At 37.6% G+C, this 144,179-nt stretch overlaps 1 long non-coding RNA gene across 1 annotated transcript; it reads right to left on the reverse strand.

The window, feature by feature from the left end:
• Positions 1-16,747: 16,747 nt before the first annotated feature.
• Positions 16,748-97,549, reverse strand: LOC113969376. The gene is made up of 3 exons (XR_003534838.1): positions 96,381-97,549; positions 52,636-52,640; positions 16,748-19,080 (listed from the first exon to the last, which is right to left on the reverse strand). It is a non-coding gene; the product is annotated as an uncharacterized LOC113969376 (long non-coding RNA).
• Positions 97,550-144,179: the final 46,630 nt, after the last annotated feature.

Here is a 144,179-nt window from a genome sequence, read left to right on the forward strand (position 1 = left end):
GAACATGTATTCAATGAAGGGCATTGAATGTGCTGAATAACCTGTGAAGGCCATTGCAGTCCTACATTTCACTGTATTCCCTCTGATTGTCTTGAATGTATGAGACAGAAGAGATTGGACAGGTGTATATCTTTTTAAGGAGTTTTCTCCTTACTCCTGCTTGGCACTGCACCACTGCAGGGTTGCAGCCTTCAGGTTTTAGAGCTCCTGTATGTTCTACATGGTTAGACCAACACAGTGGGGCAGGTGCCAGCTGCACACACAGGGGATGGGTGCAAGTGCAAGGATCCAACACTAAAGGAAGAACATAGCAGAAATAAGGTCTAAAACTCCAGATTTGTTTTTTTCACTTGGAACCTGGATTTTTTTTTTCAGCTGTGAATGGGAGGAAGTAATGCTTTTTACAATAATGGTGGTGAACATAGTCTAGTCTTTCAGTTTTTCTTTGTATTAGTGTTATCACCTCATTCCTGGCACTGGTTTTTCTTTTGTCCAGAAATCAGTTTCCTCCATGGTTGGCAACCTGAAAAGCATGCAGGCTGCCAGAGGGGGTACCACCACCACAGACAAGAACTAAGGAGACTGGAAATAAACCCACCAATGTACATTTTTGTATAAACAGTGTATATCTTCAAGGATGTTTATAGCCCTGACAATCACAGGACAGACCCCTTCACACTTTTCTTGCCATCTCATCAGATGCACAGTAAATTGCAGAAACTGAGAAGGACCTCTGGGGTCATGGCATGAACTGCTTGTTTGGCCTTGGGAAATCAATAAAAATCCACCAATCTGCTAACACTGTCTCCTCCTGTGGATTTCCTGAAGGGCACCTGCAACCCAGGATTTTGTACAAATCATACAATACACCCTGGAGACAGGATACAAATTTTTCCTAAAACCAGCATTCAAGTAAACAGGCAAACACCAGCAGGCTTTTTTCAACATTTTAGAATTGTTTGTGTTTTGTCAGCCTTTAATAATTTAATTGAAAAGTTATACGAGGTGCAGGCCCAGCATGACAAAAAACATATATTTATTGGGATATTTTAATAAGATGAGTCTTAGCGTTTTTCATGAGGTGTCAGCAGTTCTTTAAACCAAGGCAGGGGTTGCAACAAATGGTTTCTTTTGCTGAGAATTCAAAAGATATTCTTTAGAGTCTGCAAGCTGCCAGTGAGCTTCAATAGAACAAGTGTTCTCAAGGTGTATTTATGTTGCCTGTATAGCACTCCAAAGGATTTCTGCCAGCCCACCCCATTGCAATGAGTAATGTTTCCTTTAAAAACGAATGAAGAAGACTTAGATCTTAGTTAATTAAATAATCTTCTCCTTTTTTTAGTTATTTGCAATAACAGACTGACAACAAGCTCTCACTTTCCCACCCTGAACCTCAGGACATTATTGTTTACCTTGATAAAAGCTGAAGGGTCAAAACTTTTGTGTTATCCATCTGCCAGGAAATGAAAGGACAGAGAATGTGCAATTAAACACTGATTAAGACTTCCACGAGATTCATTAAAAAAACCCCCAAACAACTAAAACCAAATCAAAACAAACCAAAAAATAAAGCTGTTTCCTATGTGGTGGGATGTACTGGCAGCCAGCTCTTGGCACAACACATTGACAATAGTGGAGTAGTACCAGGTGAGCTCTTATCTCCTCATTTTTATTTATTTCCCATGAAGGCTGGCAGTTCTCCATGTGGAACTCTGTTTATGGCAGATTTATCTGTGGTGTGTAAGCAGCACACTGGCATCATGAATGCCCATCTATCAAAAAACCTAGAGCATCCCCTATGACAGAAGAAGGATGTTTTTGTTGAATGGAGAGCAAAGAAGGAGAATGTAAACACTTTGAAAAGAGCAAGCGGAAAGTATTGTAGTCTCAAAATCAATTTACGTCAGGCAGGGGATTGTGACAGGAGGACCAAAGTGCAGAGCAAGGCCAACTTCTAAGAGTCCACCTAAGTACCAGTCTCCTTGGTGTCTGAACTCCACAGACAAGAATGAATGTCTCTGTGTCAGTCCTAAGGAATTAGCAATTCTCTTCTTTATCCAGTGCTTGGCTAGAGGTTTTTTGCTATTTTATTTTTTGGACTGCAAGACCTGTATGTAGGAATGCAAAAAGAAATTGATGTTCTTTCTTAACTTTCTGTTTGCTATACTGTCTTATCTTTCCTGATTTTACTATGGATTGGAAAGTCTTAAGGCATAGAATACTGATTTTATTGCATTTTCACTTATTGGTTATTACTATAAGCCTAAGACTTCAGGCTGTACCTCAGGAATCCCTCTTGGTCTCATTGCAGAAAAAAAACAAGAGGAGAGGGAAATTCTTGCCTGAATAAATAAAGAAAGTCACGTTAGCTCCTCTTTCTGTAACTAGAGGTGCCTTTTTCTCTTTTTTTTCCTAAACAAGAATTTTATAGCTACCAATGTATACCTTTTATTATCCATTGCTGGCTCATACTAGACTTTGTCCTAGGGTCTGGCATCTACATCCTAAATGACCCAGGCCTGCACATGTACAAAAATACAGGGCAAGGCGCAATCTTCTGAATATCTAGAAGATCAGTAAATAGAAAACTGCAAGAGATCAGAGAGAATCTACAGGAAAATAAATACTCTCCAAAGCACTCATTGAAGGCTTCCCTTTGCAAGCAGCAGCTGAAAAGCACCTTTATATTGATATACAATAGTCAAGACCACCATCCACCTCTTTTGACTTCAGATTGTTGTAGAAAATGAAGTGAATGTGTCACAAGCTGGACATTCATTTAGTGACTCTTGCTGAAAGTGTGACTTTATTTTCTGTTTCTCCACTTACCCCTCTTTAAAATGGGACAAATGCTATTCACCTATCATGTAAATGTTCTGAGGCCTAATTAATTAATGTGTGTAAATTGCTTTTGAGATGAACACTGTTAAGTATTATTATTACTATATTAAAATATGGCCAGCAGCCAACCTCTCCTTGTAGCTACAGGGTAATGACAAAGCTGATCAACTGCAGGATTTTATTGCTAGTGATCTGAAACAACAAATAGCTTTTGTGCCATTTATTCAGGAATGAGTACAAACAAATAATATACATTTAGTCTGAATGTTGTGAACACAGAGACACCTGATGTTTGGTTTCATGAAAGTTTTGCTACCCCAAAATATTACTTCAGTTTGAACAGTCCATGTGAATTTTTTTCTAAGAAAATACAGCCAAGTGTTTAGGTATTCCTTATTCCTCAGCTGAATTGTTAGTGTTTTCATCTGTCACTGTGTGGGAATATGTGTGCAATTTACCATATAGAGTAGAATATTTATTCTGCGTTCTGTTTTATAAGGTCAAATTTCATTCTCTAAAAAGTTAAAGAAGAATAAAGGTAGATCTCTCAGGGAATCAGTCAAAGAGGAGAGAACAGGAGAGAAGGTTGTACGAAAATGACACTGTTGTAACTCTACCTTCCTTATTCTAAATCCCAATCTCCAGGAAATATAGAAAAGTGTTTGCTGAAATCAACAGACATGATATTGTCAAGGATAATCACACTGATCTGAACTAAGGATCTATTTAAAGGAACACTTTCTTCAGGAGCAGTCCTATATTTCGATCTGCCAAAAGACTACAGTCCAAATCCAGATATGTTCAACACTCCGGTATAAGCCATCAGGAAATAATATGATGTGATTTCTTCCCATTTATCCAGTCTATAAGTGGTAGCTTATAAGTGGTAGCTCCAGAATCTGTTTTATTATTTGTTCCACCACAGGAGAACATGATCACTCACTGAAATTTATAGTTTCTGGTGGATTTTGTGCATCTATGACACTTATGCCTTGACTTAGTTTGAAATTTACTCTTGATGGACAAGATATTGTTTCGTTTTCTTTACACACAAAAAGCCAGGCAGGCATATGACAATAAATAAGACACACAAGATTTTTTTTAAGGTAGCCAATTACACTGGGCAAAAAAACCCCTTGGGAAATCCAGAATGGGATTTGTTATGACCTGAAACATATCAAGGAACATTTCTGGCCTTGTACTGTATACCCTTGGCCCCAGACAACTGATTTCTGGATAGCTATGCCATAACCTGCACATGGGAGTAAGAAAAGACCTTTAGAACTCTGTAAATGATCAATAAGAATAAAAGCCTTTTTTTTTTTTCACATGAAATTATCCACTTCAAGATTCTAGTCTGGGTACAGACTACTTCATCTATCTTCAATAATAGAACACGAAGTTCAAGTCATTAGAAAACTTTATAGCAGGACTTTAACCCAAGTATTTGGTCTTTCATTTTAATTTTCTTTCTTTCCTGTCTCCCTTCCTTTCCCATTCTTTCTGGGATTTTTTTAACTGCAAAATGTATCAAAATTACAAGTATAACTTAGAGCTTCTGATGCTCTCTGTCTAAAATTAAACTATCCTTGGCAAATCTTTCAGACATCATGTTTTTTGCTTGTCTGAAAGGAAACTGTCAAATTAATCTTGGTTTCTTTAGCCCCTGGGTCACTTCAAGTGGCAATTTGAAGCGAAAATAATAAATTGATCATCTAATAGAAATTGTTCTGATATTATGAAAAACAATGGCATCAAGAGCATATTTCTACCAAAATACAATACTGAAATGGTTTTAACCTTCAACATCCTATGCAGTCATAAAACTCTTTAGGTTGACTGGACAACCACTCCTGTAAACACTTCAGTTTTCATCAAGTCTTGCAATGCATGAGCAGACTTCATTCCCTGGACAGAAGTTGTAACAACATCAGAACCACAGCAGGCTGTTGTCCACCCCTGGACTCTGATCTTACTGTGTAAGTAAGTGATAGAGTGATGTGAGCATCCTACCTGTTTTTCCACAGGAGCCAAAGAGGAAATATATGCGTATGTATATATACGTATGTGTATGTTTATATGTATATGTATTCATACAGACACACATAAACAATATTCAGTCACATTCATGGACTCTTAACTTTAGTGAGAGCCAGAAACTAATCTGGATACTTAATGACACTTTTCCTGCACATTATTTTGATCAGTTATTTTTTAAATCAGTAGTATCATATTTCTGTGCAAAATATCGCTTTACTTGTGTAATGACTGTCATGAAAGTATTACTCCAGTGTTATGGTCATATTCCACTTAATCTTCAGTACGATTCAAATCTTTGAACTAAATAAATACCATCCTTTGGTGACAGATGCACTATTCTGGAGTTTAAATAAATCGTCAGATGTTATCATTTTGGCTCAGTGGTTAGGTCTGTGAGAATGGATTACAATACAGCTGGCAAATTCAACATTTCTGATACATTTTTGCAAAAGATAGATTGCTGCCCACCAAAGTTTGGTTCCTGACTTGGGCAAAGCCTCAAAAAACTTTTAATACCCAACTCCCTATGCAATTTCAATATAACAGAGCAGCCTATATTCTGTCCTAAGTCAAGGGAAACAGAACTGCTTCTGAAGATTGTTAGGAGGCAATCTAGTTTTCTTGTTTTAAATTTCTTCTCCCTCCATTGACCAAAATAGCAACGATCTTTCTCTACTCTAAAGAGAAACTATAAGACATGATAATAATCTCTATTAACACTTTTCTTTCTGGTACTTGTTTATCCACAACGGCTGAGTGATTTTGCACGCTCATCCAGCGACCTGGGAAGACACAGAGAGTAGGGACTGGGGGGTTAAATCTACATAACCTTCAAAAGGGCCCCATGCTGAGCTCTGGTGTATCCTTAGGAAGAATGTCTCCATCTGTCTGATCAAAGCTGGGCCACACCCCTGGTGTGTGTTCAAGAACAATGTGCCCAAAATGACTACAGGCAAGGGAAAACCTCATCCTCACCACCCTTTAGGGGGCAAAGGCTTGTACATCTTTAGTCCCTGTCTCTAGAACTGCTTTTGTTTCTTCTTGGAGAAAATATAATGTAAAGTTCATAAATATTCTAACAAAGACCATAGTTCCAGATGAGTGTCCCAACATTTAAGTTAAAATCATCATTCCTTTTCCCCTTTTTCTGCCGGATCAAGAGCTCTTGCACACCTGTTCACACTTCAGGTATAAAGACAAAGAGCAGTCTTAATCTGGATATCTCACAGCTTGTAGTTAGGCCATTTTCCAAAGAATATGAGGTCAATCCCATTAAAACTAAATAATGAGACATATAATTTCCTGGATGACTGTTCTGAACATGGGATTACTAAACAAGAGCTGAGTATCACCGTTATTACTATGATGATATTAAATGAAGTTAACCATAGTTGTAATGACATTTAACTTTTTGCATTCCTTGGAATTATTTTTGATGAATCAAGGGTTTCTCAACTTAATCCTGATCATAGGTGGGCTCTAGTTGAGGGATAAATATAGATTTCCCTAGAATATGTATAGTTGAATAAAATTAATTGCTCAGAGAATGCTTCTGCGACCTAATGAAATTAAATCTCTTACAGGGACAGGAACTTCCAGCCTGAAAAACAAGTAAACTAAATCACTCTCTGGAACATCCATAGGTTTTAGGGGTCAGAAAAGTAACAATTGTATGTAGGTTTATAGCAGTCTCAAAATTTCAGCAAATTCTGTGGACCAGAATCACTAGAGAGATCCTTTCTAAAAAATCTATTTAAAGTAAATTTATTATTTTTTTGCCACACTAGAATAGTGCAAAGTACCATTAGGAGTTGGTGAATGTGGTCTTGTCTTTTCAAGCAACCAAGTACTCCTGATGTGTTTACAGCTTCACCACCTGATTAACAAAAAAATCAAAATTAAACTATCTAGAAATGTAAAAGAAAAAAGGTGGACTTGGCTAATGTAGCGAAAAACTTATAGTCTTAAAAAAGGGCAAAAATTACGCAAGTAAGAATGAAAAACGTCAATATATGGTATCAAAAATTAGAAAGCTACAAATATTACAGTTTACATTTGGCTAAACTCAGCTTTAACAAGAAGCAGTAGAACTAAAGAGAAATGTAGACAATTATTCATAAATTGTGGGATACCACTGTCTCAGCAGGTTCCTTTTATCCTAATTATTCACTTTCTAAAGAGGCAACATAATTCCTGAGTTGTGTCACTGAGATTGTCCTTACAAACAGTGAAGCATTCTTAACAGATCAGGAAGATCTTTTTCTAAACCATAATGATGAAATCATTTGCTTGAATAGATTTAGCCACATGGTGCCAGTTTCCATTATAATCCAAATAAACTCGCCATTCAAATTAAGAAAATACCTGTGCTGATTCCAGGACAAATCAGAATGAAACCAGCCTCTGGGAATTTCCATAAGGGAAATAACATTGATATATCTTTCATTATGCTTCTTTGTAATGTACAATTTTTAAAAAATACTTTATTTTATTGCTGGTTTAAAGATCAGAAAGTTTTCTCGTTTAAAGTTTAAAAAATTTATAGTTATCTCCAAATTTTCCTTCTTACATTATAAAACAGAAATATGCTATCTGAAATTTGAAAGCTGTTATGGTGCATCATTGTCCTTGTTTTCACAGAAGACTTATCAAAGAAATCATGGGTTATCTGCCCTCAGTAGCATTATTCATGGATGTGGAAGGAATTTGACCATCCTGTATCTGCATGTGTTTGCTCAGATTTCAAGCTGACCAGGATAAACAATAGCTGGGACCACTATAGGTTACCATTTTTTCAGGGTTATACAGAGTAAGTAGTTTTCTTTTTATTTTGAAATGAATTAAACAGTTTAATGGAGGTAACACTTTTAAATAAAATTGAGTATTTTGGATACACAATTAATACCAATCATAGAAAAACTGAGTCAAAAGGCAATGGTTATTTTTAAAACAGAAACAGTTAATGATAAAAGGAGAAAAGAATTAATAAGGAAAATATGAAATACTGAAATTTCTTGCACATTGTTGTCTTTTTCAAGGCTTAAACACTTTGAGTAAATTAGGCAAATAACTCAACTGCTCTGAAAACTTCCCAGGGTGTACCTTGCGGGATACACCACAGGCACATCTCTGCATGCCAATTTGGGGAATATCTTTCCCCTTTGCAGTTCCTCCAGGCCCCAGCTACAGAGAGGAGAGGGGAGAGCATAAGGCTTTGTCAGTGTACAACACATGATGTTTTGCTGCACCACAGCGAAAAGGAGAAATCAGTGTCTTCATACAGCGTCTCTTGGGAAGTTGTAATTTTAGGGTTGTCCTGTTTTCCCCACGGCCTTTGCAAGAAAAAAAAAGAAAAATTGGTTATTATTATATGCACTTCCTTTGTCAATATTTTGTTCTGTAAAATCATAGAACAGAACAGGGAAGGATCTCTGGAAGTCATGTGGTCCTATGCCCTGCTCAAAGTAAACAGCAGAAAGTACCTGGAGTTTCACTTTACAGTTTGAGTTTCAGGAAATCAGTTTTATTGTGTCTCTAAAATGTCAAAAATTTCCAAACATGCTTTAAAATGCAGAATATTAATCTGTCATAAGTAATACAAATAAACCAAAAGTTCTATTAAGAGTGTGCATTAGCATACATCTCTACAAAACTTCCTTGAAACTTCCCTCTCCTTGTGAAAATAAACATAATCTTTCTTTTTCTCAGATCAGATGCCTGACTCCAATTAAACATTCATCCGAATAATACTGTTAAAGACTATAAATTGACCACTTTTAGAAAATATTAGACAATTAATAACTTTTATTTCTAAATAATATTAACAAATAATAATTTTGATTTCTAAACTAGTATTTTGTCATTTTAAAGCTCACTCCTACTATCTTTTGATCTTATTTCAATCTTAATCTCTTAAACATATCAGGTTTTCTCTCTGTATTTGACAGTCTTCTATCTGACACAATAACAAAACTTGCCATTTTGTAAACAAGTTCATATCACTGATGCATTGGGGTTTGTTTGATACACAGATATTTATCTAAAGTTCTGTTCATGAATGAGCACAGTTGGTTACAGCCTGGTGCTAATAACACCAGAGTCATGGGTTTGATCCCCTTATGGGCCATTCACTTAGGAGCTGGACTCGATGATCCTTGTGGGTCCCTTCCAACTCAGAATATACTGTAGTTTTGTGATTCTGTGAGATTCTGTCATTGTTTAACCCCAGCCAGTAACCAAGCCCCACGTAGCTGCTCACTCACTCCCCCATCAGCAGGAAGAGAACCATGAGGGTAAAAGCTGGAAAACTCGTGGGTTGAGATAAAGACAATTTAATAGTGAAAGCAAAAGCCACACACACAAGCAAAGCAAAACAAGGAATTAATTCACTGTTTCCCATGGGCAGGCAGGTGTTCAGCCATCTCCAGGAGAGCAGTGCCCCATCATGTGCAACAGTGACCTGGAAAGAGAAACACCATTACTCCAAATTCCCCCCTTCGTCCTTCTTCCCCCCACTTTATATATTGAGCATGATATCATGTGGCCTGGAATATCCCTTTGGTCATTTTGGGTCACCTGTCCTGGCTGTGTCTCCTCCCAACCTCCCATGCACCCAAAACTTCCTCGCCAAAAAAATACCTTGGCTCTGTGTAAGCCCTGCTCAGCAATAACAAAAACATCTCTGTATTATCAACCCTGTGTTCAGCACAAATCCAAAACATAGTTCCATACTAGCCACTGTGAAGAAAATTAACACTCTTCCAGCCAAAACCAGCACACTTTCCAAATCATTGTTTCAGGAGAGCTGTTAGATGGAGTTTTCACAGAAATCAGACCACTATTATTTCTACTTTTTAGATTAATTTTTTTTAGGGTCCCTGCTGTTTCTGTTTCAGTTTTGTGATACACACTTTCATTAGTGTTGCTTCTACCGAACAAAGTTAGGGGAAATATTTGCTCAGATGTTCTCTGCAGCTACAACTTGGCTGGATGAGAAGGGGACTGTCCCCTTAGATGCTTCTCGTTGTTCCTACTATTAATTCCTCAAACCTGCCTTTGTCCCTGCTGTTCCTCCTAATCCCTTTCAGCAAAGACAAGCCATATTTACTTAAACAGCTTAAATAGCTGGTTCATTTCAAAAGACCTGGGCTAGTTAAACAGGTCAGGGAATTACTCATGCAACCAGCTCCTGTGCCTGTTCTGCTGGAGACAGTTTCTGCTGCGGAGTGGGGCTGAGCAGTCTCAATCCTCCACAAGAGGATTGTGAAGTCTTCAGCCGAGACAGTAAAAAGTATTTGGGCAAGGAGAATAGATTGGCAGTTGCAAATCTTTGAGAGTACCTCCTTTTCAGGTTTGATGGGAGAACTCACCATCAGTCATGGACAACTGTAGATGTGCTTCTACTCTTTTCCCTATCCATCCTTAGAACAGGAGAAACTTCATATCAAAGGTTTGCTTTCAAAATGATACATTCTACATTAATTTGGTTCCTGTTTATTACTTCAGGTTCCTCTTGGGTTTTGTATCTTTATCCATTTGCAGTATTTAAAGGCAGAGGTGTTCTATGATGTGTTACAATATTTATCTTCCTTTGTGCAGACAGCAGTAATTCATGACTGGCACAGCCAGAAGTGACTTATTAGGGCTTTCTTCACTAGAAAAGAAGAAGGTCATAAAGCAAGTCAGTAGGTCTTGTGCTTTATGATTATAGCTATATTGTACAATACACTACCTCTCCCCCACTCCCGCCCTTGTAGTTTACCAACTATATCTTTAGTTTATGTGGATCTTTTGAACAAATATCTGGTACCATAAACCCGGTGCAGTCAGATTACAATCCTGTTTCCTTTTAAAAGTCACATTACAATATTCTTTAAAATGTGCAACTAAACTGGGAGATCTTCAGAGTCTCTGGTGCTTTCCTAATTCCAAAAAGCACAAATGCAACACCATCCACATTGCTTATTTTGCTGCTTTCCCTGAGCACTGAGGCAAAATGAAAAATCTGCTGGCCAGAACAATAAACCGTGGGGCATCTGCAGACATGCACATTGGACATGCAGAGTGCAGTTGGGACACAGCTGAGTCGCTGCCTGCCTATGCATCATATATGAGTGTATATATTGCCTATGAAACTCAGGCTCAATGACTCCGGCCTGTTCCAGCTGCATTAGACACACTAACTCTCATACACACATTGTCAGGAATAATTAACTGGGGATGCTGGGGAACCTCCTTCACTGTCAGGATTTGAGAACAAGTGACACCAAGATGCTCCCAGAGTTGTTCCCAGCTTGAAGTGTGAGAAGGGCTCCCCAACCCTGTTGCTGTGATGGACCCCGTGGCCACGCTGCCAGGCTCAGCGTGTGTGTCCCAGGCCATTACCAGGGTATGGTACCTCATACATAGCCACAACATTTGATCCCAAAGCATTTCTGGTAAAAAGGCTGCAGAGCTGTACTTCAGCGCATAGTGCAGTGCAGTCAAGGTTCACACCATTTGTACATTATCAAACAAGGAAATGTTATTCAGGAATGCTGAAAGAGTAGGTTGTTTTGAGCTGCTAATACAGTGATGGAGGATCTTTTGTCTGCTGGAGAATTCCTTGGGACATTTATATGAAGATACTATATTGTATTTGATTCCTGACTTAAAAAACCTGTGTCATTACCTTCATTACATAAAGGGATGACTTAAACAAAGGATTTATAACAACCTGCACTTCAAGCACCTTTTCTAGTAGATTATTCTCTACAAAGTCTTCTCTTGGGTCTTGCAATGTTAGCAAGCTAGTCAAATAATATCACAGTTACTCATCATGATTCAGTAAATGATATTAAAGGACAAAGAAGAGCTATTCACACATGGGTGTGACCATGAGAAAGGAGGCAAATAATTGGTATTTTTTTATTTGTACTGTCAAAGCATCTTGAGATTGCACAAATAATGACCAAATAGTCCTTGTCAAAAGAGTTTACATTGTAAGAAAAGGTGCTTCTTAATCAGAGAAGTGAAAGCTAGCATTGTTATAATTTCCAGTCCTCTGGGATCAGCAAGACAGATTGGGAAGGAAGCTGAATACATCCCTACAATGTCCTTTCCAAATCATTGCAAAGATTCATCATGAGAGCAAGGGAGGTCCAATTAGGCACGTCGCACTCTTTCATTTTGGTTTACACGTAGCCGTGGAGTCTGTCAGCACTCAGCAGTATAACTGAGTCATGCACAGACAGAACCAAAGGAGAACACTTTTTGAAATGCACCTTCTCAGAGATTCATACATTTTTTTTTCTGTCTTCTCTGCCTGTCTCTTTGATAGTTTGTGCCTCTGAAACTTTTGGATGATGACTTTAAGAGGTGCTCAGAAAACTTCCTGCCTTGAACCAGGTGTGTGCCTATTTCTCTTTCACTCATTTCAGAAGTCTGGCATCCTCTTGGAATCAGATGAATTTATAGTCAATATCCACTAAAATACCCATTAATACTGTCCTTTGTCTTACAGTAATTACCACACAGATGACTTCAGTGCATATTTGGGACTCTTATTGATCACACTACTGTGCTACAGTGGATTTCACTGCCTTTGTTGCAAGATACATCATCTTTAAAAGCTGATCCCATTGGAATCAATGGAAAAACTTTCATGGAATTCACAGGCTTTGGACCAGACCCTAAATCAGTTTCTGGTTTAGGTTTTAAGACAAAATTACTTACATGTTTTTCTTCTACAAAAGATTTTACTTGTTGCGTTGTGCAGCAGTCATTTAGACATATTACATAAAAAGGCACTGTCTTTGAAAGGTTTGCAATCTTCACCCCTCTCTCTCCCTCCTGGGTATTTTATCTTTGGGTTTCCAAACAGCAAAATCAAAGCTTTGTGATCTATAACTACGTGGAGATGATCTTCACAAATGTAAACATAAAAGTGACTGCTGCATCCACAGACTACCACAAGTTCCTTATCTGCTTGCAAGTATTTCTATTCCATCTCAATTAATCTGTGACCAGCATATGCAATATTTTTACTGTGCACTGCCTGTCTTTACTCCTAGCTTTGCTCCTACTCTTGGAACGTTAGAATCACTACAATTACTCCTTTTACTCTTCGGTTTCATGTTCAACACATTGGCACAAAAAAAACCCCAAACCACCTTTTTCTGTTGGTTACTTACTCCACCAGTTTTGGAAGTTCCAGTGTCAGATCATAAATGTAGTGTACAACAGCAGAGCTGTTGTACAGGAAAACTGTTATGCTGAATGACCACCTGATCTTTGGAATCATACTCTGATTCTGATGGGAAAAGCTCTGCTAAAGAGCCAGAAGCACCTCTGCCAGACAAGGAGCAGAGAGTTCATATACAAGCTGATAGTAGAACCGTGGTCTTTTAGGGAAACACACAATTTGCTTTCAGTCCCCCAGTCAGTTGACAGTTTTTCTAAGAATTTATCATTTGCATTTGGCAAAATGTCAATCACAGAGACAAACTGAAAAGTTTGACTAGTAGATAGACTGGGACTACTCAAAATACTATGAGGCTGATGGTAGAGAGAAATACAGAAATTTTGATTCAAAATTTGGAAGAAGATTGCACAACGTTTCAATGAGCAAGCCTCAGGAAAGTCTTCTATGTAATGTCATTTTAATGCTTTTCAGAAGGCAGGAAACACACTCATTTAAAGGTAGTCAGAATAAAGCTCATGGATTTATTTCTCTTTGCTAAGATGGCCCTTGGCCTTAAATTTCTCTTTGGGTAAGAGTAAAATGTAGCTGAACAAAATGCTGCTTTCAGAAATAAAGTAATCTTTTGAAATTTGCCATTTTCACCTTAGCTTCGTATTACTGACTATTCCTAAGAAGAGGTTTTAACCCAGATTCAGTCAGTTGCTTTTCATGTCAGCCCCACAATGGTGGTAGTACACTTGGTGGGATCAAGAATGAGTGGCCAAGGATGAAAGCTTCCTCATAAACCCATTACAGTCCAGCAGATCATTTCATCTATCTCTAGGAGGTCTTTCAGGAGTTCTCATCCAGCTGCTCACAACACATTTCTATTGGTCCTCCTGTGCAAGGCCAGAAAAAATTACTCTGTTTTGCTGAGGACTCCTTCAGCCCCAAGGTATTTCCACACCTCCAGTCCTCCCTTTCAAGACCCATGTGTAATCTTTACCCATGGGTAGGTCTGCAGCTCCTGCAACAAAATCAGGACATCTGATTTTGTTGGGGCATATTCGGCTCCTTTCAGTTCTTCTTTAGCTGTTTCTTATATTATGATTCTACCCCAAATCCACAATACTTTAGCTGAGAGGAACATCTTGGGGTCCATATGAGATTCACAAACCTATGATCTAGAGGATCTAGAGGGTCTAGATCACAGAATTAATCTCTTTTCTCAGGGGACTGCTTTGGTTAGGCTAGATATGATCAAGTCTTCAACCTCCAAAAAAACACCTCAGATGCCAAATATTTAGAGGAATATTCCACTGAAATTCTCAAGTACATCTAGACTGACACAAACTCAAAACCTAAACTTCCTTCAGGGAACTAGCAGCTCAATATCTCATTTCCCAAGAACAGCACCTAAATTTTAGTCATGGCCCATACTGTGACAACTGTGACAAGTTATTTGCAAAAACATAACATTCAGCCCTGTATTAGATTGTTACCTGAGATCTATCATTGCAGTCCCAGGTGTATTTTTTATGTACAGTGATGAACATTACTCAGAATACATGTTTATCAACTCCCACCACCACCAAAAAAAAACCAAACCCACACCAAAAGCTTAGGTATCCTGTGAGTTATAGGGAGCTGGTTAAGCTCTACAAGGAGAAAGCAAGTCACAAAATAAATCAACATGAAGCTGTTGAAAATCTTACCTTCTGCCAGCACAAAAGCTTCAGAAATTATGAATTGAAGGACCAGGGCCTCAAGGTAACAGAAAATACACAAGGATCCTCAGATTTGCAAATTATTTTGCTGCCTTTGCTGGAGTTCTCAGAACATAATTATTCAAAATCTGAATGTGAAAAGTAAGGGCATGTAAACTCAATATGAATATTCAAAGAACTCAACTGATGTTTGGTACAAATATAGAAAGGAAAGAAGCAGCATGAGAAGCTGTTAAATCAAGCTACGTGTCTGCCTGTCAGACAAATGTATGTAACCCCAAACAAAAAGCCATCAGGTCAGATCCTCAGCTGATGGAAACTGGCTTAACTTTCTTAATTCAGCAGAAATAAGCTGAATACCTATCCTACCGGTTCTCTTTTGGAAATTCATGTTCACAGTTATTTTAGTAGCCTGTACTGTGTAACAAAAAAACCCCCAAACTCACAAGACTCTCCCTTCCCATTTAGAAAATTAATTCCTCTCAGGGATGCTCAAGATCATTAAGAGTTTTCTGAGAGCTGTACACTATATGATTAATAATAAAATAAAAAAAGAGGGAGGGAATGGAGATAAATTCAGCCCGGCTTTGAAATCCAGCGTAAGGACTATGTATGTCACAGAATCTCACAGCATCACAGAATATGCTGAGTTGGAAAGGACCCACAAGGATTGTCTAGTCCAATCCTTAGTCCTGCACGGGACCATCCCCAAGAGTCACACTATGTGCCTGAGAGTATCACACCCAACCACCTTCTGGGTGAAGAACCTTTTTCTAATATCCAACTTAAACCTCCCCTGACACAACTTCAGGCCATTCCCTTGGGTCCTGTCACTGGTCACCACAGAGAAGAGATCAGTGCCTGCCTCTCTGCTTTCCCTTTTGAGGAATCTGAACCTGTAGGACTGCAGGTCCTCAGTCTCCTCTTCTCCAGGCTGAGTAGAGCAACTGACCTCAGCTGCTCCTCGTACAGCTTACCCTCAAGGCAGTTCACCATCCTCGATGCCCTCCATTGGATGGTCTCTAACAGCTTAATATCTTTCTGATACTGTGGTGACCAAAACTGCCCACAATATTCAAGATGAGGCCACACCAGTGCAGAGTGAAGTGGGACAATACCCAAAATCAAGGGAATCTTTCAGACACTATTAAGGCGTTCCTCTGCTGCATGCATTAATCAAATATTTTATCACAGGTAAATGCCACAAAGTCTACAGTATCTTTTTCAAAGAGTTGGGTTTTTTTAAAATAATTTTTTAAAATTCAGGTTATCTCTGTATTAAGAATAGGTTTTTCTCTTTATTTGAAGGCTTTCATGAGTAACTGGTTCTCAAATGATACAACAGCTTTGGTCAACTTTGAGATGTTTTTGCCACGAAGACTTTGGTCTTCCAGAGGTATTTTCATCTGTACATCATTTAATGGAAGTTGGACATATAAAGAAACTAGCATAGGTTCCTGTAAAAAGACCTTTAATATCCTTTACAGAGATACATTTTCTTCTTCTTTTTAGGAACATGCTAACAGGAAATAAACTGACTTTGCAGTAATAAAACTGGAAACTGTGAAAAAGGAAAAATAATTCTATTGTATACCATAAAACATACAAGCTAATAAAACTGCACATTTCCGAAGAACCTGGGAATTGAGGCAATATAGAAGTGAGTAGGAATTTTTCAAATAATTGTTAATCAAAGCTAGTTCATGGAAAAGACATCTAGTTAGATTAATATCAGTATGAATGATTAGTTTCATTTTTCCTATTGAGACTATTGAATCAATATTAAGGTCAAATATTTTTGCTTCAGAAGGATTTAAATTTGCCTCCGTTTAAATAGAAATAGAAAATAAGAAATTGTTTTTAAAGCATAAGAACATAAAATGATAGAAATATATCTCGTGTTTCTGGATGTATAAAATAGCTATCAATTAGAGCAAATACAGCACGTAAGCACATAGTGTGCTTACTAGAATGAATTAAAAAAATTGCATATGAAACACTTTCCTGTCAGAAGACAGTTCTGTTAAAATAGAAAGAACTTGTAGTGCAAGCAGTTTGCAAAGACGTCATTTGAAAATGTTTTGGTTGGGACTTACTCAAGCGTAGCACTTCAGTAGGGTTTAGAAACTGCAAACCAAGCAAGTTTTGTGGGGCTACTGTTACTTCTATATCCAATACCATGGTTGCCTGTTAGCAAGGAAACTGTTGTCTCCTGTCTGCACTGGTGCCTTCCTCAGTCTTCACACGCACTTGGGGAGTTCACAGAAATGGATCTGCTGTATATGACACTGTCCCCAGTTTGGGAGATGGCAACCCAGGTCAGGACCCAAACCACAGAATGCTGCTGCAAACATCCCAGCACTGCAGAGTCCTTGGGGCTTTGAAGGAAACACCCCCTTTCATATGTTTGTTCCTTTTTCTCATGTTGCATTTCTTTTAGACAAAAATGCCAGGATTGGGTGGAAGCTTTGATTTGGGTTGTTCCTGGGAATGAACTGAGGATAAGCCAGAGAGAAAGGCAACGGAACTCAAGAGAGCTGGAAGGAAGGGGGAGAGTCACAGCCAGAAACTGCAAGCCAGGGCAGCAGAGACTGAGGGACTCCGACAGCGAGGAGGGAGACAGCAACACATTTCAGCAGTGATGGAAGAAGCCCTGCTGAGAGGGGACTGGTCAGAGTTACCTGCAACTCATAAATCCCACAAATGCACTGAAATCCAAACTGCAAGTGAAGATGCAGAGTGCAAGGGAGATTTAAATATTACGTTCTCCTTCCTGATCTAGTGACTTTGATCTTTCTCTGGAAAATCAGTATTCTCATTTATATTCTAATGCAATATAAATTTGTAGGGTTTTTGTTTGCTTTTGTCGAGGTTTTAAGTGGGCGTTTTTTTCCACGAAAACAACTCTGGGTTTTTTTGGCAACTCAGTATATGGAAAAAGAAATTATAGAAGTCTACCTCTAATATGTGGTCAGTTCAGGGTATCACCACTGGATTTCTGCCAGGTTTAAAGCTAACTTTGACTAGAAATGAAACAAAATCTTTCTAATCAAAAGATTGTATGGTTTTCATTTCCCTGTGAAGTTTAGGACTTCAATTTTTTTCATTTGAATGTGTATCAAAATATTAGAATTTTGTGCAAGATAGAAATTCTCTATTTTTTCTTGTTTTCTTAAGAAAACAGATTTAAAGTGTGCTTCCTTTCTGTTTATTGTCCTTAATTTCTTATTATGGTGGCAAATTTCCAGTAATATGGCAGCATATGATAACCAAGAAGAGGAATCGGACTTCATTACCAAGTTTCCTGTTGGAGGGAAATGTTACAGCATGAACTCTTGTTTTACTGGATACAATAGTGCTCGGGCAAAAGAGAAATTTGCATCTAGCTGGGAAAAAAAATTTCAACAGAGTTTTCAACCAGCAACAAGAGAGAAAAACATAGTAAACCTTGTATTTAGGAACTCTGGGAACTCAGATTTCATTCATTCCGATGCTCATCTATTAAAAATTGTTTTGTTTTGTCAAGAGCTGGAAAGAAGGTCCAAATTATTGTTAAAGGTGAATGCAACTACGTAATACTTTCACAACATGTACACACAGGAACTTGGCAGAGTATTATATATTTCAGGGTGTCTAACTGAATAAAGCCTTGTCTAAACTAGTGTACCTCCTTCCAGGATGATTTGCAAGTATAGGCGAGTCTAACTGTGAAGAAAAAGACAAAAGATGGACATGAGTAAACAGGATATGACAATGCCTGCACAATAGACAACTACAGATAACAATACCAGTCCAAGACCAAAACAGCTCCATGGCTGAGGTTATGTCAGATGACCTAAGTTTACACTCTGATGAGAAATGTTGCACCAGTTCGTGCTAGTGAAGCCTCGTCTCTGGTGTGGGCTCACTTTAAAACACCTTTTGTCCTTCTCCTGCCCACGGCAGTGGCCCGGTTGCAGCCCTGGAGTTGGCGGGGATGTTTGCTGACTGTGGAATCGCACAATTCTCACCACTTGCTGCAAAAGCCATTCATTGTCCTTACAGAAATCTGCCTGTTTGCTTCTCTAAACGGCAATGTACCATCACTAGCCTGAGCTTGTGGTAGGATATTACTATTGGATTCCCATACAGTTTCCAGTGAGCTTTGTAACTTAAACCATCATGAAGTTCAGACTGACACAGAGGTTTGGAAGGTTAATTTATCCATTTTGACAGCGTATGTAAATATGTTTATAGTGACTCTCGACTTATGAGTACATTTCTCAAAGCAGTTTCAGAATAATTTATATAGGATCTTCTTGTTGAGTGCTTCTTTAAAGAAAAGGAAATATAGGTAAAGCATATGTATAAAAAAATCCCTTCATGTTTGGTTTTGATTTACTTCACAGTGGAAAATTCTCTGGAGCTTGCTTTTCCTCTGCAGCTTTTAAGCAGTGAAATAGATGATGTTTGTGCTAATTAAGCCACTGATCACTCTACCCATTTTCCAGTAAAGCCTAGACCACAGTCAGGCTGTTATTTCTTTGAAGCAATGCCATGTTCTTGGAAATAATGTTCTAAGTTGCTAACAGGGAAGCATGCATACTCCACAAGCAGTTTATTGTTAACATGAGTGCATAAATAAGACTTTATTAGCCACTTAATACTAATAACATTTGTTGTTCAGTTTGTTGAACACTCAGTAGCTCTACAAAAAAGGCCAAAGCTAAGGTGTTTATTGGATACTTCAATTACATTTGTGGGAGAAAAGGCTTTTATATCCTGTCTGATTTTATAAGTTAAATACCCTTGTGAGTAAGGAACAAAAAAATAATGACCTGAAAACAATTTAAATTAAAGTGCACTATTTTTCATGTTTAAGAATATTTATTTCCAAAGCATGAATATACCAACGTAGAGTGGAATGGTTTCCAGACAGCTTATTTTTAATATCCCCAGAAGCAAGATGTAAGGCATACAGCATGTGAGGTGTTATTTTTTTCCTGTTATGGCTTAGCTGGACTGGATTATAAAAAGAAAAAGACTTGTTTGTCTCCTCCATAGCTTTTGAGTGCTACAGTTAGGGTACAGGAACAGCAGTTGCATTGTCCTCATGTTTTGACTTTGGAAATAAAGCAAGTCTAGAAGAAAGGAATGAGAAATAACTTGCATTTCTCTGACTTTTGGACTTAAGTTTACAGTCCCTAATTTTTCATTCCATTCCAGTAAAAAAAATACTTTAATGCCAGCCTAAAGCAGTGGATCAAAATTAAAGTGAAAAAGTAGGAGTTACTAATGAGATAATAACCTTTAGGCTTTATTTACTTTGTTGATGTTTTCTGTTTATCCAAGGAATGCAAATCTCTTTTAAAAATGTGAGAAAAATTTTTCACTTATTGATCTAAAATGTAAGAGGAAAATATTAGTATTGAACAATCTACAGCAAAGAACCTCAAGAGTTGACCATACTGTATAATAAATCTCCAGATCATTTGCCTCTAGGCATGAAATTTCCCATTTTTGGTCTTTGGCCAAAGGTGGTTTTCTGTTTTTAAAAAAGACACATTTTTTTTAGCCATTTGTAGCTGTAACATAAAAATGATCTTGAGCTTTTTTTTCAAGTATTACAACCTTATTAAAAAGTGGTCACATAATCTTGGGCATGACTAAGCTGAGATAAAGTTTTCGTGAGCTCCCATCATTGATAGACATTAGCTCCTGAGACTGCAAAATTTCCAGCACTATCTCTCACTGTTCACCTATGCAACACCTGCAGCTATAGAATAATGATCATTGCCAGGTTGAACAAGTGCATTCAAAAATGCAAAAGCAGGATTTGCAGAATACCAGGTACTGGACTACAGCAGGAGTGGCTCTGTTAGCAGTTAACTCCTTTGGCAGTGTCAGGTCATGGCTGTGTGCTAGGATATTCATTATTTTGAAGATAGTCTCATATCAGCAGTGACACATCTTCCAGAGTTTGCTACCTCTGTTAAAAAAAAAACAAACGATAATCAACCTGAAAAAAAAAAAAACCTAAAGATTTGGAGAATGTGATAAAATCAGATTGCGACCCATGAGGACTGTTCCAGTTTCGCACCACAGGGACATTGCTAAGCTTTGTCTGTCAATAACAAGACTCCTCTTTTTTGCCCCCGCCTATTGCTTACTGACTCCTTGACTCAGAAACTTGCTGAGATACCATTGCAGCCCTTGGATGAGATACTAGAGGAGAATGAAAGCTTGCACAGGTGGAGAAAATTTGGCCTGGGATAATCTGACCTGGAGAGCAGTGGTGCTGGGAGGAAGGAGGTGGACCAACAAGATGCTGCAACTGTCTGATAACATCATCCTACCCCTGGGGAAGGAGCCAAGCTCTCATGTGCACAGTCAGCCCCACAACACTGGGACCTGGCTTGCTCCTATGTATCACTGCCTGGATCTGCCAAAAATACTAACAAAGTGTTGTCCTAAATTATGTGAGTAAGGGATATGGGTCTTCCAACTGGAATATAGGAAATCCCCTATTATGTGGGATGTCTGGTTGTACTAACAATAGCATGGAAAGCCTGTGCTTGTAAAAGTCAAATTCTCAGTAAGAGAACTATTTAAAGAGGTGAAGTAATTACAGCTGGCACAGCAGCCATGAGGCACATGCAGACTAGATTTCATGATGACTTCCAAATGCATTTTTGCTGCAGCACATGTTATTTCCCACAGCTTCAGTGAAGGATGCTCCAAGAGAGCTATCCAGAGGCACACACAGCATCCTTGTCAGCTTCATCTCTTTTCATTGTAATTATCCCAAGTTTCTTTTTGACCTTTCTTCCCTTAAGAGGAAAATAAATATGTTAATCTGCTTGGATATGAGTCTATGCATAAATGGTTTTTAAAAATTCAGGTAGACCATTCCCTCACAAGTAGATTTCTCCCTGTGGAGAGGATGAGAACATGAACAATACTAGTTCTGTTGATTATTGCTTTCTGGAAAGCACCCAGATTTTCCTTCAATTAGTATAAGAGGAGCAATAGAAAACAGAAAGGAGGCCTCTGCCACCAAGGGGACACAATCTTCCATCTTTATGTTTAAATTCAAAGTTCAATCCCATTTGTAAAATTTATTTAAGATCAGGGCACCCTGAAAGAGATGCAGATCCCACAGGGCAGTGAATGGCATGCATATCTAGGCCAGGTGGGACAGAAGGGCAAACACAGCAGTTCACTGCTGCTGAGTCAGGGCAACCCCCTCCTCAGGTCACCCGCTGCCCCTGTCTCTGCTGCAGGATCTCTCCCTGCTCTGCACCCCAACACTGGTGTCTGTCTGACCCAGTAGGGAGTGGGTTGCTGCACTGGCAGACAGCTGGAGACACAAAAATAATGGAAATAGCTGAATTATCTTGGCAGGAGATCAGGGAACCTCCAGAGCTGGTACACTGCTGGAAAGAAAGCTGGGAGAAGGAGGACAGCAGAGATGGAAGGGGAGCAGGAGTATTGCTGCTTTTGAGAGCCTGGAGCTGACATCAACCATTTCACATCATCCCTCCTGGGCAGATAGACACTGTCCAGCTCAGTGTAGCTGGAGAACCCCACAGCCAGATCCTGATGCTGTCTTGTCTCCTCAGGAATCAGCCAGGGACATGGCTGGTTCCCACATGGGGCACAACAGATCCCACAGCATGGGTGAGAAGGGGGAGTCAAACTGTGCCTGGGAACATGCAGCTGAGACCTTTCTTTGCTCATGGGCCCCATGACATGGTGGAGTCCTGAGAGAGACCCTGGGAGACAGTCACAGCTATGGAAAGCTGAGGGAATGCTATGACTCAATATTGCACAGGGAAAACAAAGGCTGAGGGAGGTGTCTTTAGCATTACTGTGATTTTCTGCAATAGCAATGTACATTTTGTTTGAATGCATGGGATTTCTCTTTAAAACAGCAAATACATTTTTCTCCAGCCCATAACCAGAATAATGGGAAAACATAAACATCTCTCCAGGCATATGTTGTGGGCAATAATTCCCTGTTTGCAGGTAACAAAATGGCATAGAAAATAAATTAACAAAATAATTGCTGCCTGGGGTTAAACCACGACAGTATTGTCAAATATCACATGAGAGTATGTTTTACTTTTTATTCATACATATTATATAAATAGCAATATTTAATCTTTGTTAAGGGAATGTTTTCCTCTGGGAAATTATCTCCTTTCAGTTGTTATTGGCAGTGGCTTGTTTCAATTTTTTGCAAGACAGAGACATATATGTGCTGCAACTCGTGATTGACATACATTGAACACACTGAGAGCTTCAGCTACTGGTACTCTACTTACACAACCAGTGCAGGCAAATCACTGTTTCCTTTACTTTTCAGACAATCTTTCAATATTTCAAGCCTTATCATGTAAGGAACAGTGAAAGCTTCATTTCAATTAAGGTCAGGCACTTTGCAGGAAGAGGTGGGAGATGTCTCTTGCTTCAAGGATGGCACATCACAGAATCACAGAAGCACAGAATCGCAGAATGGGTCAGGTTGAAGGAGACCACAGTGGGTCATCTGGTCCAACCTCCCTGCTCAAGCAGGGTCATCCTTGACCACAAGGTATTGTATTCCATCCAGATGATTCTTGAATACCTCCAATGAGGGAGATTCCACAATGTCTCTGAACAATCTGTTCCAGTGCTCGGTCACTGCACATTAAAGAAATTCTTCCTCACGTTCAGCTGGATCTTCCTGTGCATCAGTTTCTAACCGTTGCTTTTTGTTCAATTGCTTGGCACCACCAAGAAAAGCCTGGATCCATCTCCTCGGTACCCACTCTTTAGATATTAATACACATTAATATGTATCAATGACCCCTCTAAGTCATCTCTTCTTGAGGCTGAACGGGCCCAGATCCCTCAGCGTTCCCTTGCAAGAGAGATTCTCCAGACCCTTGACCAAGTTTGTAGCTCTCTGCTAGACCAACTCAACTGGCATGTAACCAGGCTGTTCAGCCCCTTTCAGGACCAAGCCCTAAGTTTATCAAGTATGAAAATATTAATAAAAAAGTGGAGAGGGAAAAAATAGCCCTGAAAAAAATCTTTCACTTCCCTGCAGGCAGGGCTGCAAGAGTTTACTCGATTTGAAGAATTCAAGACCCCATGGTGGTGTAGTGGCAGGATCAGGTGGCATCATCTTAGAAAGGAGACGTCAGGTTGAACCATGTGGCAGCTATGGAGTCACCCCATCTTGCTTTGGCACAGTTGTTAGGGATGCACAGTGCAAGCAAACATAGTCCTACAGGCTGTGATAAAGGCAAAAAGACAAGGGAAACCTAAAAGGGTATTATAAGTTATTAATCATTATGGCTGCATCACCTGCCACTAGAGGAGATCATTCCAATTTTCAGTCAACTGTGTGGTATCCCTTGTCCTGCTGAGACGGAAAGAACATATGTGAGTGTGATAGAGAGCAGGAAAGTGTGAATGGGGAGCTCTACGTGCTCAGACTTGAGACATCATCTGGTCTTCCTATAAGGTCAGTACCTGTTTCAAGCATTCAACTTAATCAGACAAAGGAGTTTACTTACAAATGGCAGCATGGATCCTCTTTCATAATGGTTCTGGCCTTGTAAAATGGAGTCCCAGGCACACCTTTTTAAAATTTAATAATATACTGATTATTATGCTCCTTAGCTCAATAGATGTAGTTGTTTCCCGTTTTCTGTATTACAGAAAGAGTGATTGGGAATATTCAAATCATGGTGATGATGTTGTTAAGAAGTAACAACACCTCCACCAGGTCTGTAATCTGTAAGAAAGAACAACTTCCTGTAGTGATACTAGAAATTTACTTCCTTTTTTTTCCAGTCCATTGTTCTTTAATGTTTTCTATAAGACAATCTTGGGTGTGCCTTTCTTCATACCACGCAAAATATCAAGATGTGGTCTACGCAGAGTCATCAAATTTCTTTAAGCCTTAAGTGAAAATGTAACAAATGAACACTTCAAACCTCTGAAAAGCTATACATGTCTTAGAGCAAACAAAATGGGTCCTTGTCTTACTTTTTTTGTTTACAAAACCTTACTCATTGAAGAAATTCTTGGGTGACATTCCAGTTAGCAGCCAGTCAGGAAGTTGGACTTAATTTCAGCTGTCTCCCAAACTTAAAATTAAACAGAGCTGTGAGTAAGAGCCATATCTGAACTGTCTGAATCTGGGGGATTCTGAATAGTGAATTTAAGTCCAAATCTTGTATGGTTCTGAAATATAAATTCAACTGCAAGGTTTGAAAAGGTCCATTTTCTCATATAGTTATGAATAGGCCTAGAAGGGACAATAATTTCACTTTCCTTAAATGGAATTATTTTAATTTCTCTCATGGGAAAAAAAAAGTTCTTTCCATGTTGCAATGGAGGCTTGAAACAGATGACATGACACACAGATCTAATTTAGATGGGGGAAGCCCAAGGGGTAGAAGAACTGAACAGTGCAAAATGAATCCCAAATAAATAATAGATTACAAAATACAATGGAACTGCAAGCTCAGTTTAACTGATCTCAGCACAAAACTGCTGTTTGCAACACAAGGATACTTTCACCACTTTTCTGTTTCTTAATATGTCTTTCTCCATTTCATTGTTGAGAACAGTCTGTAATTATTTTGTACATTAAATAACTATAAAATTCTACTCCTACTGAGCCATGTTTCTTGCTCCTGTGGACAATACCTACTGTACTAATGATTAAATAAACTCTGTTGGTCACTGAGGTTTTGGATCCTTTTTATAGTTTTTGTTTAATTCTTATTCACATACTGCAATGAATTAATAACATCCTAGCCAAAAAAACCTCTCAACTCAGCCAATTTGTCAGACCCAGTTTACTCTTTTACAAAAGTTTCAAATATTCCTTCAGGTCTTTCTGCATTTTTATCAGGGTACCACATTCATTTTAAACGATCAAGTTAGCCTTAATTTTATTTTTGTGACTTCATTTATTTTTTAGCTGACATTTTCATTTCTCAGGTAAGACAGCTAACAAAAAGAAAATTAAAAAGGGAACACTTATGATTATGGTTAGTTAACAAATTGTCATAAAATACAACTGAATTCTTCCCCAATTTTGATAAAGTCATCAATTCTTTAAGGCCTCTTATCAACAGAAGTACACCACCTGCATACAATGGAGCTTTATTTTTAATATCTTTCATTCTTTTTACAAGTTCCTTCTATCATCTTGCTAAAAGATGCTTTAAGGGTATCTCTTTTGAAGGAGGGAAACAATCCCATCAAGGTCCAAGGCTTTGAATGGTAATGGTAAAATATCAGTTATTTGTTACATATATGTATATAAAGACCTTATCTTTACTAAGTTAAATTACCTTGAACATGTTCTGCTTAGCAGAAAGCATCAACTATTTTATAAAACTTCTAATATGAAAAGACAAAACAAAAGTTTTGGCATGATGGATATTATAGATGCAAAGACCGATCAGCACAATATTAGGTACATTTTAATATCAAACTGACTCCAACTTATTATTTTAGATTTTTCTTAAGACATGAAGGACTCTCTCATTTTATTTAAACAAAGTAACATAAAAAGAACACAATTCACACCAGAAAGAAAAGATATCCTGTTTACTTAATTGTGTAAACAAATATTTAGATAAGCAAAGACAGTTTTGTGAATAAAAGATTATACCAGGGTTTGGTTTCCACTTCTGCTTGCACTACTGGTTTACTCAATTACCTGATCCAGTCACCCTGTCTTTCTTCAGTGTCTCAGTGTTAATTAGAGGATAAGACATTTCCATTACCTAAAAAACGTCTTTATGCATTTCGAACACAAGTACCCATAAGCTCAGGAATTGTTAAGTTATGAAGCAGGGAGTGGAAGTTCTTTGTCTACCCTTCCTCACTATCCCTGCTGAACGCTTAAGGAGATATCCCCAAAGGCTGAGATTTTCCATGGATGTGTTTTTTCACAGCCTGCCTGACAGGGTTCTCAAAAGCCTGGCAGAGAGGGGAAAGTTATAATCGCATTGTATTGTTTTTTATTTAATTAATTGGACAGAATATGCATGGAGATGGTACTATCTTTAACCTTCCACATTGACATCAATCCTATGCATATGTAAAAGTAAGATACTCCAAAGTCAAGAAATGACAAGTTAAAGTTGCCCAGGCAAAATATAGTCCTCAGTGCCAGCACACTGGGATACAATTCTTGATATTATGACCATGTATTATTTTTAGCTCCCATTGGCAGTAGTCTTTTGTGGAATATTAAAACTAAAGAGTTTGAGGTCAGATTTTCTCTTTTTACTCTTCTTTTTCTGCCTTCTTTCCACCCCCCCGCCTGGCGTGTAGTTGATTACTTCCAGTGTGACTACATTAAAATTAAACAGTAATAGTCAATTATCCAATCAAGCAAGAACTTCAAACAATTCACAAATTCTTCTAGGGTAGATAATTATTTAACAACTGAAAATGCTGAAATATTTTGAGTTACTAACTCATATGACCTTGCATTTTTCTACAAGTTTCTTTTCTGGTGTATATTAGAAGCATTCTGTAGTGGAGAGAGAGCACCAAAACTCCACCAGTCATAGAAACACATTTTGCCAGAGTTGGGGCCTCAGAAAAAATACCCAAACCAAATGACTTTCTGAATTAATTTGGCTGATAACAAACCAGAAGATTCCATCTCTCCATTTTCTAATTAATTAAAAAGCACTAGTATGAGAACATCTAAAATGAAAAATTCTTGTGGTGTGAAAGGTTTCATCAATTAACACATAGAACCCACAGCTGGGGCCATTAATTACTCTGTTAGTCTCTTCCCTTCCAAAGGGCTGACTCTTCAGCTGACGTGGATCAGTTGTGATTTAGTACACCTTTTCCAGGTTGAGGAAATGGGCTGAAGTGTCTTTGTTAGTGTACTGTCTCCATTTACATTAGGTGTTGTTTAGTGCTCAGTGGATGTGTGTTGTATGTCCTGGTAAGGTATTTCTAGTTATATCTTCTTTTTTTTTTTCTTTTTTTCCTACTATTATCAAGAGCTTTTCAGCTTCCTCCAGATGAGCAAAATGGGGCATCTGTTATTTGAGTTAATTTGGCAGGTCCTATATTCTTTGTTCTGCAGTTTTACCAAATGATTGTGGTCTTTATCTCTCTCTGAAGTGTTGTCTCCCTGCCCACATCTGCACGTATTTATAACTGTGATTCTTCTGCCCCCCTGGTGTTCTGCTTCCTGTTTTTAATTATTTTCTTCCAAGTTGGCTTTTTATCTACCTAGCCACAGAATCATATTATGTAAGTCTAATAAGGGGATTTTTCTGTCCTTTTGACAAAAGTATCAGGTTAGGCATAACAGTGGGGGTAATATCTGGAAGATCAGGAGGTATCCTAGACCACATATGCGTAACTAGGATTGACCTCAGCTGTGGACAGCCCTGCTGGAACCTGTTCTTTACAATACTAGGTTCGGTACTAATACATCTTGGTTTAGAATAGACTAACTTCCTCAGCACCTACTTTTCTTCCTGGATCATTTTTACAACACACACATAGTTACCTACTGCTGCTGTGGCTCCATTACCATTGAACCAGCAAATCTGAAGCCATTTGGAGAAGTCTAAACGAGCTGCAGCCATTACAGAGACTACAGCTCAGCTACATCCTGAAGTGCCCTCTAGGGGGAAATCCGGAGTTCTGTACACAGACTAAGAAATCTCCAGGTGTCAATGTTTGTGGTGCTGAGGAAAAACGGTGCACATCCAGGGAGTGTGAGTTTCCAGAAGTATCCTGAGGACATCAGTTGCCAGGGTGAATCAGACTCCCTTCTACCTGATCTCTCTGGTCCCTCAAATGACCCAGCCCCTCAAAAGGGATGGTGCATTTTCAGTTTATCCCTTAAATTAGGGACTCAAGTGAGGGAGTTGCATTCTTTGGGCTAACATTCTTGCAACTTGCAACTTAGACAACACTTCTGCCAGCGCAGTACTAAATTCTATCTGAACCCTGCCATGACACTGATTCCCAGTATCTGTAAGACAGCCAGCTGCACCTATCAGATAAGCCGTAGGTCCAAGTAGGAAATGTGTTCTGAAATATGTTCTTTCTTCAGGACTTTGAGCAGACTGGCTCAGTGTGTTAACAGCTGTGAATCCCTGTGGAAGATCTTGACATCCCTGTATGCAGCGTATAATAAATGCCTGGCATCTGTCAGCCTTTTTTTTACTTCTACAACCTGAGCTTCACAGCACTCAAGCAATTTTCTTGCATCAAAGTTACTTAAAGTCTAATTCTAATAAATTCCCTTTTTAGAAGGATTATTCATGTGGAATGAACAACCAAGAAGGGTGGCATGCAGAGGCTGACCTCCTATGACCAATACAATATAACTCAAAGGTTGTCTCAGGTTCAAACTGTTTTCTCTGAAAAATTAATTTTCTTGGGAGCAGATGTATGTCCTCAATAAAGAAACTCTCATTGTAGCTTATAATCTTTGGTGATTCATACATACCACATCCATGAGCCTAAGACAGGAACTTATGAAAATTGGCAAAGTATGAATCTCATGGACACGTGTTCAGTAGGACACTGAAGGAACATAAGTCATGGAAAGGCAAATATGACTGAAAGTATTATCCCAATATAAAACCTTGTGCAAGGCCATATTCAAGTGTTTTAATGAAAGCTTACAGAAATTTCAACATTGATGTTGAACAGGTAGTGTATAAAAGGTGTTGGATAATACTAGGTCTTAAAAAAGCAACTACACCCAACCTAGAGGAAAATATTTAAGTAGCTAAACAAGAAAAGAGTAAGTTAATAGTAGATATTCACTATTAGTAAATTGGATTATATTAATGCCTGTTAAATTCAACATTTGAATTTAACTGTGGTTATGGTTTTTACTTCAAACGTGTATATGAACATGTCTGTGTTATTTACAAAAGCCCCTTATGCTGGATCTTACAGTGGGACTTTCAAATTTCTGAGATTTTCTACTCCACTAAGAGAGATTTTTAAATTTCTAGTAAACTATTAAGTATGTCAGCAAAGCACAGTATTATGCTTGCTATGTCAAATACCTGGAATAGAGTGAAATTCCTAGAATGGTAACTTCCAGGAGGTAGTTCTTACGATATAATAATATATTTCCTTATATATTTAACTCATCCAACATACCTGTAGGTACTTATTTGTGGAGCCTATCCCAGAAGCACAGGGCAGCTATGTTGTCACTATCTGGCCGTTTCCTTGTGTAGCAAATGGAAAATATGGAGATTTGCAATTAACCCTCTCTCTGTTAATGTTAAGGAGAAACCATAGAGACAAGATTGCATATGTAGGCAGCCCATTAAGTTTCTGGAGCTAGGAATAATGACGTCTGAAACAGCTTACTTCCAGGAATACCAGAGAAAATCAAAGAAATGCACTGACTTGCCTTTCTGCTCTCATGCTTGAGTTCTGAATATGCTGTTTACAGGCATAAAGCTAAGTTTCATGAGTTTAATTGTAACATCACAGTTAAATGTATATCTAAAGAGGTTTTTGAGAGCCTTTGTACATTAAGCTTTTGCTCTCTTTGTTTGGGGACACCTAATACAATTTCTCTTGCTGTGTGCTGAAGGTCCACATTAGTTACTCTGAGTTTCCCTTGATTTATAGGAATTCATGCAAAACTTTAAACCTTTTCCAAGGTAAGCCTGGTGAGTGGAATTTCTGAGAAACCCTGAGTAATCTAAAACTCAAGTCCTGTTCACTTTCAATAAAATTGGAGTGCTTGAGGGTTAGGCTTTTAAAACACTCAGTTACTTAAGGTGAAAATAGTTGTCTGATGGGATTTACTAAAGTGCTGTGGTTAGACTGAGACTGCTCTTTGCTTATCTACTCTATTTATACTGTTTACTTTATTACTTCCTGCTTAAAACATGTAATAAATTTTATTCTATATAGTTTTGTTGGGTTACTTTTTGATAGATCTTTCTTCCTATGGTAAAGTGGGACTCACCAGAGCTTCCCCAAGTAACCACTTTCTATGGAGTTCAATACTAACTGTACAACAGTCAACTTCTGTGATTCTTCTGCTTTTCCACAGTTCCCCACCGACAGCAGTGAGACCCAGACTCACAAAGGAAATTAGTCACTGCCATGCTGACTGCCCAGGCAAACACTGGGGGAAGGGTGCTTCCAGGATGATGAGGTCCCTCAGTGACTAAGCAGGCTATCTGTGAATCACTGTGACCGGGCAAAACTCCACCTAAGGTGAGACATCAGTGCCTGCTTTGTACTGCAGCTGTTAAACACTGGGAATAAAGTTCCAGTCTCAGTTTTAACTGCGTGAATCCAAAGTACTTCTACTGACTTCACTCTGGTTTTGTACTATGGTGGGCTCATCCAACTCCCATTTGGAAAATTTCCACTGATTTTAATGAGAGTTGGACCAGACCTGGAGTTATTTCTATCACAACAATCTGTTTACCTTATGTCACGCTTCCCTCTAAATTGCATAAACTTCACTACTGAACATTCATTGATTGAAATTAAATTAAGCCTCAAGTTGAACATTTATGCAGACTTATTCCCTACACTAGCATGAAGTTAACATTCTTTATGTCAAAATATTAATTTTCAATTATTTCCAGGTTCAGTTTCTAGCAATTTATAATAAGAATCTAAACCTTGAAATGAAGCTGAGCCCATCAAAGTCCTCATTAAAGATATTCAGGACATCTATGTTAAAATCTTAGCTGAAAAATCACAATTCATAAGCATTTCCTATGATAAAATACTAACTTGCAGTGATAATAAACATTTATCTATTAGCAAATGGGACATATGAGCATTGGTCTGGATAGTGCCACTGGATAGGTCAGTTAGTTCACTTCCCTAGAATAGGGAGAAACGACTTTAGTCCATACCAATTTTAGAAGGTTCCTCTTCTGCACAACACAGCACTAACATCATAGACTTCAAATGTTCACCATCAGGCTATAGGAAACATTATCCGTGAAGTAAAAGACTTAATTCCCAAATATCATTTTCTAAAGGAGATGAGGCAGGATTAAGAGCTTTACCAGTATCTCTTTTATTAAAGAAATCTTCAAGGTGATGCTAAGAAGGAAGTCCTATCCCTGCTACAAAGGAGACTAAAAGAGAAAAACACCTGTCTCCACCTGTCTGACCTTAGGGAGACATTCATTCCTTCCACCTGTAGTGGTGATTGCTTTAATCTCAAAATCTGAGGGGATCTACTGTCAATAAGAGCACCAGCACATCAGCCTACAGCCTATTTCTAGCTGTGGCTAGTCTCCGATATTTCAGAAGACAAAAAGATAAGTAGAAAACCCAGAAACTAAATTATTCAGTCCGTGAGACCGAAATTAAAATAATTAAAACATAAGAAGACAAAGTTACGGTTAGTACATCTGAGGAAGATAGTGGGAACCCATATCAGGGTATTCCAGGGTGGAGAAGGCACAATGCCATCCTTTTTCCTAATTATGGAACAACTTGTATCTTCAGTGATTTGAAACATTCTCTCTGTTGTCTACCTCAGCCATTTGCAAAACAAGACGGAGAAGACATTCCCCATCTGAATGTGTTTTCCTGTTCCTTTGTGGACCTAAGGCTGCTCATTCAAATAGGCTGAGGGACATCTTCAGGCTTAATCCCAAGTGTCATTTGTTGAGGAATACACTCAGGTAGTTTTAGGTGCAGCTGCAGGCTGAGGTCTGGGCTGCAGGACCCCCAGGCAAGAGGCCGTGAACTGCAGACCCTTTACATAACAAAGGGCACAGGGACCTGTGTCCAGCCAGGTGACTGGACACCCAGAGACAGAGCAGGAGCAGAGGAACCCAGACTTTCAAGTGTTTGGACTGTAAGGGTACAGAACCCCAGGGTCCCTCCTCAGAGGCATCAGCTCAAGCTGTTATTCTGTAGATGCATCATAATTGAATTATTTTAAGGATCCAGACATCTGAGACTCTGCCACAGGAAACTTGAGGTGGAGCCAGTAAGGAAACCTTGTCTGAGTGAGGGTGGTGTGTGTAGGGAGTCAAGTGGAACACCCCTCACCTCACTAGAGCCAGTGGGCTTTGGTCCCAGCTCAGGTGGTGCAAGTGTGACTGCCAGAGTGGCTCTTGGGTGGTCATGCAGGAAAGTTTCCTTAACATCAGTGTAGACCTACCCTAGAACACTTCCTCCTCACTGTCACAGTATCTCAGCAACTTAAAATGTCTAAAGTATTTGTCTCTTTAACACTCCTGAGAGTGCTATACACCTCAAAAAGGAACTGATAAGCAGAGAGGATGAAGGAAGAATTGCTCTCTAGAGGTTTTGGGCGTGTCTTTGATTGGTTTTTGAAAGGAAATTGGTGCTTTTGATGATTCAGAGCACTTGACTGAAGTAACAGTTGTATAATGTAGCATTCATAATTGCTGTTTGGAGGTGCCTGCTTCTTTTATGTATTCATAGAGAGATGAGGCTCTCACAACACTTCTCTGGTCCTTGAGGGCAGGTCAGTTCTTTCTGTAATTCCCCCTTAACAGTTACATAACAGGCTAATCAAAACATCAGTCCCATTTAAAAAAAAAAAAAAAAAAAAAGTAAAAATGGTATGTATTCTAAATTTCACAGAATTTGTTTCATGATTCCATGTTCTGCCATTGCAAAATGGCAGATGCAAGAGTCAGGGAGCATGAATGCATGAAACCAGGATTGTTATGCAGGGTGAAATCTCACTTTCTTTTTGACAGGGGAAGGTTTGTGAGACCACATGGCAGAACTGAGACATCAACCTGGATCTGAGAGCCAAGCTCTGTTCTTTCTGGTGGCTCATCCTCTGGGATAGAAAGACTGTAGTCAGAACTATCGCTTACTTCTGGAGAGAGTTACAGTCCCTCGGCAGGCTCTAACGTCCCTCAAAATTAAAATTACAAAAAGCCTGTTGTATTAACTGCATTATTAGCTGTGATTATGTTTCTGCCCTCATTTCATTCCAGTAGTTCCTAGGAGAGTATTGCTTGGAGAAAGCATTATGATACCCAAGTAAGAGAGGTGCAAGTCCAACATCAGTAGGAGGACACAGCAGACATCACTCTGGGAAGTTTTTTTTACACTCTAGGATAAAATCCAGCTTTAAAAATTAAAAGCTTGTTGTTTAGTTTTGTTTTGTTTTTTTTTCTTCTCTAGACTAACAGTGAAATCAGCAGGGTTGCTCTAGATTTATACCAGTATGGAAAACTGAGCTTGATTGCTTTTAGTAGACATACTATGAACTACTTAAGCATCATAGAATCCCTGCTATTAAAAGATGCTGTTGGCTAGAAAGTATAATTCAAGAATTTATAGCAAAACTGAAATATTCATTTTGCATTTGTTCTAAAGATTGTTGATATACTAATGAAAAAGTATTGGCTTAAGTAAAATCCAGTGTTAAAATCTGAGATAGAATATCCACTCCAAACAATAAGGAACTATTATTATTCAAGGCCATCCTTACCTGGTCTTGATAACACCTTGTGGCAAAATTAATTTACTTTTAAAATTCCAGTTGCCATAACAACTTGGTGCAGCAGTTCATATGACTTAATGAGATTCCAAAAGAACTATTCCATGAAGAAAAAACCCAGATGAATGGAGATCAACTAAGAGAGATATTTTTTTTGCTGATTACTGTATTTAAACATTAATAGCTAGTTGATGAAAATGCTTCCTGCAAAAGCAAAAATACTCATATTCAGAGCTACTGTACTCATTCTACTATATAATCCTTGGAGCCTTCACACTTTGCAGCAATAGTGACTCAGTTTGAGATAGCTGCATACTGTGCATCAGCTGAATAAGCAGTTGTCTTCAGCTTTGTACCCATTACCCTTCCCCTAAAAGGATGAATGTCTACAGTGATCTGTTCCTTAGCACCACAAATACCGTTGTGTTGAGAATTGCTGACAAGAAGGAACCACATAGCCATGTAATGCAAGAAAACAAACTGTTGTAATGGTCATAACCATCATCCACTTATCTCCTATTTATTAATTATATATTTGCAGAAAGACAGAAAAATACGCCGGCCAGGGCAGCAGCCCAGAATTGGCACATAGGGGAAAACAGATGTGGCCTCACCTCTTTCCTGGAGATGTGTGACCAGCATCATGGTCCTTCTGCTTGTCTGAGTGTGAGGAGCTGACTGACCCTCCTCTGCCCACAAGGACTTCTCCTGTGGCCTCCAATCTGTGCTGGACCTCACCAATCTGATCCCAAGACCGGAATATCCTTGGGGCAAAAACCTGCTCTTTCATTATCTGCAACAGAACAAAAATTATTTAAACACCTCAAAAATTAATAATAATAGTAAAAATAGCCACAGTACTAGTTTGCCATGTACATATATATAAATACTAGTCACAATAAAGAACCCATCATGCATCAATGATAATCATAGAAGTATCAGGACAGATGATCTACGTCACCCAGATTCTTGTATGTCCTGTGATGGTTTTAGGAAAATATCTCACTACAATCTTTTTTCTTAACTGTGAAGCATGAGCCTTCTTGTTGGGTTGCCTAACAGTGGGGCCAGTTGCTGGTCCCTGGCTGTGTCTTAGAAACCTGTCCTTTCTAGGTTGGATAGAGAGATTGCTCAAGTTATGCCTCAGTTTTATATCCCAGAAGTCATTAACAGTTAGAAGTATTCTGACCTCTTGCCATCATATCAAAAAGCTGGATCAGAGGTGAATGGGAAGTTATAATATTTTGACACCAGTTTGATTTGCCCAGGAGAAAGACAATGTTACAAATCTCATTCTTGCTCATTACTGCTTCATGTTAACTAAAGCTGACAGAAAAAGTTGCAGGAAATAATTGATAGTGGCAAATTAGGTTTCTTTTTTATGTTTTTGAATTGTCTTTGAACACTCTACAATTAGTTTTAATGTATTTATTCTTTGAAAACAATTTGCCAATAATTAATTGGCTTCTGAAGGTTCAAAGAACAGTTATGGTTATTTCATATTCAGAATCTGAAGTGTGTGGTTGGCATTGGTTGAATTTATAAGTTATGTGATACTATTTTAATATGAATAAATGAAAATAGTTTTGGATGCAAATGTATTTATATTTATTAGAGACAAATTTGCTGATTGTTCATATTCTCTATAATTAATTTAAAAGCTACAATTCTTGCAAATCTGACTGCTATGAAATATGAATGGGAATATACTGGTAGCTCATGCAAAGCAATTTTAGTGTAAATTAATTCAATATTCAGCTGAATTGTCTTAGGTAAACAATTTCAAAAATGTCCTAAGTACCATTGAAACCGGAATAATTTCAGAACAGTTTCCTAAATAATAATATAAAGAAAAGCATTATAGTGATAATAAACAGATGAAATAGAGGCAGAAATTCATGTCACGCTCATTGGTTGTTCTGTTTATGGCTGTACAAATACTTTATAGTTATTATATCTCTTTTTCTTACCACACTATTCTACTAACAAAAAGTTAATTTAATCAGTCAAATAATATTATCCAAATGTCATTCATCCAGTTTTGATTTATGTTGCTTTTTAATTTCAAATAGCTTTCTCTGTAATCTGCTTTTCTGGGAATTTATCAGGTTTTTATCTCTGGCCTATAACCTATCCAAATTATTACTCTAATTTTGTTCTTATTGGCACAAGCCCCATTCTGACTTTCCATTTTCTCTTTTGTGTTCTCCTATTCTAACTTTTATTAATCTTCTGCTGGTCTCATGTGCTTTTCTGCTGTAACAGCTGGGAATTTAAGGAATTCTTGATGCTTTGAAACTTGTCAGTGATAATGTGCCAACCAGGACAAAGACTTTTCAGCTGTCTTTATTGTATGTTTTTTGAGTTTTGGCTTGTTGGTTTTTTTCCCCCAGTAAAGATGTTTTCATCTTACATCTTTATGTACTGGTTAGTACAATGTGTGTACTATTACTGCCTCATGTTTCATGAATATGTAACAGAAATCATCACAATAAGCATTAGTAAACAAAATGAGGATTAAGTACTCAGTTACTGTCTGTTTGCTTTAGGCCGTATTATGATATTTTTACTCTTGTTGAGTAAGTAGTCAGTGAAAATTAGCGTGACCTCTTAATAACATTGGAAACAGCATGCAGGTGTGAAGAATCGTTTTCAAGGCATAGGCCCCACTGAAATATTTAAATAATCACTGACAGCAAGCTGAGGAGCTTGGAGGCCAGTGAGGGGAGATAGGTGTTGCAGATAGATAGCCCTGTCTAGCCAAAGGTGGAGGGGGTGGTGTCTGTTGTCCTTTGAATTTGTTCTTGCTCAGTTGTGATGTGAATGGTGGGATTTATTTTTTTTACCTACTGGAAGCTTTTGGTTGATTTTGTGAAAGTTTAGCTAATTTGAAGGCTTTTTAGTTAAAGTAGTAGTGGTAGTCTGGAGTTGGAGAGAAGGCCAAAGTCCCATTACAAGGAGTAACAAATATTTGTGTTTGTGAGGATTTTTGTTGTTGTTTCGTGTTTTTCCCTCTTTTGGCAACATTTGGCAAAGTATTTTTCTTGGCTGATGTTCCTGCTGTGTAGCGGTGCTGAGTTTCATCATGCAACTGCTGTACTTTATATAGGGGTGGCTGCACAGTGTAGTAGGTGCAAGAATTTCTGTGGGTAGCTTTGGATCCTGTGGACTTTTATTGCTTTAATGTAAGCTGTCGGACTATACCATATTATGATGTTGAAAGACTTGTTTTATGGGAGTACAAAAGAATGTCTGACTTTCGTCAGGTTTCAGGAGGACTTTCTATTTGTTCTCAGCATTTTGGAGCACTCAAAAATATGTAAAATAAATATTACAACTGGAAGAAGATGTTTTATAACCATGTATGGAGTGCATTATTTAAAACAAACATACATAGTTAGGCTTTTTTTTCATCAATTGTAGTTAATGTATAGAAAAATCAATACTATTTTCAGAGCCCGGTTATTTATTGTCTCTCAGCTCAGTGGTTGAAATGGTCTCTGATAAGTTATTTGCCTGTCCCTGTTCATCCCACTTATTTGTGTGGTGCTCCAAATTTGGCTGCCTGATGAGGCTCAAGGCAAAGCAACTAAGTCATCTTTTGCTTGTTCTGGAGCTGGGAGAGTTCAAACCACTTTTAAGTACCTGCTGTAGCCTTGTAATATTATTGCAGCAAGCTCAAGCATGCAGGTCTGCCAAAGATCTTCTGCTTTGCAGGCTTTCTGTTCTTCAGACACATCTAGCTGGGCTGTATTAGCTCACTGTTATAGAGAAAACTTGCTCTGTGTCAGTGGTTTGCAAAACCTTTTATAGCCAAGCTGTGCTTGTAATGTATTGAACACTGCTAAGGTTTTGGGGATTCAAAAAGTGGTTACATGGATATGGATACATAAAGTTACAGTGTTTAGTGTTAGAGAGTAAACACATGTTTATTTGAAAAGTTGTTGATTTTTAAAAATAGATATATGCGTAACTTCCTATATCTCTCAGTTAAACTACTTTATCTGACTGCCTCTCCCAGCTCTCAGGAGAGGAAGAACTCAGAGGAAAGTGATGCATCTCCTGTGGGATGCTCTGGCCCATGCTGAAACGGGCACATCTCTGCCTCTCTGGCCTTCAGGGGGGTCAGACAAAGCTGTACCTTCCTTATGTGCCTGTGAGAGACAAGGCAGAACAGAGTCATGCTGGGAAAAGGGGCGGCAGGGTTGACACCATGGTGTGCCTGGTGTTGGAAATACTGCAGTGCCCAGAGGCTAATGAGAGATGATGAGGAAGAGACGAAGAAAACAGTTGGATTTCTAGGGGGAGGGAGCTGCAGGGTTGGGGACCAAGGTGGCAGATCCTTCATGATTCTCTCATCTCTGCAAGTATTGTTTATTGCAAGTATTATTCATTAATCATAAACACAAACAAAACGATGATGAGGAATATCACTAGGCTGACCCAAAAGAGAACATTTAACTTCCCTTATTTTTTTCTCCTTGATGGGAGAGGATAGAAATGATACAATTATATACTGCTATGTAGAACTGGCAGTATGCCTGTTTCCAGTCTTGTAGCCTAAAACAGAATGTAAGAAACAGGACTAGAAACAATGAAAGAAAGCTTTAACAATAGCTGCCTGTTCTTAGGTAGTAGACAGATGTGGACCAACAGCCTTTCTTTCTATTCTTAGAGATTGTGATGGGACTGGGGGAAGGAGTGGTGTTGCTGGGATTTGTTAAGAAAAATTTTCAACACAGATTAGCAGAAAAAGTTGGCAAGTGTGAAGCTCATCCTCTTGATTTCCCAATCTGACAATCTCTGATGTCATGCCAGAGGAAACAGATTTCTGTAACGCCAATTACGTATAATGTTCAAACTGAGGCTTTTGAATATTTATGATCGTTGGCTCACTAAAAAAGGTTTTCATGCATTTAAAGATAGACCTTTGGATATGAAAATCTGAGATCTCCTTAAAAAAAAAGATCATACAAGTAACTTAAGGTCTGAATTATAGTATATTTTGCATGAGAACTTTATCTTGACTGAATGTCAGAACTGATTACAGAATCACATACACAGCCCTCTGGAAAATGCTGAAAAGCAAAATAGAGCAGTGGAATCCTTCAGGCCAGTTGTCAGTGACTGTCTAGTTTGAGATTCTTTTGAATCAGGCTACATATGTAGCTTCTTTCCACACAGGTTCTACTGTTTGAGAAGTTCAGGTTTTGGTAAGAGAATGAATTCTTGGTGTTATGTATAGAGTGGGTTTTCAAATACTTCTCCTGCTGATCCTTCTTTCCATGCCATTGCCCTTTTTGCTAGTGGCACTTTGGGTTTATATCTCCGCTCTGTGACTCAAGTGCCACAACAGAATTTTTTTTTTTAAGACCTGTGACAACATTGTGGCTTCATTTAGCAATCCCTTACTTTGGGAACCAGAAGGTTAAAAATTACTTAACACCTCCAGCATTGCTGCTGAGCACTTCAGCTATTCAGGGGGATTCATACAAATATCTTCTTCAAGAGAAGGATCTTTGGATACGTGTGTTCATAAGACAGTGTTGGTGCAAACAAAGGCAAAGGGCCTCCCCAAAGCCTTGGCTTCCACATTGAGAAGAGCACTGACAGAAATAGCAGTGAATTCCCAACGGGGCATGTGTTTGTGCTCTCAGGAATAACTGCATACTTTGAAAGTAATGTTACCGGTGCCAAATACAGCATCAACACAGCTAATACACGAAACCTCACTAACATGTCTTCCTAAATCTGGGTGATCATCTGAGAAGGAGATTTTTCTCTGCAATCGAGAACTGTATGAGCTAACAATCTTCAGTGTTGTGGAAGGATTCTAATCACAGTCATACTGGACTTGCTCTTAAGTAACATGGTTATACTGTACAGCTATATTGGATACAGACCTCTCAGCTCACTGATCATTCTTTTATTTTTTTCCCTGTGAACTTGTTTCTACCCACTGCCCACAAATTTTCAGCAATATAGGAACATCATATACTGCTCAACAAACATGTAAGGAAGGGTATAGGAAGTAAAGGAAAAAAAAATCAATAGAACAGATAAAGTAATGTACTCCAGTTTTATTAAGGTTGAGTTGTCTTGAGGTAAATAGCTCAAATCAGATTATCAAGAACTTTTGGAGTGCATAGACATGGCATTATAGAAAAGGAACCTTAAGCTAGTCCAACCCCTTTTGCCTTATTCATTTAAAGACAAATAGGCTCTTTCAAAGACTTCCTGAAAACCTAATCTTTTTCCCCACTCCTGTAGCAGCTACAGAAGCATCATGCTGGCTAAGAGAAATGCTTCACATCTTCCTCGTTTGCCAGTTGCCTCTATGAGCAGTTCCTCCCTGTCACCCGGAGACTTGCCTCAGGCGAGGGAACAACCATCTTTTTAAGAACAGTCCGAAGAGCTGTGCATGCAGTGATGAAAAGATACCTCCTTCCCCTACCTATCTGTGTTACCAGCCAGCTGAATTGCAACCACTGCTGCCTCCTCACTTTGGCGTTCATTATCTGCCTGTTAAATCTTTTGCTATTTTTCCTTTTAATTAATTTTGCACATCAAATGTTTTATTGAAACCCAGTGAGATTAGATCTATTCTGCTTCCCCCCTCCTCCCCCCTCCATGAAATCTGTTTTATCTCAGGTTTGTGGCTGCGTAATACTGGCATCCTGCTTTGCTTTCCTTTTGCAGTTGCAAACTTGCTGCTTACTTTAGCTCTGATGTATCTGGCTAAAGAACCAGCTGACTCAGTTTGCTAAACTCACAGCTTAATTTTATCCCTTGTGCTCTAGAAAAGGAGCTAAATGTCAGTTAAGTGAGTTGATATGCTTTACTAATTGATCAGAGGAGTGTCAGTGCCAGTGTTAGGCAGAGTGAGGCACTGCTCAAAGAAATGCATCCTTATATTGACATTTATTAGCAGTCAGGTTAGTTCCTGGTAAACAAAAGAACTGTTGTGGTTTACTCTGCTTCAAGTTTGTCTCAGTCTCTAACCTGCTTTTCAAAATGTTTTTCTACTCTACTGTCTTTTTCCGTGTATCAGATTTGTCTAATTTCTCCCTGTGTTTTTTTTAGATAGCTGTACCCTATTTACTCTTCTTTAGGTACATGTTTACTCTTTGATGCACTAGATGTGTTTTAATTAATATAACACTTTACCAGTAGCGTTCAATATTTCTCTTTTAGAATCCAGGATAGAATTTATCCTTCTTTCAGCTGGAGTACATTATCTTCTTTGCTTTCACCTTAAATGTCATAATTCTGACTTTAGTTGGGTAACTTCCTCTTGCTTAGAACAAGTCTACACAGCATTGTTCTAGTCACAAACATGAAAATCATGACAATTGTCAGGAAACGCTAAAAAATTAAACTGTATTGCAGCATAAGGTAGCAGGAGGTATTGCTTTTAGAATGGTACCTTTTTAATCTGAGCAAGAACAAAGTTCTCCAGAAAAAAGTGAGTGAGGGATGTGGTGATAATAACTAAGGGGGTAAATGCAGCTTCATTCAAATGCTTGTCCTTTGAACAGACTTGACAGATTTAGCATGTTTGCATAGCCATGGAACAGGTTCACAACATCCACCTCCCTGAAGAAATTCTCTGGTAACAGGGAAAACCATTAATGTAGTGGCTTTGCCCCTTCATCTGGGGAGTACTCTGAACTTCCATCCAATTTCCGAAAGGTCCTGCAGAAGTACTGGAAATGCTCCATCAACTAGGATGATATTGAAGTCGATGCCAGAAATATTTAGACAATATTTTATTATCAAAAGTTTGAATTCTTTGCATGTGCCCCATGGCTAAGGGAAAATGAAAATTTAGATTAACAAAAATACCCTGAAGCTGTAAGTCAACGTTTAAACTTTATCTCAAAATGCAGAATACATAAAATCAGGCAGAGTTTGGTGTATTTGGAGATAATGTTGTCCTCCTCTACTAGGATCTCTTTGTGTGTTCCTCGCTTAAAGTTTGCTATTTTTTTGAGAAAAGCAAAAATTAAAGAAGTTCTTGGCAAGAAATCAAATAGACACAAGAGTCTAGCAAGTTGGGGTTTTTTTGTACTTTCATACCTTTTAGCTGTGATTTGCCTTCATTTCCCAAGTGAAAACTAGGACCTTCTTTTAGCATGAAGAGAGTTAAGAAAGTCCAATGCACTCACTTTTGCAGTGAAGTGGAGTTTTAGAAAATCCTTTTATTTTTCTAGACAAAGCCTGAGAGAATCTTATCTTAAAATCTCAGTGAATTTATGCTGACTTTACATTTTGGGGAGCAAGAAGAGTTTTTTTCTTTCCTTGCGTACCAAAAAAAAAGAAAAAAAAAAGAAAGGTTTAAATTAAGCTCTTTTCCTTTTTCCATGTGAAATGATCACATTTAAGATTTTCTGATCAGTATGACAAAAGATAAGGTCATACCTCTATTCTTCTTTTCCCCAGACTGAGCCCGTCCTACACATACAATTTTAGAAGAGTTCTGGCCATGTGAATCTTTGAAAAGTGCTTTATGTCAGCTTTCCAGACACTAAGCATTAATGAATTTTAAACTGTTTAAACATGTATTTAATTTATTTGTATTCCAATGATAGACTTCCTGCGGAAAGAAATATTGAGTACTTTGGTGTATTGTTTGTTTTTTACTCATCCATAGTCTGAATCATAGAATTAAAATACTTGAAATTTCTTTAAAAGAAAGGTATTTTTTTGGAATTGCACAGAAACTTGTGAAAAATATCCTTTTTAATCTATTCTTTGATCAATATTAAACTAGGGGGTTTTTTTAACTGCTAGAAAATAAATTACTTTTTCAAGGAGATATTTAAAATGGAAGACTGTTTATATATGTTTTTTGAATAAAACTTTAAAATAAAATGTAAAAAAATACAATTATTTTTCTCTGAAACAAAATTACTTCTAAATTGGCTTTCTTAATATGGTGCTTTAGAGCAGCAGGTACTAAACTGCTTACAGTCAGACTTGCCTTGGTTAGACTAGTGATCCCCAATACTAGACTAAAGAAATATGTGGGACTCATGAGCCTTTTATAAACAAAGTTGGGGACCTACAGTAAACTCTTCTGTTCCTAGGAAGTAAACTCTTCTGTTCTGTTTTCTCCACAATAAGTTTTAGGTTATACTTCAAGAATTACAATACTTTTGCTTTGTGTGGCATGAGAAGTTTTCCTCAGTCATGGGAAGCATAAAAATTGTTCCCTCTTTGCCTGTAGCTCTCTGTCAGCTGCTCTTTCTTGGTTCAAGCTGCTCTTTCTTGGTTCATTCCTACATATTGACCTCAATGAAGTCATTTAGACCAGAAACCTTAAACTCTGCACAGCACTTAAACCAAAGTTTGAGTTAATCCTAGTTTATTTTTACGAATGCATGGACAGGCTTTATTCCATTCAGATACCAGTATATTCTAATTTTCACTTTTAATAAAGCTTCTACACTTCCATTTAAGCACTAATAAACTACAGCCTGTGATGTAATGATATTTTTTTATTTCCTCTCATTATATGTTGAGGAGTCGAGACACAGAAGTTATGTGCTGTACTAAGGAAATTTGGATTACAATTAAGCATGAATTGTTTATTTAAGTATACATGTGCTATTCAAAACATAGGTTAAGGAAACATGAATTTTTTGCTGTTCTTCCTTGGTATCTCATTTACTGAAAGATTTCAAGGCTAACTTCCTCTTCTCCATCATCTAATTTTTCCATGCTTTACATATGTCACTACTATACTGATGGAGCTATAGATACTTCTGCTGACTATACGAGGGGAGGAAAAAACAACAAATGCCAGCCATCAATTGAAAGCAACAGCAGTTTTTGGAGATCCTACCAATCACTGGTAGTTGCTCTGTCAAATATCTTCAAAACTTTAATTTCCATGATTGCTTCAGTTCTTGAAACATTCTTCACGAATGAAATACTTAATTTAATTACCACATTTCTAATTTCTTAATTCAAAACCAGACTTCTCTCTACCTTTGTCTTGCCAAGCAAAGTACAGGTTGTCCACAGGAGGAAGGAATGACCTGTGCCTATTGCCCCATCTTACTGCCACAATGTGAGAAGACAACTAATGTTTTGTTTCTTCACTGTAGACAAAACGATGTCAAACGGGAATAATTGCATGCCTGATGTTATTCTGCTTCTCAGCCACCCCTGAAGGAAAAAAAAGGAATGAATGACAGGGCATGGAGGGTCTTCAAATGATGCTATACTGAATATTTTTGACCAAAACCCTTTTTTAGGCTCATCCATGGGTCATCTTGATCCTTAGGAACCAGTATGAGTTGTTGGGACTGGGAGTCCTCTGCTGTGGTTGCAGGAGAACTTGAATATGCAGGAGAGGCTCATTGTGTCTGTAAGTCCAGCAATAACACCTCGGCTCTTCCCTTGCTACTGTTGTTGGTGAACTGTTTGGAGAGGCAACAAACTCATATCAGGATTACAGGCAGAATGATAGGACAGTAAAAGAAAAGGTAAACTAATGCACATTGAGAGGAAGGAACATTAGTTCTTACTTACAGAAAGTGAGACATGGAAAAGATGGCTTTGCTCACCATGGTCCAGAAGAAGTCAAGATGAGAACTTTCCTGGTCTGAGGTCCGAGAAAAATGAGAGAATAGTGTGAGCAAGTCTAGGTGAAAACAGGATCAAGGGAAATCTTAGTCTCCTGATGGGTCCCAGGAGACCACCTATGTGGTGTGCCATAGAAAATGGAGGGCCAGCCAAGGACAGGCTGCAGGAGAGACGATGGACACAGAACATCAAAACATCTGTAAACAAATGATAACTCTGCTTTTCAAGAGGTGAAGATAAGAGGGTAATATTTATCTAAGGTAGTCACCTTTCAAGTCTAGTCAATATCAGTGTTATCAATACTGTTCAGATGATGGCTAAAATGAGTTGAATGCTCCTACCCTTTTTCTCTCCTTCATATGAAAAGGTTTTCAGTTGATATGCTCCACTCAGTGGTGGAAGAATATGATATTTAACTTTGTGAAACATCTTTTTTCCTTTTGAATTAGGATTTCTTTTTGCTCCCAAAAGTTCAAGATCTCCAAAAGTCAAAAATTGAGATATCAAAGCACTTCTCACCCCGTATTAACATGACACCAAAATAAAAACACTCCTTGGACTCTGCAACTACTCCATGTCTTCCTGGGAGCCTGCTGTGTGCTTTGTTGATATGGTGCATGTTTAAATCCTGTCCTGCCTCTCCCAGACTGAAATGTTTTCTTCATCCCACGGGTTAGGTGACCTGTTGGCACTCACTGCTGAAAGCACTCATGTGTAGTCCTGTAGAGCTGGAAGCCAAGCCCTAATTTTACTGGCGATCCTCACAGTGTGCAGTGCCGGCTGCCCTGTGAATCCAAGTGCTGGGTCTGCTCCTCCTCTGCCTCGGGATAAAGCGCTTCCAAACAGACCCGCCAATGAGTTTTGGCTTAGGTTTATATTGCAGTGCAATTTTTCTTTTCATAGTGTTTATATGTGTACATATATTTCTCTTAGTATTTATTGAAAGGAAATAGATCAGCTGAAAGCATTTATAGTTTCTGCTGTTCGTACAAATACGTATGCATATATACACACAAAAATAATAGCCAGTACTGTATTACTCTGGTACAGTACAGCTTCACTTCTTTTTTTAAATCATCCACAAACAGAAATGCACCAGTTTCTTTTGTTGAAACGATTTTAAGTTTACGGCATTCAAGTTACATTACAGAAAAAGGAAGAAATAATTGAGACCTACTGAACATTTTGTGCCTAGTTTTTCTTTCTTAAACCTTCCTTATTGCACAAGTAACCACAGAGTATTTGCTGCCACAGCTGTTTCTCATGCATGAGGTAATTGTTTTATTAAGCATTATTTGTTTGCATAGATCAGATTCCGTTATTACTGTGAATGCTCATTAAATCATGCCCTGTGCCACTCTGAGGCTGGGAATTTCAAAAGTTCATAGCATTGGTTTAACTCCACAGCAGTGACCTAAATGGAAAAGGCTCCCATTGGCTCCCTTGCCATGTTTATAAACAGTTTATAGCACTGTGTGTAGACAAAGATAGTTACATTAATGCTAAGGGCAAGCAGAACTAGTTAGCACAGTTTAAAAAAAAAAACCCACATAAATTGTAAGACATGACAGAGAAGTATCTCAGACATTGTGATAAATTAATGATTTAAAAATCTAGCAAAATGTTAATTTTAGGTAGAGTACAATGTTCCTGCAAAACTTCTTTTTTTTTTCTTAAATCCTGACCAAATACAATTTGGCCACAATTACTTTGTGCAGTTTTAAGATGGCTGGTGGTGTCTAGAATCGTGCTAATTAAAATATGCCACTTTCAAATGACATTCAATTGCTCATTGTAGAGAAATCCCGATACCGTGCTACCACACTGTCAGGATTTGACAGGCACAGTATTTATAGGCTGTGAAGAAGCAAATGGGTGCAGGACATAGCAAATAATGCTATCTCTGTCCCTGTATTAATGCTTCTGGACTACAAAATAGTCACATGTGCTCACTTGAAATGCATTAGCATGGTTAGCTTACTTGTTAGTCAGCATTAAGAAGGCTGTCATGTGAATCCAATTTTGTTGAGATTATATGAAAATACTGATTTGCCTGTCAAGAGAAAACTTTAAAAATCTGTCAGAGGAAATGGATGAGGAAACACTATAATGTATACAAAGTACATGTAAAAAGGGAGATCTTGACCTTTCACTCATCTGGGGTTTTTTTCAAAGTATAAGCAAAGGGTACCCAATGGCATTCACAAGCAGTTAACAGAAATACTTTTCCACACAGCTCATGATTTCCTTGTGAAAGTCATCGCTGCAGCCAATGGTGGAGTGTAAGCAGGATTGTAGAAAGCACTGCATGTTTTTATGAGTGGCAAAAAAAAAATCTACGTGATTAAATGTATCTCAGGAAATATTTTCATATCATTCAGACAACAAATCAAATTATACTGATAGTTTTTGTTGTGGATGGGTTTTTCCATATCTGCTACTGATGGATGGCTTGTATCTTATTCTCTTCAGCTTTCTGGTCCCTTTCCAACTATAACATACCTACTTTTCATCTGACAGCAGTAGTGAAATGCTGTTAAAACTTGCCAGGTTTGCCCTTCTACCCTTTCCTACGAATCCCTTTTTCCATTAACAAGTGAAAATGTTTCTGGGAGCTGTTGTAGCTGTTGTTCCCAAGCCATGAGAGAAGTCTCTCAGATGAGGTATGAGTTTATTAACGGTGAAGGGCAGTGTGCTTCCCTGGCTCTGTGATGTGTCACTTGGCCCCACTGGCTCCAGGGTGGTGTGAAGTTGCACTGAGGGCGGTCAGCTGCAAAAATGGCAAGAACTGTCCTCCAGAACTTCTGTTACCTGCCACTCACAGAAGCAGATAAAGGACGAGCTAGGATAAGAGTCTCAGAAATTTTGACAGTGCTTTGTGTGTTTATTAGCAAGATGGTTCTACCCGTCTACCGCAGCAAGAGAAACAAAAATATTATTTTAATGATGTGTAAAACAAGTTTTTTAAGCAGTTTTCCATCTTTTGAGATTTATATTCTAATTTCTGGTCTACTTTTCTTTAAAAGACAGATTTTCCAACCTCTCCCTAGTGGTTTTTCATTCATGAACAGAAAAAAAATCAGCATGCTCATGCCTGACCTTGACAGGCTTGAGGTGTGGGCTTGTGCAAATTTTGTGCAGTTCAACAAGGAAAAGTCCAAGGTCCTGCACCTGGGTCGAGACAATCCCAAGCACAAATACAGGCTGGGCAGAGAATAGATTGAGAACTAGGCCTAGAGAGAAAAACTTGGGGATGTTCATGGACTAAAGGATCAATATGGCTTGGCAGTGTGTGCTTGCAGCCCAGAAGGCCAATGATGTACTGGTCATCAAAAGCAGCATGGCCAGCAGGTCAAGGGAGACAAGTCTGCTCCTCTGCTCTTGTGAGACCCCACCTGGAGTACTGTGTCTTGGTCTGGGGCCGCCAACAAAAGAAAGACAGGGACTTCCTGGAATAAGGCCAGAAGAGGGCCATGAAGATGATCAGAGGGCTGGAACACCTCTCCTGTGAAAACAGGCTGAGAGAGTTGGGGCTGCTCATCTGGAGAAAAGAAGGCTCCATTAAGACCTTATAGCACCTTCCAGTACCTAAAACAGGCTTACAAGAAAGCTAGAGAGGGATATTTCACAAGAACATGTAGTGATAGGACAAGGGGTAATGGCCTTAAGCTGCAGGAGGGTGGGTCTAGATTAGATATTAGGAAGAAATTCTTTACTGTGGGGGTGGTGAAGCACCGGGACAGGTTGCCCAGAGAGATTACGGACTACCCATCCCTGGAGGTGTTCAGGCTAGGATGGATGGATCTCTGAGTAACCTGGTCTAGTGGAAAGTTCCCTGCATGTGGCAGGGGGTTTGAAACTAGATGGTCTTCAAGGTCCCTGTCAACCCAAGCCATTCTATGAATCTAAGATCTGTCAACCGACATAAGATATATTGTGTATCCAAACTAATACACTGACAAAATTCAATCTATTGTGGTACCTTTTTATTTCAGCAGTCCTGTTAAGGACCTTTCATGATATGGTGCAGTACAAGCTGAGTGTCAAACCATCACAAGTACATAGAAATACAAGTGCAGATAAAAATGCTTCACAATGTTGGAAAACTTCAGGCATTAAGCTGATGCTGTTGTGTTGAGTAAAAAAAAGTAAGGAAAAGTCTTGAAAAAAGACACCTTCTCACCCGTAGGCTTTTTACCCTTCTGAGCTCAAGTTTTGTGTCACTACGGGTTCTGTCAGTTGGATCTCTAGTCCTGGAAGGGCAAGGTGAGACTGACATGCTGAACCAACTACTCTTCAGGTGGTTGTCCACTTAATGAAATCCACAAGTCCAGTCAGATCCCTGTACTCTTCACTGATGCATAGAGATAAACAATTGTTCTAACCACTTAAAAATGGTGTAGAAAGCTATCTAGAAAACACATACACAGCCCACTGAGAACCAAAATAGAGCCATGGAGCCCTTCAGGCTAATTTCTGCTAGGGCTCAGCCTCAGTATGAGAAAATTCTGCTTAAAATATAAATAAGTACTCTTGAGGAAAAATAGCTTACTTAAACCAAGAGCCATAGCACTCCTGAAATGAGAGCATGCTGATAAAGTGATGTTGCATTTCCTAGTGGGTTCACATGAATAACCAGTCAATCAATCATGACTGGTTGTTTTTTAAATTTCTAATGTGTCTGACTTGAGTTCTTTACCCACAGAATACAATTTTCTATTTCTCTGTCTGATCCAATAACTGCTTATGTGATAGACACATATTCTGCTTGGATAAAATGAAGGGGGGAGAGTTGTAGGAAGATATTTGAAAACAATTTTTATTAAAAGGTGAACCGAGACTATTCTGGCTAATTTCATTGTGACAGCTTTGTCAAAGAATTAAGTCTAATAGTTAAAAGACACACTAGGAACCTTACACTCTCGAGTCTGCACTGACCCACTTTATAGTCTTGGATGAATCATTCATTTCTCTTTGGCTTTGCAATCATTCAGCAAGGTAACTCTGCAAATGGAGGAATGTAAACCTTTTCTTTTGCTCCATTTGGATTTTTAAGGGTTTTGGCTGATTTAGTTTTTTCTTTGATGGGTTGCATACTGGGATTGGTAGAAAAAAAAAGCATTATGTTTGGAGAATATTATGACTGAAGTATTTTTCAGTGTACTGAAAAGCTAAGTTCTTTGGATCTTTTTGATTTCTCTCCCCACTCTGACCCCCTAGTTTTTGTGAAAATATTGTGTACATTTGTCCTGTTCAAGGATTTTCCCTGCTTATGGAATGGTCTTCATTAGCTCCTTCTCAACTTGGTTTCTATTATGAAGTTTGTTTTTATTCAGATTCTTGGTTTCCATGATAGCTCATCACTCCCCAGCTGTCTCTACTCCTTTGATTTGCATACTATGACTGGGCATATGACAGCTATAGCTTGTTGGTAACTACGCTGTCTAGAATGTGTCTCTCCTAATGTTCTGCCTGAGTTTTGGTCTCCTTCCAGACCAGAGAAGGTCTTTTGTCTTTTTTCAATGCATTTCTTGTTTTGCATGCAAAAGTCCAGCAGTTGCATTTCCTTGTATTTTATTAACTCTTTTCCTGAAAACACTTTGCAATATACTCTACTCCTACTTCTTATTTATGGAATACCTTCAGTCACTCCTATTAACTTCCTTTCTTCTGTATTAAACTAATGCAGAAAACCCAGTGTGTTTTCTCTCATGCCAGCAGAATGGCCAGTCTCACATTTTCAAGCATCCAAAGGCTGTCTGAAGCATCAGATCTTACCTTGGAAGCTTGAAAACAGGTGATGATATCTACCCTGATCTTCCTTTTTGTTTTCTTCTCATGGAGCTCTGTCTTGCAAACCTCTCTGGACAGTCCATAATCCAAGAATACCATGTGGAAGGATATTACACACACAAAGTTGTAAATCACACTGGCAGCTTCTGCTTGCTTTTTTGCTCTTTGCTGGAGACTACTCAAATAAGACCATTGAAATCAAATGAGTAATTTACTAACTTGGAATATGAGAAGAATCTGCCTTCAGAAAATTCAGACACCTTTGTGATAAAGGTATGATATGACTTGACCCAACCAAAATAAACATGTCACACCCAGCTTTTTTTTTCCTCCACTTTTTTTTTTCAGATGTGGACTATGTGCCATAATTTGGCTGCAATGTCAGTCTCAGCTTTTTATCAATCATGAAAATATGTGGTATCCTTTTCTCTAGAATTGGGCAGTTATTTTTTTCCGTGGTATGAAATATTCTACTGTCCTTTCATTCTGGGCTGGTTAAAATCTGTCCCTTTCTTACAACATTCTGCTTTGTCTGTACTCCTACTCAGAGGTATTTTACTAGCTTATCTCCTTTTATTATTGTTTAAGGGGAGAAAGTGTTTCCAGTTGCCAGTTGATAAAATAAGAAGTGAATGGCAGCAACCTACAATTTTATGAAAGAATCTGGTTTTTAAATTTAAATGTAGCTGGCGTCACTTATCTTCGTATAGCTTCTGCCTATGTGGAAAAAATCTCTCTTTTTATAACTGCTTGTCAGCTGAATAATAGAATGGGGGGAGCCAACTTGAAAGACATGGCTGATTGGTGCAATTGAAAGGGGCTTTACAATTAGAGTTCTGGCAGAACACAAAAAAGAAATTGTCTGGCCATGAAGAACGGAGCCTACTTTAGAATTCCCTTTTCTCAGCCAGATAGCATGCATCACTGTTCATGCATTCTCTTGACATTGAATAGAGGACTTCAGAGCTACCACCCCAAATTATCCCTTACTGTTTAGTTCTATTTGTGATATTTGTTTGGTGGAGGAAAAAAAAATCTCTATTACTGACTGTAATGGCATGTGGCTAAATTCCATTCCATTTATGCACTTAATCTCTTAAGCTCATTTCCCCTCCCCCCCCAATATTGCAACACACATTTTACTTTGATTAACTCTTTTTAGATTATAGGAAAAAAACCCCAAGATTTGTCTTATTCTCATCTTCTCTCCCTTCCCTTCATTTTACTTCCTTTTTCTCCTTTCATTCCTCTTCTCCCCCCCCCAAATAGTTGTGTATGTGAATCAAAAGAGGAAGGAAGCCCTTGCAGGTGTGTTTTGGATTACAGCAGTAGAACAATAGGGCAGCCTTCAATTAACTCCATACCTATTCACAGGGAATATTTGTTCCCTTGTCTCCAGCGTTATTTAATATCTGAAACCGTCGCTTACTACACAATGTACCTGGTGATGAGAACAGGCTTTCAATTCCATTTGAACTCTTCTGTGTCATACAATTAATGCACCAGAATTTTTTTTTTAATTTACTCTTAAATCATCATGCATATGAGTGCCTGTGGGCACAAAGGAATAACAGAATACATGCAACCGTGATGTGTCTTTCACCGCCTTGAAGACAGTGGTGGGGGAGGGAGGGAAGATGTTGGTAATGGCATGCATTTGACTCCTTCCTACATGCAAAATCAACATGCTAAATATTTATTTTATATTTCCATAAATCTTAGAGATTTAAAAGCACCCCTGTCAAGGTAGCTTTCATCATTTTTACACTATATGTTTTAAATTGCTGTTATATATAACAGCCACTGAAAGCTTAACAGTGACATTTTTTTTCTGACTGAAATACTTACTGTTTGTAGTTACAGAGCTGCTCATTAGGGCTATTTTTATCCTTTCTTTTAAAGAAGTACAGGAGAGTGTGAAGCTCCCAAATCCAGGCAGTAGCTGAAGAAGGGGAAGGGAAGAGTCAGCCTCTGTTCTATTCTTTGTTTATCACAACCAAACCTGTTTTATTCAGAAAATTCATATTCCAATACAGGGAGTTCTTTGGTGTTTGGTAGGTTTTTCGGTTTTTTGGTGTTTTTTTAAAAGGAAAAAAAATTGCAGACTATCCTGGCAAAAATCAGTGGCTTTGTTAAAGGAAATGTCACAGATTTTATAAGCAACATCTTGATTTGTGGCACGGGGAAACAAATATTTGAAGACTGGAGTGAGGGGCAGGTGATGAAAAAGAAAAATTTTCACATGAGAGAGAATATTTTTTTAAACAGCTCTCCTCATGAATTCTCATGACTTGCGGCAGCCCTTTAAGGGAGTGTGAGGTGGCTGGCATTGTTGGCTATGTTCCCTGAACTTAACATTTCCTATGCCACAAAGATTCAAGAGAGGTTTACCAGTACTTGAATATTCAGATTATGCTATGGATCTTTTGTGAAAAGCCTTAAAGCTTTAGCATAATTTGAGGACAAGTCTGCATTTTGAATTGTGGCAACAATAAGACAGATTCATCTTTTACAGTCTGAACTGGGGACAGCATGATTTATCTGACAAGAGTCTCACAAAGAAAGGAATCTTATTATGGAGGTGGTTTAGCCTTGCTCCAGTGTCATGTTGAAGGCTTTCCCAATAAACATGGCCATATATAAGTTAATAAATGAGAAAAAAAGTAATCTGAACTGAGAAGACAAAGGTGACACAAGTGTTTGGTATACAACTTCTTTTCACTTGTGCTGTTGTCTCAGATCCTAGCGGGACTCACTTGAGGTAACCTGCTGGGTCATCTGTTCTTGCACAGACCTTGGTTTTATTTTTCTTTCACAATAGATGAAGTCAGTCTGAGACCAGATTCTAGGTCAGCTATAAAGACGTAACTTTAATTACCTGGTGGCAGAGTTCTTTAATGCATCAGCTTTATGTTGTTCAACCCAAAATAGCTCTGCACAAGACTTTTGAAAGTTTGATCCCAGGAGGTTTACTCTAAGGTCTCGATATCCACTCCTTACTCTCCCCTCCTTACTCTTTGGAATCTGGGTCAGCCCAAAGTGACAGAAATGCAGGCAACTGGAATTGCTACTCATTTTGCAAACTTGGGCTGGAGTGTGTAATGAAGGATGATTGTGCTACCTGGCGCGAGCAAGGGAATTTATCTCAGTGATATGTTATTCTCCTTGGTGCACAGCTCAGACTCCTTTGACTCACTTCAAATTCTGAGTGCTTCCTATTGCTCTGTGCACTATCACTGGGCTGCTTCACCTTTTCAAGCATGTTTTCTTAATGCAATAGTCTTGTAAAAAAATTATCCCCCATGAAAGTGGAGAAGCAGGTAGGTACAATAACAAGTGAAAATCCAAAGTCTAAATCTTCCTTCAAACTCACCATGAAAGTGCCCCTTGCTCTGATCTGGAAGTCCACGTCTCTTATCTGCAAATGGTATTTCTCTGAAGGATGAGGGTGCTGCTTAACTGTATAAAGGTTTTCACTTAACAGTACCACTTTTATGCTGGAGCTCATAGCAAACTTTAATCCTTCTGCAAAGCTTTAAATCCTCTCCCTCCTATGTAAATTTCTTCACAATTTAAGCTTTCCTTCCACAGGCAGAATTCATTTTTTTTCTGTTTGTGAATCAGAAATAGTATTTCAGGGACCTTGAGAGGTCAGCTAGTCCAGTTTCTCCATCAGCTCAAGATCAGCTCCTGACTGTTTTCAGGCTTTTGAAAACATCAAATAATGAAGATACTGTAGTTTTCTTAAGAAATGTATTTATAAAACTACCCTTAAAACTACAAAGTAATTTTTAATGTCCCTTCTAAATCACTGCTGTTGCACTTTGGGTAGGAGCATCAGGCTAAGACGCTTGCTTTTGGTGATGAATGAAAGTATCAAATAAGCCGCAGTGAAGTTGATCTTTCTCCAACCTACTTATGTTTTGTGTCAAATTTCTGTTGAGGAGCTGCTTACGTTTTCAGCCTTGGAAGATGAATGAAATATTTCAACAAAAAAATTCATTTGGTATATTTATGCGCAGTGGCTTTAAGTTTAGGGCAACACCGTTTTTTGTCTGTACACAAATAAACTCACTTTGTTACCACGACACAATTGATAGTTAATTATCGTCATAATCAAAGCAAGTGAGATTCTTATTTTCTCTGAAATAATTTATCCTTCTGAATTCCAAACACATAGCAGTTTCTAATAAATAATTTAGGCTATTTGTGTATCCTCCAAGTTTTGATCTTTTCTTCACAGATTCTTCTTCAACATCTTGGGGAAGTTGTGGGTTTTTCCTATATTACACAGAGAACGGGTCAGGCAATCAATTGTATGAATATTAAGAGAAGTGGAAGGAAAGAATGGAAGCTCTCCCTCATTATTTTAATTTCTCACTGAAAAGACCTCTCAACTCTGTTTATATATAATACAAGTGTTAAATATGGGTGTATTAATACTGATTATAGTCCGAACTCTTTAAAGAATCTCGACCCAAAGTGGAACTTTGTCTGTCATTAATTTGAATTACTTCCACTTGTGTCAGCACTATTTAAAAGGAATCAATGAAGGTTTCTGAAGAAAAAGCCTTGTCATCTACTCCCAAATGGACTAAATTAATTAAACTGTTCGAGCCAAATCTATGACATGTTTTATATATTGTTACTTTTTATGGATTTGCTGCCTACATTGATTGAATTGAGAAGATGAGCTTTTCTAATAGGACAAAAAGGAGATGTACTGGGTTGGGGGTTTTTTTGTTTGATTTTTAATGTATTTGTACAAGTTAATGTGGGAGATAAACAGTAGGACTGTCCTAGCTAAGCATGTCAAAACCTTCACACCTCCAGAAGAAAGATGGGAGAAGATTTATTTTTTTATTTAAACAATCCATTCCCAAGAGCACAACCTGTGGAAGACAACTGCCTCAAGAAGTGTGTTAGTGTGCTGAGAAATCAAACCCCTTTTTGATTGCCAATGTGCTCACACAGCTTTTCCTCCTGTGAGGGACTGTAACAAAAGCGTATGGACAGGAGGAACTGTTATTAACTGTGTGTCACAGTTGATAGAGAGGAAAAATATCCATTAGCTTAAGCTAACCTGCATTGAAAAGCTTTAGGAAGAGATACAAAAAGGCTAATGTTAGTCCAGTGAGGTTAATCTCCCTAGGCTCCTTTCCATAATAAGTAGAGAGAAAAATAGACTGGGCTGTTGCCTGAATGAGTTCAAGTCGATCTCATTCCCTGGGCCTCCTCCTGCAGACCAATTTCTCACCTCTGCAGTGTGGGTGAACCTCTGGGAGGGTGATGTCATACGTTTAATAACTATTCTTTGATAATATACCATGGATTCCCCTTACAGGGTTAAACTATCCTGCAGCTGGTAAAGGTTTGGGCATGAGTAAAATTTTTATCCAACATCTTATGTGTGAAGAGAAATCATCATCTTTGGTGACTGATGACTGGATCTCCATGAACCTGGGCATAGTCTCCAACATTGCAGCTGTACAGAGGGAAAAGATGAAACAAAGACCTCCCAAAAAGACTTTGCCCATGGTTCCTCAGGTAGAGTCCTCATTCCCACTTGGGTAAGCAGGTTTGTGGTGGCCCTCTCCTTGCCCTTGCAGTACCTGAGCATTCTCAGGTGCAGGGCTAAGCTGGTGGCCCTTGCACATTCCAACCAGCAATTTCTCTTCACTCTTATGTAGGTTGTGGAGTTCAAGTGGAAAGAGGAAGCAGAGGCTGGGTGGCAGAACAGCAGCAAGCATTTTCATTATTTTTGCAAAATCATTATCTGTTTCTAGGTTATAGGCATAGGCAACCATTTGGCAGGCACCCAAAAGCATATGCCTAAATCCCTATGTCTGTAGAGAACATAGTAGAGTAGGATCTTGACCTGTGACTCAGACACTCATGCAGTGCAAACAAAGAAAAAACTTGAATAGTGACTAATAATTGACTGTATAAGAGACTTTAGATCTTATTCCAGTTTACAGTAAAGATTGGACTTAATAAGGATTCCCCGGATTGCAGCGAGGTGCTGTAGCTTAACCAAAAGGAGGTTTATAGCCTCCTGCAAAATTTTCCCAATGTGCTTTCTGAAAATGCTTTTTTTCTCTGACATTTTTTTCAAGAAAAAAAAGTATTTGCAGCCCTGGAATGCCTTGCCAAAGATAATGGGAAAGAAGAAAAGAAGAAAAATGAAAAAGAATGTAAATGTCCACTTTAATTATTTCCGTATCTTTCGACTAGATAGGTTTGCACAGTTAATTGCAAAAATGATTAAGACAAATGCTATTAGTCACCATTTAAATCCTTTTTAGAATAGCAGAAATGTTGATAACGGGAATAAGCTTATCCCAGGCCAATGCATTTTACCAATAATAGATTTACTGACTAGAAGGTAAATGAGGGAGCAAAAAAACTGAAGAGCTGTTAGAGAGTGGCAGTCAGAGCAGTTCTCCCAACACTCAGAAGAAATGGGGCAGAGAAACATGGGTTGAAGTTTATTGTGTTTTAACCTCTTTTTACAGAGAATAAGTTGTACCTGGAAACATGTTCAGTTATTTTCTAATATAGTGTTAATTTTCAGGTGAAACTGTATTAACAAAGTGACGGCATCAGTGCAGGCATGTAGGTAAAGAGTAAAGGGGAGTATATTAGTTCTCAGATTGGAGAGGACAAAGGAATTGTTTTCCCAGATGCAGATTCTCCTATTACCTATGACATGATATACCCAGTGCTCCTGTTGTTCTTCAGTAAGTTTCCTTTCGAGGTTCAATGTACAGTGACCCTCATGGCAGGTGGTTTTACGAACACAAAATATCAAGTTGTTTGGGGACAATTTATCACTGCTGGTATTGAAGCTGTGGTTGATAGCATACCAGGTAGGGAAAAGCACTGCTTTTCTGAAAAGCTCTGGGTAGATGGTTCTCTGGAGCGTGGTCCAGGGTCTTTTAGCTGCAAAATCCCATCTAGGAGGGGGAGACTATCCAAAATGTCCTCTCAGCATCTAGCCTGAGTGACCAAAGATCAAAGTACAAGCAATAGTGTATCCCCAAAGTTGTATTTCAGTGTTTCTTTTTTTACTATGAATGGGTTGGTATCTACCCAGAGAATGTCTTTAAGATTTTTTTTTTCCAGTCTTGTCAGCTGCAATTTGGTCATGTTGATTTTCTCCCTAAGGCCAATTGTAAATTGAATTATTGCAAGGAAAAAGACATTTGTAATGTTGTAAATACAGTATGAACCTGCTTAGGTTTTCGATTTTTTTTCTGGTTGCTTTCGCAGGTTGAAAATTCAGTTGTTGGTATTCACTGCTGTAAAAACTGAGTTAAATGGGCCTATAAGCTGCAGAGACTTTATGGTGGCTTTCCAATAACAGATCCATGTCATTCAAAACACTAAAGGAATCAGTGGATAGAGATATAAAGCTGCAAAAATTATTGAGTGCTTTTACAGCTGATATGGAATATTAAGTAGATTTTACTTTCTCTTCTTTTAGGTATCATGTACAGTGACTAAGGGTTTTTTTAATTAATGTTTATGGCTTTTGGCATTCTCTAAGTAGATCAATAACATCATGTGGCTTCCAACATTATTTCTGGGAAAGCTGCTGACACTTCCAGGACATTCCAAGGGAGGAGTTTGTGTGTGACCAGGTTGTTTGTCCATTCAGTTTGAAGTCAGAGGGATGAAAAACAAGAAAAACTTGACATTTTTGGAGACTATTGTGCTGTTTGTCTCATAGAGAAAATGAGGTTGACATTTTAAAGCATGCAATGAATGGTATGTAAGTAATGCTGTGCCACTGATTTACTGTGCAATCAGCCAAAGTGATCTGTTTGAATTCACAAACAGCGATTTCTGGAGACATCGGCAAGGCACGATGAAATGTTCTTACAAGTTAATAGGCTCTCACATAAGGATTAAAAATATTAGGGAATTTTTGGTAGGGTTGTTAACTATCTTTCTCCTTCGATCCTAGACTGCCAATTTAGGAGAGTACGAACAAGTGTCAGAAAAGTGTTTTTATATATTTCTGCCTGAGTACCTTATGCCCTTCCTTGGGAAGGAAGGTGGATGGGAACTAACATCACTGAAACCCTGGAACAACCAGCAGTGTGACAGCCAGAGCTGTGGGCTTGTTCACGATTGAATACATCTCCTTTATTTTGTAAGAATACAGACTTAAATGACTTACAAGACCCAGTACCTAAGAAATACTGACAACACCCAGTAGTGACTAATCTAGATTTATGCCCTCCCACACAAATGGAAGCTTCTTATAGGAAATTTTGGCTTTGCTGTGTCAGAGAAGAAGGGATAAGGAAATAAAGAATTTTTTTTATTGTTTTCTCTCTCATGTAAATTTTCCTCATGAGACTTGGTCATAGATTTTCCCACTACAGTTGCTTTTGCTGGGAAGTTGTGATATTTTTATTTCTGCTCCTTTTTAATTTTTTCTCGCTTTTTCCTGGGATGGTGATCATCCTGAATGGATGAAAGAGAAAGAAGTAGAAACTGTACCTTGCATGTTACTCAGAGTACCCTGTCACAACACTTTCACTTAACATCTGAAAAACAGTGCATTTCCCCTGGTAAATCCACTGGTGGTTGCATTTATAGGCTTGTGACTGCATGTGTCTTTGTGAGCCCTCACTTCCAGAAGTGAATTTCCTTGTACATATATAGGCACTGCTGTGAGAAGCAGTCCAGCCACAACCCCTCACCCCTTCCTACTGCAACCTGAATTCTTGACTTCAAGTAACCCTGCATTTCACTCCAGACCATGCAACTGTAGCATCATAACTCTTCATTATCACTCTGAGAGTCACTGACACATACGAGATTGAAAATCTGTGCTAAAATACTTCCAGCCTGGATTTTTTTTTTTATTAAAATGGGGCATTAGGAAAAATTGTCATCAGCTTCTTCCCTCCAACCAGAGCCTTGTTTGTGAGTAAGAAGCATGAATGGGTTTGGATTCCAAACACGCGCCCGCCCACACGCGTGGGGAATCTTAATTAAGGAGTATGCTGCCAGCCCCTATACATTTATTTTTCCTAAATATATTCCAGAAAAATCTAGTAGGTTTATAAAGATTACCATGCCATTAAATCATAATAGTAGAACAGAGTTTTTACTGAACCAGAAAATAAGCAAATGAATAGAGGCAGAGAGATGACAGCCTGCTGTGAAACCAATGGATACAAATTGGTTTCCTCTAGTCACAGTTGCCTTTAACTGCTTTAAATTCTCAGCAGCTTTTCATTAACAATCTCCGTATGACCTTTTAAAGAAGAAAGTGCATGACCCCTTGATTTTTGGAAATGCAGGTACAATGTGCATAATATCAACTTGAGATTGCTAAACTGGTAGATTGTTATTTAATGTCTTTTGGGGACCAGTTTCTCTACAGGGCTAGGTGGGTTTCCAACAACATATGAATAAGCCACACAGGGCAGTTATTTTTGTTATTTTTATGCAACTTGTGATTAGAGTTGGTTATGGCATTTTAAATATTTTAAAAACTTTGTTTGCTTTGGATTTGCCTCCAGTTTTGGTTTTGTCAGATAAGAACATCCCCAAGAAATACCTGCTTCAATAAAATGAAAAAATATCTGAAAGTGTTGTGGTCTCAAATTTTTTTGTTAGTTTGTTTTGGGTTGTCAAAATATGTGGAATATTCAGACTGGAGTTTTCCTATATTTTGTCCTCTGAGTTAACATGCTTTTAAAGTTTTCTTGGTTTATTTTTTTATTTTCAAAATAAGCTTTTTTGCTTTTGTCCTTTTTCACAGATCAAAAATCGCTTCCTGATAAACCCCAAGAACTTTCTTTTTCATTATGAATAAAATACAATATTTAATAATATTTCCCATAAAAATCATGACTGATGGTCAGTGCTGCCTAAGATTTGGATCTGGTCCAATTATTGTTCACTGCTATTCAAGGAAGTGCTAATAGGAAGAATTTTCAGTGCAGAGAGCATTGCCACAAAAAACAAGTAATCCTGATTGCTGGAAATAGTTGTTACTCTGAGATTTTCCCAAAACTCTGAGGTTAATTTTTGGTTAAAGAGCCTCAGACTTAGTAGCTTACCTAAATAAGCTAATCCTGGTGTTACAGAAATTGGACAGTAATACTCAGAAGTGAATCTTTCATCCTTAGCGGGATTTATGGTATGGAAATTGCTGAACACTTCATAGTGTGCTAGTTTGTGACCTGGGGTTCAGAAGTACAAAGGAATTACAAAGATATATGATAATACAGGACAATACTTTAATTTTTGAGGTTGTCTGAGAAGCTATAAAGTTAATATCTCATTTCTTCTTTCACCACCTACTAACCCACAAGAGCAAAGTGGGTCGCGTAGTCCTGGAAATAAGGAATTGCCTAATAGTTATGGACTTCATTCCCCATATTATCTCTACAGGGAGAATAAGGCTTGAAGAGATAACGACATATGTGATACATCAGACACAGATCTAGTTCCTAGTTTGGGCAATTAGGCAAGACCTGAGCCAAGCACAGAACTCCCATCACTTTCAGCTACAGGGGTGACCTACTTTACGTGTATTGATTCAACTCCTGGAATTCAATATTCTGTATGAACAGAATTCGTGCAGAATTTGAAATGTTTTGGCCCAAGACTCCAGCTGATATATGTCTATCTGGGCAGATCTACTAGAGGAAGCAGTAGCTTGAATCTGACCATGTATCTTCACCTCAGCACCTGGTGTTCTGAAAGTGTGTTTAAGTTAATAAGTAAGCCTTTGTGTCAAGTTTCACTCACTCACATTGATTTCAAGGTGTTTTGGATATCAGCCATATCAGTCAGCCCTATAAAGAAAGAAAACTCAATTCAGGGGACATTTTAGAGCATGAGGATTGAACCTAACTACCTTGAGAACTTGTCCAAAGAACAATAAATTGATCTTTGTTTGGGTGTGTGTTTGCCTGGACGTACCACTACTGTCATTTGAACTAACTTCATCAGCAATTTTCTGCAGCTTGTCTAGCTTGACATAGACCCAAGACTGTCACTGAGATTTTACAGTAGAGCTGCTCTAGAGATCTTAATGCTTCCCTGTATTAAGATCCTTGTTATCTCTGTTAGCTTCTATTTACCCCACATGTCATAATGCCCTCGCTAGGCTAACAGTGCGAAGGACATTCGGCACCCACAATGCTCTTTTGTAGTCTTGCCTGGTAGGGACGTCAGGGCAAATCTTCAAAAGCAGTGTTCAAAAGAGAGGCTGCTAAAGAAGCCTGAGAAATGCAAATCCTATTTAAATAAGGAAATGATGTTCTTCAGTGATCTCAATAAGACCAGCTTGAGCAATCCAGGGATGCAAACGAAATCAAAAGATGTACAGTGTGGCTTGACTGGCAATAATACTGTATGTGTCGTGGAGAAACTGTAAATGACAGTACACCAGAATGCCTCAAAGTTTTGACATGAAAGGGAACAGCAGGGTGTGATTTGGTTGAGGGTACCATTGGTTCTGGGCCACTGAGATTATTTAGGAAATGAATCATCCTGCCAGAAAGGTTTGTGAGTGGAAGCAAAGCAAAGTCAGAAGGGAAAAAAAAATCCCTGACATTTACGCTTATACAGCTACTGTATAAACTGAACTCATTATGCCATCATAGGGGTTTTTTGTTGGTGTGTTTTTTGTTTTGGGGCTTTTTTTTTTTTTTCAAAATGTCTGTCATTCAGAATAGTCCTTTGAGGATTGCTACTTTATTTATCCAGGCTACTGGGCCAGATGCATGAATTCCAACTCCCTCATCAAGAGTGTATAAAACACTGAATGAGAATGGGAGGAACCAATCAAATAATGTGGGCAGAGCTGGAATTCATCCTAATTTGCTACATACCCTAGCCTAATTGATGAAGAAAGAATGGCAGAGTATCAATTGGTACAAGAGGATACCAGTGAAATGGATTAATATCTGTGAGGCAGTTTCTGCATTAATAATCCAAACACCAACAATTACAATTCCTACTGTTTATTATCTTTCACAGCTTATCTATTAGAGTTGTACCCATTTCTGAATCAAAGGCCTCATTGTGCTAGGCAGTGCACCAGTATGGATCAAAGAAGCAGTTCCTACCCAGACAGTGTGATTTCCTGTAACATGCACTTTACACAGCAACTGAGCAAAACAGACACCAATGGATTTGATATACAAGGGCTAAAGGCTTCTTTCACTTGTAATAAGAATGTTGTTCCATGCCATTACATGGGCAAAATCATCTGCATATAGTAATTGAAAAAGACAGCATATTAAGTCATATTTCACCACCCAGTTGGTAACGATTTGTGATGATGTATTGCACTCCCTAAAGTCATGTACTGTCTATTTTGGAAGGAGGGGTGAAAATTGTATCAGAAAAACAATCTTTGTTGTTATATTTTCATAATATTTTGGTAGCTCTGATCAAAATAAAGATTGCACACTGTTTCAGTATCATTCTTGTACAAACACTTTAGCAGTAAAATTGTTTGTTTCTTCTGCCTAATTGAGAAAAAAGCAGAAGAAACTTAAAAGATAATGAGATGCAGTAGAATTTCAGAGTCTCCATCTGTACAGTTAAACAATAAGTGAAATTTATCACTAATGGCTATTTTAAATTCTAGCAGAGTTCCAAACTTAAAAAAACATTTTAGTAAAAAAATCCTGGAAGATTGTCAGTTTTCAACAATTGAGAACCTGATCCATGTTCATTGGCTTGATTGTATACACTAAACTGGAAGAAAGCAGAAATATTCTGCACATTAATTTCAAAATATTTGATGATAAATATGCTGCTTTTTAACATGGCTTAATGCAGTTATGCCCATTATGGAGGCATTCTGGTTATTATAAGTATCTTTAAAAAGATGTGTATCAATTTATTCTAGCAGTAAATCCTAGATTTACTTAGATCTTCACAAGATCAATTGTGCAGCTTTCTAAGAGGAATGAGTATTAAAGAGTTGATATCTCATACAGTACCTGCAAAGATTAGAATAGCTTACCAGTGTACATCAAAGATTTATCCACCTTAAGCTCCTACAAGAGAAGTTATTTTTTTCACACTTGCACATGCTGTGCATGCATAAGTGAGTAATGCTGAGCTGAGATGAAGGGGAGGTGAGGTACATCTGATGCCGGCAAAGACAATATACGGATGAGTAAACGCTATTTTGCAGTTTTTAGCTGCCATTTTCACAGTTAACAAATGTAGGTGGGAACATTTCTGTCTTAATGCCAGAATATTTATTTGGCTTTTTTATGTTTCTGCCCTCCTTACTGACCTTAAATGTAAAAATGATTGCATGATTAGGTGTCATCCTCCTTCAGACGAAAAAAAAATAAATTCCATAAATTAGTTTTATTTGTCACTTATTGCGTTGTGAAGGATTTAAATTAAATTAACTGTTAACAAAGAATATTTAAAGTGTTATTGAACGCAGGGTATTTAGTATAGAATCAGTGATGGATAGATCACTGCTAAGCTTGAGTAAGTGGGGGACTTTCTCACTTTGGGAAAGGAATGCTACTTGTAAAAAGAGAAATACACTGCTGACAGCAGAGTTAATAGAATCATAGAATATCCTGAGTTGAAAAGGACCCACAAGGACCCACAAGGACCACTGAATACAATTCCTGGCCCTGCACAGGACAACCCCAAGAATCCCACCATGTACCTCAGAGAATTGTCCAAACACTTCTTGAACTCTCTCAAGCTTGGTGCCATGATCACTTAGTTGATCCTTTCTGTGTTTTAGCAATTCTTTCTTCATCCTGAAGGTTTTCCCAACCCTCTTATAACTGGAAAGATTCCAGATGAATCCACCGATGTGGGGCTGCATCCAAGAGAGGACTCACTGCCTGGGTACTTCCAGAGCTGAGCTTAACACCTGTCATCTCTTACAGAGGGCTTTTTTTTCGCTCAGCCCTGAGACAAAGGCTTTCAAGAGCAGGCATTTTTCAGAATCAAGTTCAATATGATGTACTGGCAGGGCCATTCTCATTGTGCTGAGACACAATAGAAATTACAGTTCTAGGTGTCTCTATCACAAAAATCAAGCGTTTTCCCTCAGTTTCTTTGGATCAGTTCTTTACTTATCTCCTTTGAAAAACGTCAAGATCTATGGTATATATTGTGCATACAAAATATTTACTGAATTTTCCTTGAACTGTTTCATGGGCTGAGCATTTAAACTGTAGGTTACATTTTGATCAGACAGCATTTCTGTACAATAAAAACTCAGAAATATACTAAAGCCCACTGCTGCATTTCACAGAAAAAAATGACTGTTGATATCTGTGTAAAAGCAGGCAACAGCTACTTCTACAGTCTGTTTCCAGATTAACAGCATTGTTAGTAGGCATTAGGTTAATGGCAGTCATGGTGTAGTGTCAGCCCATGATTTGCCACAGGACCTGACAAAGAAGATTCTTAGATAAAGGCAGCATCAGAAAGCAGGGTGAGAGTGGAGGATGGACTGTATTGTTTGTGTGCATTTTAGAAATTAGGTATTAGTTCCTTGAAAAAGCCAATTTTAAAGAAGCAACCAAGCACAGCAGAAGACGCGAGCAGTCTTTCTAATATTGCAGCAGCTTAATCAGAAAAAGAAATTTATTCTTAATATATTGTTTTTCAAAAACTGAGGACAAATTGGAAATAATACTGTTGTGACTCAACTAAAAAGTTGTTCCTTTCCAGCTTTAAGATAATTTATTGCAACTAAGCTAACAAAGGTCTATGTAAGCAGAAGTTTGATCCTTGTGAAACATCCTTAAGCCTCAAAACTCACTTATATTCTATACTGAGAAAAGGATTCAAACAATTATTTTATTCTGTTCAATGCTAATAATCACTTTGTGTCGGCATTAGAATTGATTGTTGGCAATAATGTGTTGTGATATGCTTTTGTACATCATACTGACTTCTTAGGATAGCAGGGGATGAACCAGTTTCAGAAGAGTTATTTGCTTTCCATCTGCTAGGGAAGGTTATGTATTGAGCTTCCTAACTAGAGGTTAGGTACTGAGCTTAGACAAACACCTGACTTTTATACTGCTGAACACATGTCATGGCTCTCAATGTATTTCTCAAGGCTGTGGAAGAAGACAGTCTTTGGATATATTATCCTCTTGTACAAACAAAATCAGAATAGGGTCTGCACACATCATAAAATTTAGTTTCATGTTCTAATACACAGAGGTACATCAATACCTTGGAATTTTTCAGACTGCCTAGTGGCAAATTTCACCTATAGAATAAAAATCTGATTTATTTTCAGTCATTGAACTTTTTTGCCCTTTCCATCAATGCAAACACTAAAAGATAGAAAACATTAATAGCTAGGGATTGCTAATAACAGCCACTGATTTTGGTATCACTATATAGTAAATTGCCATTTCTTGGATAAGACGTGGCAGCTGACAGCATGCATGGTTTTAGATGATCCTGACTGTGCGGAAGTAAAACACATCAGACTGAACTCTCTAGACCTTATTAATCCATTAATATGCCTTATCCAGTAATATGCTTTATCATGTTTATCTTTCTATACTAAGGAAATATATTAAGTTGGTGTCTTTGACTAAAATATTTAAAATATGACTCAATAATTTGCAGAATACTGTAAAATTTACTGCTAATATAACATTTTGCTTATGAAGCTTGATTGCTGTTTTCTTTCAAAACATCGATTGACACAACATTTTAAGGAAAAAAAGTATCTTCATTAAGTAATTGGTATTCATTAAATGGTATCTTCATTGGAATTGTAGACAGAAGAAAAAGCAAATAATATTTCTTCAAAAATTGTCTTAATTGAAGTTATAGAGGGGAGACAGTTTATATGCCATTTCTAATGTAGAAGACTTACTTCATGCACATGGACTCTACTTCAAATACAAGCATACAGCTTTTAATAGAGGCACAGCTACCTTGTGGTTTTGCTAGCAGATTTTTCATTAAAAATTTATGAGTGTCTCCAATATATTTATCTTAATATATTGTTAAGTATTTCTGGCAAATAATTCCTTACATATAGGTAGGTCATGAGAAGTTTTTTTGCAACATTCACTAGTGGAAATAAAAAAGGAAAGTTATGCTGTGTTGTTTTTCTTGTTGACTTAGGTACTACAAGGCATTGCCACTGGTCTTTGGATCAGTAAGTATAACCACTGGAAGTATACTGTGTATGGTAACACTTATGAGTTGAAAACTAGCAGTTATTGTCTGATATTTGCTTAAAAGCTACAAATTTACCTATCCTTTCCTGAAAAACTGCAAGCTAAAGTATTTGTAGAGCAGAAATGTAATGAAGAAACTAAAATATAGGAGAAAAACACTGATTATTTTAATGCCTTTTGGCAATGTAATAACATGACTAGAGAGTAAGACATAACCCACCTACCCCCCCACCCCCCCAAAAAAAGGATTTTTTAAATTTAAATATCAGAAGAAAAACACCAACTGTACTGTGAGTTTTTCAAAGATGCTGTACCAACCATATCTGAAAAGCTATTGCTTGTGTCATAGACAATATCACAGAAGAAGAAAACAAGTATTACTGCGCTCAAACGCCTTCCATTGTCTTTGTTATGCAGTCTGTGTCCAAGACCATCCAGCCTCAAGATCACAGCAATTAATGACACTTGCTTATTCCTGTGATTTCCTGCTGATAATTGTGGCACTCTCAAAAATAAATAATACCATTCAGCAGGTTTTTAATTGAACTGGCTGCAGTACAGAGCTGAAAGAAATTCTCAAGGGAAGTGGTACACACAGCTCTAAGTGAAAGCAAGCAGAAGAGACCAGAAGCTCTTGCGCCAAATCTCTGCACAGGCACAATAAAAACCTTCTCTATGAAAATGCAACTGACTTTTCACAGAGAAACCCACCATCCCACACCTTTTTAGCAGCCCGTGCCTTTTTTTGACTTAGCAAGCCTTGTCTCCCCTTCATTCCCCATCCCTCAGGCCTCTCACTTGGCTTTCACCTTTCAGATTTACAGCAGCGTTTGAGACATGCCCTCCACATATCAGATTGTGTTCGTTATGGGAAGTAACCTTCCAGCATTCTCCTGAGTTCGGCTGCAGAAACGCAGAAATTCATTACAAAACAAAAGCAAAGACCCAAGTGTGAAAAGAAAGTAATGTTCTTTCTTCCTGCTGTCTCTTTTCCTTTTTCTCTCTTCTCTCAATTTTTTAACTATCAATAGGATTGTATAAATAATTGCGATAAAATAGCTTCAAAGAAGAACAATACAGACTCTTCTAATAATGTTTCATTTAGTCTGACTTAACCTTTTTGAAAGGGGTTTTTGCTACACAGGACATAAAAACAGATGCTATTCTAATCAGGACCAAAAAACCCACAAACCACCACATTAAAATTCACTTTACAACTATCACCAAGTCAGATGGTTTAATCTTGCTATCTTGGCACCTTTCTGCTCATTTATATTCCTCACTCCCCTACTCAAACTCCATTGTAATTGCTAGTATCTACTTTCTTATCAGACTAGAAGGTTCATTTGCAAAATCCTCACACTAGAGAAGAGTGAGCAGAATATCAGTGTGAGCCTGCATGTTTGAATTGGAATCAGAGGTGTACAGCAAAGTTTTGACTGTGTGGATTTTATAGAGTATATTTGAAACCATTCAGGAAAATACTAATTATTGTGATGACCCATAAATTATATCAAGCTTTGGATTTCCATGCTAAAAAAGTCCATTGCGTGTAATGCAGAGAGCATCTGATGTACTGAGTGGTCTGGACTACCCTGTGCAGTGATCTAAAGTGGAGAGAGATTCAGCTAGAAAGGTTGTTGTCATAACCATAGATCTGAATTTTGCTCTGCTCAGGGAGGATGTACAAGATGCATAATTACTCATTGCTTATTCACCCCTCACTCCAAAGCATTTGAAGTCTCTGCCCTCAGCTGTCCATGCCCTGCTAACCACGCCTTTCCTACACTACACTTGAGGGAACATAATTTTTGAATATGTATCACATAAATCCAAGCAAAAGCAGACAGCTGAGCTTAGACCTTCATGTATTTTATGCACAGATAAGAGAGGAACAAGTGTAACTGAGAGATAGTCTACATACAGTCTTGCACAGCTCTATTTAAAATAATCCAGATGCCTAGATGCCTTCTTGCCATTCCTTCTTTCTGTCAAAAGTGCCTTTTTCTTCTTCAGTTTAAATGTAGCTGTAATCAAATGATACTTGGACAGAGGAGAATGTGAGCTTGCTGCATAATCTCTAGCACTGGTTTGTCTAAATATGTTGAAATCTCAAATTAAACCTGTATAACTGCACACAGAGTCAAGCCCCAAAATTGATGTAAAAGCCAAGAAAGATGAAATGTTGAAATGTTCCAGTATCCAGATTAAAATTAGTTATATAGTTTACACCTGTCAATTTAGGGAAACAAATTAAACTGCTATAATTTGAGCTTTAGTCAGAATGAGAGTTTCCACACATGGTTTTACAGTGAATTAATTAAAGGTCTGTCTGCATGGGAAATTTGACCAGAATAGCTTTCTCGTAAGAATGTGTCTCTTTGTAGATATTTCTATTCCAGAAATGCCTGTTTGGTTTTTTTTGTGGGGTGTTTTGTTATTTCTTGTTTAGTTTTATGCCCTCTTAAATAAGATCTGTGCTTCAAGTTGTTTAGAAATACCTTACTTTAGAAAAAAAAGATTTTTAAGCAGACAAAACCCTTAATGCATCTAAAACCACACTGTCACTTAACTCCAGGTGTAAGACAAACCTGGAGTGTTTTTAACTTCTAAATCTATTTTGCATATCCAGAGTATGACCATGGAAAAGTATTTCAATTGTAATTCAAAAATCCTTTGACAGAGAGGAAAGCATAATTTATCATGCTGTGCTGGCTGATTTACTGTACATGTAAGCCCTACTTATCACTTTGAATAACACTGATGAATTTAATTCCAGACCACATGAATGAGCCAGTATTTTTCTCTTTCCGGTTCAGTTGTACAATACTGTCATGTGACAAGTGTGCAAACTACAGGACATCACAATGTCTAGGAAAATCTAGCCAAGAACTTACAGCCACTCCTTTGGGAAGAAAATTCTTGTAGTAAATTCCACGTATACTTTTGGAAGCTTTTTAGATTCAAGTAGTCACAAGGAATTTGTAGTAGAATGTGAGGATTTCGAACAGCTGAGGCTGGTTGCAAACCAACTGTGATGGAATGTCAAATTAAAGATGATAGTCAGAAATCATAGTCTAATATCAAGAACCTCCCTCTCAAATGATAAATTCCTGCTGTCAGGGAATAATTTTTACCAGAACTTGAGTGAGTCAGAGTAAAGTTTCACCAAGCTCAGTATTCTGTTTCTGACAGCAGGTAGTAGGGGATGCCTACAAAAGAGCATAGGAATGAGACAAACCTGGTTTTCCCACAATATGTCTTGGGAATATGTTAGTATTCCTCTAACATCCACCATTTGGCTGCTTAGGGGCTTCCTGAACCAGAAATGATTCAGGAATCATTCATAGGATTTTTATTATACAAATGTGTCTATCTGAACCCATGTCGATCTTTGGCATTCATAACCTGCAGGAAGGAGTGCCACATCTTCAGTAAAATTTGCATTATGAGCCCCTTTGTTTTGAACCTGTCACCTGTCAGTTCACCCCTGATACCCCTCAGTTCTCGTTTTAGAGAATATAGATTCCAGACCTCTGTCCTGATCCCCCATGGCTAAAGTACATAGGCCTTCAAAGTCAACATATTGGTTTGGATCTGTCTAATCTAGGGTAAAATTCAAAATGATATCATAGCTATCAATTTCTCTTCCTAACTTTATAAGAGATATCTAAAAAAACCCAAATCCACTTAGCTGTATAAATACCAGAGTCATTTAAATTTTCTGGCACAAACATTCCCTACTGAGTTAAAGGTTTACTTCTGTGCCTGAAGTGCAGGCACTTTGGCTTGTCTGACTCTGTAAGTGCTTGTTTAGCAGAGCCTATATCATCTTTTCTTAGGTCAGGAAAGTAGCAAGACCTCTCTCTTCTCCTGCCCTCAGCAACACAACATATAAAGACAAATTGCTGCATTTCAGAAAAGAAAAAAAAAAGTCCCTTTCCAGAGAGGGTAGAAAGCTACAGCATGGAACTATTCTGGGATGCAGGTCTCCTCATGGTCCAGTTACTCTCTGGGCACCACAGAGCCTAATGGAAAGTAGTAAATCCTCTAATAGCTGCTGTCTGGACTGTGTTGTCCTGTTCTTTTAGCACCTCAGTGAGACACAGACTGTGAACTTTTCCATGGGAAATTCTGTCTGAGGTGGCAGGGACAAAATCAGCCAGGAACCTTATTTGAGCTCCTTAAGCAAGACAAGGAGGAAGTTTAGAAGGCCCTATGTATGTACATGTGGTCTCAGATTGCTCGCTGCTCTGAACGCTCCATTTCAGGCACGGGGGCTTGCCTTCTTTGTTGTTTTTAGGTTAGTTTCCAGCTAGATCAGTGAGCTCATCTGCCTCATCCTGCAGCCAAACAATCGGTATTGATGGCCCAAAAGACAGAAAAAAAAATTAGAGAGGAAAAAATGGAGCAGGGGAAAGCCCCTGATGGATCCCATCCTGCCTGGGGCACAGACGTTGAAAGCGCATCCTAAAACTGTTTAGACATCACATTAACACTTGTGTGAATCTCTCTGCCGTTAGGTATGCATTTTAGGAAACATCTGGCCTTCAGTTAAAGACTTTAAAAACTAGAGAAGCCACTATACTCCAAGAAATAGCAGTGCAGTTCTTATTTGCAGTGTGTTAAGTTTTTTTTTAGCCCAGATTTTCTGACTTCACCCTGGTATCCTTTCCTTTGCAGTTGTATCAATAATCAACTTAGCAGCTCTTGGATAAATGATTAGCAAACTGCTTAAACACTTCAGTCTTTCATTATACAATCAGCTTTTCAGAACTTGTAGCATCTTTGTGGGTCCTGTCTGAATCACCTTATTTGACACCATTTTTTCTGCAGTGTGGACACAAGGCCCAACCACTGCATTGCAATATCTCTGTGGAGGAATATCAACATCATGTGCCTGTTTGATATTCTGTCTCTGTGCAAGCACCAAAGCTGTTTTGCCCTGTTAGCAACAGCCTCACACGGAGAGCTCATGTTAAGCTGCTTTGCTACCACAACTGCTTTCAGTATTTCAGCATTTCAAGGTCTGCCCCCTGCCCCAGTTGCTTTTATGACCTCCCTACATCTTTCCTAAAGGTATGTCTTTTCAGGTATTTCAAATGAAAAAACTACTGAAGTAATTGCCAAATTTGTTCACAGAAATTAATCATCCTCAGTATTTACTATACCACCCATACATGTCATCTGCAAATTTTACTAGCAGTGACTATTCTCAAGACTACAGATAAGGATGTTGTATAGCATTTGGTCAAGAACAGATTGCACCGGGACTGGCTCCATAGTATAATGATCCATTATTATTTTCTTTTGAGATCTGTCAATTAAGTAAGAATTAATTAGAGAAAGTTTTTAATTAGAGCTGGATTCCAAATGATTTTTCCATATTGCAAAATCTTCAGGATTTAATGTTTTTTCCCTCCTTTCCTGAAATAGACTAAGAGGCTGAAATCTCAAATTCAGGAGGGGGAAGAAAAAAAGAAGAAAGAAAGAAGGAGAAAATTGCATGAATGAAAGTCTTCAAGTCTCAAAGCTTGGATAATTTTTATACTTACATAGATTTTATTGTAAAATATTTCCCCTACATTTCTGAAGAACAACAACTAAAATTCCTTCAAAAAAAAAAAATCTTTGACTGAAAAATGGTGAAACACATGAAAAAAACAGAGATAACATCAAAACTTAAAAATAAGTAATCAAAAGCTTCTCTCATTCTCACAAAGGCTGTAGTTTTGGCAAGCTGTCACTTGCCAAACTGAGTTAGTTTTAATCCATTTAACAGAACTTCACTGATTTTTGTATAGTGATAATTTTGTTATCAGAATGTCATACAGGACTACATCTGATGAGGGACATCAGGGAGACAGACACTCAGTGAACTGATCAGATCCCTAATGTGTCATTTATAACCCTAATGTGTCATTTATAAAAAGTTCAGGACAGGCATCCACTAGAATTCAGATGATTTTTCCAAATCTTCCAAGATGCCCTGCAATGTTCCCCTTGCCCATCTAGTGCCAATCAGAAGATCACTGTTTTTCCATCTCTTCTGTTGAGTTTCAGCTGTTTGCTTTTCAAGATAACTTTGTTTCACATTTCCCAAATCAGTGTGTGGTGTTTGAGATTCTTGCTGGTAAGAATTTAGCTCTTTCCCATACATGGTAGAGACCTACCTGTGTCTTAAAAAATATGATTTACAGAACTAAGGACCTAACTTTCACTATTCCTTCCTTGAACAGCACTTCTAAATCTTTTTTTTTTTTTTAATTACAGCCCAGCTATTGTACCAACACTTACCTTTGACAACCATACTTTTAATGCCATAAAAAACCCCAATATATAGTTTGTCTGGCAAGGACCATTTTCTACACACGCCTTTACCCCAGTTTTATTTATGTTGTTTGTGGTACTACTCTGTAAATCTTTATGTATCCCATATCAATTTTCTTCTGATTTTGCCCAAGATTAGTGTTAGGATTATAAACCTAATATTACTTAGTCACCTTTTTTAAAACTAGTTTAACATTTCAGTGCAGACAAGGTCTAGAACAAATTATATCAGTGTAAGCTGGTTGTAGCTAGATTTAAAAATTAATTCCAAAAACATTCACAGCTTTGCATAAATCAAAACATTTCTTTCTTTCCTTGAATTTCACTCAGAAATGAAAAACACTCTTCATGCATGAGAAAACTAATTCTTGCATGCAAATGTTCCCAAGGAGGAAGTTGATTATTTCAAACAGATCCACAAAGCAGGAGAGAATGGTTCTGGCCCACACGAGGGAAACAGAGTATACTGCCATGTGCTGGGTACACCCTGGACACATTTCAAATGCAACTTAACCCATAGGTTTGAGCTATTGTGGGCAGCATAAGAGAAACCTTCAAAGCCTTGTTTTGAAACTGTTAAAATTCAATGACAACATCTGCTGCCTCAGAGTCAATGGCATTACACCAGGAATTAATTAGTTTAGTAAAACTGAAAGAAATTCTACACCCTCTGAATACTATCTGGTTACTGTGCTGTCCCAGGACACCAGTGTAAGTATCTTGTAGCCATGAATGTATTTACCCTCACAATATGCCTGTGACGTAGAGAGATATCAATACCCTCATTCTACAGATGATTAAATAAAGCGTGGGGAGACCTATTTCATACCCCTTAACAGACTTCCTGAGTAGTAATCTATAATATGTCTACTGTAAATACTATATATTTTATGCCTTTATGACTTGATGCAAGTTTATGTCTCTTACTTGACTCCAAATATTCTATCAGGACAGGATCAGGAAGAAAATATTCATCATCAGGAAACTGGGATACCCCTGATTACAACCAGGCAAGTGCTACAGCAATATATTGAGCTATATTAGAGCCCAGTATAGGTATGTGTTAGTAAAGTAGGAAATGTAAGACTTGCCGAAATTGTGGTAACAGGTATGTAGCCTGTGTACCCCTATATGGTTGCGAGCTATGCTGGTGTTGGTTCATGCCTTCAGTAGGGTCACCCATGCCAGACAGGTCAAAACCGTAGGACCAGATACACTACGTTCTTGGGCAGGATGAGCTCGTTAGCCTTCTGGCAGTCATCCTAGGAGAAGGACAACTCTAATCTCAAACCCGGGTAGATGGAGCTCGCTTAGCCCTGTAAGGCCATCCATCTAAGAGAAGGTCACTCTAATCAAACCTATGTCCTGAGGACCTCGCTGCCACTGTCCAAGCTTGCTCGGCCCTGGCAGATGAACCTTAGGATTAAAGGGTGGGTTCAGTTTCGCGCATACTGCATCTCACCTAAAAATCCATTGCGCAGGCTTGAAGGCTTTACCCACATGCAAAAAGTCCTGTAGCGACGGGCGAGGGTCGAAACGGTAGGTGAAAGGTGCACTGGGAGCCGCAGACCCAACCCTGCATGCAGGCGGTTCAGGATATTGGTCATTTGAGACTGACGGAGATGAGAGTCTCTTGGGGCAGCACCCTGAACGTCCAAGCAGCCTTTTCAAGGACAGCACTGCTTGCTCCACTCGGAGAGGGGCCTAGAAAAGGTGGCCTAAACAAAGCTCATCTCCACCTTCACCCGGTTGGTTAACCGCAGACCAACGGGCATCTTCTTCCAATGCGGTCGCACAAAGAGCAAAAGTCAAAGGCATGCACCTGCCTCCAAAGGTGTACCTAAATTAACTTTAGCATGTTGGAACATCAGAACCATGCTCGATTCTGCGGAGAGCGGTCGTCCTGAGCGACGTTCTGCCCTAATTGCCCATGAACTGGCCCGTCTCAACATTGACATTGCTGCTCTCAGTGAAGTTCGCCTTCACGAGGAAGGCAGCCTCAGAGAACATGGTGCCGGTTACACACTCTTTTGGTCAGGTAAGTCCAGAACTGAAAAACATCTCTCAGGTGTCGGCTTCATGATCAAAAACTCTATTGTTCCTAAACTCGAAAATCTGCCGACAGGTCACTCTGACCGCATTATCTCCCTACGCCTTCCACTAAACAACAATCATCACGTTGTCATCTTTAGTATATATGCCCCAACTCTCCAAGCTGACCCTGCTGAAAAAGATAAATTTTACACTGACCTGCGCTGCCTTACCCAAAAGGTACCAGCAGATGATAAGATCATTATCCTTGGTGATTTCAACGCCAGAGTAGGTAAAAATTTTGAAGCATGGAAAGGAATATTAGGCAAGCATGGTGTTGGAAACTGCAACGATAATGGTCGACTTCTGCTAGAATTCTGTGCGGAGCAACAGTTTACCATCACCAATACTATCTTTCAGCAGAAAAATAGTCTGAAGACAACCTGGATGCACCCCAGGTCTAAGCATTGGCACCTCATTGATTATGTCTTGGTGCGACGGAGAGATGTCCGCGATGTCCTCCATACCCGTGTGATGCCCAGCGCAGAATGCCAAACAGACCATCGGCTTGTGCGCTGTAAACTCAACTTTATTCTCAAATTCAAACCCAAAAGGGGCAGTATCCCAAGGAGAAGACTCCAAGTCAACAATCTCCAATCAGCCAAAGTAAGAGAAAGATTCCAGGCAAACCTTCAAACTAAGCTTGATAACCATTCCACAGATTCTGCAGATTCCTCTCCTGAAACAATTTGGCATCATATTAAAAGCAGTATCCTGCAATCCTCTGAAGAATCCTTAGGGTTCTCCCTCAAGAAGAACAAGGACTGGTTTGATGATAATAATCAAGAAATCCAGGAATTGTTGAGGAAGAAGAGAACTGCCCACCAAGCACACCTTGCACTGCCATCCTGTCACGCAAGAAAAACAGCCTTTCGTCTTGCTTGCAGCAAGCTCCAACAGAAACTCCGTGACATCCAGAACAAGTGGTGGATCGATCTAGCTGCAAAAACTCAACTATGTGCAGATACAGGGGATCACAAAGGATTCTATGAGGCCCTGAAAACAGCATACGGGCCTACATACCAAGTCCAAAGCCCACTACTCAGTGCAGATGGTCAAACGCTTCTGACAGATAAAACCTCCATTCTGAATTGATGGTCTGAACACTTTCAGACTCTTTTCAGTACCAACCGTGTAGTCCAAGACTCAGCAATTCAGTCCATCACACAACAACCAGTGAAGTATGAATTGGATACTGCTCCCACTTTAGGAGAAACCCTCAAGGCCATACAGCAGGTGAAAATCGGCAAGGCAGCTGGGGTTGATGGAATCCCACCTGAAGTCTGGAAACATGGGGGCCTTGCACTCCATGCTAAATTTCATGAGCTTGTGGTGCGCTGTTGGGAACTAGGCGAACTACCATCAGACCTTCGTGATGCAGTCATCATCACCTTGTATAAGAAGAAAGGTACTAAATCAGACTGCTCAAATTACCGTGGTATTACTCTGCTCTCCATTGCTGGCAAAATCTTGGCAAGAATACTCCTGAACAGACTAATACCTGCTATAGCAGAAGATATTCTACCTGAAAGTCAGTGTGGCTTCAGAGCCAACAGGAGCACCACAGACATGATATTTGTTCTCAGACAACTGCAAGAAAAGTGTAGGGAACAGAACAAAGGTCTCTATGTAACCTTTGTCGACCTCACCAAGGCTTTCGATACTGTGAGCAGAAAAGGTCTCTGGCAGATTTTGGAACGTTTAGGTTGTCCCCCCAAGTTCCTTAAAATGATCATCTCACTTCATGAGGATCAGCACGGCCAAGTCAGATATGGCAACTCACTTTCTGAGCCCTTTCTAATAAAGAACGGTGTGAAACAAGGCTGCGTTCTCGCTCCTACCCTATTCACAGTCTTTTTCAGTATGATGCTCCAAAGGGCCACGGCAGACCTCGATGATCAGGACGGTATCTACATTCGATATCGTACTGATGGAAGCCTATTCAACCTAAGGCGACTGAAGGCCCATACTAAGACCCTAAACCATCTTGTCCGGGAGCTGCTTTACGCTGATGACGCCGCCCTTGTTGCCCACACAGAAGCAGCTCTGCAGCGTTTAACATCCTGCTTTGCAGATGCTGCTGAGCTCTTTGGGCTGGAAGTCAGCTTAAAGAAGACAGAAGTTCTCCATCAGCCTGCACCTCAGGAAGTCTTCCATCATCCCCACATCACCATTGGCCAGTCAGAACTCAAATCAGCCCAACAGTTTAATTACCTAGGCAGCCTCATCTCCTCAGATGGTAAGATTGACGGGGAGATAGACAATAGGTTAGCGAAGGCATATAGTGCTTTTGGAAAACTCCATAAAAGAGTATGGCGTAATAAACACTTGAAGAAAAGTACCAAGATCAGTGTTTACAGAGCCATAGTGCTGTCTACTCTTTTATATGGTTCCGAATCATGGGTCATCTACCGCCACCACCTGCGTCTCCTAGAACGCTTCCATCAACGCTGCCTCCGTACAATCCTAAACATCCACTGGTCAGATTATGTGACCAATACATCTGTTCTTGAACAGGCAGCAATTACAAGTATTGAGGCCATGTTACTGAGAACGCAACTGCGATGGGCAGGGCACGTCTCCAGGATGAAGGACCACCGCCTCCCTAAGATCCTGCTTTATGGTGAACTTGCCACCGGCTGCCGCAAGAGAGGAGCTCCGAAGAAAAGATACAAGGACTCCCTGAAGCAACAACTCAGCCTCGGGCATATTGACCACCATAACTGGTCCACTCTGGCCTCCAATCGGGAGGCCTGGAGACACACCATTTATAACGCTGCTGATGCTTTTGAGAAAGCACGCAGGATCACCCTTGAGGAGAAAAGACAACGCAGAAAGAATCGAGCCTTGCAGAATATACCATCTAAGGAGTCTTTCTGCTGTGTCTTTTGCAACCGGACTTGCCTCTCTCGTATTGGCCTTTTTAGCCACCAACGCGCTTGCAAGAAAAGTGGGTAGAGCCCTTCCCAAATCTTCGTTCGCGAAGCCTAGCCATGATGATGATTAGAGCCCAGAAGAGAGTCAAAATTTCTGTATATTTTTAGGAATTATTTATTCACCATCTCAGAGGGTGAACAAGAGAAGTTCTGTTTTTTCTAGCAAAAATCCAGGCCAAAAATTAAATTTTCAGTTTCTGAAATGGATGGATAATTTCCTGCATTCTTCATCTTTCCCAGCTAAACTGGCACTTCTGGTTGCTCTACCATAGTTAAAGACCTAAATCTCAGAAAATCCCCTCAGAAACCTAATATGTTCAAGCTGGGTAGGAAACCTTAAACATGGATAAAGCTTAATTGCAGAACATGGAGATTTTCATAGACTGATATACAGCATTAACAGGTGTTTTGTGTCTTTTTGTAGATGAAAAGCTTATTCATACACAACAGCCAACATCCGTGCAGAGCTTATCCATGAATATAGAGAAATGAGAAACGTTCCAATAAATCTAACAAAAAAAGGATGAGGAGGCAAAGAAATGAGGTATCTCAATCCAACAAGTAGTGCCAGATGCCGTGGCTTCCAGAAAAACACCTTGTCACCTTCCTCCATGTCACATGACTTTTTAGTGTGTGTTGATTGACAGAAGGGCCATGGCTATGTACCAGTGCTTCATGAAGGCAGCGTCTCAGCCATAAGTGGGGCAGAATACAAATGAGGTGCTGTCTGGTGCACTTTATCTAGCCCTAGATACCTGCTGCTGTGGAATGCTGCTGTCACGTCACTGAATATCTGACTGCCTACGGATTAATAGAAAATGTGGCAGAGAGCACGGAGTTCCCATCAAGAGAAATATTGAAGAAAGGGAATCTGACCTGAAAAATCTACCTGAAGGACTACTCTGAAAAACCTTACAGACAGTTAGCAGATGGTGTTGTCTTCCTGGATATGTTTTTATTGTTTCCATTGCTGTTTGTGTTAGCTACACTTGCAAACCATTTATTCCCACTTTACATGATCTTCTATTGAAATCATAACACTGAAATTTGTGACACCCCAATTATTTCCATGGCAACTGGCTACTGTCAAACGGAGGCACTGCGAGGACGGCAGTGCAGGAGTGATATGATCAGCAATTTTAGTCTGTCCAGTGAATTCCAAGCTGCTGGAGAGGGCACATGGTGGCAGGAAGGCCAAGACAAAAAACCCTGCACTAATCAGAACTGCTTGTAATGAAAGTAGGAAAAACGATCTTCAATCATCTGCAGCTAGTAACCACTTCATTTGTTATATCCTTCAAATAGTAATATATATTAAAAAAATGCTCCTCGAAACAACAGTAGCAAGCCTTAACAAGGTAAATTTTGGGTTCCAGCCCATCAAAATGCGAGTATAGGGAAATCACCCTTCTGTCCTTGTGTCATGTACCAATCAACATAAATTCAATTGAAGACAGATTTAAGCAAAGACAATTGACTTTCTGTCCATTCTAGAAAGAATTCTGATCATTCAGCAAGAAAGTACCATGTCAGGATTTAATAAAATACATTTAAATGTCATTCGTTTAATAGTTGAAGTCCACTTTTTTTTTGTTTCCTTTTTTTTTATATACTTTTCTTACCTTTTAGTGGTGCTCTTCTTTACAATCGTTTGAAAAATAAATATGAAATAGAGCACAAATGTGAGAGAATGTCAGTGAAAATCTAAGAACTGTGACACAGTGTTTCAGGGAGATTTTGTAGCCGCTTAAATAATAAAAGTACATAATGAAACAAGTGTGATTCACTTGTTATATATATAATCAATTATCAAAGACTTTAAAACAAGATAACAACAAGAATGTTATCTCATTTCTTCTTGATATGTCATGCAAGTGTCAGCTCCACCTTCAGGTCCCCGCTGCACCCATCCTTAGAGTGGTGATGTTCTAAACTACTAAAAGAAAAATATGTGAGCTATGATTTACCTATTAGTGCCTTTTAAATATTCTGTAAACCATGCAGTGGTCCTTGCTGCTGTTTTTGAGCTTAAGGGTTTTTGTGGGTGTTTGTTGTGTTTGGTTTTTTTCTGTAAACTGCCAGAAAACTCCCTACTAATTATACCTTGAGTACTATACTTGCTGTGTGAACAGCAAATACTTTTATGTGGATCCTGACTGTGCTTCTGCGTGGCCTTTGTGCTCTGTGACAAGCAAAGCAAAAAAGACACAGACACTACCTTGGTAATCAAGATCCTCAGCAGGTGTAAGTGGATGTCATAGCTGAAGTTATGCTGGTTTACACCAGCGGACGATGGAGCCTTTTGACCTTTACATTTTTATTAGCAGATCTCTGTCATCCCAGTGTAATCTAGAGGCTCTTTTTCTATCCCTTTGTCTTCCAGGAAACATCAGAAATAAGCATCGTGCTCTCTGGAGACAGAGAAAAGACTTTTCATCATCCAAAGCCCTGTCAGGTAGCTGATTATCTGAGAGTGTATGCTTACGCTGACTTGCCTCCATCACTCACAGCAAACATGAGGACAAATGCTGATCACAATTCGCTGCGCTTTCCTGCTTCCCACTGCGGGTAACTCTGAATTTAGCTGATATTTCCAGATTAGCTGTACTCCAGTGCACATTGCTAAGCCTTGCTAGTACAAGATGATACTTGGAATGTTTGGAATCCTATTGATTAATTCCACCTAGAGTCTTACGATATTTCAGATTTTTAATTTCCCTGTCTTTGTTATCAGATAAAAGAATACCTAATTCTCTTTCAAGGCAGGACTGAGTAACCTGGATTGCCTTTTCACCATGATTTTAGGTTTAACTTAATTTGCCTTTTTGACTTCCAACTAATGAACTTACAAAATATGCTTGCTAGATTTAAAAAATAAACAGCATTGCAACTCTAATTCTTGTTTCCTACAAACAACATCTCCTCACTAAAATGATGTATAAAGTACCATTTGTTATTTTAAAAGCATGGCTTTTCATAAGGCTCCTGTCATATATAGGACATTTAATATTGGATTCATTGTTAAACCAGACGGCATGCAGAGCTGGCAGCGTTTTGCAGCAAGGCACACAGCCTGTTTTATCAATGAGTTCACAAACAATCAATAAAATCTTGGGCAGAAAAGCACTCCTTCTTACCCAAATGGCAACAGAGATCCATCACAGGAGTTTTATCTGTGGATATGACTATGCTTCTTTCATCTCAATCAGCTACTAAACAAAAACCCTTCCAAAAAGTCACATTGTCAGGTGATGGCAGTGGAAGTTGAAAGGGTTGTTTGGAAGGTTTTATTTTAACTGCACTACATTGAGACATAGAAGCTGTGCTTTAAACAACTCATTCTGAGAAATGTTTTGGTGTGTCCAATCAATGGCAGCACAAGATCCCAAAGAAAATATGACTAAGAAAAGATTCTTAGTAAATGCAACAAGAACTGGTTTCAGCAAGGTTTTCCTCTCAGGTGCATTCTTTGTACAGTTTTTTATAGGTCTTCATTTTCAAAAGGACAATAGTTTATTTCTGCATCAATTATTCTGGTTATATTTGAAGCAGTATCAGATCCAATGACACTTCTTTGGAAAGCCTCAGAATTGTACACATCTTTCCCCCCTTAAATCTTCAGCCTCATCTGTATTTCATACCTGCTCCTACTCATAGGATCAAAACAAGCAAAATGCCTTAGAAAAAAGAAAGCAGTTTTGTCTTTAAAAGCCTGAAACCACCCAGCTCTGTGAGGCATTTTGATAGGGTGACACTAGAGGTAAATCAGACACGTGTGGGTTCAAGCCTACTACCACTATCAGATTCACTGGGAAGTCACTGGGAAACCTACATCCATCTTCTCAAGCTGAGGACTGATGCCCCGAGCAGGAGAGCCCACATACCATCAAAGAGTAATCACAGGACCATGTCCTCATTGTTGTGGTCCCAAAAATGAAGCTGCAGGTGAAGACAAGCAAGGTGCAGCCAAAAGGAGCAGTAAAAATACCAACTGTGATCCCTCCTTGGCACGATGGAATTGTCTTAAAAGTCAGACTCACCAGCCACTGGCCATTTACCATATGACTGGAAAAGATACGCAGTGGGGTTTTGCAAGGAGACACCCAGCCTTGCATGATGTCTTTGTTTTAGAATAGACCAAAGGAGGGCTGATGGAGATTTGGTTCAAAACATACACAGAAGCAAATCACACAGGAAAGCTGAAAATTATATAATACAAATATCCTTATTAAAAGGCACAAAGATATCTTTTGGATAATTGTATAGGAAATGCATTGAATTGAAGAATTTAATTGTTTGAAGGTAAAAATGCTCAGGAAATTGCCATGGGAATTCTCCAAGATTTTTGGAACAAAAGTCTACTTTTGAATGGATATTTTTCCTGTGTTTTCTTGTTCAATCAGAAAGAATGGAATGAATTTTTAAGATTAAACAAAATATAATTTTTTTCTTCTAAAAGTCCATTCAAATTATTTTTTCACATTTTGACTAGAGACTGATAGGTTTGACTGAAATTACAGTTCTCTCTAAAAATTATCACAGACTAATTTTGGCAGGATTTTTTTATTTATTTATTTTTCTGGAAAAAGATTCTGACTGCCACTTACAGCACTGGAATTCCTCATGCCTTTTTACTAACCCTCACCATTGACATGCTATTATTACTTATGCAAATCACTTAGCTTGCTTCTATTTCAATATCTTCTTAGTAAAATAGCAATAATTTCCTAGGTCAGAGAAGATTTCTGAAGAATACTTATTAGATACTCAGAACACAGAGAGCATGGTTTCTCCAAGACTGGCATAAAATCTATACAATTATATTTGTTTCTTGGCACTATTCTTGATACACACCTTACTAACACAGATAAGAATTGGACCTTTACAGTGGTAAACACTGCAGTATTTATTATTTGATTCATTCCCAAACCTCCTAGTTATAGCTAGTGTTTTTGTTCCCAATATAAGCCCTGAGCAGTGCATGTTCATCCATATGCATTTGGGCTTTTAAGTCTGTACAAACTCGGTGTTTTTTAACGTTTGCGAACCATATAAAACAGTCTTGATTGAATTTTGGTTTGATTCTAACGCAGGTTTAAGAAGGCCCCAAAGGAGATTTCGTATAAAACTGACAAATCTTTAACTATGCTAAAGATGTGTTTTTCCTTCCATTTTTGTACCTGTTGGTACAGTATAATTGCAATCTTTCCTCCCTGGAGGATAAATCAGAAGATCATGACAGTACAATTGGAAGCAGTCAGGCATCTTCAACAGATTGATATGTTTTGCTTCACTCACTCTTGTCCCTCTGCTGCTTTCCTACTTTTATCTCCAGATTTTCTTAGTCTGATTGCTTCAGACCGTACATTGTGAGTGAGTGATGTCAATGGCATGCCTCATGCATAGAAACCTCGTAGCAGCCAGTGAAATACAACTTGACAACATTCCTCAAGTTTTTCTCCGTGCCCTATCTGGTAAAAGACAAAATTGTTATATTAGCCACACCTTGAGGTTTGAAGTGCCAGCAGTAAAATGCACGTTTTTCTGAAGACTTTAAAAACTTTATGAACCTTTTTAATAGTTTAAAGCCTTTATGAAGAATGCTGTTAAAATGTATTTGTAGAACTGCATCTTCTTATTCAGCAAATTGATTTCCATGGTACGTTAAGTAACAAAACACTATATGTCAGATAATCATGAGTCACCAAGTTACTGTACAATATAAAATTGTTGGTAGACAGATACCTTTGGAAGGTTACCCTATATTTTGTGTAAGTCTAGAATAATTATAAAATAGTATTTGTTAGCTTATGCAATCATTAAATGATTGGATAGGACATGTACAGCTTATCTGATTGAAATAAATACACTAAGCAGCAATCCTTGCTTGTTATTAACGTGGGTGAACTTTATTCAGTAGTGATCAAGCAGATGAACATTGACTTTTAAATTGGTTAACCAGTAATTGGCACTGGAAGATGAGTATATTCCCCATAATTTCTACATTTAAAAAATTTCCTTATTACCTTTTTTTAATTTCTAATTGTTTGCATAACACTCTGAACTAGTAATGGTTAGGCAAATCAATGTGACTAACTAGAAGGTGGCAGTAAGAGGATGGTAAGTATGGTCAAAGGTAGGGAGCATTTCAGTAGAGCAGTATGCTTTATAATGGGAGATGACGGATACGTTCAAGATCTTCAGAACTACAAGTATGAAAAGTATTAATAGGAAGCTACTTTTTTTATTTCTTCTCCAAGACAAGCATTAGGGTTCTTCGAATGAAGCTAGGGCATAGTTTCAGATTTAAAAATAAACTGAGTTTCCAAACCACATGAGTCTGAGTTACAGAAACCCATTGTTTCTGGGAATTTTGCAGTTTAGAGTTAAAAGAAAAAGAAAGGGTAAATCAGTGACCGTTAAGACCTGAATCTGCAAGAATTCAACATACCTGGGAAGTGTGTCATAACCTGCTTTTAGGTTATTGTATCTTCCCCTGTGTACTTAAGACTGGTAACTGTCATGGGACAAATCCTGAACTAGATGAGGTTCTGATCATACTCAGCAGACCAGTCTCATATGTGCTTACATACCAACATACTCCATTACTAAACTCTTCATCACGATGCATTAGACAGACAGAAATGGTAATGACATTAAGTTTGGTGTGCGTTAGAGACTTTATGAATGTTGGCCCTTTGTATTTATCCTGTCTGTAATTATCAGACCAAAATTACCTTTTTCAGAAGCTGGGCAGAAGTGTTCAAAATATTTGTTTCCTTATTATGAAGATCAGTAAAGTTCCAATTCAAATTGGATATGTGTTAAACAGTCCCAGTACCTACAAAACATATACACTTGGTAGTAGGCCTGCAGTGGAGGATGGTTAAGCACCATTGAGTACCAACACAGTTAGGGAAAATGGAAAATAGCAGGTGTATATATTATGTTTTTCCTGAACATAATCACGCAGCTGATTCACAGAAGATTGTAGCAGAAGTGGCTCTTTCAGAGGCACTGAGGATGAAAACAGCAGGAAAGTGTTTTTTTAAGAGAAAGTCAAGAAAGATAACCTTTGCTGAAAAATCACTGCAAGCAAAGGCAGGGGGAGAGGAACAAGACGTGACAAGTTCAGATCATGTGCAACTTCATAAGAAGTTAAATTGCTTTCCTGTGGCATTTCATGGACATGAGTGTATCTTTGTGAGCAGACTGTAGGAGATGGTAGAGAAACAGCACTATCTGGAACTATCCAACATCTATTCAAGCCAAAATCAAGATCATCTGATTTCAGTGCGATGAGAAGCCTATGCTAGAGCCATCTATATAGTCTGCCTAACTGACTTTTGTTTTTAAGTCAAGTACACCTTGTTTAGCCACATGAATAATGATGCACATACATAAACAATCCTGTCTTTAAAAAGAGGGGAATGAAAGGCTAAGTATAACCAAATATGTAATATTCATTCTTTATTATAAAACATATGAGAAAGATAAAATATAGGATACTAATAATCACTTGGTTACTAACACCTTAATATAAAATTTATTCATTTCCAGGCACCTGTTGCGGACAAGAATAATATGGTTGTTTCCTTTTTTCTGTGTCATCCAATCTGTTAAGATTAAAGCACCGTGAATAGCTTGAAAAATTTGATTCCCCAACCTGTGCTAACTTACTTTGCTAAATTTACTCACTAATATAATGAAATTGAATAAAAGATCACCCACCCATATTAATGGTAAACAGCATATCAGAGCCAGACTAGAGCAGCGTCGATGTTGATTTGTGCTTAAGATAATGAAATTTGAAAGTCTAGAAATGATAGGGTTGTTTATAGCAAGTTCATCTCTGTAAAATAATTGCATCCAAGTTCCCATAAACATAAAAGAGAGATATTTTGCTGCAGCTGGTTGAAAGGATGGTTTGATTAAGGAATATAGATAACATTTACAGCTTCAGAAGAACTTCAAAAGAGTATCAGAGAAATCAGGGAATTTTAAAGACAGAATACAATTTCCGAACTTAAAAGCATTATTTTTCCTCAGACATCTAATTTAGATTATATACCAGAAGCCTATAATAAACCTCCCACAAAGAAATAATAGCACACTGCACACACTATGGTTGTTCAACACCCCATTTAAATACAATTACTGGCCCTTTGCCAGAAGCCAAGAAGCATTTCTTTCCATAGCAACAGTTAGAGAAAGGTCAGGATAATATTTTTGCAGCAAAGTCTTCCCTTAAGAAGGATTCAGGATTACATTGTGGATTACATGCTTTTGAAATATGGTACTTCCAAGCTAAAATTCACCTGGATCATCCCTCCCGTTCCCTTGGGATTAATTCTGTGGGTTTGGAAAGCCTACACCTGGCTCCTTATACACCATTCCTCTTATACACCATTCCTCCCCAGTATTTAGTCAGAATAGAGTTACTTCAATTGCTACTTTAGCAAGAGTGTAAATGAGAAGCAGCAAATGTTCTTGCTAATTCATTGAGAGCATAGCTCAGGATGTATTTAATTAAAAGCAATGGACTGAGCTAATCTACCTAGTTCATTTCATTGGATTTGGTCTAGTAAGCAGCCTTTTAGATACCAGAATATTTAAAGGATGATATATTGGGGTTTTTTAACTTTTTTTTAAAAATCTTTTAAGGATTTGTTTAGTACTGTTTGCCTGTGAGTAAAAAAGCTAATAGATTCTTTTCTAGCATTGTTTTACATTCTGCTAGGAGCTAGTTAGCTATTGTGTATGACTGGTAAACTAATAGCATCTGGGTTTGAGCATTGAGCTTGCAAAAACATATGCAGATGAGTCACTTTGATCATGTGAATGATTTCATTCAACTTCTGTTAAACGCTTTGAATCACAGTCTCCTTCAGAATCATAATCCAGGGAGAACAATGTTACTAATTCAATAAAATGGCTAAAATGGATCAAGTAGCAGGCATAATAGAAAGCTTTTAAAAAGTCAACATTTCTTTTAGCAGCTCAATAGTTTTTGAGAATGACCTGAATATTTAGGGTTTTTTAAAAGTCCCTTAGGAAAGGGAAAAATTTCAAAAAACTGACAAATCTTCAGTGGATTCCATGTATACACATGGAGAGATGTTATTTTGTGAAGTCACCATGTTGTTCAGTTTGCTTGTGGGTATGGAATCATAAGCATAAATGTCTACAAACCTAATTTGTTGGGAAAACGCTTGAACAAAAGAGCCTGGAACCTGTTACCACGAAGATTAATCTGAATGTTCATACTCATTTAAGTACATCCATTGGATTGGATTTGACTGAATTAGGTTGGATGACAGGATTGTCATCTAGTCAAGGGATTATAAGTATCACTTATGACCCCCAGAGGCTGGAGAAACCCAACATTTTGCTTCATAGCCTGGGAACACTCTAGTACTGGACAATGGAGCTAAGGACGACATCCTCACACTCTGGCAGGTGTCTTTTCTTCCTACATTTTGTTCCTTGAGACAAGATCATCTGCAAAAAAAAGGGTATCTGGAGGAAAAGAAATGGATGTTTCAAACAAATGTGTAGTAAATCCAAAATATAACACTTTTTATGAGAGTAGCAACCCTTAATAGTACACCCTCTTTGTTGTCAAGATAAATAAGAGAATTTTGTGCCCCAAAGTGCTGTTGATATTTTTATTCATTTTTTTTTTTGATTTATAGAAATTTTAGGGAAGTCCCTTCCATGTTAAAGATAGAGTAAGAAAGTCTTAGTTTAGGAACCCTATTTAAGAATTTAGAAATCTTTTTCAAATGTCTTTTTAAATTAGTACTTCATCAAAATGAATTTTCCTAAATAATCATTCAATTTCAATAACATTTTCCAGTCCAGAAAAGAGTTTTGCTATAAAAGTTTCTGATTGCACAACAATATTACAGGTCTAAATTCTTACTTATTTCTGTATTTTATATATATAGATATGTATTTATGTTTAGCAATAATGTTGTCAGATTAACAACTCATCTTAAGTATGAGTAACATCATCGTAATATGAGTAACTCATATGGTCTCAAAGGAGGAACAGAAGATTGTCAGGTGATGGAAGCAGCATTTTAAAGCTCCTACTCATGAACATCTGTAGTATGGTAATCACCAAGTTTACTAACATTGACTCCACTCATATTTTACACTGTTTGAGTTTTAAACATACAAATCCTAAATGCAGTCAAGAGAAAAATAGTCATTTCGCTTTCAAAATCTTCTCAATAATTTGTTCCTACTCATTTCGAAGATGATGTCTTTGTACTCATCTCTCTCAGTTCTTTCCTGCTATTGACAACTTTTATCTCCACAGCTCTTTTCAGGTAGCATGAATGTCCCAGCTTACTAATTCCTCACTCCTACCACCTATCTAAGAGGTGGAAGAATATAGCAGAAGCTCAGCAGATGTCTTAAGTGGACATATTGTGTGTCTGTGAGTGGATCAGGATTGGGAAGCTACTTTATTTTTAGACAGTATATACATGTCACTTGCCCAAAAGCAGGTACTTTTAATAAGTATCTAACTAAAAAAATCATGTTTGTCACTTGAAAAATACGGGTTCTAAGATAAAATTAATGAATCTTATAGGTATATGGTAGCACTAGGAAGAAATATATGCATGTTGAATAAAGAAAGTTATCAATATTTTATAAAAATTCTAAAAACTTATATATGTATGTGAGTCTCTGTGTCCATGGTTCCAAAAATTTTGTGATAAAGTTGAACAGCAAGTTCTAAAATTAGCTTTGTTTTGTTATTATTTTTCTTTCTTTGACAGTTTTCTGACTACGTTTTCTTTCTACTGTCTCTTTCTCCATTTCCCACAGCATGTATCTCATATGATGCTCTCTTTTCTCACAGATTCCTTCCTCTTATTTCAAAAGTTTCCTGGGATAGGGCGAATGTTATTACAGCATGTAAAAATGACAGTTTGATAGAGCAAGAAGTTATTTAATTCTTAATAGAGATTCTATTTCATAAATATGAGGAATAATAATCTGAGAGGTTAGATTCAATTTTAAATTAATTCCAAAATCTTCGACTTGAACTTTAAATCAATTCAGTCTAACAGCTTATGAAAAGCTGGATGTGCTTTTAACTTCAGTGGCAATGAATGGCACTCAATATCTCCCAATCTCCCAGACTAGTGTGGGTCCATAATATTGAAATAATCTGAGAAACCTCCTTTTGCCTCCAGTGGCATTGGAATGATGCTGAGTGTAAGATTCAAAATGAATAATACTTGACAGTCCTGATTGCCCTCTTTTCTCTGTAAAAAAAAAAAAAAATAAGGAATAGTTTGAGCAGATTAATTCAGAACTCAGCAAACATGGGCAAAAAATAGATCAAATCTGGCCTTTATAAAAGATCTAATGTTTATGCAATGTCTTAAGCAAATCAGCAAGCTTTAACAGCAGCAAGCTCAAATCAGTGAGTGTTTTGCTGGAAGTTGCTGGTCTAAGACTACACTGCTGAAACCACAGCAAATACTGCAGCCTCAGGCTTTCTTGCTTCCACACCTGCAGAGGAAGCACAGTCCAAAGGAAGCTGTTTCCACTAAACCCAAAAGACTTGGGTAGCACTAACTCATCTAAAAGAAAGTAATGTCAGCAGAGGAACATCCCCCTACACATGGCACAGCACAGTGCCTTGCAGCAACCTTTTTGACAATCGTGCTAATTTACCTTGTGTCCTGTCTCTCCTACCAAATCTGTGTCACCAAGAAAAGCTTTTATCCCATATTTATTGATATAATTTTTCTTACAAAACTTTCTCAAAACATACATTTTATATGGACTTATCTTTTGCGTGAACTTGTCACACCTTTGCCACCTGAACTTGTAGTATATCTAACCTTGAGCAGAGTTCAGTTTTTTAATTTGTTCTAATTTTTTGATTCTGAAGTAAGTATGAAGTAGCTAGTCTGAGTATGTCAAGTCCTTGTGCTATCCCACCAAGAAAAGCAATGAGAAAAAGAAAGAAATTTCTTCTGAGAAAAAGAAAGATTAATCTGTCAGAGTTAATAATTATAGATATCGCAATTCTTAATTAATAAAAATCAACATTAATTTAAACACACACAACCAGCAATAACAGTTTTTTGTAGTGAATGTAAAGTAAAAGACTTAGGGCCTTATTCTGAAATTAGTTGCACATCATATTGTCTGTCTCTGATTTTGATACAGGTTTAATGAGAATGGTTTTAACAAGAGCCTCTTGATTAAGGTACAAAAAATTACTATTTTATCATCAAGAAAAAACAAGTGCATTCTCCAGTATCAACTACAGAGAGTATTCGACTAAGAGTATGTTTGGTGTGGTCTATTATAAGCAGTGAGGATGGACCAGATAAAAGTCTGATCCTGTGTAAGACCAAGTCTACAGGTACCCCCTAGCAAATCTTCTCTCTGTCTTCTGTCTTGTCCAACACTGTGGACCCTGTAAAAGGCCCAGGGAGAAGAACAATCTCTTGACCTCATTAGTCACCTCTTTTTCAATATACTGATGCTCAGCCATGCAGCTGAGATCAGAGAGTTTTGACAATAATCCCTGGGTAAACAATCTAGTGCCTTCTTACTCTTCCATGCACCCCTTCCTCTGTCAGCTGCTGTTGCATTGGGACAGACTTAGAGATGGACATAAAGCCTAAGTCTTCATCTGTAACTAGTGCAGGGAGATAGGAGAGGTTCTACAGAATGGAGCAACTGGTCCTGAGAATTAGGTGACCAAGATGTGAGCATCTGGATTTTACTGTGAGTCTGGTCCTCTGAATTAAACACCCACTGATGTTTGCAGTACACTAGGTGCCCTCTGGAGCACAGGAGCTGAAAGCTACCTTGTTAATACACTCATTGCAGATAAAAGCGTGTCAAGAAGGGATGATCAGGAGATTCACTTCAAAAGTATGCTTTTAACGTGAACCATTTCAATGCAGACACACTCAAAAGGACGATCCAGAGATATGCAGGAAGAATTCACTCTGCACAGTACAAAGAAAGTGGTGGGGATAGCTTTGGTGTGGTCTGCAAATTAAGGCATCCTCAAGGCTTTTATCATCTTATGTATAGCATGATCGATGGAAACTGGATTCAGTTTCCAGATCTGCTACTGATTTACTTCCCACATTGTCACCAACACTCAGTAAAAATGATGGGGAATGCTAACATAATTAAATCCCTGGAAGCAGTTCCCTTGCTGAGTTGAGGCCATAATTTGTCTGCTCCTTATATTCAACTTGATATTAAAGTTGTGCTAATGTGTTGTTCTCAGTAAGAATTACTAAAGAGGAGGCATGGAGGAAAGGAAATTAGCCTTTTATTCCTTAGTTTACAATATTTATTTTTTTCTCTCTCTTGTAACACCTGTGGTGACACAGGCACATTTTATTCTGTATAGGCCATAGATAAACTGCACACGAGTATTGATGGGACTTCTCATTCCTATCGGTCCAAGTGGAATCAATAAAAGTTGAGGGAAAACAGAGATCAACTAAATTAATCTAAAGTCTAACTTATTAGCTACAACAGATTTAGCATTGTTCAGAGTACATCTTTGTTTCCTTAGGAATGGTCCATGAGTTCTTTAGTCAAGAAAATGTGTTTTTTTTCAGTTTTCAAATATTTGAGGAATGTAAACAACCAAGACTTTATGGTGTTTCTTTGTAATACATTACTTATTTGAGGAGAATAATATATTTATTTAATATTTTCCCACTGGAATGATGTTCAGTTTCGTTATCATTAATTAAAACGTCTTATTGTAAACTGAGTTTCTGATTTCAAGCTTTTATTGAAGATAAAGAAAATTGTCAGTAACACAACTTATTTCTTTATATGAACAGTAAAGGAGAGAGTGGTAGATATACAGGATGTGGGAATGCAGCAAAGTCAAAGCACCGTAAGTTATGGGTTACAAAAGTATATTTATAGTTATCATGAAAGTTACATTAATGATTTATTTTTAACAACTTGTCCTTTTTTTCCTAAAACAGTTGAGCTGTTAATCTACTTCAGGCGATAAGTTATGGAATATTTTTCAGGTTCTTTATTCTTGCCATCCACATTTCTGCAGTGTTTATTTGCTTTCTGCAGCTATAGCAATGAAATTCACTTGCTAGCAGTATTATCAAAGATTCCAACAGGTCCTCCACCTTTATTTGATTTCAGTAAGTCAAGACAATTCCCCAAGTCCAACATAAAATAGAGTTTGGAAATTTATCAATCAAACAACTTGGGTACTAATTTTCTATAATCTGATTTTTAAGTCTTTTGACAGAGTTTCTTTCTGAAGTGTCTTGCACAACAGATGAGATAAATGCAACAAGCACTGGCTAAATCTTTCATTAAAGTTAAACTTACCTTACAATTTTAAATATTAGGGACCAACAAATTTGATGTTGATAGCAATTTTGACAGATGAAAAACTGGCAGCCATGTCATCAGAATTCAGCAGGGGTGGTGTAAAAACTGTCAGGACATTGAGGACTGGAAGTCTCTGAATTCTACCAGAGTTTCCTGCATTGGCATTTAAACATTAAACACTGATCCGGTGGGGAATGCCAGTGACCACCTTTCTGTCATGGTGCTAAAGCCTGAGCTAATACAACTGTGTATGTCAATTCACCCCTCATCATCTGTTACTAGGTTAGATATTTTGTAGTCTCTAAGGAGAGTTGTGAGTGCACCCAAAATCCACAGCACCATAAAATATGCAAAACTACTATCTTGTATAACATGTAATTAATGTTTATTAGTGGCCTCAATTGGGTTTGCAAAGACTCATAACTAAGAACAAGAGCACTTGTGGTACTAATCCCTAAAAGAATTCTGAATGGCATTCACATAGTTTACTCCTCCCGTGACTGAATAGTTATGAAACCTAGAGAAAATTTCATGGGCATCTGTACCTAAATTATAACTCCAAGGAAAAGTAAATGGGAGTTTTTGCAATAGGAGTTGCTCTGGAGACCATAGGATCCACCTGGCAGATGTAGCTCAGTCTGGGTCCCTGGCCTTTGTAGTCATGACTGGCCATAGCCATGCTGGTGAGGGACACTGAACCAGCTAAGCAAGAGATCTGCTGTTAAAGCAGGAGCTATAATTTTGCAATATATTTATCTTGCTTACAACCTTTTGCTCTGAGTCTTGTGACTAAGGGCTCAACCTTGTATGTTAGTCAATTCAGCCTAGTTTTGGTGTTACGCCTAGAGCTGGGAGTCACAGAGAATCAGAGCTTCATCTTCCCAGAAACAGAGAAAGCAAAACAGCTTCTGTATTCATATCTCCTCCAGGGACATTCACTCAGAGACATGGTTAGGAAATGCAGGAATGGAGACCTCTCCCTGCCAAGCTGCAAAGAATCGTGGTGACTGCAGGAGTATGTGCACCTTATGAGTCCTTGGAAACCCCGAAACAACACAACCATATAAAGGTGTAGGTTGGAGGACAGCTTTGTCTGGTATGCTGCTGAAGGCTCTCAGGTCTAGACACAATGCAAATAATGAGTAACCATTCTATATCCAGTACAAACTTGCTAATATCCAAGTGGAATAAGCTACGAAATACAAATGTGCAAGAATGAAGTATTTCCAGTCTGCAGAATCCTCCTTCTTTCTCTCTGTTCACTCTGTCACATGGTAACAATTTACTAACTACAGCTTCCCTAAGTGTCCCAGATAAAACACTCTGTAATCATAGTTCCCTCACAAGGCCAGACCATATCATTCTCCTTTCCAAATGTTTCTGCCCAAGTTGTCAATTTTCCCTTTCACCATCAAGCACTACTGGGACTCCATTCCCTTTCTTCACCTTTACTTTTGGGATCCTTCAATCCTTGAAGTCCTCCTCAAGTTCCATGAAAATTAGTAAGTAAAATCCCTGTTGGTTTTAGGAGGAACTTACCACTCCCTTTGACTTCTATCTCATTCAAGTTTCCATGCTGCCTCCCAGCCACTTTCCTTAATCCAGAAATCCCTAAATAAAGTCAGTTATATTTCTTAAACAAACCAAAAGCATCAGGTCTTTTATTCCATGTAGGAACAAGCATATGGGCAAAGAATCAAGTGGACTTTATGCACTTTATGTTTGGTGAAAGTTCATTCTCCATTACAATTTCCTCTCACCCCACCTGTGCCAGTCCTGGCCAAATACTCCCTCTTTCCCTTTCCTTTTCCCTTTCCTTCAGGTGCCCAAGAATTCTCAACACCTTCTACATTTTACAAATCTAAACCTTTATTTGCATCTTCCTAAATAGAGGGGACTCTCATTAAGTAAGGAAAAGAAATTCACAAACTTTATAAGAAATAAGAAGAAATAAGAAGAAATATTAGTGAAAACAAGACTCTAACACAAGTTCTGTGTTAGCTGTTTTCCAGACATGTCATGAGTTCAGTACCTGGACAAACAGACCAGCCCAATGCATCCTCCTGCTGACGTGGTACTGTCTGAGGCAGGAGGAAGGAGCGAAGTATCCCACTGCTGCTCACTACCTGAAACACCTGCAATCAATTACTATTGCTGTTCTGCCATGAAAAGTCCAAATGCTTTGCTTAGCTGGGATGATAATGGCGTGGTTTGTGTGTAGCTGTCTGTCAGACCACAGTATAAATCTCTAAGCATCGGTTCTAGTGCACTGAAATTAATTTTCCCCTTTTTAAGTTCTAACCATAGTAGGTAAGAGTATGGTTTCCCTTAACCACATAGGGTTGTTTTATACATTTCAGTGTTTATTTTGGTGTATTTTAGGAAAAAAAAAGAAAGATGAAACATTATTTCATTGCATGAACAAAAACTAGCACAACTAAAACACAGAGAATAGAAACCTTTAGAGGAAATATAGTAAAAGCAAGGCTGGTCTCCAATCTTTTAACTTTAAATAGTTTGACTTGAGCTATACTCAGAAGGGAGACTTGCAGGGAAAAGGCAATGCCTAAATACTCATGTACTAAAAGAAGTGGCGTTAGTGACTCAGGATTTGTCATGCTTTCTGAGTTAGTACTGGACCAGAGCCCCAGAACACTTCTCATGAGGTATTTATTACACTGATGGAGAGACAAGCCTTGAATGACACACAGGGTGTGAGCTTCTAGTGCCTTACACTGATTTCAGTGAAGTTCTCACAGTTCAGCCCTCCTGGGCAAATTGGGGTGTGGGGGGGGGGGGTGGCAGTGGTTTGCATTGAGGCAGCTGCCTTTGTTGAATGATAATAAACTAATCATATTCTACAGTAGCAAAGTGGTCTCTTGGTGTTCAGCTGTGTCAGCCTGTTATATTTCATTCCAAACAGGCTATCCTGGGGTAAAAAAAGAAACATTTAGCAGAGCTCTGTGTACTCCACTGAGGCTTTAACCATTGCTGGTTACTAAGTAGTCTTGAAAAGACCTTTGAGGTACATCTGCCCCTGCACTACAATGGACAAATGTGAAATAGCTGTGTCAAAGAAAAAAAAAAGGCCAGGTAAGACCAGGGACTCCTTCTCTAAGGTGAACTAGATACACTACACAGGCTTCTGTAAAGAGAGGTATTGTTATTTTTTTATAAATTAAATATTATTATTATTATATTATTATATTAGAAACATACAATATGTATTTTTGAATGATGATGATGATGGTGATGATGATTATTCCAAAAGAGTTTTTAGATGAGCTTTTTTATAGGTTCTCTGAAGCTTGTAAAGGGCTAAAAATTTATAACAGGTTTTGTCTGGAAGTTAGTCTAGATTACAAAGAAACTATCTTGGTTATCCCCATTTTTTTTCTGGAAAGATATTCTGTGGTGCCTTTCTTAATTAAAGCATAGCCTGAGTAGAGTTTCTCAGCCTGTTATAATTAAAAAATTATCTAACCTCTGGAAAAAAACCCCATTTAATAACATAAGTTTTGCAATAACGTGGGGATTTGTGTTGTTAACAAAATAAAAACTAAAATAAACTACAATGTTCACTTATTGCTTTTATTTTTCATCATATTGTTTTGTTTCCTGTCTTGCATGAGTGGGCAAACATCTATTTAAAAACACATACATTTTCTTCTGTTTGCTTTCTGTTTTCTGGTGGTTTACTGACTACCAGTGCTATTTTGACCACTGACTCACAGTGCTATACAGTCTTTACTTATCCACAGCCTCTGACCATTTTGATTGTTGTTTATTATTTGTTTCAAAGTGATGTTCAGATTCTATAACTCAAGGCCCTATTCTAATACATAGAAAGAAAGGGATTTCCAGATAGATCAGCTGCAGAGAGCAACAAATTTCCATAAATTTTCTAAAATAATAATATTGTGGAAGAGTAATAGGAAGCAAAGTAACAGAAACTGAGTGAAATCACTTGCTGAAAGTCCCTGAAAAAATATTCCTCTGGCAGAACAAGGAATATTCAAAGCTGTCTTGAGTTGGGTGGACCCACAACCAGGCTATCTTCAAAACTGGGAGTTGATATTTCCATCAGTGCTGTATTACAGCTAATACACCTTGCTGAGAAGCTCATTATCTCCGGGCTAGTACAACTGTATTGCTTTTAAGTCTCAAGCTAATATGTCTTTCCAGCACTGCACTATTCATCGTGGACATGCAGCCTTGGTTTGGCACTAACCCAAGGATTTCTTCATGACACAACATTTTCTTCAATATATACAAGCCCACAGGAAGCCTGTAAAAGTGCTATAAAGTTCAGTGTATGGGGGTTGAGCCTTAGCCACAAAATCATCTGTCTTCTGATGACGTACTTGGTTCATTTTATCAGGTACTCAGTGTAGGACAAACTTGTATATCAGATAAGATGGTAATTCCTTACCATGGTTTCTCTACATAATAATACCTTAGAGAAAAAAATAAGGAAAGAAAAACACCTTGTGACCTTGCTCAATTCCTTGAATATAAGTTTGTAAATGCGGAAAAAATTTTCTCTAAATCACAATAAAAATGCCCCTAAAATACACTTTTTTTATAAATACAGCCAAGGAGAGCGTAGAAATGAAGCAGAGGAAAGCGTGTTCTCAAGAATTTTGATATAATAGTGGTCTTCTGTCCATAAATGTCTAGAGAACTTTAGGAATAAATTTAAAAGCCAACATAGTGCTATAAATGTAGGATGTAAACGTAAGGAAGTAGTAATGAAATCTCTGGCAAGACTTCACTTATACTGTGCTCAGTAATACTTACCACATCATAAAAATCTGGTTTCTTAAAAATGTGGTGAGAAGGAAAGAGAGTTGATCCTAGTAATAAAAGTTATGAGCTGTGAAGACAAGAACAGAAAAGCCCTCGTTCTAAAACAGTCAAAGAAAAGGCAAATAACTGAGACACAAATATTAAGTGATGAAAGTGAGTTCACACAAAGAAATATTTTAGATATATGCAGAAGAATTACAAGCATTGCCCCATTTTTACTAATTCTTCCTTACTTTGCTATAATAAATAGCATAACTGTCTGCTTAAAACTGGGAGAATTGTACTGATTAATACACTACAGACTACTGAGAGTCTGTGTGCCAGTTCTGCTTCTCACTTGTTAAGTAAAGCTAAGTAGAACTTCTGATTATACAGAAATACCAAGTGGCTGAACACTGGACTAGAAGGGAGTAAATCACTATGAAAAACAAAGTCACATTGCTCCCCGTGAGTGCAGAGCACAGACGGTATCAGTAAAGACACCTCCTGAGAGGAACATAAACTAAACTGAAGTCCAGTTTTCTTTATTCTTCTATAAAATTTATTTGGGAGACAGTTGTGACAGTTTTTCTATCAAATGAAAGTAGAAGGCCAAATCTTGATTTCCTTGACTTTGGCATGATTGACGTACTTGGGTACTTTTTCATTTCTTCACTTCGATTATATGGCAAGAGAGTAGAGAACTCTTGAAAAAGGTTCCTTTAACACAAGTTGAAAATTAAGAGGTTATTTTTAATTTGAAAAAAAAATTGTAATCTTGGCTCATTTTGCATAAAGGTAATATTCACTCATCTGATGATAGTAAAAAAAAAACAACAAACAACACCAGAAATCTCAGACATTGAGGAATGTTTGACAAGTATCATTACTATAGAAAGTAATAAACTGGTATATCTTCCCTTTCTCTGTCCTTTTCTCTCTTCATTCTCAGTGGCCTTTGTGTCTCATCATCTCAGAATTTTGCAGATATTTACATTTTCCACATCCTACAGCATAAGGAGATCCCCTTTTACATGGTAGCCAAGCTAACGTTTGGTTGGAAACAAGCCTCTATTATCAATTATGGATACCTAAGCAGCATGTCCAGAGTCACAGGGAAAAGCTAAGCAGGGAATTGAATCTCAGCTCTTTAACTCTCCAACCTCTCCTTGTTAGGCATTTGCTGAAGATGGGGAATGTGCATTGCAATTTTTTCCACTAGACCTATGTCCTTAGACTTATGATATTCTGAGCTTCATTCTAAAAGTTAGACATTTTCAATGACCATGTATGAAAATGCAACATTCTCAAGGCACTGTATCCCACATTTCACAGTCACTAGAAATCCAGGATCCTTCTGTTGAGTGGAACGTGTGCCTGAGCAAATATTTTTAATCAAATTCTAAGGGCAGGAGATGATTTCTCACACAGAAATAAACAGATGTCAAGTCTACACCAGTCATTTCAATTCCTCATATAGAGGAGGCAAATATGCATCTTACACAGGTGGAGGGAGAACATCACAAGAAAAATAGTACAATGAAAAAAAAAAGGCATGATAAGCTCGTTATTAAAAATACCATGGAATCAAAACTAAAACCCAGAAAAATATTATGTTAGAATACACTGACAGTAGTGGTGAAACATGAGAATCACATACTGTATAACAATAATAATAAGGGTGATTTTTTTTGTTTATTGGTTTTGAAAATAGAATTATTGAAACAGAAACATGTGAGGTTCTTCTTGCATTGTAATTAATTTAAAACAAAAGTGGTTTTTACTTGTCACATGATGGATTTTATTACAAAATAAGCCAAACCTAGAACTCCAAATAATGATATAATTATCAGCAGAAAGTGAATTGTTAAGCAGATGAAAACTGTCACATAGAAGCAAGGCCCCATCCCCCTGCTGTTGTAAATTGTTTAGTTTCATGCTTCGTGAGACTGTCTCATAGTCCCTTGCTTGTTTCTTACCCCTTAATCCTGTGGTATTCACAAAAATCCATCTTATTGGTGTCTTTTTTTTACCTTTAAACACCTAACTACCTCAAAAAATGCAAACCTTTTTTGCTATGTTCCCAGAGGTTATTCCAGTAGAAAAAATACTTTTCTTCTTTTTCTCTTCAACTCAAATCCTTCCCTGATTTTAGTTAACAGGGACAGATTCTGCTTCTGCTTTTTCCAGTCTTTACATCAGTTCTTTCAGCTCATTAATTCTTGTAAGAAACACTCCAGTGTTGTTTTAGAATTTTTGTCATAGAGTTCACTACAGCATAATTTCTGTGAGTAGATATGTATATGAATTTGAGCAAGCCTTTAACTGAAAACATACCGAAAGGATTGTGGGATCTGCTTCCTGATTTATCCATTGGGTTATTTTTGAATGCCATGAATCCTGAACACCTAATCTGGCTGGTCTCCTGTGTGAGGAGCACAGTGACCAGGGACTGTATAAGATGTTGCACGGTTAAAAGCCCTATGAGTCAATGAATGGATTTTCATTGGTATCATCAGGCTTTGGATTCTGTCTGAAAATTGAGAGGGGAGAGGGAGTGGGTAGAGATGAATTTTCCTACTTGCAGAATTCAGCCATTGGAAAGAAAATGCAATTTTTCAAGAACAGAAGTTGTGGGTGCTGCTTTAGAAGTACAGCTGTGAGGAGGAAATATGCTGTGAAATACTTATATTGAGATATCTCCTGCAAACGATACACATGAGTCCAGTGTCTGAGAGACACTGTAGATCTAATTATGCAGAAAATCCATGTGAATTTACTTCTCTACAGACCAGTTCCAAATCATCAGCCAATTTAATGTAAATTAAGACTATGACAACATCACGTTTATATAAGAATAATATTTCTTAATAAGGGAAGTTGTATTTTACTTTTCCAGATAGATTAATAACTTCAGTTTACATAGTATAGGTAGATATAGTACAAGCTTTCCAGTTGTCTCCTGTCAATGAACAGCCTTCTGTCATATCCATATTCCCACTCAATGGCTGATATATGAATGCATGCCAACACTGAAAACTCACAGTAGGTACTTTAAATAGCTTGTGATCACAAACATTTACTGTTTTGTGCTATCTAAGATGATCCCTCTGGATTGAGAAAGGTCTGAAATGCCACCATTACTCTCCGTCCTAGGGACTGGGAATGATATTGCACTTACAATTGTTTGTGAACTGCAATATTTTTAATGATAATGCACTTCCCAGACTATCACTGCGAAAATACGAAAGCTATTCCATGGTTTCAAGGACAAACGTTTCCCTATGTTAACACAGAAGCTCCCAGAGACAAACGAAAGATCTACTGTGGTGTTATCATTGTCCATAACTTTGCTGTAAAAAGAAATAACAAATTTATATAATAAAATATGAATATCATGCTGTGGTGTTTGATATAAAGGACAGACTTTCCAGTTACATCGTTGATACACTGTTTTCTTTTTAATGTCTCAAGCTTACTCCAGTTTCTAATGCAGTAGGAAGAAATCATAGCTACTTTAGCTAGGTTTCCATTTCAAACCTGCCTGAGCTCCCTCCACTTAAATTCGATGCCAGCTTTTTCCCACAAATATATGCTATTAAAGAAGAGAGCTAAAATTCACAGAGCTGTCAAGTAAGATATCCATTAAGACAGTAAGATGCCAGTGTTCAAACTTCAACACTACATCATTAAATCTCAAAGGAATTCACTTTGTTAATGAGAAACAAAAAAGGAAGGAGAGCATGATGCAGGGGGTGGGGGACAGGATAAGAATATGGAACAATACGACAGCAAAATAGAAAGCACAGATTGAGGTACCACAAGGAATCTCAATTCCTCAACTTAGACTTGTCAATGAGATTTTTAGCATATGATATGCAGTTTTAATTAAATTATGGCCCAGAGTCAGAGAACAAAGCTAAAGGCCCAATTTTTTATTTCATTTTTAGAAGAGAGATTCTATCTTCTACGGCATTTCATGCACTTCTAATTAAATATGGATTTATGGTTTTAAAGTACCTGGAAACACAGCATGACTTTTAGGATTCATAGTACCCTGAACTCAGAGCTGTAGCATCAAAGAGTGAGATTCCGGCCCCTGATGAAGCCAGGGGCAACCTTTTCAATAGGTTTAGAGGGATGTGGGTAAGGCATTAGGAAAATAGTTTAGCTTGTGCACTGTGTGCGAAAAACATTATTGTACTTTGTAGTAATAAAGAAATGTGTCTTTTTGTGTGCAAACACATTCAACAAAATTTTGTTTTTATTTGCATATAGTAACGGAGCATAATTTTATACAAAGCTAAAAATTCTGAGTACTGCCAAAAGTACTGTTTTGATCTGATGGTTATTTTTGGCTATGCCTACCAAATCCTAAATTTTTTGGCAACTCTAATTGCACTTCTTTCACACCCCATCACATTATTTCAAATAAATACATTATCTCTTCTCTTTAAAAAGTATAATATTCAATGAAGAAATTGCAGCAAAGAGTTTTGCTTGTGGTGATAACTTATTATTAGACATATTTCAAGTAAGTTTACAGTCTCTTAAGATAGAAGTGTAGGTTGGGAAGGCTGGGTGCTAATGTTATCTCCAATCTTGAAATAGTGAATGAGTATTAGCGCCTGTTTTTCCATGTCTGTATAAAGAAAGACTGTGGAAATATCAATAAAGTGTGTTTGGTTGAGGGTCTTTTGATATTACTGTGAGTAGATAAGTTATTGAAGGTCGGCTTCTCTTAAAGCACCTTTTAAATTCTCATAGGATGAAGGGTTATTGTGCTACAGTTAATAAAGCAATGCTTATAATAACTGAATATATATATATATATGTATAAACAATCCAATTCAGAACTGACACCCTAACACAAAACCTTCCATGACAGACTTACTCAGTAAAGCTGAGGAGAATGTTGCTGGCTTAGAAATAATGATGTTTGTGCTTGCTTGGGACCAATGTCTCTTGCATGTGTACAACATACTCCAGGATCATCAGAAATATTGGAGTCTCCTGTGGGGGTAATGTGTTCATTTATTTATCAGCAGGATGTGTGGCTGTTAAGGCGGGTTAGAAATAGTTTTTTATTTTTTCCAGGACTAACATAAACAGTTTCTATGCATCTAAGTGTAGATGCATAGTATATGATTCCTAAATTCCATTTTATTAGACAGAAATGGTTGTGATTTGAGAATCTCAGAAGCTTAAAACAAAAACATTAATAATGATTGAAAAGTTAAAAGTATCAAGACTCACTCTAATATAAATACAACATTTGTTTTCATGGAATACACTGATGTCTTTCTCCACCTGGAATCTTTTTGTGGACAGAAAAAACAACTAAAAGTAGTGTTCCTCAAAGAAGACTCTTGGTACAAATTCAACAACTGCCAAACTACACCATCACAAGTAAGAGGAGAATCAGTCTTGATGCCCTACTGCAGCTTGTTTTCATTGATTCTTGTGTTTTAATCACATTTCAGCTGCTCTTTCTGTGAGATGAAATTGAATTAAATTATACTACACTAAGAGAGTGATCTTTTTTCATTTGCAACTGCACTCAAAACCCAATTTTTATGTCTTAGAAAGATAGAAGTATTTTCTGGTGTCATCTAGTCTAAATGGGTTTCTTTGAATGCTCCTTTGAAAATTAGGTCTGGAAATCTGTTTTGAAAATCAGAATCCATCAAAGTCTCTCTCCTGTGAAATTGTTGTTTCTCCTTGAAGCTTTCTATCCTCAGTGAAACATTTGACTTTATTTAACTAGTAACTTACAACTACTACTATTTTGCCAAAGCACTGTGATTTTTGAAACTTCAGATTCAGTTTACAATATTACTAATTAGGTAAAGATTTTCTAATATAAGCAGAACACTCTATTAGTGGCTAACCAAACAGGGTAGGACCTTATCCTACACATTGTCACAAATCCACAGCAGCTTGTGACTTGAACAACAAATACAAAACTCTCTGTAATTTGTACAAATACACTCTCCAGAACACAGACTAAGATTTTAAAATCCAAATAATTAAAAATAAATTGGCTAAATACAAAGCAGTAAAAAGTGCACACATCCCCCACCTTTGATCATTATATATTTATGAAAATACATTTATAGCTACCTTCCTGACTCATAAATTTCCAGTCAACATCTGAGTTATACTGTCTTCCTTCAGTAGTTATGCATCAGAAATGAACATTTAAAGTCACGTTCAAGTATTTGTCAGAACAGAAGCCTTAGGCCTCAAAGACAGATCTGTTCTGGGACTTTTATTTAGTTTTAAAGGAAAAATGGAAAGTTTTCTCCTGTAATCGTCCCCAACATTTCTTCTGGCCGTTGCATAATTTATGATCTTCTGTTCTTTAGAAAATGTCTTCAGTCACCAAAGTGTATAAGATGACAACCAGGAGTGGTCAAGATTAAACTCCTTAGACTCCTTGCCAGTGATCTATATTTACTAAGTCTTTACACACAGCTCATTGCAATGTTAGTTTTAACCACTTTCACACTTATCCAAAAATATGGAATGTGTTGGGAGTGTGAGCGTGGCCGGTTACTCAATGTACTCATCGGGTCAGCCACGTAAGGGTATCAGCCTGAAATATCCCCATGGCTTGCAATTGTCTTTTCTTACACTAAGTCACATGGAAAATGTCTTGCAAATATTCCTTTTGTCTTCTCATTCATTTTGTAGGTCCATCTCTCCAAAGGGTGCAGGTGACCACCAAAGGGAATTGATGCATTTCATGATGAAAATGTTTCAGTCAAGCAGAGGACCAAACTTTTGAGTACTTCATGCAAAATGCTAAAATCCTCTCCATTTTCTACAACTGAGACCACAAAAGCATATATAATTACATTATGAGGGTTGACAATGGAAAATTAATTTAAACCAGTGTGCTCTCAGCCACTCAATTTTGGAGTAGTCTAATTTTTTTCTAGGAACTATCCCTAAGGCAAGGCTTACATTGCCTAGAAAGAAAAGAGGTTTAAAATGTTTAAAAAACTTTCAATACCCATTATCTGCTACTTCTCCTCCCAAAGAAATTTCATGCCCCCAAAGGCTTTTCCAAATCATATAACACGATGTTAACAGTTTCATATATTTAGTCAGGAAATAGAAATTATTTAATTTGATTTATATGATCAGTTATAACTCCAGAGCACAGTTCTAGTATTCACTGTTCGGTCACCAGTAATAAATTCATGAGGAAATAAGAGGATAACACTCAGAACAAAAATCTGTCCTGTAAATTACAAAGGTAATTTGAGATCTCTGTAAGCCGACTGCATATATTCTATGAGCAAAAAGGAACTTTTTCAAGGCTTATTTATCATTAATGGCACACAAAATCTTATTTTGAATATTCTTTAAAATTTTCCCCTCCACTTTCATTTCTAATAATAGTATGTCTCACCATGGAATTGTTTTCACAGGCTTTAACAAAAGATCATTTATTTTCCATTCTGCTTTAATAAAATTTTTAAAATAAGCATATTTATTTCTGCAAGCTCAGCACTTCAAAATTACACTACATAAAGGACAAGACAAATGTTTTTAGTGTAGTCAGAGCTTCTATACATTTTTTCTATTTAATTTTTTTTGTAGTGTATTTGAAATGCCTGTGGAGTCTTGTAGCATTTAAGAATATACTTTGTTTTGCTTAATAGAAAAGCACATAAGCCCGTATTCTTGATTTATCACTATGATAACAATAGATGTTGATTTTCTTTTCTCAGTCTGCTCTGGTTTTTTCTTGTTAGACACATAAGAAAGACAGCATTAACAAAAGCAGAAGGAAAAAAAGTAATGAGAAATGCATTTGTAAGATGCTTTTGAAGTTGTGAAATTATTAACAATACTCAGCCATTTACTACTGCTTCTTAGCAAAGTATTGCTCTGAAGTACAAATCAAATCCAAGAAAGAAGGAAAACATATTCTGGCATAGTGTATGTCAGTTTAGATGCAAGATGTGCAATTATGGGTTCTATTTGCATGCACATGCACACACGTAAGCACATTTTTGCTTTGCTCACTTAGTTGACATATTAGTCCACTAGTCTTTTCACTAGAGGGGAGCATTTGTCTGTCATTTCCCAAAGTATTTAATGAAAGAGGAATTCCTAACACACCCAGTTTTGTCTCCTTTGCTTTGTCTGAGGGTAAAGGGGAGGGCTGGCTTGTAGATAAGATCTTATGAATCAGAGACCTGCACGGCAAAGTCAAGTATGCTGTATTTCCTAACCTTATACCTGCTGGGATGAATGTCTGTCCAAACACCATAGCAATGATTCACTTGTGCACACGTAGAACTTCAACCATTTGGCCACAGTTACACCTGGGCACTGAAGAAACTGTAAAGTGAGGCAACAGGTTTATACAAATAACATCAGGAGGTTTCTTATCTGTGCTCTTGGTGATTCAGTAGAGAATAAATGTCATGCTGCCTGTGAGCTACTCAGGGCACAGAACTGTGAGGTGGTTTGTGTTACATGGAGGAGTGACTTCGTAAGCTCTGGGCAAACTATGTGTATTGACACTTTTTGCTGCGCTAGAGCTGCAGTCCCAGTTTAAGAAGGTCTTCCCTTCTTAATGCAGTGTGGGAAAGATGACTTTTCCACAGGCTCAGTCCTGAAAGACATCAAGCTCTCACAGTTCCACTCAAAAATAAAGGGCAACTGGAGCAGTTGAGCAGCTCTTGAGACATTCTATGAAAAGTTTTCACCTAAAGCCTATCACACACTCTTATCGTATTTGACTATAAGCATTTATGAATACAGGAGACTTCCAAACTGTACATTTTATTTGCTGAAATCTCTTTTCTGGAAGTGGGTCTAACTTTTAGGTGACTACGTTTAGAACGGTATAGAATTAGTTAGGAAATTCCCTTTACTGTGATTAGCTCTCAGATGCAGTGGCTGTGGCCTTCCAAATATCAGGAAAAATCCTGTTGCAGAATTCCTTTTTCATTAGAATATATGGAAAGATACTGCTTGTCTAAGATAATAAAAATCTAGTTCAACAAGAACAAGATTCATGGGCTGAGGAAGTACCATATCTCTGAAAACAGCATTTCCTCATTTTTAGCACACATGGAACAATTTGGTGTTTGACAACTTTTCATGTTTTACCATTCTGTTCTAAGGCAGGATGAAAAGGTGTTTCAAAATTACTGGAAATTCTGATGATATGAAACTCTTAATTTTTTTCCAAAAACCACCAATTTTGGAGCAACCCCTCCTCTCCAACCTTTCTTTAACAGGAATTAAATAGAAAGATCATGATAGAAGAATTGTTGTATTTTGGTTTTGTAAGCACCATTAACTCCCACCTTAATTTTAGTAATGTGATGTTTGTGCTGGAAAAGTAAAATGTTTGAACCCTAACAGATTGCAAAAGCATTTTTTATCTTGCATTCCTGATTTATCTGTGGTTTCCATCTGCATTTCTTGTTCCTGACATTTATGTTATAATTGAAACTCATCTACTTGACCGTAGCTATTCCAAGGATATTTCCTGTAGTTGCATTCAGTAAAACACGAACTCCTGAGCCTACTTTAGTAATTAATTTGTATAATTAGCTTCAGTTTGATGGGGAAAAAAAATTGCTTCAAATTTTTCTCTGTTGGCCACTGGTCAAAGCAATGATTTTCTTTGAGAGTAAATCACACTAGTGGTATATCCTCTGGAGAACTGTAAAAAGCACAATATATAGTTTCTTCCATCTAAAGACATCTCAACAACACTAATGAGTTTGAATGCTTTTGAAAGACTCAATCTTTTTGTCATGTTGAGTGGTATAACTAGATTATGACTTTAGATAACAGCAATAAAGAAGAGTTTTCCTGTTGGCTGTGTGGCTTTCTTCACTGGTTTGTGCGAAAACAGATTCCCAAAGTGGTTATCTTAGACAACGTTGTTTCGCTTCACCATATGACCAAATAAAGCATTGCCTCAGACCCTAAAGACATTGCTCACATCAAAGGACATGTTGCAGGAAGAATTTCTCTCACGGGAGAGTAGCAACCCACAATACTAAGCTGCTGCTTAGAGCTGGACCATCGATTTTGTATGTAGCTTTTGATAAGGGTTGGACCCCCTCCTTCATAACTTCAGCTCCTGATGTGTGTGTTACAGAACACACTGGTGGGCTGCCGGGTCTCTGAGGCTACACAGGGAGGAAAGGGCCTTGTTGCAGAAACAGTTGTGTGAGCCCCATGCCTGGTATTCTACAGTGAGCAGAGCTTTTGCTCAAGGATTGAGAATGTTCCCTTTAGGTTTTGACAACTGAAAAATACTGATAGGACCAATCAGTAAAATACCTTTGGAACTCCTAAAGGAAGACAGAAAAGCCATGATTTGGAAATAAACTTGTTGTAATCTTCTGTGCAGCTTTGGAGGGTTCCAAGTTTCGTGTCTTGGTTGCCATCTGAATTCTTCTGAGGAGCAGATGTCTCTTTAGAATTGGCTACCTATGTTTGGGATATGGCATGCCTTAAAATCCAGATTTGAAATCTTGGGTTTCAAAATAAAGGTCATGGAGGCTGCAAATACTTAGGCATTCAATGATAATGTTTACTAAGAAGTGTTTTGAAAGGGATACAAAAATTGTTTTCCTCCTACACCACCTTCTTCTTCTTAAATAAATGGAAAAAAATAACCCTAAGAATAGGCTACTTTCTGGGTGCAGTTTTCTTTGTACTAACTTTTTGTTGAAGAATTTGGAGCTTGTCACCAGGGTAAACAAGCAAATAGTCTTCTGGGTTGACCTGTGCAGCAACTCCTGTGTTTTCTTTCCTGCTTTGGGTGTCTACTGGACTTACAGGAAGCAGAGTTGTCTACTCTGCAAAAATAAAAGATTAACAGATACTTATTGGAATGTGATCTCTTCAAAACTAAACTAATAGAGGTTGAAGTTAATTATGCATTTAACTCCTGGTTAATGTCTAACTAGCCAGGGCACTGGGTGTACTCTTGTCATTTCAACAAAATATACGAGATGACTCATCTAAGCAATGGATTAGCCCTATCTTGGGTCTACACAAAGGTTTACTATTTTCTGCTAAGAAAGTATGAGCTGTCAAGAAAGGTAATGGTTCATACGCCCCATTCTATTAACAAGCCTTGAGATAGCTTTGGTGTTTGCAAATTCTTGGAGAATCAGATATGATGGTCTTGAAATAAAACTCATGACAAAAAGAATTTTATTTAGGAGCAGCTATCCTAATACTTTTCCTTGAGACATTTCTTTAACTCCTTTATAATTTCCATTTGGACTTTACTTGATTAAAGTTAACTTGTTCTGCCTCTCTTGCAAAGCCAGCCCTCCCATGGCTCAGCTGTTCCTCACCCTTCAGAATGGATGAACTATTTTTCTCCCCATGTGAGTTAATATGTCTGAGGACCATGAACATGAAAGGACACTATACTTCACTGTCTATCCTTATAAACTCAAATACTGGAATCTCAAGAGATCATCCTTGTTTTTAAATTCACATTATAACTGAGTTACTTGAAGTCCTACATTACAGAGTTGTTCTTGTTGCTTAAGCGTGTGAGATGTAGCTGTGCTTTTTTTTTTTTTTGTGTGTCCTTAAAATATGCTTTGAGATTGGCATTTAGAAAACACAGTTTGAAATTATCTGGATAACGTTCCTTTGAAAATCCAAGCATAACCTTGCTTATAGAAAGTATTTTACTAATCTCCCATTTTTCTAAATGTCTCATTGAAATCACTCAGGGATATACCTTCTCCTGAGTCCTTGCTTTTTGACCCATGATTTACTGTGGTGTTTCCTTTCCATTTAAAGCATCATTTTTCAGAAGATCATGAGGAACATTAGACATTGGACATACATAAGCAACTGTGTTGCCAGTGCTGTAACACCTACAGAGTTCAGCTGAGTCACTTCAATTCTCTGGGTTAAACCAGTGAGAAAACACTCCAAACGTCAAACTTCTTCTTCTTCTTTTTTTTTTTTTAATATATATAACGTAAATGATACCTAGGCAATGATAGCTAGAGGGTTATCTGAGATTAAGATTTTTGTAATAACTCCTGAAAACTCAACTTCTTTTTCTAATGTGAGTATAAGAGCACAGTTTGGAACACTAAGTTGAAGTAAAATCACTTCTATTTTTATTACAAAAGGAGAGAAAAAGCAACTATTATTTGCAGAAAGTTAAGCATGTTTTGTCTTGTACACAAGCAATCTGGAAATTAAACTTTTGATATAAGTCTTTTTTTCTGTTCTATATCTGACCATTTTTTCTTTCTGTACATGTTTGTTTCAGCAAGACATGAGTCAATATTTAATATAAAACTCTGACAGTGTGTTATTGGTATCAGTATTATAAATGTTTGTCTAATATATTAGGCAAACTATTGCAGGATTTAGTTTCATGTCATATAAGGAGAGGAGAACAGTGCTTGTTGAGACTTTTATCTCATCCTTATTGACATTAGTTCTTTCTGCTTCTCAGATAATATGCTGCAAAGAAAACTTATGGTCACAAGGTGGTTAATACTGCAAAAAAGGGAGGCTTTCTTGGAAAATGTAGAAAACCTTGAAGACGTTTGGAGAAAAGGTAGTGTCTGTTTCTGAATTGTGTTGAAATATCTCCTACGTCTTTTCTCCTCCCATTACCATTAGGATGTTTTAACCCTCCCAGGTGGTGGGAAATATTTTGAAGGGGAGTTTCTTTGTATACTTAGCAATGTGGGAAAGCTATGAGAGGGGTGTTCCCTGAAAGCAGTGACTCATCCCTTGTGTTGATTCTGTAAGAATACAGGTTTTGTTTACTGTGGAATTACATTTTATACATACATTTTTATTTATACATAAAACTTTCACTATATGTACCTAAACTTAAAAATTCACAAAACTACTCGAAATGATACACCTACTAGTTTCAGGAATGGTCCCCAGTTCTTTTGCACTTTCCCAAGCAGAACCTTTGTTTATGCAGGCTCTGCATGTATTGGCACTTATCCCAAGCCCTAGTAAAATGTACAGTCCTTCTCTGATAAGAAAATTCTGAACATTCCTCCTCTTTGCTGGTGGTTAAGGGAGACAGCTCTTATTCTGCCAAGACAGTTAATGGTTAGAGAATTTTTCTTGAATCCCAGAGATGTAAATACTGGTATCTCTGGTAAGCCAGATGATGCTGAATCTCCAGGTTGTTTTGTGATTTGGAGGACTGAATCTAAAGACCATATTGCTTTGTAATCCAAGGTTAAGTGTTTTCAGGTAAGCATTTGCACTGTAATTGAAAATGCTCGATTTTATTTAAAATGTAAGACCACTTGCAGGTGAAGTCTCTCTCCAATTTCTAAACTATTAAGGTTCTCCCCCAGTCCAATAATTATTTCATTACTTCATACAAAAGGTAGAAGAGTTTGACAAAAGACTCTTTTTTCCTCTCCCCACTGACTATAAGGAGTTTAATCCCTTACCTTCGTCTTCTTAATTCTTCCTGAATTAGTCACCTAATACAGATGATGTGAATACTGTGTGTGTTACTGAGGGCTGCGAATTCCAGCTGGTGTCCCAACACCTGAGAGCTGATGTTGTAATGTTGGGTTTAAATGTCTGTATGACATCTAAGCTATGCACATAAGGGTGTTTCCACAAGAATCTCTTCATTTAGATAAAGTTACAGTGATTAAGAATAATGCAAACCAAGAGCAATCTACATGTTTTAGATTTTTTGCGGGGTTTGTACTGTGTGGGGCACATATTAAAAAATAATCTCATGTATCTTTAGCTGTCTTTACATGTCTTTAAGTATAGATAGCTAAAGTGTGTGTCCAGTCAGAGACCTGTTTCTTTAGCATTTGGATAACGACCCAGTGATTTTGCCTCCCAACCTAAGACAGGTGCCTAAAACAACTAGAATAGATCACATTGTAAATTTTGCCCATTGACAACTGAGAGAGTTCAGATAAATAAAGAAGTAAAATTTAGATATCTGGTATAAACTGAGGTTAAGTGAGATGTCTCTTACTGCCATATTACAGTTCTGAGGTCACAGCTCCACTATACATTCCATAAAAAACAACTGATTTTATAGAGGTCAACCCAAAGTGAAAGACATTGCCATCCTATAACCTTTGAAAATATCAAAGGCAAGAGAAACATTTGAATAGATAGGAGCAAAATTGACTATGACTGTCACAGTCACAATCTGTGAGGAGAGCAGTTTGGAAACCTAAAAATGTGTGCAATGGAAGAGTGTTCTTCTGTAATTTGTAGCTGCAAGTTTCATTAAATTCAGATAAATGATTTAATATTTACAGTGAAGTCACACATGAAATACAAGAATGGTGAAAATGCTTTAAATTGTTTCCTGATTTGAGGAGAGGTCCTGCTCTGAGGCCCCAAGAGGAAGAACTGAATGGTGATATTCAATTCCATAATTTAATTTATTAAAAATTTCTTGGAAGAAACACACTGGAATTATGAGACTAATTTTTAATGTGCTGACATAACAAGCAGTAAATTGACTTGATAGAGGAATCTCTTACCTCCCTCTTTTTAAGCTAGAAGTGAGTTGTTGGCTTCCCATTTATTAAGCTCAAATAATAGCACTATAACTGTTCACCCTATCTAAGTAGACCGATACTTTTCAGGTCAAACAAGTACTATCATACTGTGATTAGTTCAACCTTCTCTTAAAACTCCATTTCAAGGAAATCATCCTTAAAAGTACTTATTCCGAATGGAAAGACTAATTTAGTTTCTTCCACTTGTAGTCTGATAGTTCCATCAGAGCTGTAGCTCCATTCTTTTTATGACCTTTAGGTTGGCTGTTGTTAACTGACTACCAAAGGCCACAATCCAACATTTTTCAAGCTTCTAGAAAGAAACTACAATACAATATTGAGTTCCTCCTTTTGCATAGGAAACCCCATTGATAGCTTCGTTCACATATTAAAGTCAGAGTCACAGCATGTCAAATCCATTATCAGTCTCACATCAATTCCCATCTGAAATCCTCAATTACATAGCTCAGAGCACAATCCAACAAGAGAAGCTCTGTAATAAAATGCAGTGAATGTTTACTGGAATATACGTGCATGTGTGTTATTTATATACTTATATACGTATGTTAATTTTAATATTTCCATTATAAAAAACAACAACTTGCCCTATGCCTATTTATAATGCTCACAAAATGTTCAGAGATTCAGCTAATAACACATTAGCACTTAGCCAGCTGGAGAATTGGTGACGGCTGCCAATTACTTAGAATTCTTCTAATAAACAATAGTTTCTCCCCCCCTTGAAATATATGGAAATGGGCTATTGTTAAAGTGCTGCTGTACTGAAATGGCACCTGTGCTTGCTGTAACGTGGAACATTGCATTCCAAGCGAGAAACAAAGCTCCATGGGACTCCATGTCCCAACCTATTCTCTGCAGAATCTATGAATCTATTCAAGACAAAAGAAGGGGGGAAAAATGTGACAGGGTACCCATCTTCACTGCTTTCATTTGGATCATGTTTACCTGTTACTTACCCAGCCCATAGTACCAAAAGATGGAGCAGCGCTTGTGAAACAATGAGATGGTCAAGAGAATGCTATTTTTTTTTATTGTTATTCATGCTATCTATATAAACATTAAGACAAGGACTTCCCTCAAGGGCTCAACAACCTCTGTACTAACAACTTAACACATACCTGTTCACTCAAGTTATTCTTTTAAGTCACCAGCTTTTTTCCAGTTTCTCTTATACTCTAGTCAGCAGTTGGAACAATCCATACAATTTGATTTTTCAACTGGCAAACAGGATTTTTGTCCTTAATTTCCTACATAAATCTCTCCCATCTCTGTGAATTTATGAAACAATCAGTTTCATAGTGAGTAAAAAGGCTAGTTATGGTCAGAATGCTACTGCTGTGACATGATAAAGAGTAAAGCAGAACTTTAAAGATATTAATTCAGGTGAGCAAAGGATTATTTTTCTTTAATTCTACTGAGGTAGAAATTTCAAAACTTCTATTCAGTTTCAGCAAGTGTTTTTTGTGGGGGGAGAACAGGGAGAACCTTTCTATTGCTCCATTCAGATTTATGATAATATTTAATTGCAAAACATATCCCTAGGGACAAACACAACAGACAGAAACTACAGAAATCAGTATATTGGTTTGATTTCTTCCCTAACTGTCAACAGATAAACGCATATCTCAACAAACCCCCATTTTATAAAATACACATAAATTTCTCCAGGCATAAATCTCTTCAGACACAGTGATATTTAATTGTAGAACCAGCGTTGTGTTCCAAGAGACTGAAAGATCTGATAAAGGATTCATGCAAATTACTTCTCCAATGTACAGGGGTTTTAGGATTCAGATTTTGGTGTGCATGCATGATGCTTGTATTCCCAATGTCCTCCTAGTGTGAGCTCAGATGGTGATTCAATTTCCACATGTGGCACTGGAACTGTTTCCCCAGGGAAGTGATCATGGTATCAAACCTGTAAGAGCTCAAGAAGCATTTGGACAACACTCTCAGGCACATAGTATGACTCTTGGGAACAGTCCTGTGCAGGGCCAGGAATTGGACTTCAGTGATCCTAATGGGTCCCTTCCAACTCAGGATATTCTATGATGTGTTTGGAATTGCTCCAGAAGAAGGTTTTGGCTTAAGCCCATGTCTAGAAGACCACCCTATTTAAAACTAATCTATCTTCTCACAACACATATCTGAAGACATTTTTGGGGTCCTAGAAAACCCTTCTCATCATTTTACCCATCCTCAGAAGTACCCATTATGTTCACTGCAACTGGCATAATATATCAGCCTGCCAGCATTCCTTTCTCCAACTTCTGGGACTTAAAAAAGAAAACAAAAAACAAATCTAAATTGTCTTCAGGTATTGTAACACACCATTTTTTTCCTGGAAAAACACATAAGTCTGATCAAGGCCAATTAACGAGATTAGAGTTAAATGATTTACATGCTGTAATAAAAAAAGTCTGCTACAGTCAGCATTCAGATCTGCTTATCTGCAAGTCTTTCCCATAATGTCTTTTGCCAAAAAGCACTGGAATGACCTCCAAGACAGGCTGCTTAACTTGACTGTACTCTTGCTTCTATTTTAATTAGACTTTAAGTGGTAAATATTTACTAATTGCCCTCTGGGTAAATAATTAAGAAGTCTTAGTCTGTTTTGCTAAAGTTCATCTGGCAACACATTCAGATCACAATCTAGACAGGTCTGTCTTAATTAAATGTCCTCTTCCTGTGTCATTTCTAGAAGCAGAAGTTTCTGAGATGTGAAGATTAGATGTGTATGGAAAGAATAGACCCAGCAGGGCCTCAGTCACGCCTGCCTCTCCACACTGCTGGGAGTCTGATTTCAGGTATTCCTGTTTTATCCTACCCACATGCTCCTCATCACATCCTGGTGTCCACTACTGGGATTTTCAAGTTAAGTTCCTCTGTGGCCTCAGTTACTAATGTCAGGGACTCTTCAGGCTGATGGCCAGGGAGCTGGGGGTTCTCCACCCCAGGCAGGAGCAGGGTGGCCAAGGGGCACTGGGCACCTCCCTGGGGACTGGGATGGGCCAAGGCCAGAAGGCCATTGGGTCCATGGGTGAGCTGTGGGGGGCTGGAGAACATCAACATCCCCTAACAGCCCAGGGGAATGGACTTGGGTCCTGAGCCATGGTGGGTTGGGGTTATTCCCAAGGGATTGGGCAGGGATAGGGAGTCCCATCGGTGCCCTCAGCCCCGACAATCAACAGCAAAGCTGCACTAACACACATCAGAATCCCATTTAACCTGCTGGTTTTCATATTCTTTCAGCTTGTCCAGGTCTGTGCAGATTTTTCCTGTGGTGGCCACGGTCAGATTCCTACATGAAAATCATTTCTCTCACCAAATGTAGAGTCTTTTCAGGCTGACTGGAGAAGCACATCTCCTCAAAGAACAGATGACAGTATATTTTTTATCACTTATTTCTGAAACAGTGTAATAGAAAAATCTTCCATATATATCTCATGTCTCAGTGCCATATATTACAGGAATGGCAGCAGCTGAAATATGAACACAAAAAAAAATTAAACCGAGGACTACATAAATGCTTAAAACTGATAGTAGGTGGGCACTATGCTTTCTTCAAAGCTATTCAATAAGAAGGCATAGTTGAACTGTAGGGAGTTTAATAAAATGACTTGCTCAACAAGAGTTTTGCTTCAAAAAGGAATTGTGAGGTTGATTAAAGGACAGGATAGAAGTAAATTCTTTTAATGTCAGGTTAAATCAATAAGACAGTCACATTTAGAATATTACATTCATTTTATTTGTAGTCTGTGTTAAAAGTTCAAGTGACAGTTTATTAGATACATAAGGAAGAATGAAAAGAAGGATTGTTTAGTTTAAAGAAGAAATCAGCAAAAGGAAGAGAAGATAGAGATATGCAAAGAATAATTGGAGAATGTTACTGAGGAAGCCTTGTAACCCTCTGTCAGGCCTTATTTTACGGAATTTAAAAGCAATTAGTTATTAACACAGATAACAGAAACAAACATAAAATGCAAAAGAATGTATTAAAACCCCATCTACCTATGTTTCATGAACACCACAGATAATAATGTGGAAGTTGCAGAAAATAAGTTGTCCTGATGTGTAAACTGTCTTTTAAATTTGTGGCATGGAGCTGTTTAAAATCAGTTGTTATTATTCTAATGGATGGGTGTTCTAAGATTCTTTTCTGATTTCCTGTTTCTCCTTGGATCATACATATTTTTTCTTAGGTCAAGTATTAAATTAAAAAAGAAAGGGAAAAGGTAACAAAGAAAGTTATACCAGTTATATATAGGTCTTTAGCTTTATCCTACACTTATATATAATATGGATTCACAGTAACTCTATGCTATACTTCAGGGATTTCTTTCAGTCTTTTAGTGTGAGAACAGAAGACAATATCTGCTGCATCCCAGTATGAAAGACATGCTATTAAATTATCAGTACCTGCAATGGAATCCAGTGACACTGAAAAGAAAGACAAGGAAAAAGATGACAAGCCTTGTCAGGGCTTCTCTAGTGACAAGGGCTTTCTTTCCCTTATGAGATGAAGACATAAAAATGATGCTAGTGAAGACATTTTCAGCATGATTTTATTAATACATTTAAAAGATTGATCAGAGAACAGAATAGTGTGCTAAAGCGTGTTAGAGTCAAGAAAAGCTTTTATGATCTTTTCCCATCCCACTATCTGTTAAAGGCAGATAAAATCCATGTTAATATACTTACATAATTGTACCAGTATAACCTATCTTCTCTATTGCAGCTTCTGGTCATTTTGGTGATAGTGTTGGGATTTTGGGGGCAAGGGATTTAGAGTTCCCTTTCCTAGAAGCATAAAATCACCTGCAGCCAAAATCAATGTTTGATTGGTAAAATTGCATGGAAATGCACTGAAAGGGATAATTTCTTCCTTGACACATATCTAATTTAAGGAGACATCTGGGCGGAAGGGAAAGAAAGGAGGCACTAAAGAGGGTCACAAGACAGGTCAGTGGCAAATCTGTGAAGAGAAGCCAAGCATCATGTCATCAACTGTAGGGCCTCTAGGCAAAAACAGCTTACTTGGGAAATTTCATTGATACCTACATAGTTTTTATCAAACTGCACTCAACTGAATAATATTTTGCTCTAATTCTCTTAGGCCAATCAGGCATGCCAAGATAGTTCATGGCTTGAAACTGTAATACAGTGCTGCAGCTGCCCCCAAAAACGCCAGAGAAATGTGTATGTGTTGAGAAGAGTGAAGGCATTTAGAGTTCTCCTGTGAGAATACTAAAGATGTTGCATGACTGCAGCTTCTCCCCTTGACTGCTGATCAAGCCTGTAATTTGTTCTTTGAGTAACCCTGCCTTCAGCCACCCTATTGCTCATTATTCATCTCCTTCCTGGGATTTTAAAGTTTTGGTTTGGACAGGAGATTATGTAATCAGTAGCCAAAGACATACAAATGTAGTCACCCAAGCAGCGTTTGTGTTACTTTTCATCAAACAAATCATTGCATGTCTTGTGTCAGGAAAATAGGGCTCTTTTCTTTATTGGACTTCCTCCAATATTTCTAAATTTCCCAAGACAAAAATTTACAACTGAGAGTGCATAGGAAATTTGTGCTGCAATCAGTGCATGATTTGCATATGACCCAACAAGTGTGTAATCTTCTTGTGTTCTGGTTTGAATTAGGTACGAACAGCTTGGTTCCAAAATAAATAACAATTCCAATGACAGAGGTCTTTATCCATCCAGAGCTAAACTCAAGCCAAGTTTTCAAATGCTTTTATGTCTTTGCTTTTACGTTTTAGATTTCTTGCTAGTCAGAAAGAGAAGTGACATATTTCATATATTGTATACTTCCAAATGTATCCCAAAGGGTGAACATGAAGTCACAAGGAAGCCTCTTTCTAAATGTTTTTTTTGTTTGATTTTTTAATTCACTAAATAGTTTATCTATTCACCTGATGCACATTCATTAAACCTTTATACATTAACCTGCTGTTTTACTCCTACAAAATGAATAGAAATTTATGGGAAAAATGTGGCATTTTCTCAAGCTATTGTAATAGAAGAACTCATTCCAAGTCTTAAACTCAAGATGCTACTGATATTGTTACTATAGAGCACGAATCAATAAGTACTTTCATTTATTATGCATCATGTATTGCTTATGCAATAATTTTATTCAGGATGTGGTTTACAGACCAATCTTATTACACATAAGTGTTAAATGTATTGTAATTTATATGGTTTTTTTCTCTAGTTTTGTTAAAAAACAGTTTCATTGACCAACTCTTTCAATAAACACCAATGTTATCTTCATATGGATGTTTTGCAGATGTTTACCCTTTCTCCTGCCTTGCTTGTTTTGAAGCTGACATAGTTAAAAGTACTGGAAATGGAATTATAAGTTGAGCAGTAATGTCAGTTAAGGTCTACATTATTTTAATTAAAATAATGTAGATCCTTTCATATTCAAGAATCTCAGAGTAATACATGCTCTTTACATACTTACATCTTGACAGTATTGTTCTCATCAAAGCCTGTGTTGATAATTTCTTTGATGTCAAAAATGCAGTGTTTGTTTTCAAGACTCCCAAAACATTAAGGATGTGGGAGAGAGGGAGGTGAACAAGGAATAACAGGTATGAAGAGATATATTTGCAATTGGAGAATTGGAAGTGCACCATGAAAACTTTTTCCTGGACTAAATGGCTTATTACAGAGGCTTAAAAAAGAATTTGAGAACAAGGTGAGCACTGGGCAATCCTTTTTAGCTTCACTCAAACAGTTCCTGGGAATGAGCAGCTAAATGCCTTCCTGACCCAAAGATTTTGTCAATGTTCTTTTTTAATATCCACTAATGAATGCATTCACCACTAAACTGTGCAGTTCATTTTCGAACACTTTATACTGTTATCCTCGATCATAATCTGTAGCAACAAACTGTACTGCAAACACTTGCAGTAATGCAGCATGTAAAAGTACTCCTTTTTTGTGTGTGTGTTTATTTTGAAGATCCAAATCTGAGAAAAAACAATATGTACTCCTATGCAACAGTACTGTAATTGTACCTCTGAACCTTAACTATATATCATAATTTTTCTTCTCTTTATAAGATCTGAAGCAAAGAGTAGAACACAACATGAAAATGATGTATATTGGGTCTGGCCGAGACAGAGCTAATTTTACCCATACCAGTCTTCACAGTGTTTCTCATTGGCAGCTAGAAAGGTGTTTATTACACCCCAGTGTATTGGTTGCTGCTGAGCAGGGCTTCCACAGCATCCAGGCTGCCCCCCCAACATTCCCCCCTCACCAGGAGCCTGGGGGTGAGCAGGATCTTAGGAGGGGACATAGCCAGGACAGCTGACCCAAACTGACCACAGGGATATTCCATACCTTACGACATCTGCCCAGCAATAAATACTGGGCATAATAAGAAAGGAGGAGGTCCAGGGGACATTTGTTATTACATTTGTCTTTTGTGAAACTGCTACCTGTACTGAAGCCCTACTTTCTGAAAGTCGCTGGATGTCACCTACTGATTGGAAGTAGAGAATAAATCTTTTGTTTTCCTTTGCTTCCTCTCACAGCCTTTAATTTTGCTTTATTAAAGTGCCTTTATCTAGACCTGTAAGCTTTCCTCCATTTCCTCCATTCTACCCCCTACCTCTGTCATGCTGAGAAGGGGAGTGATAGAACGGCGTGGTGGGCACCTGGTATCCAGCCATGGTCAACCCATCACTACATCCTTACTCCAGCTTCTGTCATGAATCCTTGCTGTAGCTTCTGCCATGAATCCTGCCAATAAAGAAAACTAGCTTAGAGTTCAAAACTGCCAGGTAAAATCAGAAAAAGACAAACCATACTTATGTGCTCAGGATAGAGTATCTTCTAACATACTACCTGAATATATGATTTATGTAAGCTTGAAGTGAGTTTTATTCGGTAAATCAGCTAATGGGAGATATTATGGCTGTGCATTGCCTTTGACAACATAATTTAGCCTCTCAGTTCACTGATGAGAAAGAACTTAAGATACATTACTGCTATAATAGTGTAGAATTAGAATAATTTTTAAGTTAATGATGGCCTCGTTATTGCTCAGAGGCACATCAAAAAAGACCATCTTTATTTTTCACAGTGCTTAACTCCATATTCCTATTGACACATCTTGCAGGTGTGGAAGAAAATAAAAAGATTGAAATCTTCGTTTGCTGTCTGACTAAGGCTGGCAGAGTCCTTTCTTCTGTTCAGGCAATTAAATACTTTCCCAGGGGGTGGAGGTGTAAGAAAATATTGAACATCTAACTCTCCTTCTAATTCTTTGAATCTCCCCTTCTAGTATAAATCAGAAGCAACTTCACCAGTGAATCTTGAAATACAATCTCATCCTTTCTATATGTATACACCTGTTTCTAATGGCTCAAGGCTCTGTTTCTTTGGGTTTTTTATACCGTTCTTGAGCAAAATCTTCTGTTCCATATTACTCATTGAGTTGCTCAGTTGCATTCCACCTGTTTGCAAGATGATTGCAATTCTATGGTGTTCTCTATCTGTAGAAGTTAAAGCTCATTGAGCTGATAGAATTTAGCAACCTAAATAAATACTATGATAAGTAGCACAGTCTCTCATTCCTAAAAGAGGGTAGCATAGAAAAAAATTAATTAGTTACAGATTAAATTTTCTGTAACTTGCTGTTCTTTATTTCTTCTAATGATACCAAATGTGCCAGTTAGTCACAGATTTACCTCTCACAGAACAAGTCAAAACCAAAAAAACTTGTAACACGATTACATTTGGCCTATACTTTTATCCTTATAGCTCTGTTTAAGACAAATTTGAGGCTAGAAAATATGGCAACATCCTACAGATGTAGCTCTAACACAGTATGTGGTTTATGCTGAGCCATTAGAGCTATTAAAGCACATTAACATTAAGTAGTGTAATAACATGAGCTGTGTCTCCTGCATTACTGAAATGCTTCTCTCCTTAGTACTTTTATTGTGTAATTCTGTATGATTTATTATAGTGCAGCTGAGATAATTTCAATATTGCACATTCAATCATTTTGGTCTTGATTGGGCTAGTTATAAGTCTCTGAAGCAAATTTGGTTTGATTAGATATCTGTCTTTGGCTGAACAGGTGAGTTCATCTGAATTATGGAAGTACCCACTATCACTTTACCAGACTGCAATCTGAATAGATACTTTATTTTTGCTGTACTGAGTGCTTCTAGATGAATAATTCTGAAAAAAATTATAATACTTATAACTGATCAGGTTCTTTGTTTCACATGTTTTTTTGTTGTTTGTTATTTGGTTGCTTTTTTTAAGACGTGTCATGACTTATACCAAGATCATGGAACAGAGTGAACTTAACCAGAAAAAAGTTGATATAATTTCCCTAAAGGAGCTCAGCAAAGAAGTGAGAGCAACAAAATGAGAATTTCCCATTTCAGCTCAATTCCTCTTCAGCACTGTAGATGTGGTTTTCAGTGGTGTATCTGACTCTTTTATATTTGAGCTTCATACTAAAGTTGACGCGTTGAAGTTTAGTCTTTCATTAGGAACTTTAATATTGGTAATTTTTCCTGGAGTATCACTGAATGTCTCAGACAAACTATTGACAGATAACAGTATATTACACCTGACCAATAGAAAATCTTTTCATCTGTAAAATTTATGGTGTTTTCTTCCCTTGTGAAATAAAACCTCATGTCCAGTTCTAGCAACAATGTAGACTGTGTGTTCTTATTTATTATAGAATAATTGCATTACAAAATTTGGCAAGATTCAGTTGCTTTCCCTTTCAGCATCAGGCTGCACTCAAAAGCCAGAGAGGAAAATGATTCTTAGCAAACTACATTCAGTGCCAAGGATAAAATGCCACATGAAAGATTTCTTTTTGAAAGTCTAGAAATAATGTTCATTATTATATATCTCAGGTTACCTTGGCAAGCCTTTGGGTGTATACTTTAAACTACTGATTTAATTGAGACCACAAAGGGAAATAGACTTCCCTATGTCCAGACCTTGGTCTATTGTTGGTCTTTTGTAATAGTAAGGACTGTGTCTTAAAGAATGACAAAACATATTACAAGAAGGATCTATATTTTATCTACCTCCTCTATTTGTCAAGAAGGAATTTCCTCTCTGTAGTTCACAGGGTAAACAAAGAGCAAGTTCCTTGAAATGCTGTGGTTTATATTGAATTCATTTATTCATTCACAAAAACTTGTATAAAAACTCTGATGCTCTAAATATGTTAGATGTATATCATACCTTAAAGATATGGATAGTTAAGCATAATATTAAAGGGAAAGAAAAATGTAATCCAAAAAGAGCTTACCAACAGTAGAGCATGGCAAACTTTTTCTGATTTAACAAAAAAACAAACTCAAAAACAAACAAACCATTAAAAATTCAAAACCCAATCAACCAAAACAAACAAACAAAAAAAACAAAACAAACAAAACCCCAAAACAACAACAACAAAAACCTACTGCATCTTCACACAAGGAATGAAGCAGTTCTCTTCTGTCCAAACTTCTGTCAATGATTCAGATGCGCCACACAAAAAACTATTAACTGACCTGAAGAATATACAACTTAAGGAAGAATTGTAAAATGGGAGGGGAGCTAAGAAAAAAGGAGATGGCACTGGGGACTGTTGCAAAGAGAAGTATCAAACTGGAGAGTAGATACTAGCCGAGTTCCTCGAGGATCAGGTTTTGGTTTCATTAATTATTTCACATAGATACTAAAAGTATCCTGAGGAAAGTCAATGGTGTCATAAAGGTGGAAGCAGTGTCAGTATCAGGGAGAACTGAGACTACATATGCAGAATGTGCCAAACAACCCTGAAGACTCGTGCAAAATGCTGGGTCATACACTTGGCAGGATTTTATGTTATTTCCTATAAGCTGAATATAAATGAGACGAAGGAGGATGGGTTAATGACAAGATGTGGCTATGAAATATGATGTAGTTATGAAAAAGGCAAATGCAGAATTATCTCTAGGATCACACAAGGAAGCTTTTAAGGCACCTTTATGGTGGGAGAACAGTTCCCCTTTATGATTACAGATAGAGAAATGTTAATGCTAATTTTAAAGGACTTTATGAGACTTCAACCTTTTGTCTGTTCTGGTTATGTATACTTAAGAATAAAGAACTCTGTCTGAAACATGTATTTATGGTCTGCTTGTAATGTTTATTCAGAGGTGGAAAACATCTATGAGTAAACTAATAAGGCCTGACCTACCTGATAATGTAAAGAAAATAAAAAAGTGTGCTAACCTACTGGTTTTTAAAGATTATATGCAAATAAAGGAAAAATTCAAGTTGCTGGTGCAACAGTAAGTGGAATTAAGTGTGGTTATATTTTAAGATAGAAACTAGGAAATCCATACCCACCACAGCAAATGACTAAAAGATGTCTCTCAAACTGCATGCAAGTAGCAAGCAGTTCAAGTGCGGCTTTCTGCTGGAGCTATAACATGTGACCTGCAACAAGGTTATTCTGGTGTTATGGCTCCTTAATGCTCCAATTCCCTCATTGCCCATTCCTGTAAGACAGCAGGAACCAATAGGTCCACCACTGCAATGATCTCACAGTGTCACCAGCCAAGATCCAGCTCGCTAATCAGAGCTGTTTTTCTCTGTGAGCAGGCTTGGAATATTTTCTCCCCAAAGGTTTGTGAGGAATGTGGGGCAGGATAACTTTGATAAAGTCACACAGTCTTTAATCCAGGAAGTCTTATGTCCTTTGGTATCTAATGTGGTGAAGAGAATTACATAAATGTTATCTGGTACCAGCTAAGTTGCCTATGTGATTTGCTGTGGTATAACTCACTGTAAGCATGACTGAAACTGGCTAATTAATAAAGGAGGAAAAAAAGCAGATTTGTGAGTTCTGAGTTGTTTCAGTCATAGAAAAAATATCATGTGACAATGATGCACATGCAGGAAGGGCAGTTTCCAATCTCCTATCTGAACTTTAATGGAGTAATGCCTAAAACAAACTATAGCAATGTCAATAAGAGCTGGAGTATTAAACCAGGCTTTAGAACTTCAAAAAAGTAATAAACCAATTCATAAGGGATTGATAACAACATCTGAACAGGACTTTGCATCTTCCTTATTTGAACTACTGAATTACTTGACCCTTCTACATATTATCTGCTGTCTATATATTTCTTATCTTTGTTTCTTATTTGCTTTATTGCTTCCTATTCCTTCTTCTATTAATAACCAAGCTAAATGACAGCTCTGGTGTATAATCAAATCTGTTGTTAAAAGTATCTCATTGAAAGTCCTTGTTCATGCCAGACACCATTTATGCAAGGCTGGACACCTAACTTTTAAATGGCTAAACGTAACTCTTACCCTGATTGACTGTCAGGGAAGTTTGCATTCTGGAAATAGCAAAGAAAACAATGAAAGGGAAAAGAAGATGAAGAGAAATACCATTTAAGCCACTGTACTACCTTTTTAGAATAATGTACATTTTTACTTTTCATTTTTTCAATATAGTCTAACTATTAAAGAGGTTTTTTTATTTTCCTTGGGTGCAATGGAACACTGCATTATATTGTTATCCTGTAAGCTTCAGAAGAAGGAAAAGAACAAAATAATGAATATCTACCAACAGCAACACTTACTTTTAATGAGCAAACCAAAACTTATGAAACAGTAAAAAGCCTTGCAAAACAGACAAATAAAAAGACAGGAATCCATAATTTTAAAGCATTCTGGTTTAAGCAGTTCTGCATTACACTAAAAAGATCCCTATACTGTCCTGACCTCACTAGCCTCTAAATCACTGAATACAGTCCGTGATAACTTTTTGTATGTTTACAACAATGATAATTCCCAGTCCATGGGTTTAAACTCCATCATCCATCATAAGTTTTGTTCACTCTCCAGGTTCATCGTAACAATTTTTTACGGTAATCTGGCCCAATAATCTCACCCACAGCCAACCCTCTCTACAAAGTTAATCAAAACCCATTATTTATTGCAGGATCACGCCCACCACGTGCTGTAATAAGGTGGGGGGGTGGGGAGGCAGACAGAATTAGCAATAAAGCTTGACCTTGTGTCCCTTTCTATTTTCTAGTGGTTACACTTGGGGTAGGGGAGGAAACCATGAAACACAGGTCATGATCTATGAGCTGACTGTTACAGCAAACTGGCATTCAGCAACGAGGCAGGGATACCCCCTATAACTATGTAGCACAGCAAAATATTGACTAGCCTAAATACAACTAATTGCTGTAAGGTTTGTTGTCTCGTAACTGCAGCATAACACAAAGTCCAGTTTCAATGCCTACAAACCAACAACGAAGGGGGGAAAAAAAAAAAGAAGGAAAAATAGTTTTCTTACAGTTATAAAAGCTGTCCTTTATATTTTGCAAACTGTCAAATCAAGCAAATTTACCTTAAAGTAAATGTCTTTAATACCTGCACAAACTGCAATAAATACAAGTGAGATGTCGTTGGAGAAGGAGGAAAAGCACATTTGCCAACTATTTCATTTTCTCCCCATCCACTCTTCATAAGTGAAAAAAGCTAATATCTTGAAAGCTTATGGGCTGAATGTCTGTATCCCATCATGAATACTGTTATTGATTCTGCTCAGTAGCAAAGTGAGTGAGGCAAAGTAAGTGAAGCAAAGCAAGGATTGGAATGTAAAACAGGTGAAATAGCTTTTGACATCTACTTCACAGTTTATTTTACACTGCTTCAAAAGAAGCTGGCTTTCCAATGCCATTAGTGCTGTTTAGATGAATGGACATTGCAACAGCAGATGGAATTCTCTGATGACAAATACAAGGTAATGAACATGGGAAGAAATAATTTGAACTGCTTACACACATTACTAGGTTGTAAATTAACTGTAAGCAATTACTCAGGAAAAAAAAATGGGGACTGCAGTAGAAATTTCTGGCCAATGTACTGCAGGTGCTTAAAAAAAAAGGAAGTAAGTTGTTGATATATATCAGAAATGAAATTGAAAATAATTTAGCTACTTACTTATGGGTTTGTATTGTTCATAGTCACCGTGATATTAATGAATCTTCTATGCAATGTCATTAATATTAAGAAATATCAGTGGAATAAAATTAAACTTGGGCTTCAGGTGTTTTTATGTGTTTGTGTTAGTTCTTATTCACATGTGCATTAACCTTCTCTCACAGATATTTTACAATGAAATAAGGGATAAAAGTATCACTTCTATCAGCGTTTGGTTAGTGTGTTGAGATCATACCATATAAATTTGGCATATATCTCAGTTTTATTTGGCTATATGTGTTAATACAAAAAAGAGTTTTCCCAGGCAGCAAACCTGTTGCAAGAGACAACCTGGTTACCTACATTTTACCTGAAATAATTAAATAGTAGAATACTGATAGATTTAGGGCAGCATGCACTATCAAGATACATCTGTTCCATTTTTGCATTTTCAAATAATCAGTTCACTTTTATTTATAATTTACATCACTTTCTTTTTCTTGCTATTCCTCCACATATAAGAATTACTTGTTTTGTGCTTTGGCTGTGCTTATGTCTCTGAAAGTTTCCTGCCAACTGAATCCCATTAGCTTCAACAACATTGCTTCCAATGTATGGCAGTGTAACTTACACCAACATTAGTTCTTATTAAATTTAACTGACATCATTATTCTAAATTAATGACAGTTAGGGAAACTCCAGTAGTACTATTTTTATAACACAAATAATTCTGAAATAGATGAATATGAATGTTCACTGGAATTGCCCTTTTTGAGTGATACAGATAAATTCAGTTGATAGTGAGAGATCTACACTTTCAAAAGGTAAAGCTGATTTGGTTTTCACTTTTATTCAGGACATTTCTTCAACTTCTTTGACTAATTATCTATAATAATGTACTAGTTTACATTACTTACAAATGAAACATAGTTATATGCAATATAATCAATAAAATGATTCAATATTGTTTGAAATAGTATTTTATTTGAACCCAAAACAAAGTTCCAAGAAAAATACTTCCCAGGCAATTTTGTCCTGGGAGTGAGGAAAAAGGGCACTCTGAGCTAGAAGAGCACTGAAGCCCACTGGGAAAAATGACCCTTTATTCTCTCTGTATGTTTCTTCATAAGTCATGTGTACAAAATTCTGAAAGATTTAAATTATGTGTTGGTTGTTTGTTGTGACTTTAAGAGCAAAAGGAACCAAATGTCTATAATTTGTCAAGAGTGAAAGCCAGAAGAAAACTTAGGCAGGAGTCCATACTGCAGATATAGTATGTATTACAGAGTACAGTATTTACACATTTGGGAAATATCCAGTCATATTTATTGCAACTCAAGTTGACAGGTGTATCTGTTTTAAGGGAGACTTGAATTTTCTTGAGTTACCTTAAATTATCAGTGTAGTAAAATAGTCTCTATGACGATACTCCTGTTACAGCATCCTCTACCTTCCTTTTCTGTTTCCCCATACTTTATATAACATGATTTGGGTCTCTATGTGTTTATTAAAAAGAAGAAAGAACACTAATGAAATGAAGATAAATCAATATGGATGTAGGAATGAAAGGGACCTTCTGTGTTATTAAGTCCAGTTCCTAGTTACAAAATTATGTTCATAATGGTAAATAAAATATGCCCATAAGTGTTCTCTGTTGCTGAGGCCACCGAACAATAAGTCATTCATGTTTTCATGCTTTTTCTTACTCTCCAAAGCAGACTGTGTATTATGAATAGTGACCAGTTGATACAACCCACTGACTGTCCTGGGGTTTATTAGGGAGAGTGCCAGAGGGTCTGGTATAAAACTGTGCTAGGGATCAGTTTTAAGGTGTAGATAACTGAGTTCCCATGCTCAAGAGGGTTTCTTGGTATGGTGTCCATCACTAGTATAGATGTAACTAATAGCTGTATAGATTGAATTAACTGTAATAGAACCACTAATTTTTTGCTCTTCTTAGGACTTTGGTGACGCTGTTCTAGAAGTTTATTTCTTCAGTGACTAAAAATCATTGTCTAATTTCAATTATAAATTTATTCATATCTAGATTATACAGTTTTGTTCTTTACAACAACGTTACAAAATAGTAAACTAGACTATACTCTGTTTTATCAAACTCCTGATTTATGTAAAGTTAAAAGGAAAATCACCAAGATAACAAATTCAGGATCAACATGTTCTGCATCGAATACTTGACTATGGTTTCTGCCAACTTTTCCTGTAAATCTACTTAGTAATAGTTAACAGGATGTTTTGTGTCATAATGATCAAGCAGAGTATATTATTGAATCCTGTGGTTTTTGTTTGGGCTTGTGGACCCTAAAGACATAATGAAGAATGATGAAGTTATGCTAACTGTTTAATAAGGAAATCTATTTAGCAAATCTGTTCATGTAATAATTTCACAATAAATTATCATTCTCTTTTATTTTGAATGGCTTTGGACTCAAAATTATTGATCACGAGTGTATAAAGGATTTATAAGGATTTCAAAGTCATAGAACTGAGAGACTGATTCTTAGCCTGAGTGTTCATTGCTCATTTGAATATCCCAATTAACATCAGTGGGAAGTTGATCTGATTAAATGACACTCACTATGCAGAATCTTGTCCAGTACAACTTTGCCAGCTATTCATTACAGTCAATACAAAATAGTATGAAAAATGCATAAGCCCTCAACCTGAAAATAAACTCAATACAAACTGTTCATATTTTGGTGAAATAGTTTATCCTCCCTGGTATGTTTTATGATCATTCATCTATTAGCATTTGCTGAAAATACACTCTTTTTGTGTATGTTGTTCCATCTTCTGTAACATGACAAAAACCTGAATACTCTCACATATTCATGCACATCTGTGGCCTTGCATCGGCATCTGGGTTAAGCTGAGAAAATTTAGTGCACAAAATGGAAATTAAAACAGAGGTTATTCTGCTATGAGTAGGAATCATGGCTCAAAAGGTGCTACCATCATAACCACAGAAATCAAATCTTCACACCCAAAAACAATTCCAAGTTTCATTGTATGCATGCAACACATACAGTAATAATGACTTTTTGATATAAGCAAAAAAAGAGTATATCCTCAAATTTGATTTTCTTGCCCAAAGGAAGATCTTTCAATTTTGCTTCAATATTGGTTTTACTTCATCATATAAATGTAAAAAAAGGACAGATAGTGAGAGAAAAAATTGTTCAAAGAGCTGGAAATTAAACTAGCTACTGAGATCCTCATCCAACACCACTGCAGTTTCAAAAGTTCCTACCAACTGAGGGAAAAGGCTGATACAGAAAAGCTACTGGGTATCTTACAGTGCAATATAAGGTGAAGAGAGTGGATACTCAGATTCTCATTGCCCTGCATGCCAATGGCTCATGTTCCCATTATTCCTATAGCTTCTGGTTATTATTTCTGCTTGCTTTCCTTCTGTATGTCTCTCCTGCTGCTTCAGTGCTACATTAGAAAACTGAAGTGCATGCTGAGTTCTCACAAGGCCTTCATCCTCTGGTTTTCACCTCTAAAAATAAAAGAACAAAAGTGCTTTTCATAGGGATGTGGAAATCATGGTATCTAGAGCTGATTTATTAATTTATTTATTTATTTTAGGGGCTGTTAAAGAATTGTGCATTTTAATTTATGGAAGAGGAGAAAAATATGTTCTTTTCATATTTTAAGAGTTTCTGTGATTTTGTAAGAAAAACAGAACCTGAAGAAATTTCAGTTTTATCACAACGAAGTTTTTGTTATTTAAAAAAATATAATTTGATCAAGTGTAGTTACTTATTAGTGAAGTTTACCACAGTTTCTACAACTAATGCATGACATTCACAGGCAGACCGGTAGAAATTTCCTGGAGATGTTGGAAAAGCATTGTAGCTATTGAAAGCTGCTGAAATATTGATGTATGAAAATCACCCTTCTAATTTACCACCTTTTAAAACTACAAACTGAACGTAGATGAGTCAAATATTTTAAAACACTAACCTTTTTGAGAGCTATTCTTTCTCAACAGTTTGGAGGATAGTGGATATTACAAGGGGTTAATTTCATTTAGTAAGAGATGTAGGCCATAGAAATCGTGAGTCGTTTTAGAATGTGCCTATAGGGGAACTTCTCATTCTGGAGGAAACTATCTAAACTGTGCCTATGGAACCTGTAGCGCTGACCCCGAACCAGCCTTTAGCACCTTTACACAAAGAAGGATTCATTTGATGAAATTTACTGTTCTGAACTGATCAGCCCATGATCTTTACAGTCTGTGAAGATCTAGTCAATATACTCAGTGCAGTCCTGGCTGCAATTCATCTCCTAAGTAAATATCTGTCTCAAATAGCTCAGGTGAATCACATGCCTGAGGCATCTCTTTCTCTCCTTTGACTATTAACAGAGATTTAGGTCACTGGCTGTGATATTAACATCTGCATTGTGGGTGTTGAAAGGAAGGTGAGACAAAATCCAGCCCATGTTCTCCAAATAAATTAACTTACCAGTCTCTGTTCCTTTTCTGTGGTTAAAAAAGTAGTCAAGATAAAGGTTCACACACCTGACAGAGGACTGTTACTCCTTGATTGCCACAAAACTGCTATTTGTCTTGTTTCCAGAGTATAAAGACAATTATTTTTACAGTGGACATCACTCAGACACATTGGGTAGCAATTCATGCTTGACCTTACTTTAGGTCAATTCTGATTATGAGTGTATTTTATGGGTACAATGAACTGAATGTTCATGATTGTAGATTTGATGAACTCAAGCAATTGAGTGATATGATAAAACCAATCAAGATTCAAGTCCAGTGAGAAGCTTGTTTCTCACATGCACTTGACCTTGGGGGGAAAATATATGCTGTACAAGAACAAAAGTTAACAACAAGCTGAGTTATCAGTGAATAATCTGATTTTCAAGGCTCCTGAGCACAAAATTCTTTGATTCTATAAAGGAAAAAATGCAGGAAACCAAATTAAGATTTTTAAAAAATCTATAAAATATATTTCCACGGTCACTGAAATGCAATAATCATATAGCTATTGGCTGACTTGATTACAAGACACAGTCAGGATTGTTTGCCTAGTTTAATTATATAGTTCCCACATGAGTTCTTTTACATAAAAACTTAATTCTTCACTTCATCTACTCCAATACTCCTCTCTAGATATCTCTTTTGAGACATCTTTATCTTAATATTTTTCAGAGACAAACTGTTTCAGTTTTTATATTGAATAGTGAATAATTTCTTTGAAGTGCTCCCCATTCTAGGAAGCTGGAATGAACAGGGGAAAATGGCTCTCCTGACCAGACTGAGAACCATGGCCTATATGTGGGAGGACCAGAAAATGAAAAAAGGAAAATCTTGGAAGAAATGGATGAAAAAAGGGTTGTCATCTATGTGGAAAATCACTGAATTAAGAAGGGTTGTTTACCATGGTTCTTTCTTGCAGTGAGTTGATCTCACTGTTAAGATTTCTCTCTCACTGAGCTCTTACTCATTGGATTTCTAATCAGAGTGAATTTTAGAGCATCTTACAAATCCCTCAAGGTTCTTTTATAAGTGAAAATCTGAAAGATCATTAATGACAACAACACACAGCAGGCACCACCAGAATTAAGGAAACATTTCAAAAAACAAATTGCAACTGATGATATTTGACGACTCTAAAATGAAAATTAATTAGACACATCAGGCAGAGGTATTTGTGTTGTAAGGGGAGGATGTTTGTTTCTCTTTAAGCCATTTTATTTTTATGGAACCAGAGGCTAGTTTTTGGCTCCTACCTCCTTACTTTGTGCAGTGGGGTCAGTAGATGTGCTTTACAATGTGCCTTTACAAGAAGAAGCAGTCACTGTGGTAAGGTGGTCTGATCCAGATAATTTGGTTCAGTTTTAACACGCCCAAGTCTTATCTTGCTTCCACTGAATTTCCCTCAGATTTCTTTGCCGTAAGGACTTGACTGTCTTTTGAACTGAAATTAAAGCTCCACTAACTGTTTTATATGAAAAAATTCATAAAACACATAATTGCTATAATGAAGGTGCATTGCTGCTCTTTGGAATTTGCATCATCAACTTTGTCCAATTTGTTTAGGCATATAGTGCTGAAATGACAGTGTACCTCTTAAGAGAAATAAGTTGAGAAAAGAGGATCTTTACATACAAGAGATGAAAAGAATTATAGTTAATTATCTGTACACACACAGTGTGGGGATTTGTACCCTTCAACAGGAGGACTTTCTCTTGGTTTCACCTGACAGCATTATGCCTCTACAGTGTATGTTGATTTTTTTTCAACATCTTTCATTCAATAATGTCAAAAATCATTGTTAGCATTAGAAAGTAATCTTAAAGCATCCTCAATATGCAGTTGATATTAGAGATAACTACTCAATGGTCAGGTCATCCTCTGGCCTTCTGTTAGGGTGTCAGGGTGTTTGGTTAGTGCAAAGTACAAATCAAACATGAACAATTATTTCAGTTTATCAAAACTCAAAAGCGGGTCTTTGAGGCTCTTGCTATTGCTGAGACTTGTCATTGAGACTTATCATTTCTGGGAGGAAAAAAATAGTTTTGGGGAATTTTTTATGTTTCAGGATTTATCTTTATTGAGCTCAAACTTGTTTTCATCTGTCTCTCTTCTCTTTCTCAATTCCCATGGCCAAAAACCTAGAGACAGAGGAGAGAAGAGAGAGATGGAAGTGTGAAAAAGGCGAGAGAATAGGAGAAATTCTAACAGATGAGACTAAGAGAACAAGATGCCTTTTCCTTCCTGAATAATCAGTACCTTGGCTACTCCTAGGACATATGAATGACCCAGCTACAAAATTCTTGTTGTTTTTGCCATAGTGGCAAACCGAAAAACTGAACAAAGCAAAATTTCATTTTTACTTATCAATTTTCTCTCTTAAAATTCACCTAATTTATTCATTGAAAGTGACTGCACTCTTCTACACATTACTTTGTTTTGCCAGTTGTTCCTAAAGCTGGTCATTCCTTTTCTTCATGGAAACATCCATTAGGTAAGTTGTCTTGCACCTGCTGGATTACTTGCTCACAGCATCAAAGAAGGAATAATTGGAATGTTATTATGATGGTAAAATAAAGATATTTACTGTCACCTTGTAAAAATAAGTATGTACAGTTCGGCTGGTACTCTTGCTTGATCTCTGAGCCTACAAGAGACAGTTGTTCATAACATCTCTCCAGGAAGAGTTTGGATGTTACCCTTCTAAAACAAAATTGTGATAAAAATAGGAGAGGTAGTCAAGCAGAAGAAAATTGTGCAGAAATGCAGCTCAGCCTCAATCCTCTAGTGTTTTCAAGGTCCTGAAAAATCTGGTCTGATCTCACGGCAGATCCTGCCTGGAGTAGTGGATGACAGCTGAGGTCCCTCCATACCAGGGTTATCCACTCATCCTGGGAGCATTCCCAGAAGCTGCTGATTTAGGACCTGCTCTAATCTCCTTTAGCAGATGCTGGTGCAGCATGTGGCACAGCAGAGGGATGAGGGACACAGGCTGGGACAGTGCCAAAGGAGGCTGTACGCAAAACAAGCACACAAATTCCGCAAACGGAATATGGAAAATAAAGGAGGAGAGGAGCTAATGGAGTGGAGAAGCACGTTAGTAATTCCCTTGCCAACACAGTTCTCCAACATTTCCTCTGAAGGACAAGGGATCAGGAGATAACACTGCATTTTGACAAAAATTAGAAGTGTCAAAGTTGGGTACTTTTCAGACTCAAGCAATAAAGTGAATCCTTCCTCTCCTGCCCAGCACATCTGAGGAAGATCCAGCATCCAGAAACACCCGGTCATACAGGGACAAGCTGAGAGTAAATGACAACAGAATTTGACTCATTCTGTGAGTGAGAAAAAATTGCAGACAGTGGTGCTGCTATTGCAGACAGTAGTGGTTACTATCCCCTCTCAAACACAGATTCCTCATGTATTTTCCACATTTTATTTATACTTGCATTCATGAAAATAAATTGTTTTCTGCTGTGTAGAACATTTTCCTTTTGATCTTTGTTTGGAACTATGGGCTGTGCTGGTGAAATCGCAGCCAGCAGAAATTCCCAGGTCTTGGTGGTTGGTAGGTGATGTCATTACCAGGTAAACCACACAGAAACCTCCTGCCAGCAGCTGTCCAGGTGTTACCCTGCCACACTTAAGACCTCCACCAGTCATCCACACGCAGCACACAGTGGGCTGGAACCCACTTTTGCATCACCAGAGAAAATCCAACACAGCTGCTCAAAAGCAAGACTGTAAGTAAAACATGAGCTTTAAGAGCATTAAGAGTAGAATTGCCTTTCCTGGTATTAAAAGTCTTCATGCAGCTCATTTTATGTGTACATCTCAAAAGGGTTTAAGTGGGATGAAAGCAATGCAGTGCAGAACTGTCTCTTTTGGCTTTATCAAATGAGTCATTAGGTAATTTTTATGGGAAATGGGAAAGCTGAAAGCTGAGGCAGATATCAGTAAACAGCATGTTAATGGCTTAACTGGATAACTACAAACAATTAGGAAAGCGTTTATTACTGCATATAGGCTATCTGCATGTGGATATCACTTGATATAGCATGCCTTTACCATCTAATGTTTGGGGTTTTTTGTTATTATAAACAAAAAAGAAGCTCTTTAGGCAGAGACTGTAGTGTTCTTTGTAGTGAATACTATAAAAAATCCCTCTTTCCCTCAGTGGCTACATCCTTGCATTTAATTTTCCTGTGTGGAGTTGTGATAAATAACCTCTTTTCATGCTTGGATAGTTATTATATCTAATGGTTACATCGTTTAACTGTAATAACCAATACTGAGAAAATAAGTCATAAATAGCCAGTGGTTTACTCAATGCATTTTTCCTATTGTAGTACTTGTGAATTATTGATGACATTTTCATGGACTTATTAACCTATTGGAAATTAGTCATGAAAGAAGTTCTTCAAATAATACATGGCCTATAATTTGACTAGTAAGGTTGAAGTATCCTTTGAAACTACCAGTGGATTTTTTCACATATTTTTTTCTCCTAAACAGTGTTTAGTTTTTTTAGACAGGAAACATCTACTATAATAAGAAAAATGGTCTTCACCAAAATGCAAAGTCTAAATATTTAATGTAAAAATCAGTTCTTTGCCTTACAATGGAAATATTTATTTCTCAATTTTCAATAGCAATTTTTTACTTTTTGTGCATTTTCTGCTGATAATTAAATTCTTTTATCCAGTTATGATCACTGTAGTAAACATACAGGTTTTACTTAGGTAGATTTCACTGGCCACAGGAAAACACTCTACATCCTTAAGGAACAACTCTTTTCCAAAGGGAAAGCTCTACTTTTATTCCTTTCACATTATCTTCTTAGGTAGAATTTTTATCTTACTAATGTAACATGTTATTACATGATGCTCCAATCAAAAAATGAGTTCTTAAAGCAGGCACAAATCTACTACAGCAAATTAACTTATTCACTGGGACAAGAGAGACAATATTGTTCAAAAATGCTTGTCTAACATTGGAAGGGAAACTCCAGTAGGGTGGAGAGAAGGCCACTTTCTTTTATGAGGTCCATATAACCAGAAGCACCATAATGGATATCCTGTCTTAGCTGGGACTTCTGAGCTAAACAACATTTGAAGTAAATGCTAAGAATAACACAAAAAAGAGAAAAATGTTTTTATTGGAAACATCCCTTTTCTTTCTGTCACTTCCTGGTGTTGGTAAATATGTGAATTATCTTGTTGGGCTTACAATTGTAACCCACAGAGGAAAAAAGGAAGGAAAATTCTCTTGTATTTGTATAAGGAAAGAAACTCTATTTACAGCACAGCTGAATAATCATGGTTGCCATGCTACAACAGTTTGTTGACTAAAATAAGCGTATAAAAGAGTGACTCTGTTATCAATGATCATTGATCCATTCTACAAGCAAAAATCAGCTGCTAAGCCTAATAATCTCCTATGGCATTGTGAAGTGAAAAAATGAAAGCAACAGCCACACTGCTGAGTCAATATTTACAACTCAGTGGGATTTAGTTCCACCAGGAGCAGAAATGTGTGTTGTGTCAGTGGTTCAGGGACTCTGCTGGGGTGCCCCAGCCACCCCCGGACTGCAGACAAGCAGGTGCCCTGTGCCCTGTAGGGAATGACAAGGTGCCCAGGGTCTGGTAGAGTCATGTGTCTCACAGATGTTTCTCAATGGTGTTAATGGAAAGTAGCTTTGTTCTAGGAAACAGAACAGCTCGTTTTTCTACTGTCCTGCTTGCAAAGCAGAGATATTTCCCTGCTAATATAATGAGGTACATTTGAATGAGTTGCCTTGGCAAACATTTTAAGTCTTTCCAAAGCTGTTATTAGTTTTATATGCTATGGTGGAACATCACCTTCAGTGTTCCATAATAGACTTTTACCTTTTATTTGAAACTGCATCTACTAATACGTTATATGAATTTATTCAGTCACTAGAACTACTGTGTGAAATGTTATCACTTTCTGAGTGAGCAACACAGCTTTTACAAGCAACTCAGAATTCCTTGATTTTTCTTGTGCAGGACCTGGTAGAATTGGTGTATTTCTGCTAACAGGACTGAAGGAATAGCAAGGTTTTGGGGTCATTTGGTGGTTGAAGATAGCCCAGACTCTGACAGAAATATGTCTATAAACCATGCTGAAAACCACACTATGAACCTGCAACTTCAAAGTAAGGACTACTGGGTTTTTTTAAGACTTTGAAAGACCAAGGACTGGTCTTTTCTGATATGAACAGCAGTTATTGAAAAAGCAAGGAGAAGATGTATGCAATGACAATGCTGAGTGAAGCTTGAGGGTGGCACCAGGAAAGAATCCATGGTCCCTAAGTTTTGTGAAACTATACCTGTTTATGTAAACCTGAATTTTACCCTCTCATGGATCAGGAACTGGGATCTAATTAAGTCTGGGATTTTTTCACTGACACAGAGAATCAAAGGGCAGGGCATGACCCAAAGAACAGGCAGGAGGTTGCAGACAGCTGTGTGTGTTGTTGCAACTGACTCCAGACTCGGGGGTGACAGGAATTGTGGCTTTGGGGACTTGACATCTATTGCAAGTGTATGTTTTAAGCAGAGTAGCATAAGCACTGTCTGGATGTACGTTCACTCCTTAAATTGCATGTCCAAACCTTACTAGCATCTAATCTGTCTAGACTGCAGGTAAAAGCCTAAGTTCTGAAAACTTACTTCCCCCATCTCTATTCTCTCCATTGAAAATTTCCATTGAAATTCTGAGGAGTCTCCTTGATTCACTTTCAAGGTAGAAATATCAAATGCATGCAAATATTTTAAGCTCTTTGACATGATGCCTGCACTGCTCTCGCCTGCAGAGAGGGCGAAGGAGGAACACATTGCTGTTTGCAAACACCAGTGCTCTGCCTATAGGAAATAGGATAGGAATGGCTTTTCTTGTCTGTCTTTTGCACTAATTCAGCACTACCAGACACAGAGCTAACATTAGGCCAGTTCCAGCAGCCACAGTGCGTCAGGACTCTGGCCTGACTACTGGCTCAGTATTCCCAGTAGATCCAGGTTAAAATCAAGAGCGACTGATTTTTTTTTTTAGAGTTTGAACAGTTTTGATATTGCCTAAGGTGTGTTGTCTCACTAAACACAGCCTGAGGCACTAATTTTCTGCAGTTAGTAAAGGTGCCAACCTCAGACATGGACAGATAGCAAAACACTAAGGTTAAACAAAGCAACACCAGCACAATGTGGGTTTCATATTTAGGACTTTTGCATATTGGCAGTGAATGTAATTCCTTTTTATTTGAGTCCATTCACATTTCTTTTCTTCACTGAGCTGTGAGTATCTACTGGCACCTTGGAAAGCAGTAGTTTTTAGCTTATTTGGGATATTGTCAACAAATAGTGAAATTTAAAATTATCTGTGTCTTGCCCAAAGGTATAACTGCTGGGAAGAAAGAATCTTATAATTTTAGTACATTTTAGTAAAACATTATTGCATGGAGATCATGACTCCATTTGCAAGCAGTCGTGCTCTCTCCCTGACAAATAGAGACGTGATTTTATGAGGGGAAAAAAATATAAGGAAAATTTTAAATCCATGATCAGGTAAAAGCTTTTCAGGAAATTCCTGCTGGAATTCCTTCAGGAAAACCTACTGAGAAAAAAAAAAAAAGCAGAATAAATTGCTCAAACCTTTTTTTTTTAAATTTTATTTGTTAATACTAGCTTATGCCTATTCAGTCTGTGGACCAGTGCACAAAAAACTCATGACATGCACAGAGACTGAACATCAGTACCATCTGGTTTTCCCTGGGGATTCTTTCCTGTTTGACTGCACTACTTACTAAATGTAGACAGGTTTTTGTTCCGTTGGAACAACCAGTTTGTGAGCTCTGACAACTCAACAGTGTGAAGCAAAGAATACTAAGTGGAAATTACAGGAAGGTTTACTTCTTAATCTCACTTCTGATCCAAACATAAACACTTACAGACACACACCCCATGAAGAGATATTTGTGTGTGCACTGCCTTTAAAACTTCAGACAGGCTATTCATATTGACCTGATAGTCTTTAAGGCCAAGTAGCTCTCATTTCTAGTAATTATGGTGAGGCTATTCAAAAGCAATTTTAATATTCCTGGTTGGAGAGTTTCTCTGAACTGGATCTTATGAGTCTGTATATAATAACAGGTTAACATGCAAGTTAAACTGCAATTTGTAAGGTTAATATGTAAGCAAAGATGATACATGTGTCTCTCCCCTGCTCCAGTTTCTGCCTTGTTTGTGTAGAAAGATCTCTGTCTGCTGTTTTAGGCAAGAACAGCTCTCCACTAGACCATCCCCTAGCTGTAAAATTTTAAAGGCTACTGATATTTATGATTATATGGAAAATAATATCAGGCTGTTCTTTGAGCTGCCTATCACATTGACCTGCATCAGAAGAGGCTTTTTGGTGACCCTGGGATCTTGCCTGGTGACACTGAACCTTTGTTCTCTTTCCCAAACACCCAAAATTTGGGCAAGCCTGTCTGATACTGAAACAAAACCTTCTCTGCAAGTAGCACCACACCAGCACAGTTAAAAAACCCCACTTTTGATTTTAGAGATGATAACCAGATGTACGCATACACTGTCTGAATAAGAGCCATACCTATCCTGGTTTCCATTGCAAGCACAGCAGGTTGTGGTCTGGAAATGAAGACAAAAAGCTTGGAGTGTTCCTGAGTAGGAATGGGTCTGGTTACACAGAAGATAACAGTGTTTGTTCAACCTGAGTGATAAACAGTCTCATGGCTTCCTAGTTGTTTTTGTCATACACATATATAAACACATATGTGCATGTATGTATTTTAATTTAACCATCAAGTTGGAGAGAGGATGCCATAGCATATGGTTAATGTTCCTTGCCCAGGGTGATAAATCCCTTAACAAATCCCTAAACAACCTTGTTCATACCAACAGGGGAAAAAAAGTCACAGGTGCTGTGGAAGGAGGAGATGAACACCGACTGTCATTAGGAGCCCTTAAGGGCACACGCAGCATTAACTGGAGAGAGGTTGGCCACAAACTTTCCCTTTGCTCTCCTTCAAGCCCAGGAGGTGATCACCTTAAAAGCATACAAAGGCATGCCAAGAGCACAGCTCTCACATATTTTCTGGGAAAGCTGAACTCCCTGGTCACTCTCTGGAGTACCTGTACATTTACACATGCAGCATGGGAACAAGCAGAGGGAATTAGAGGTCTGTGTGCGGCTGCACGGCTACGGCCCCACTGGGATAAGGGACGTGGTGGGGCAGCTCACAGGACTGAGAGCTACCATGGATAAATACATGTTAGGTAGGAAGGACAGACTGGGAATGTGAGGAAGGGAAGTTGCCTGTTAGGTGAGGGAGCAGCTTAGTCTGCTCTGGAGAGCTTGATCCAGTGCTGGGTTCCTCAGTACAGGAGAGACCTGAACGCAGTGGACTGAGTACAGCACAGGGCCACAGAGATGTTTAGAGGACTTGACGTATCTCTTTTACAAGGAGAGACTGAGAGATCTGAGACTTCACAATGTGTTTTAGAAGAAATTATATATTTTTGGAAGTATTTCCCAATATTTTCTTTCCTAGTTTAAAATAAAAAAAACTAACCAAGTCCAAGAGAAATCTACCTCTATACAGTTTGGGATTTTCTTTTTTTCTACACCCCTTCAGACTAGAAGGAGACAGGATAGAGTGGGGGAGAGAGGAAATATAGCAATGAGAGTTTGGAACAAAGAAAAGAAAATTCAGTGCCTTCTAATCTTTTTCCCTCTTGCTGAAAGGGGAAAGAGAACACACTAAAAACTATAAAAGGGTGGGGTTTTTTTCACCTTTTAGGTTCTATTAGACCTTTCCTTTACATGAGGAGGTAAAATGTGAGAGATAGAATTAATTTTTAACAACAGGATGGAATATAAAACCTTAAAATTTTTAATTTAGGAATTTTATTTAAAGATTTGACATTTTTATGAAAAAAAGAATGTTTTTACTATAGTAAAGACTATTTCAAAATAAAGTCCTTTTAAATGAAGACATTCATTAGACATACAAAACTTTATCCTTTTGAAATGATACACATAACAAATGAGTCACTGAGTGGCCTTAAAAAGAATCTTGAATTGTTCCAAGTCAGACTTTGAAGACTTTGAGTATTATCTTGTTTATGTAAAGCTAAAAGAGGTCATTGAGGGTTAGTCAAAATGTTTTGTTGCTTATTTTGTGAAAAAGACACATATTTTATTTCACGTAAAACCTCTAAGCAGCAATGGTTTAGAAATTATTTAGACTTTAAAAGGGATTTTCAATAATTAGTTTCCTGATTCTAAAGAAAAAGCTTAAAGGCAGACACACAGGAGATTGAGAAAAACCTGTGTGAAGGAAGAATTCAAAAGGAGCAGTAGATTCAGAGAGCAAACTCTGAGCTAGGGAGGAGAGTTACATAATTTTGCATAGCGCAGCCCATGAGCCCTCAGGGACACTCACCAAACAGTAAAGACACAGCAAATCTTTCACAACTGAGCAAGACTTTAAACATCTCAAGATATTTTTCATAGTTATTGTTTGTGGTCATTTTTAGACTATTATAATTCCTCAAAGCATACAAGAAGAGGTAAATAGCTAAAGGAATGAGTTTCTCCCATGTGTCACAACTTCTTTTACATTATAATGTGGTGGTATGATCCCCTAATTTGTATGAATCAGGGACAGAAGAGACTGGATTGTGGAGGAGAGAAATTTTGGGACCCTGAGATTCCTTGTAATGCATCCTCTTGCACTGTTTATCTCTCTAAAACATCTCTCTGCAAACATTGGCAATGTTTTATGGCTGCGGTTTGGGTACAGTTTTAATCTCATGTTTATTTTTTTCATAGAAGAATCATCTGTCTGTCCCATATTTGTAGTTTTTTGACTGAATAGTACACATCTTCCTGTCACAGCTTTACTCCTACCTGTTAATAAGAAATTTGAACATATTCTGCGAGTCTAAAGGGGAAGAATTTTATCACCAAAATTACCAAGTAGACACCATATCTTTGTCTGGGGGTGCTCTGCGTGCACTAATCACAGAGGTCCAGGTGTCCTTTCTATTACTAAGCTGAGCTGTACCTTTTTAAAAGTCACAAATGTATATGTGCACACTGTTTATTATTAAAAACATTCATGTCCATTCTTTTTTGATGTTACAATTTTCTATTATCCTGAAATTTCTTAATATCATAATAATGTTTACTAATTAAGAAGGAAAATTCTGAAATTTGGAATTTTTTTTCTGATGATCTGTAAATATAGCTATTTGAATTCAGTGACTGTCTGGGCACGCAAAGTTAAGTGAGACCATTCTCGTTTTCCTAATTTAACACGACTGATTAGTCGCCATTAATTGTTCTGTGTTAGTAATTTTTGTTTCATTGATTAGGTGACTCAGTGGTCTCCAATCATATAATGACATCTTTAGAAATAGGCTAGAAGGCTGCAATACTAATTAATATGAAATATTATCCAATGTGCAGTAGTACAAGGTAGTACGTTGTTGAAATACAATTGCATCTCCACAGCTACTGGATGGGGTATAAGTGATGACTATTTTTACTTTTAATGTACACAGCAGCTCATTCATTTCTCTGGAAACTGTTCTCATTTTTTTTGCTGGCATAGTGGCTTCCCCTGTATATGAAACAAAGCTGAAGTTTCAGTGTTAGAGAACATTGTTGTAGAACTCTGGAATCTTAAACTCAAAACAGTGCTTTGGTGTTAACGTAGAACATAGTGAAGCAGCAGCTCTGCCACTAATTAAAGGCATATTGATTTGCTTGGCCTAATCTAATCATAGTCTTTATAATAAATCAGAATGTGGTTTGCAATTAGAAAATCCATACAAAATAACAAAAGAACTGTTATCTTTGTAAGCTTACTAACTGTGTTTTAATATGGAGTTGTTGTTCACAGAGACTCATTTTATGACTTTTTACTTGGGCCTCATTCAGTACTTCAGTTGGTTATATTACTCTGTCAAAAGTCACTTAGAAAGTGTACACCAAATAGCCCATCAACGTTTGTTCCCTCGGAATTTTTCAAAATCCTGTTTTTATTTACCTGTCTTGCTTCAATTTTCCTCTGCTGCAAGCATCGTTTTAAAAAGTAGCTACTAGAACAACTATCCAATTAGACATCTATCTGAAACTCAAATTTATAGTTCACACATAAAGATATGGAATGTTTTTTACATGTGATAGACAGTTAAATAAAGCCCTGTCTTGTGTTTATATATATATATATATATATGTACCTCTGTATACCTGTGCCCTTCTAAACCTCAGAAAGTAAAACCAGTATCACTGCTGATCATGAAGCTACACCACCATTATTAATGTCTGATGAGTAAAACTGAAGAAAGTTAACCAGAAAACTCTTTGCTCCCTACCTTTTCCTTTCCTAAAAGTCTCTTTACGTGGGATAATTTTATACTTAGAATCATGATCAATGCCTGTTTTTCATGCAAAACATCTGTATTCACTAAACTGTTCATAACTCAGAGGCAAGAAGATAATGACTTAATAAGAGCTGTTAACACAAATAAGGGGATTAAAAGCCAATTTCAGAGCAATTAATTAAATTGGGATTTCTGTTATAGAGTAAAAAATTAATTGTGGCATTGTAAAAAGAATACCTGAAATTAATCTTAGAAAAGGGACTATAATCTAATTTGAATTTGTAATTCTTCTTAAAAATATAAAAGACAGACTACATTGTCCCAGTTAAACTTTCAGTTACACAGGTTCAATATCCATGAAGGCAGAACTTACCACTAAGGGAGGGTAATTCTCATTTTCACTTTGTTACTCGAACACTGTAAAAATGGCCTGATCATGGGTGTAAAACAAATTTGCCAGAGCAAAGTGTAAATTAGAAACAGGATGGAAGTTTCAGTAATGTTATCGTGCTGAGATGCTGAGAAGCTCTACATCAGCAAGTAAAGACAAAGGTAAGACTGAAACAGCCTTAATACACTCAGTAACACCATCATTTCATTCCATTATGCTTTAGGTCTATAACTTAGATTTATCAAGGGTAGTCAGAGTCCCTTGACAGAAGATAATATCACCATTAATACATATGGTAAGGCTGAAATTGTGTTCGCTCTTTACCTCTAAATATTTTGCTGTGGTAGATTAAGTCCTATCTCTGGCATTATTGTAATACTGGGGTTTGTTGATTTAGTTCCATACTCAAGAGTGTACTCTCCCTTTGAATGGTGCACATAACTTCCATTAATGGTACTGGCAGTTGTGTGTGCACGTCAAGATGGGAATGCTCCTCTCTAGAAATTATATATGAAAATCCCCAAGGGAATAATTTTTTCCACAACTACACCATTACCCTATCAGAGACTAAATAGTTAGTGTGCACAGTAATTAAGTAAGCACAACAGGCAAATTCAAATTTCGGGAGTCTGGGTTTTATTGTTACAGATGTTCTTCAGAGCAAAGTCTGCTCAGCAGTTCCATGGGTCATAAATGTTTAATTTTTAATCTATATTTTATCAGTTTTGTGTAATGCAAGCTCCTTGTAAACCAAAAGAATTTTTACAAGTGGGTTTTTTTATGCCTTGGAAATTTAAAGTAATAGTGGTTGTTTAACATTTTTCTTCTAAAAACACCCTGCCCAAAGGAAGGGTAGTGTTATTTTTAACTCAAAAAGTAGATTCCTTTCTTTTGACTAGGGCTCTGAATTTGACAGTGAACAATAAGTAGATGGGG

This window comes from Neopelma chrysocephalum, unplaced genomic scaffold (assembly GCF_003984885.1).
Source record: "Neopelma chrysocephalum unplaced genomic scaffold, ASM398488v2 Primary Assembly neopelma1_72, whole genome shotgun sequence".
In the NCBI taxonomy this organism is placed as follows: domain Eukaryota; kingdom Metazoa; phylum Chordata; class Aves; order Passeriformes; family Pipridae; genus Neopelma; species Neopelma chrysocephalum.